The 124,073-nt window shown below is 40.8% G+C and overlaps 6 protein-coding genes and 1 long non-coding RNA gene across 11 annotated transcripts in view; 3 read left to right on the forward strand and 4 right to left on the reverse strand.

Moving 5' to 3' along the window:
- Positions 1 to 5,182: 5,182 nt before the first annotated feature.
- On the reverse strand, positions 5,183 to 31,222 carry uqcc1 (ubiquinol-cytochrome c reductase complex assembly factor 1). Of its 3 annotated transcripts, none has more exons than XM_088337403.1 (9): positions 31,177 to 31,222; positions 26,932 to 27,027; positions 16,051 to 16,158; positions 15,635 to 15,707; positions 15,499 to 15,556; positions 14,544 to 14,652; positions 6,462 to 6,539; positions 6,286 to 6,399; positions 5,183 to 5,511 (listed from the first exon to the last, which is right to left on the reverse strand). In XM_088337403.1, the coding sequence occupies exons 2-9, from the start codon at positions 26,974 to 26,976 to the stop codon at positions 5,377 to 5,379; spliced, it is 720 nt and encodes a 239-aa protein (XP_088193529.1). In that variant the 5' UTR covers positions 26,977 to 27,027; positions 31,177 to 31,222; the 3' UTR covers positions 5,183 to 5,376. The 3 variants fall into 3 exon arrangements, with proteins under 3 accessions (XP_088193529.1, XP_088193527.1, XP_088193528.1); XM_088337401.1 differs by lacking the exon at positions 31,177 to 31,222 and adding an exon at positions 28,626 to 28,857 and having other exon boundaries at positions 26,918 to 27,027; XM_088337402.1 differs by lacking the exon at positions 31,177 to 31,222 and adding an exon at positions 28,626 to 28,856.
- Positions 30,620 to 39,135, forward strand: oser1 (oxidative stress responsive serine-rich 1). The gene is made up of 4 exons (XM_088337404.1): positions 30,620 to 30,921; positions 34,350 to 34,449; positions 34,527 to 34,622; positions 37,998 to 39,135. The coding sequence occupies exons 2-4, from the start codon at positions 34,373 to 34,375 to the stop codon at positions 38,650 to 38,652; spliced, it is 828 nt and encodes a 275-aa protein (XP_088193530.1). The 5' UTR covers positions 30,620 to 30,921; positions 34,350 to 34,372; the 3' UTR covers positions 38,653 to 39,135.
- Positions 39,136 to 46,962: 7,827 nt separating this feature from the next.
- On the reverse strand, positions 46,963 to 76,526 carry sdc4 (syndecan 4). Of its 2 annotated transcripts, none has more exons than XM_088337407.1 (5): positions 76,316 to 76,526; positions 65,738 to 65,915; positions 65,611 to 65,669; positions 61,254 to 61,437; positions 46,963 to 52,900 (listed from the first exon to the last, which is right to left on the reverse strand). In XM_088337407.1, the coding sequence occupies exons 1-5, from the start codon at positions 76,382 to 76,384 to the stop codon at positions 52,749 to 52,751; spliced, it is 642 nt and encodes a 213-aa protein (XP_088193533.1). In that variant the 5' UTR covers positions 76,385 to 76,526; the 3' UTR covers positions 46,963 to 52,748. The 2 variants fall into 2 exon arrangements, with proteins under 2 accessions (XP_088193533.1, XP_088193531.1); XM_088337405.1 differs by having other exon boundaries at positions 65,738 to 65,918.
- Positions 76,527 to 78,184: 1,658 nt separating this feature from the next.
- Positions 78,185 to 92,299, reverse strand: LOC148363504 (uncharacterized). Of its 2 annotated transcripts, XR_015850657.1 has the most exons (6): positions 92,133 to 92,299; positions 87,012 to 87,098; positions 85,813 to 85,907; positions 79,060 to 79,165; positions 78,725 to 78,949; positions 78,185 to 78,659 (listed from the first exon to the last, which is right to left on the reverse strand). It is a non-coding gene; the product is annotated as an uncharacterized LOC148363504 (long non-coding RNA). The 2 variants fall into 2 exon arrangements; XR_015850656.1 differs by lacking the exons at positions 85,813 to 85,907; positions 87,012 to 87,098; positions 92,133 to 92,299 and adding an exon at positions 82,364 to 82,418.
- Positions 83,191 to 92,735, forward strand: manf (mesencephalic astrocyte-derived neurotrophic factor). The gene is made up of 4 exons (XM_088337408.1): positions 83,191 to 83,562; positions 89,027 to 89,154; positions 89,225 to 89,366; positions 92,341 to 92,735. Exons 1-4 carry the CDS (start codon positions 83,487 to 83,489, stop codon positions 92,523 to 92,525), a joined length of 531 nt encoding a protein of 176 aa, XP_088193534.1. The 5' UTR covers positions 83,191 to 83,486; the 3' UTR covers positions 92,526 to 92,735.
- Positions 92,736 to 111,048: 18,313 nt separating this feature from the next.
- rbm15b (RNA binding motif protein 15B) lies at positions 111,049 to 116,190 on the forward strand. Its single transcript, XM_088337410.1, has one exon. It carries the CDS (start codon positions 111,279 to 111,281, stop codon positions 113,556 to 113,558), a length of 2,280 nt encoding a protein of 759 aa, XP_088193536.1. The 5' UTR covers positions 111,049 to 111,278; the 3' UTR covers positions 113,559 to 116,190.
- Positions 116,191 to 120,130: 3,940 nt separating this feature from the next.
- The window catches only part of dag1 (dystroglycan 1), a 37,793-nt gene continuing 33,850 nt past the window's right edge, over positions 120,131 to 124,073 (reverse strand). Inside the window, exons 4-5 of the mRNA XM_088337409.1 lie at positions 123,660 to 124,073; positions 120,131 to 121,695 (exon numbers count right to left, since the gene is read on the reverse strand). The exon at positions 123,660 to 124,073 is cut by the window's right edge and continues 407 nt beyond it. Of these exons, the coding sequence (XP_088193535.1) occupies positions 120,690 to 121,695; positions 123,660 to 124,073 (1,420 nt within the window). The 3' untranslated portion in view covers positions 120,131 to 120,689. The remainder of the gene's footprint in view (positions 121,696 to 123,659) is intronic.

The following is a 124,073-nucleotide window of genomic DNA, read 5'->3' on the forward strand; positions in this document are numbered from 1 at the left end:
AATTGCTAACTGTGACTTTGGCATGTTTGCTGATGATATGATTAGGGATCAATTCATTGAGAAGATGTCCTCTTCGAGAATCAGAGAACGCTTGCTGTTGGAAACGGACTTAAAGCTTGACAAAGCGATCGCTATTGCTACACAAATCGAATCCGCTATTTCAGAAGCTAATGCTATTGCTCATGTGCACGTGTCCGACGCTCCTGTGAAGTTCGTGCAACAAAGAGATAAAAGGAATCAGAGCAGTACACATACACAGCGTTTGAGAGATAAAAGGAATCAACACAAAACCTGCTACCGTTGTGGCTCCAACTCTCATCTAGCAAATGACCCCAATTGCCCTGCTAAAAATGCAAAATGCAACCAATGTGAAAAAATTGGACATTTTAGTAAAGTGTGCCACAGCGCAATTCCTACTCGATCAGTGAGAGAAGTTACTGTCCCAGAACTTACTGTGTGTCATGTAGCCCCTACAGCTGCAGTCCCAAAGCGCCTTACGTGTACAGTTGCTCTCCATGCGAATGATGAACAGTCTATTACTACTGACCTGCTTGTGGACACTGGTTCAGCAGTCTCAATTCTGCCAGAGAGAATTTACAGGCAATCATTCATGCACTTGCCTCTCTCAAAGCCTACTGTACGTCTGGTGACCTACATGAAGAAGCCAATTCCAGTGTTGGGCTGTCTTCAACTTACTGCTACATACTGCAACCAGAGTGCACATACTGACTTCTACATAGTTCCTGACGGTACTCCACTACTGGGAATGGACCTGTTCACTGCACTTCGCCTCCACATACAAGATGGGCAGATTGCAACACCTGCCGCATCGGAGATGAGTTACACTGTCAACACTACAAATGCTCTAGGCGTTGCTACAGGTTTTCTACACACATGTAAAGTGCATGCAGACGTCCCTCCAGTCCAGCAAAAGCTACACAGACTCCCATATGCCGTGCGTGACAAGGTGTCGGAGGAGCTGACGAAACTGGAAAATGATGGCATCATGGAAATGGTGGCTGCTGTGTCTCCTGATTTTGCTGCAGTCACTGCTGATGAGCTCTCCAGTGCATGTGAGGAATGTCCAGTGCTACAGAAGGTGCGACATTACATGCAGAAGGGATGGCCTCGTACTGCAAAAGGCCTTGACCCCCTCATCGTGCCATACTTCCGTGTGCAAAATGAGCTTGCCTTGCAGAACAGTGTCATTGTGCGTGGCACTCATCGTGTTGTGATACCACAACAGCTACAGGAAAAAATGATCCAACTTGCTCATGCTACACACCAAGGGATAGTTCGCACAAAACAAAGACTGAGATACTTGTACTGGTGGCCTGGAATGGATTCTCACGTTGAGCTCGCCATCAAATCATGCACCACCTGCTTGCAGCATGACAAAACCGCAACCACACGTACTGCACCATTACAGCCTGTGCCTACCCCAATTGCTGCCTGGGAAAAGGTTGCTGTGGACATTGTTGGTCCTATTCACTCTGCGCCTGCTGATTGCCGCTTCGCCATCACCCTCATTGACTATTACAGCCGATGGCCTGAGATTGCCTTCTGATCAAATGTTACTTCTGCCTCTGTTATGACTTTTCTTTCCATTGTGTTTAGCAGAGAAGGTAATCCACAGGAAATTGTTACTGATAATGGCCCTCAGTTCGTGTCGACCGAGTTTGAAGCATTCCTTAGTGACAGGAACATCACACACCGTCGCAGCTCTGTGTACTACCCACAAGCCAACGGTGAAATTGAGCGTTTCAACAGAGTCTTCAAGGACTGTCTACAAACAGCCAACATCGAAGGTAAACCACTGAAAGCCTTCTTCACTGAGTTTTTACAGACTTACAGAGCTACACCACATGCCGTGACTTCAGTATCCCCCGCTGAACTTTTGCATGGTAGACCTCTGAATACAAAGCTTCACATCACAGGTCTTCACTCCATGTGTCCCACTGCTGACAAAGGCAACATGCTACAAAACATTCAAAACAAACAACAGAAGTCAAAACGATACACCGACAAACGTCGCGGTGCAAAATCACCCAGCTTCCAGATTGGCTCTGCGGTTCGCATCCGCAAACCTGGAATCATTGCCAAAGGACACTCAAAGTTCACCAAGCCACTGACAGTGGTAGCCCAAAAGGGTCCTGCCACTTATCTGCTGTCTGATGGAAAGGTGTGGAATGCTTTCCACCTTGCCCATTCTTCCACCTGTGCTGCTGCTTCAGAGCACAGCCTCCTGATAATGATGCTTGCCTCCTGCCAAGCGACCAAGTTGCTGAGCCACCTGAACCTGAAACTGTGCCCTCACCACATCCCTCTCCTAGTGCACCAAGAATACGACATGCTCCTGCATGGCTTCAAGATTACGTGACTTAAAAAAAAAGATACAGAAAAGATGTGGTGATGTTAAAAAAAAAAAAGAAAAGACATGATGAATGTTCATTGTTTAAAAAACTGTCATGTTTGTTTATGATGTGATCCTCATACAGTCTGCTTACGTTTACAAGGTTTACACACTTTTGCTTACCCATATTGACAGTATAGTTCCCCTTACAACCCTACTACATACACAACAATTTGCTCAGGAGGTAGAGCGCTAGTCTTGCAAGACACTGAATCCCTAATGAGCAGGTTGGCGCCTTGCATGGCTCCATCGCCGCTATTGGTGTGTGAATGGGTAAAAGCACATTGTAAAGCACTTTGGGAGGTCTTCATTGACTTGAAAAGCGCTATATAAATGCAGACCATTTACCATTTATTGGGTGCCAACATTGTCCTCATTGTCTTTTTGTGTGCCTACAACAAAAATACTACTACAGATACAATATAAAAATAGTAAATCTGACTAAAAAACTAAATATCAACTATAGTGCTTAATACAGGGACCAGATATGACATTTCTTTCATTCTGGACAAAAAACCCATAGATATACTAAAAAGGTTCCTTTTTTTAGTATGTCTGTTTTTTGTCTGAAAATCCCCAGGCCATCTGCTGCATTCCCTATCACTGTGGATAAGCCTCCTTCAGGTCCCTTTCCACACATGTCATAACCATATTTTATTTTTATTCCGATTTATTTTTGTTGTTATTGTATTTCCACCGTTGTGTGTGCCTCTGAAAAATGTATTGTCTTATTGTACCCTGAATGTTTAATACAGGACTTTGAGTGGCAATTTATTGCCTGAATAGTGCTTTAGAAATTAATTTGATTGGGTTGCTGCCTAACATTAAATATTACAGTAATTCTTTTGAAATATGTTAACCTAAATATTGGGTTGGAAACAATGCTGAACTCAATCAGGCATATTACTTCCCCTTTAAAGCCAATATAATATTGTGCACAAAAGTCTAAAAAAAGGAAAAGAACCTAATCCTATTGTAGAGCACCCAACAAAAGTCTGGAAGAACAGAAAACCTGCAAAATTTCCCACCTAATTCAATAATATTCACCAATAAGATATAACCCCAAAGTAAAAATCGAAGGACACTCTGTAAACTCGTATTACTGGTTAAAGGGATATTTAGTGCCTCCTAGTGTTACAAAAAACTTTTATTCAGTAACATTGATTTAAATTTTAGGCAGGGCGGCATGCCACCTGATTGGTTAGGGTGCCCGCAGCTCAGTTCTGTGGTCATGGGTTCAAATCCAGCTACCAGCTTTTCTGTGTGGAGTTGCACGTTCTCCCTGTGCTTGCGTTGGTTTCCTCCGGGCACTCGTTTCCTCCCACATCCCAAAAACATGCATGTCAGGTTAATTGGCCGGTCTGAATTGTCCCTAGGTATGAATGAGCAAGTGTCACCGTGTGCCCTACGATTGGCTTGCAACCAGTTCAGGGTGTCCCCTGCCCCGAGGATAGATGGGATGGGCTCCAGCACCCCCGAGATCCTAATGAGGATAAGCTGTGCAGATAATGGATGGGTCCAAATCCAGCTACCAGCTTTTCTGTGTGGAGTTTGTATGTTCTCCCCGTGCTTGCGTTGGTTTCCTTAGGGCACACCAGTTTCCTCCCAGGCTCCCAAAACATGCATGTCAGGTTAATTGGCCGGTTCAAATTGTCTCTAGGTGTGAATGAGCGAGTGAGTTTTCTGTCTGTGTGCCCTGGGACTGGCTGGCAATCATTTCAGGGTGACCCCTCCCCACTGCCGGGGGAGAGCTGGGATGGACTCCACCTCCCCTGAGTTAGGGTTAACCCTAACCCACCTCACCCTACTGAGGATAAGTGGTGCAGATAATGGATGGATGGAATTTTAGGGGGGAAAACCCCTATTTTCAATTGTACCAATGGTAATTTTTATAAGATAAAATCATAGGTCGAGTTTTTTTTTTGTGGCACTGGCTCACATCTAACAACACATGATCAAATATTACAAACTGGGGCTCTAAGAAAAGGTATCATGATGTTCAGTGACTTGTTTGAAGACATATTTTCCGAGCGTTGTCTATTCAGGCGTTATGGAATGCTCTGCCGTCCAAGATTCGATCTGCAACCTCAGTAGAACTGCTTAAACCCCAAGTCTAAAACACACTTATATTCTATCGCTTATGACTGACCTATATTTTACATTGATGTCCGTGTATTGTCTGTTGATGCCCTTTCAAAATCCATTGCAGCCTGGTCATAGTGGAAGGGTGATTACCTCATGTGCTGCCCCTTCTCAAGGTTTCTTCATTTCCTCATGCCGACGTTCAGGGATGGTGCAAAAATAGTCTGTAAAGCCCTTTGAGACTTCTTGTGATTAAAGGACATACAAATAAACATGACTTGAAAAGTCCAGTTATTTTTGCAAATATTTTCAAATTACACTGCCTGATGAAAATGTGCTCCCTTGGTCAACATAAAAATACAATTGAACTCTACTTTAATTTATCTAATATACACGACAAAGCATTCATATGATATGAGCTGTGCTACTGGAAAAATAAAACAATGTGATTACCTTAAACTGGCTTAAGCACTTATCCTGTGACTTTGATAATTAGGAGGGGATTGTGTTTAGTTCCAGTGAGATTTTTACCTGTATGGAAAACTGGTGGAAACACAATAAAAAATGTGAATTATCTTAAAAAAAAAAGGGAAAAAAAACTGCCAACAATGAATAAAGAACAAATACAAGTTAAAATCCCACAAAACAAACACATTGGTGAAGGTAATAATAATAACCGCAAGCAGGTCATGATCACAGCCACTTAGTGAATTTTTTATTATTCGACATAACACAAGCACGTGCTCATACGCGCGCGCGCGCGCGCACACACACACACACACACACACACAAAGAGTGATGAAATAATCAGGAAAGTATGTGTTGTTGACTTGGTCAGAACAAGTTATGAGCCTTATCACATACTAAAATCAAATGACAGGTTACAGTCCAGCATCATTGTATGTGGGCGTGGCCACTTTCAAAATGCTTTGGGCATTCTTCTCCACCAGGGGCCGCCATTTGACTTCTCCGGTCAGAAGCAAGTCCTCACCATCGAGTGAATCGATGAACTGCATCTGTAAAGGTAACACACGAGGGGTAACTTGATTTGTGTCATGTGAACATTTGTAACATTTCTGCATTGAGATATTCGTTAATTTTTTTCTTAATTGTTTATCCTCACTAAGGTTGCGGTGATTCTGTTGGCCATCCTAGATGACATCTGGCAGTAGGCCCCCTGGACTGAATGCCAACCAATCACTGGACACATTCCAGGGTTCGTACACCTTTTCATGGCCAAAATGTTTAAGGACTGCACTATTTAAGGACTTTCAAAGCCAATTTTTCAATTTTCCCAGTACCATTCAAAGAAGAACTCCGGCACTGATCAAAAGAACGGGAGTAGAGGTCGACCGTTTATCGGGCGAGCCAATTATCGGCACTGATATTGGTATTCTTATCCATTTGACAAACTATTATTAAATCTCATGCAACCAAGATTATCTCTCTCTCTCTCTTATTCCTACTCCTCCCCTACTCGTCGTTCCTCACTACTTACTACGTCTGATTGGGTGAGTGACAGCTCAGTTAACTCGACCAGACATGCCTGTGTCTGTGATAGAAAAAGTTGTTTGTAATATTTTATTTAAATTTATAAAAAAATTATCTTTGTTTCTTTTTGTATTATAAAAAATGTCCTCCGCCAACATTTAAGGAATTAACAGCAAATGAATATTAGGTCCAAATATCTGTTATCAGCTTCCTCTTAATACTAGTAATCAGTTTTGGTTCTGAAAAACACATCTGTCTATCCCTAGTTCTTATGGTAAAATAATGAGTCAAACCCACACCTGCTTGCGCACATACTCCACCATGAGCTCCAGTAGGGCCGAATCGACACATTGGCAGTTGAACAAGTTTCTCCACAAGGCAGCTGCCAAGACGCTGTCGTCGGAGAGGATGCCCTGCATACAAACCTCTTTATCAGCACCCAACCGTGCGCTCACTAAGCCAGCTCGGCATCTACCTCATCGTAGCCAAACAAGGCGCCATAGAAGGTCTCGGTCATGGCTTTCAAGGCTTCTTTTCGATGGATGGCATCGATCTACCGACACACAACATTTTTACCACTAATTATATTTGTACTTTGAAGCAACATGAGTTTACTGTGCAGTAAGGCTCCAACAAACAACTATTCAAATAGTCGACTCATGATTATTGAAATGATAAGTAGAATATTTGGATGATTATTCTTTTTTTCTTAAATTCACCATGAAGTTGATTTATTATGTGGCAAATGATAATAGACACAAGAAAAATGGTTACATGAAAAATACATCTTTTATTCGACACACTGCAAATTCGTAAAAAAATAAAAATGAAAATGCCCTATCTAAAACTAATTTGACACAGTCCTCCGTCAGTAGAAACACAAAACAATAGCTGGGTCATTCCCATTATTCTGCACCAAGTCCCAATGACATAAAATGGTATATTTTGTGTAAAAAGGGCTTATACTTACTTTCAAAATACTGTATGTTCTTGTATGCTTAACTGTCCTCGACCTGATATGTATGTAGGATAAATTAACATTAAATACATTATTCTGATTATAGTACAAGTACACTAAAATGTTATATCCCCAGTCATGTTTGATTAACTTATATTTATAACATTAAGTGAGAAAAATGTAATAAATTCATGGTTCTTCTATCATTTCCATATTACTTTATTGATAAATTTCCTCAATTTCAGTTATTAGTGCATTTTTCATGATTAATATCTGTAAAATATGGTCTGTCCCAGTGTTAACTGCGCCCCATGTTACTCTGATAAGAGTTCTATAGATAACATCTGCTGGCTATCATTTTAGTCACTGGACTCTCTGATGAAACAATGTTTTTTGAGGGAAAACATTATATGATAAATTACCACTAGATGGCCAAAATGGCTTTAATCAAATCTTGGTGTATGAGTGTGTGTGTGAATGGGCAAGTGTGAAGAACATTGTAAGGCGCTTTGGGAGGTCTTCATTGACGTGAAAAGCGCTATATAAATGCAGACCATTTACCATTAATGAAGAAGAAGAGTAAGTACCAATCCTCAATCAACCTTTTTTCAATGTTTTATTATGGTTTACTTAAGCGGAAAAGCATAACTTGTCCACTCGGTTACGCTTATTTATAGTGGGAATCAACATTTTTTGTAATTTTAATAACATGGTTAATAACCAGCTCGGTAGCCTAGATGGTAGGGCGCCCGCTCCGTGACTGGGAGGTCGCTGGTTCAAGCCTCGGCCGAGTCATACCTGAGACTTACAACATTGGTACTTATTGCCTCCCTGCTTGGCGCTCGGCATTAAGGGTTGGAATTGGGGGGTTTGGTCACCTAATGACTAAAATGGCTGCGCCCTGTTTGGCTGCGGCTGAAACGGCTCGCTACAGTTTAACTGTACGCGTCAGGTGTATCAACATTTCGTTCTGTGTACATGGTTACAAAGAATGAAATTAAAAGTAAATTATTCTTCTTCTTAAACATTTTAAGAATCTTTCACAGTAACCATGGTATACTACCTTATTTTTCATCACAATGGCTTACTTACCGTAAATTCCAAACTATAAGCCGCTACTTTTTTCCCAAATCTTCAACCCTGCGGCTTATTCAGAGATGCGGCCATTTTATGTAATTTTTCTAACGGGCCGCCAGAGGCGCTCGAGTACGGGAGGTAAGATTTAGACAGGTGAAATATATGCGCCGAGGAAGATCACATTTTATGAGTGTAATCATACCCTCATCGTGCAAATTGCACAAACTAAGGCTCATGACGCAGCTTCTAGGTCAAGAGCAAACGGACATGTTGCTGGGACTGCATTGTAGTAACGGGGCGTGGGGAGCATGGGGTAACGTCATCATGACATAGCTTCTTTCCGATATGGTGAAAGAACTTTAATGTCTTTACCAATAAGGAAGTGACGGGTGGTCTGCCGTGATTCTTTCGAATTCGGCCCTAATTCCTTTATCAACTGATTAGCGGGCATGCGAGCGTCTTTTTAGTAGCGTGAGGCTACCTCCCAAAGGCACGGTTTAGGATGAAAGTTATATTATTATTATTAAAGCTTTGAAAACTCTCTCGATGTACCGTCTTTCTTTGTAAATATGTGTAATATGTATTTACAACTGTATATTTATGTAATGTATTTATTTGTATTTATTTGAGACACTTATTCTGCACGAGCAAGTTAAAAAAGAGGGGCGGAGCAAACGCCAACGCTGATGGGAAAGTGAGGACCGGTAAAAGTGAGTTTTTGTGGACACGGCGGACAATAATGGATAAATATTTTCCCCACCCTTACTTTTGGAAATATACACTTTTTTCCTTGGATTACTATCAACGGGCACCCAGAATCTGCAGGTCTGCAACAAATTTTAAGTACCTATATCATTTTGCGGTTCCATTTGGCGGCTGAGATTTTTGGACTGTGTGCTCCAATGAAGGACATTTAGTTTCAATCGCGGGCTTTGAAATTTGGCTTGGATTAATCTCGTGTTTGTTTGGTGTGGGTTCATGCGGCTTATATACAGGTGCGGCTTGTGTATGGACAAAATCGGTTTTCCCCTTAAAATGTGATGGGTGCGGCTTATAATCAATCAAAATCAATGGTTTGAACGAATGCCGTTTGTTGTTTTTAATAAATGAGGTTTGTTTTTCGGACTGCATACGTTTAACTTCAAATACGTTTGTCAGCCACAGTCTGGCATACCGCTCAAAAATCTCTTTTATAACTAATTATGTGCGTATTAAATGTACAATGCATGTCATCAAAACTGTAATGGCTTGAATATTACTTTAATCTTATCGAAGCGGGTCGGACTCAGTTTCGTTCAACTGTCAAACATGCTCTTTAAATGTTCCTATGTCACTGATCTACTGCCAAGATACGCATGGTCTGCTTTGCAAACTTTGCAAGTACACTTTTTATTTGCTGTATTCAGGCTAAAATGATCCCAAACTATAGAAGTTTTGAGATGCATACTTGATGTTGGCACCAGCACTTCTGTATGTTACCGCTTGAGACAGAGGCACTATTGCCCATGAGCTACTCTCAGCAGATTATAATCATGGAAAATGGCCACTCTGTTGGAAAAAAGTTGTCTAGCGACAATTGTCGACAATGAATTTCATTGTCGACTATTTTATACTTTCGATTTTAGTCTACAACGTCGACTAACCGTTACAGCCCTACTGTGCAGTTTGCTGGTGTTTTAGGCAATTGACAGAGTAATGATGCAGTGTGAAACAGGGGGTCATCTGGAATCTTTTGCACATCCTTGCCGCAATTGCAAAAAGACTCATCTCGATGACCATATTTCCTGGATTATAAATCAGTTTTTAATCATAGTTTGGAGCAACTTATACTTCAGTAAGATGTTTATGTGAAATAATTAACACATTATTACATCACTGAGTTTTAAATGTACTTTATAGCACTTCACATGTTATTTTCACACTAAACTGCAAGAGGGCACTGTAGGCCTGTGTTGATCATTTTAACCTTGCCCTGTTGTTGTGGACATTTTTCAAAGTGGAAAGAGAAAGTGAAGCTGCTTTTCGTCTAGCAGGAATAGTTTACTGGTAGAAAAGACACTAAGGATGAAGATTTCAAGGCATTCAGTGATAAGGAGTGATGCTGATCATTTGGTAAGCATGCAGAGTTATCTAAATAACTTGTTATATGTTACATCATTACTGACGTGTGTGTCTAAGATATGCAAGTACGTGTTGCTTTAGAACACTGTGTATCAGTGGTCCCCAAACTACGGCCCGGTGCGGCCCGCCTCCACATTTGGTCCGGCCCCCTGAACAATACCAAAAAGCATCTATTTAATTTTTCATATACGTGTATTTGTATTTGATAATAAAGTTGGACTTTTGCAATAAAATGTTCCTTAGTTATGAACTATTTTCATTATTAACTATTGGTTAGTACCCATTTCATACGGCACATCAAGGGTTGCTGACTAGTTAAAATGTTATATTTTGATATTTTGATGTTGTTTTGTAAAGCAGAAAAAGTGAAGTACCAGTATATCACCACTAGAAGACATAGTCTCACAGGTCAGAGAAGGGTGTTTGGGGCAAATCTCATGGGACCTCACGTGATTTAATGAGACTTGTTCTATAAATCACTCTTAATGTCAACAAGTAAATGGTGTCGTGTGAGACTGACATTTACCCTCTATTTTGCAGGTGAAATGTTTATACTGGTAACACACTTCTGTGAGGAGGATAATATGTGAAAATATGTTTGTAAAGGTTGTTTGTGATGTCTGTAAAGTTTACAAAAAGTGAAATAGTACGAGTAAGTCGTCCGTTAGCATAAGCAACAGAGTGAGGTATGCTACGTTATGCGGGACTGGGTAGAGTGTACTGTGATGTTAATATGTATATTTGGTTACCATATAAAACAAAGTGAGTTGTTTTGGAAGGTACAGTTATGGTGTTTTTGTTAAATGATTCTTGAAAAGTACCAATTGATGGCAATATTATTTTGTATTTATATGTTAAAGGGGACCTCACGTGATTTAATGAGTGTGCATTCGAGGTGAAACTAGAGCTGCTTTTGGAACAAGTGAAAAAGCACAGCTTCATCCATCTCCCTGCAATACAAAACCTCTCTGCAGAGAACCCAGCAGTCCAGTTTACAGCTGAAAAGTGTGTGGAAGCATTGGAAATGCTGAAGGCGGAGTTCAGTGTGCGATTCTGTGAACTACATGTTTATGCATAAGAAATCCGTCTTTTCCAAAACCCATTTGTTGCCGACATTGATGAAGCCCAGCCTTCTTATCAGTTTGAGTTGGCCGAGTTACAGAACTGTGATGTTCTGAAAGACGGATTCAAGCCCAACAGTCTCATTGACTTCTATGCCGCCCTCCCAAACGACAGGTTACCTAACATCAGAAAACATGCAATGAAGATATCAACACTTCTTGGCAGCGCGTATATTTGCGAGCAAACCTTTTCACGCATGAAACTGCTGAAAACTCCAATGAGATCAAGATTGACAGATGAACATCTGCATCAGTGTTTGAGACTGGCAGTGACTAGAATGGAACCTGACATTCAACTTTTCACCAGCCAGATGCAGGCCCACAGTTCACATTGATGAACATACAAAGGTAAGCTTACTTTACTGAGTCATTCTGAGTATAAACAAACATAATCATAATAAAATCTACTGGGATCAAATCCATCTCCACAACCATACTGGTACTGCTTGTGCTGTGTAGGTCCTGTATCACTTAGTTCAGTTTCTCAGCCTGTCATAATAGTCTGTAGTTTGCAATAGTCTTTGATCTGCAGTCCTTTGTGACTGTTTTTAGGGCTATACAAATAAACATGACTTGACTCGACTTGACTTTGCACGTGACGTCACATTGCCTTTCGTGGCAGAATAAGAGCCATGACGGACGGGACTTGAATGAGCATTTGAGTTGAAACAAATATCAATAACCATAACAGAATAATATAACCACAACGTTTTACAATGGTGATTTAATGCTGTGCGAGCCGGTAATGTTCTAACCCGATTTAGAGTTTTATCGTATCCCTTTTGTTGAAGACAGAAGACAGCAATGTTTATTTGCAATCAAACTGAAGGACTGGTGTTGTGCCAAAGCACAACACTGCCAGCACTCAAAGTACTCCAGGATCTGCAGCCGTTTTTTTTTTTTTAACAAGGTACATTGTATGTATTTCTGGGCAAGTTTATGTTAAGTAGGTACGGCTCACGTCAAAGACACTCAATATAGCTACCAATAAGTTAGCTAGTGCTAACTTTAGTGTTTTATCGTTGCATATTCTTACTACAAAAACGAACTGCTTTCATTGCGATTAACCAGCGATTCAAAACAGTAATTTTCTGATCATCACATATATTGAAATCTGTTATGTGTTCAACCATAAACCTTATTAAAACAAAATAAACAGTAAAATTATCAATGGATAAAAGAGGAGACAAATGTTCAGAAGATAAAGCGTCATTTCGCCAAAGTAAATATTTTCAACACGCTCAAAAGTTATTTATATACCAGGTGCAAATGCCCCGTGCTTTACTATTCTATTTCCGAAAAATTTGGATAGTAGGGATCTTTGGTAACGTTTGTGTGAGGGGGGGACATTTCACGCCAGGAGTGCATGTTTTGGCTCAACACCGATGAGAACCGGTAGGCATCTAGACTCTTACCGTAAATCCCGGACTATAAGCCGCTACTTTTTCCCCAAACTTTCAACCCTCCGGCTTTTTCAGTGATGCGGCCAATTTATGTAATTCTTCTAACGGCCGCCAGCGACGCTTGAGTACAAAAGGCAAGATTTAGACCGGTGGAATATACGCGCCGAGGAAGACTGCAACTTCTTAGCTTGTGCACAAATTAAATTAGCGTAGACATATCCTCATCATGCAAATTGCAAAAAAAAGGCACATGACGCAACTTTTAAGCTGAACGCAATCGAGCATTCCGATAAAGAAGGAAAAAGAGCTACTGCACGTAAACTTTACTTTGCGAGCGTGTTGCTAGCGTGTCTTTGAATAAGGGAGCGTGGGACGACGTCTATATGACACAGTCTCTTTCCCATACTGAAAGAAGACGACTTTGAAGCGTCACTTATAAGGAGGAAGATGAGGACGGTTTACCGTGGTTTCTACATACACGGTATGTTTTTTGTTAACAGACCCGTTTACTGTGTCGCGAGCGTGTTTCTAGTGGCGTTTTGCTACCCTTCACAGGCACGGTTTGGGATAAAAGTTATAATATTATTATTAAAGCTTTGAAAACTCTCTCGGTGTACCGTCTTTCTTTGAAAATATGTGTAACCATGTATAATATGTATTTGCAACTGTATATTTTTGTATTGTATTTATTTTAGAAACTTATTCTGATATGTTTTGCACGAGCAAATGAGAAAGAAGGGGCGGGCCAAACGCGGGCTGACGGGAAGTGGAGTAAAGGTGAGACGTGTAAAAGTGAGTTTTTGTGGACGCGGCCGACAATAGTGGATATATATTTTTCCCACCCTTACCTTCGGAAATATACACTTTTTTCCTTGGATTACTTTCAACGGGCACCCGGACTCTGCAGGTCTGCATCAAACCTTAAGTACCGGTATAATTTTCCGTTCATTTTGCTGGCTGTGATTTTTAGACTGTGTCGGGTATGGGTTAATTTTGAGTTTGTGTTGCATTTTCTCAATGTGGGCGCATGCGGCTAATATACAGGTGCGGCTTGTGTATGTACAAAATCGGTTTTCCTCCCGAAATGTGGTGGGTGCGGCTTATAATCAGGTGCGCTCTACAGTCCGGAATTTACGGTATATTCTTTTTAGATCAAGTGGGATCCTTAATTTACAATATAGTGGACTAATGTCAGATAAACTGCACGATTTAGTGAGATATGTGAAGGTGTGAGGGTATAGGTCGCCAGCTATCCCTGCTAAAGCTATCCTCATACTATCTAAATAGCGCGCTTTGTGCTCTTCGACAAGGTGAGCCACCTCATCTGACAGCTGCACGATATTTTTAGTGGTTGTCAATGGTGTTGAATAGTATAGCTTTTCTTTTTGTTGTTGTCCACTGTTAACTTGCCTCACCCATGGGTGTACTGCCATCCGTCATGGTGTCGTCACGTAGTAGGGTCACATGTGTGCAAAGTGTCGATAGTATTATGTGTCATTTTCAAGTAGTGGAGCCTGCTTCATAACTTAAAGATGCATGCAAACCAGATAAGAAAAGAGAATGAAGAATGTTCGAGAAAACAGGACACACTAAGCTAGAGCGTGCTTTTTGAAAATTATGCAGTTGAGCTATAGCGTTAATGTAAAATATTTTACGTAGATCTGTCAAAAGTATTGTGAAGGAAGGTATATTGTACACTATGTGTATATCGGGTTTGGTGTTTGATCAATGGTTATTTTGTAATCAATAACGGGGGTTTTTTTTTTGGTCCTCCAGAAAAACAACTTTTTGACGTCTTTTTGAAATAGTAGTATGTGCTCAATTTTTCAATTCAGCACCTGGGTGGGACTTGATACGAATTAAATGTATCAACTCACCCCCATAATCTTGCTGCGCTGCTCGACATCCTCCCACATGGAATGCACCACGTATCGGCACATGTATTTGCCTGCTCGGCCCTCTTGACGCATGCGAACCAGACACATCCTGCCCAACAACAAAGAAAATGCAACTTGAATATTAATTGAGTAAAATAAATATTGTTTTTCCAGACACTTTTTTCTTCTTGTATAATAGTATGTGATCATATAGACAGACAACCATTCACTCTCATATTCACACCTACGGACAATTTATAGTGTCCAGCATGTGTTTTCGGAGTTAGTGTTTATATGTTGATGGTTCAAAGAATGCACAAATCTTTAGCCTACCAAATCTGGCCTGCTTTCTGAAAAGTTTGGACACACCTGAACTAATGGATTTTCTGGGAAAATGGAACTGTACCCTCATGGTTTAGGTCTTACAGCGGAGCAAAAAAGTAACTAGTCAACCACTAAATGTGTGAGTTCTCCATCCTGAAAATATTAGAGAGGCCTATCAACAAGTGTACCATTAGAGACAGAACGTGGAAAAAATAAAAAAAATATATAGTTTGATTTGTCAAAAATACTTTATTTTCAAATAATAGTAGAAAAATATGTATTTGGTCAATACCAAAAGTTTATCTTAAAATTTATGTACCCTTTGTTGGCAAATAACGGAGCTATGATCAGGGGATAGTGTAATAATAGTCGGTGGTTTGCAATAATCTGAGGTCTGTGCAGCCCTTTCAGACTCTGTGATTAAGCGCTATACAAATAAACATGACTTGACATGACTTGGAGACACAAACAATCCTAAATTTTGATGGCCGAAACTCAACAGCGCTGAGGTGAATTTCAAAAGGGGATAGAGGAAAACTACTATCCCACAGTTGTGTTTTGCAGTTTCATGGTGTGCATGTGTGTCTGAGTAGGTAACATATGTGTGCCATGACCATAATGTATACCTCACCAAACATGCAGTTGCGCCACCAGGAACCAGGAGTTGAGTGTGTCGGGAAGTGAGCACCCTGAGACAAAAGTGTCAGTGCTAGCTAGGTTAATGCCCAGTTCTTACTTGCTTGGTATAGAAAACAGTAGGTACTCACTTTGGAAGAAGTCATCGTAGTTGATTCTTTCTACGCAGCATGTATACATTCGTAGGGCCGCAATCTTTATCTTCTGCATACACATAAAATTGAGAAAGGTTGGGCAAAAACCTTAGGTATTGTGGCATACAGCACAGTGAAAAAGTATTTCCCCCTTCCTGATTTCTATGTTTTTTTTTAATATTTATCACTCAAAGTTTTCAGATCATCAAACCAATTTTTTTTTATCACAGAGACAAACCAGAAAAATACGAAATGCTCTTTTGAAATGTTGATTACATTTGTTAAGCCAAAAACAGACAATCAAAACCTATGTGACGCTGTTATAAATATGCAAAAAACAGCAATCAGGAAGCGGGCAAATATTTTTTCATGGCACTGTATATACGCTGCTATACAGTGTCCCCCTTACTCACCCATTTGTGGTACTTGAGGGGTCCTGTGAAACCCATGGCCTCGATTAACTTGGTGAAACCTCCGACTTCTTCCTCAGTGGGTGCAGGAGTCTCTTTCACCATGCAAGTCTGACAAAGAAAGCTTAATGGTAACTTGTTGTCTAGCATCAGTCGGATGAGAAGTTTGGGTAACCATAATGATTTTAACATTTTCCTTTATAAATCATTTGTTGTTTGAAAAAGCAGTTTCAGTTAAATATATTTCAGACAAACCCACAATTTGTGTTGTTGCATTACCTGCTGTTTTTGCTTTTTTTTCCCCCACACCCTTTAAGGCTGATATGCTTTTTTGTAATCTAGGACAGTGTTTTTCAACCAGTGTGCCGGGGCACACTTGTCTGCCATGAGACCTTGTCTTGCTCGATTTCATATTTGCAAAAGAGTGCCATTGGTCACTATCTTTGCTTTCATCTAATCATCACCCGAGTATCTAACATTCATCCATATCAGTAGGTGGCAGTAGACTACTGAATTTGAATCAATATTGCAATGTGATGTAGTGCGATAGGGAATTGACCGAGGCGGCGTCGGAAAGGAAAAGTTAACAGCTAGGCTAACAACTCTTAAACCGCCACTGCCGAACGTGGCTAGTCACCAACACCGGATCAATTACACATGAAACGGATGACCTGGAGCTACTACTCGTGGAAAAGCACTACATTTGTGACTTTGTATTTCAATCATCCCAAAGACCTTGCAGAAGTCACGGTTACCCGATGCTAGCATGTAGCTTGCCAGCCGCTGCCTAAATAACTTTTACACTGAAAGGAGTAGCCCTCAGATTTTGTTGTACTTTTGTATAATGACAATAAAGACTACTTATTCAACCGCAATTCTGTATTAATTTGTAGTTATTGTTAGAGTCGTGTACGCTCAGTCCAGAAAAAAATCAACTCGGGTTGAATGTAAATGTAAAGTTTGCATGTCACTATGTTTAAGTTTTCCCCAAAAACAAAACAAGCACAGAAAATGCACTTCTATTGTAAAATCGAAAATCGCATCGAAATTGCAATTGGTCTGAAAAATCGCAATTAGTTTTCTTCCAAAATCGTGCATCCCTAGAACAGTATATTAGTAACTTGTGTTAGATGGCACTGCAAAAAAAAAAAAAAAAAAAAAAAAAAAGATCTTGCACATACTTACCGGATTTGTATGTGTGAATTGGGAGGTGTGAAGCACATTGTAAACTGCTTTAAAAAGGTTTTCAGTGACTTGAAAAGTGCTGTATAAATGCAGACCATTAACTATTTACTGTAAAAATAGGACGTAGTAAAGAAAATGTTATTTCTGGATCATTTGTGTTCATTTTGAGCATTTTTGGTATTTTTTAGGAAATAAAATCAGGAAGTAATTTTTATTTATGGTTTTTACCATAGCCACGCTTATTGTTAACTGATTAAAAAACGTTATCATTGATACAGCGCAACCAAATTTCGGTTTCTCTCAATCGATCTTAAAATATGTACACTGGCATGTCTACGTGTATGTTTTTGTTACAAGACAGACGGAGAAAGGGACACCATGAGAAATTAAAAAGGCTAATTGTGGGCGAGCGGACTCCTACGATATATTAAACTGCGCCCTATTATCATGATGTATGTGTTAAATACAGCAATGGCATAGGTACAGTGGATCTGGAAAGTAATCACAGCGCTTCACTTTTTCCACATTTTGTTATGTTACAGCAGGGGTCGGGAACCTATGGCTCGCGAGCCATATATGGCTCTTTCTATGAGTACCTGTGGCTCGGAGACAAATTTGATTGCATGCAAATTTTCTCCATCTCGTCCAAAACGTAAACTATTAATCCTGTTCAAAGACTCTCAAACCCAAACCAAAGCTGACATAAAAGTTGTGCTTGGCAGTATATATAGGGCACGTTTTTCACTACAATTTACAGTCAAGGTGTTACACGAAAAAAAACAAAAAAAACAAAAAAACTCGTTCTGGCTGTACATCGCTAAAGAATCCGTTATATAAAACCTCACTATATTATCTGTCTTCAGTGTTCAGATACCATATGATGAATCCACAGAACACACTGTAAATACGCCAAAACACCGGAAGAGAACTTAAAGTTTTTTGATTGGGTGAGTGGGAGGGATGGGTGGAGCTATGCAAAAAGTGCAAGCACTCCCTCAGATCTCTCGCCCTACGCCGTCTGCGCCATAGATAAGCACATCAGGCTCCCTGTTTGCAGAATGTTGTGACGTTTTTACAAAATAACTGCTTACGTCTGGTTTTGAAACCAATATGTGTGGGAAAAAAAAGGGTCAAAATGAGTTTAACCGATCTTGAGTAATTGCAAGAAAGATACAAGTTTAAAGCTTTTGTCTGGGGCGCGGGTTTAGCAATTTAGTAAATTTGTCTCATAATATATGGTGTGGCTCTTTCCCAAAATAAAATTTATATATTTTGCTTTTATGGCTCTTTGAGTCAAAAAGGTTACCGACCCCTGTGTTACAGCCTCATTCCAAATTGTATTAATTTAATCTCTTATCTCAAAATTCTACACAAAATACTCCATTAAGACAATGTGAAAATTTTTTTTTTTTACTTTTTTTGAATTTATTAAAAATAGAAAACTAAGAAATCACATTTACATAAGTATTCACAGCCTTTGCTTAATACTTTGTTGATCCACCTTTGGCAGCAAATACAGCCTCAAGTCTTTTTGAATATGATCCCACAAGTTTAGCACACCTTATCTTTAGGCAGTTTTGCCCATTCTTCTTTGCAAGTCTCAAGCTTAATCAGTTTGGATGGGAGACGTTTGTGCACAGCCATTTTCAGATCTCTCCAGAGATGTTCGATCGGATTCAAGTCTGGACTCTGGCTGGGCCACTCCAGGACATTCACGGAGTGGTTCTGAAGCCAATCTTTTGAGATCTTGGCTGTGTGCTTTGGGTCGTTGTCCTGCTGAAAAATGAACCATCGCCCCAGCCTGAGGTCAAGAGCGCTCTGGAGCAGGTTTTCATCCAGGATATCTATATATTGCTGCATTCATTTTTCCTTCTATCCTGACTAGTCTGCCAGTTCCTGCTGCTGAAAAACATCCCCACAGCATGATGCTGCCACCACCATGCTTCACTGTAGGGATGGTATTGGCCTGGTGATGAGCGGTGCCTGGTTTCCTCCAAACATGGCGCCTGGCATTCACACCAAAGAGTTCAATCTTTGTCTCATCAGACCAGAGAATTTTATTTCTCATGGTCTGAGAGTCATTCAGGTGCTTTTTGGCGAATTCCAGACGGGCTTTCATGTTCCTTTTACTAAGAGTGTCTTTCGTCTGGCCACTCTACCATACAGGCCTGATTGGTGGATTGCTGCAGAGATGGTTGTCCTTCCGGAAGGCTCTCCTCTCTCCACAGAGGAACGCTGGAGCTCTGACAGAGTGACCATCGGGTTCTTGGTCACCTCCCTGACTAAGGCCCTTCTTCCCCGATCACTCAGTTTAGAAGGCCGGCCAGCTCTAGGAAGAGTCCTGGTGGTTCCAAATGTCTTCCATTTACGAATAATGGAGGCCACTGTGCTCATTGGGACCTTCAAAGCAGCAGACATTTTTCTGTATCCTTCCCCAGATTTGTGCCTCAAGACAATCCTGTCTCGCAGGTCTACAGACAGTTCTTTTGACTTCATGCTTGGTGTTTGTGCTCTGACATGCACACTCAACTGTGGGACCTTATATAGACAGGTGTGTGCCTTTCCAAATCATGTCCAATCAACTGAATTTACTCAGGGATCAGAATGGAGATTTTCATTTTCAGCTGAAATAGCCAGGGTCCAGGGGCCGCAGGCCCTGGCCAGGTCCAGGGCGGAGCCCGGTGGGGGGCTCAGGGGGGCAAACCCACCCGAAGCCAACGGTATTTATCTTATTTGCTATGTGAAAATTGCACTAGAATGAATTAAATCGAACAAAACAGAAACCATGTATTTTTTTCAGTTTTAAGATGTTTAAAACAATTGGGGGATTACAATGTTACAACCATCACCATTGTTGTTGTTTTGATGATGAAGATGGACCTTGTATTTAGCTACTAATCAACAATATATATGAAAATATATACATTAATAACCATTCATCATTAATTTGAAAATAGAATGCACAAACTGAACATGCTTAAAGAAAATACATGTCAGTCTGTGACAGTCTTCTCCAGCCATGACCACTTAAATTTATTCTTGATTCCTTTATCAATCTCGGAGACAAAAGCCTCGTCTTCTTTTCTTAGTATTTTCATATTTACTTTTTCAAACACTCATTTCACCGTTTGAAAAGACCGGAAGGAGCGCCATGTTTGAGAAAGCCAATGCTCTGAACAAAAGCTCCGCTGATTGGTTATCAGCGAACCTATCGACCAATGGTAGGAGTCGATCTATTTGTTGTGTGTTATAGATCTAATGCGCTGCGCTTCTTTTTGCCGATTTTTCTCGCGATCTCTAACTGCTAACTTGGGGTGATGAAACAGTCACGTATCATACCTCACCCCCCAAAAATATTTTCTCATCGAATTTAGACGATTTACGGGAATGACCTTTGGGGTTCAAAAACAGCGAAAATCCGCGGATCCGCGGAAAATTCTGATCCCTAATTTACTGCAGGTGGACTCCAATTAAGCTGTAGAAAGATCTCAAGGATGATCAGTGGAAAAAAAGATGCACCTGAGCTCAATTTTGAGCTTCATGGCAAAGGCTGTGAATACTTACAGGACTGTCTCAGAAAATTTGAATATTGTGATAAAGTTCTTTTATTTTCTGTAATGCAATTAAAAAAACAAAAATGTCATACATTCTGGATTCATTACACATCAATTGAACTATTTCAAGCCTTTTATTCTTTGAATAATGCTGATTTTGGCTTAAAGCTGAAAAAAAACTCAAAAATCCTCTCAAAATATTAGAATACTTCCTCAGACCAAGTAAAAAAATAATTTTATAACAGCAAAACTAAATCAAACATTTGAAAATGTCCATTGATGCACTCAGTACTTGGTTGGGAATCCTTTTGCACGGATTACTGCATCAATCCGGCGTGGCATGGAGGCAATCAGCCTGTGGCATTGCTGAGGTGTTATTGATGCCCAGGATGCTTCGATAGCGGCCTTCAGCTCATTTGCATTTGTAGGTCTGGTGTCTTTCATCTTCTTAACTATACCCCACAAATTCTCGATGGGGTTCAGGTCAGGGGAATTAGCAGGCCAATCAAGGACAGTGATGCCATGGTCAGTGCACCAGTTACTGGTGGTTTTGGCACTGTGGGCAGGTGCCAGATCATGCTGGAAAATGAAATCCTCATCTCCATAGAGCTTTTCAGCAGATGGAAGCATGTAGTGCTCTAAAATCTCTTGGTACACAGTTGCATTTACTCTGGACTTGATGAAACACAGTGGACCAACACCAGCAGCTGACATGGCTCCCCAAACCATTGCTGACTGTGGGAACTTCACACTGGATTTCAAGCAACTTGGATTTTGCTCCTCTCCAGCCTTTCTCCAGACTCTGGCGCCTTGACTTCCAAATGAAATGAAATGAAATGATCTGCATTTATATAGCGCTTTTCAAGTCAATGACTTCCCAAAGCGCTTTACATTGTGCTTCACATTTCCCAATAGCGGCCGTGATCTGTGCAGCCATGTAAGGCGCTAACCTGCTTATTGGGGGTAATTGGGGGTTCAATGTCTTACCCAAGGACACTTCGACAAGTAACACGGACAAGCCGGGATTCGAACTGGGATCCCTTAATCCTAAAACGATCGCTCTACCTCCTGAGCTACTGCCGCCCCAAATGAAATGCAAAACTTGCTTTCGTCTGAAAAGAGGACTTTGGACCACTCTGCAACTGTCCAGTGCTTCTTCTCCATAGCCCAAGTCAGACACTTCTTCCGTTGTCTTGAGTTCAGAAGTGGCTTGACCATGGGAATACGGCTATTGTAGCCCATTTCCTGGACACGTCTGTGAACTGTGGCTTTTGATACCTGGACTCCAGCTTCAGCCCACTGTCTTTGAAGCTCCCCCAAATTCTGGAAGCGGCTCTTCTTCACAATTTTGTTAAGACTGCGGTCATCTCTCTTGGTTGTGCAGCGTTTCCGGCCACATTTTTCCCTTCCAACAGACTTTTTGTGGATATGCTTTGAAACTGCACTCTGTGAACAGCCTGCTCTTTGAGAAATTTCTTTTTGTGTCTTACCCTCCTGATGGAGGGTATCAATGTGGTCCTCTGGACAGCAGTCAGATCAGCAGTCTTCCCCATACTTGTGATTTAGTTTACTGAACCAAGCTGAGTGTTTTTAAGGCTCAGGAAACCCTCGCAAGGTGTTTCGAGTTAATTAGATGATTCAGGTGATTAGTTGAATAGCCTACTTGTATACTTTTTCATGATATTCTAATATTTTGAGATAGGATTTTTGAGTTTTCTTAAGCTGTAAGCCAAATTCAGCAATATTAAAATAATAAAAGGCTTGAAATAGTTCAGTTGATGTGTAATGAGTCCAGAATGTATGACATTTTTGTTTTTTTAATTGCATTACAGAAAATAAAGAACTTTATCACAATATTCTAATTTTCTGAGACAGTCCTGTATGTAAATGTGATTTCTTAGTTATCTAATTTTAATAAATTCAAAAAAGTAAAAAAAAAAAACTTTTTCACATCGTCATAATGGAGTATTTTGTGTAGAATTTTGAGATAAGAGATTAAATTAATACAATTTGGAATGAGGCTGTAACATAACAAAATGTGGAAAAAGTGAAGCGCTGTGAATACTTTCCGGATGCACTGTAAGTGAGACTGCCTTTAAGTAAGTGCACCTTATGGTTATGAAAATATGCTATTATAACTTATATTTTTGAATTACTGTTGCACAACGTGCTACAGATGAGATATAACTGCAAAAGGTTCTGAAATCAAAATAATAAAAGCAAGTTTATTCATCTTATAACAGTCTAGCGCTCCCTTTTTTATATTAAGTATAACGAATTTTCTTTGCATTCTAACTCACAAGCACAGCCACTTCTTTTCTAGCATGTCCACCCGTAACGCCAGACTTTCTACCATACATACCTCCAAGCTGTAATTCACCCTTTCCTTCATCTTTGTTTCACTCAAGGCAAACACATCTACCTTCCTTTTAGTCATCATCCCTCCAATCTCTTTCTTCCACTCAGTCGCTTTACTTCCACATCCTCTCACATTCAGTGACCCTATAACTAAAGTTTGCAAGACCTTTCTGTCTCCCGCCCCCTTTCTTTGCCTTGCTGTCTCTTAGAGTGTAGAGATAGAGAGGATCCCCCGTCTCCTTGCTCCCTCCACTTTTGTCGCCTCTTACGACACACAGCGGACCATGGTGGGAGAATTCTCATACCTCCCAAAGGGAGAGGTCCCCTCACCACAGGACCCGTTTCTTATGTCCCGTTTCATCTGGAGGGACGAAAGCATGACCAACTTGGGTGCCAAGGGCCTAACTTGTAAGGCCCTTGGCCTTTATTGTCATTATACAAGTTTAACAAAATTTGAGCTTTACCACAAGTGCACGCATACATAAGAATAAGATAATATGTACAATAAAAAATAAAATAAAATAAGGAAAGAAAATTTGTGCAATAAAACCAGTATTGACCTACTGTCAGCTATATATATATAAAGTGTCTGGAGAGGTAATGGTAGGTGCAAATATGCTGTCGTATGGCAGTGCAAAATAATGATTGATTCTGGTTCAGTTTTTTAGTGCAAACTGGAGTTGAGATTGGTGACAGCTTTTGGGAAGACGCTGTCCCTGGGTCTATATGTTTTGGCTGGTACAGCCCTATAGCACCTACCAGAGGGAGAGCGTTGAACAAATGGAAGCCAGGATGTGTGTAGTCTCTGATGATGTTCTTTGCCCTTTCTTTGAAATTAAATGAAAGACCGGCCAAAATTCGAAACACAAGTGAAAACAAGGATGCATTAGGAACCATTTGGGGCGGCAAAAGCTCAGGAGGTAGAGCGCTCCTCTTGGGATCAAGGGATCCCAGTTCGAATCCCAGCTCGTCCATGTTGCATGTCGAAGTGTCCTTGGGTAAGACACAGATCCCCTGATACCCCCAATAAGCAGGTTAGCGCCTGACATGGCTGCAAGGCCGCTATTGGGAAATGTGGAGCACATTGTAAAGCGCTTTGGGAAGTCATTGACTTGAAAAGCGCTATATAAATGCAGATCATTTCATTTAATTTGCCTCAAGTTATAGATGGTGGACAGGAGAGGTAAGGGGGCGGCCGATGATCCTCTGTGCTGTGTTGGTCACCCTTCTGCAGTCCCTTCTTATCCGCTTCTGTACAGCTTGAGTGCCACAGAGACACAGCATAGGTCAGCAGGCTCTCAATACCTGACCGACAAAAGGTCACCAGCAAGTTGATACAGAGCTGATCCTTCATGAGCACTCTCAGCCTCTGCTGTGCCTTTTTGATCAGTGCTGAGGTGTTGGCTGTCCAAGAGAGGTCGGCAGATATATGGAACCTGAAGAACTTGAAGGACTCCACTCGCTCTACACTTTCACCAATGATATACATGGGGGCAAGGTCACCCTAGGATGAGTTCCTTAGTCTTGTCAAGGTTCAGCAGCAAGTTGTTGAAGGCGCACCATTCACTAAGTCTAAGGATCTCATTTCTGTAGGTCGCCTCATCCCTCCTCTGTGATCAACTCCATCACCGATGTGTCGTCTGAAAACTTCACAATGATGTTCTCAGGGTGGATGCGTCTGCAGTCGTATGTGTAGGGGAGTAGAGCAGAGGGATCAGCTCACAGTCTTGGGCCGAGTCAGTGTTGAGCGTGTGGATGGATAAAAGGTGGGGCTCCAGCATCACACAGTCTGTTGGAGTCGGTATGCATATTGATTTGGGTCGAGGGTGAGGGAAAGACAGGCTCCGATATGTCTCAGCACTAGTTTCTCAAAGCCCTTCGTGATTACTGGAGTGGGTGCTACAGGGCAGAAGTCGCTGAGATTTCCTGTGGGTGACATCTTTGGGACTGGAATAATAGTGGCCGATTTTAGGCTTGTTGGGATGTTGGCTTGCACCAGTGACAGGTTGAAGATGTAAGTGAAGACTGGTGCTAGTTGGTAAGCACGTGCCTTTGGTACCTTCCCTGGTACTCCATCCAAACCTGTGGCCTTACTGAGTTTGACAGCTCGTTGCACGTGTCTCAAAACTACAGCCTCCATAGTGAGTGGGTGGTGTCAGAAGTTGTGGGTTGTAATGGTGTGGCTGAGAACTGGGCTTGGGGCTCAAAGCGGACAAAAAAGCTGTTCAGCTCCTCTGCCAGAGCCATGTCTGAGTACCCAATAGTCGCATCAAAGCCCCTGTAGTTGGTCAAGGACTGTATGCTCTGCCACATCTTTCGGGGGTTGTTGAGTTTCCCTTGTATCTTCTCCTTGTGGTCTGCTTTGTCGGCCTTGATTCCTCTTCTCAGGTTGGCCGAGCCATGTCACCTGCGATGACGTGCGCGCTGTTTGGGTAGACTCGCTCTACACTTTCACCAATGATAGATATATATATATATATATATATATATATATAAAATTTCAGAAGATATGGAATTTCGCCATGGTAAATATTTTCAACTTACTCAAAAGTGTTTTTTATCCTAGGTGCAAGTGCTCTGTGGTTGACTGTTCTAATACATTTACTAAAAATAAAATACAAGGTTTTAGTAACGTTTGCAGGTGACGTATGCTAGCGGCTGGACATTTTACATGTGTGGCGTTTTTAAAAATTGTATTTTAAGTTGCCTTTCAAATTGACATGTTTTCGGTGTTGCAACAGAAATGCAACTTATACTGTGGGTGCGACAAATATTTATTCCTTCTTAATTATGCATCCTATGGCTGGTGCGACATATTCTCCAACGCAACTTACGGTCCCGAAATTAGGGAAGTTGACTTATTTCACTTGAAACATGCACACTACCACTTTTATCGATACATCAAATCAAGTCAACATTAAGTGTGCGTACCAAAATGTTTAAAGTTTGGGAGCCTTTTAGCATGGATACGACTAATAAAAGGACTACTTGCAAAGTTTGCAAAGGAGACCTTGCGTATCATGGTAGTAGCTAGTGACGCACGAGCATTTCAAGATTTTGTCGGATGGCTGAACGAAACAGAGTCTGACTCGCTTCGGGAAGATTCAAATAAAATTCAAGCGAATCCGGTTTAGATGACATGCATTGTACATTTTATATGCGTTTATAGATATATAGATGTGTGCTTGAGCGTTACGCCAGACTCTGCCTGATACACTAATTAAAAATAAATTCACGCAGTCCGAAGAAAAAATGTAAATTGTTAAAACGTTAATAACAACAAACGTCAGTTGTTGAAACCGTTTGATTTCAAACCGTTAAGAATCGTTAAGTTCTTTTGTTACAGACTTTGCAGTTGACCAGTGAATGAAACACAAAAGGTGTATAATATTAGTTTCATTTACTGTTTTACAGCTGCTAATGAGCCTGTTCTTGGTTTACAGGTATTATGTATTTATGTCTCTACTGACTGAGCCCTGTACATGATTGAAATTATTTGTGGTACAAGTCAGCAGTATTTTCAATAAAGATGTTTTTCCATTGTACCCATTTTTCTTGTGTTTATGATCATTTTACACATCATGTTTTCACTCCATGCAGTATTTAAGAAAAAAATTAATAACCATCTGATTGTTCAACTAAAAATATCAAAAATTGATGACTAGTCTTTTATTAAAAAAGTTCTTAGTTGCACCGATACTCTCCATCTTGAGTGACTTTGCAAAGTTTTCCCCCCGCTGATATTCAACATGTACACATTAAGTTACATTCACATGCAATGAAGGACCTGCTGGCTCAGGTGAAGAGCACGTGGGCTTGTCATTTTCGTCATGGTCCAGGGGATGGTGCGAAGCCTGCTGATTGAGGACGCTCGCTGGGAAATCTGCACACAACCAATGAGCAAGTCAACCGGGAGGTCGACCGATTAGAGGTCGACCGATTATCGGCACAGATATATGCAAATTTGACGGATCTGCATTTTTATTTTTATGACAGGCCGATTATTTAGGCCCAGATGCAGCAGAGCTTCTCTCTCCCTCTCTTCACCCGTTGTCTAGGAAACCAGCCACCCTGCCCCTTCTGATTGGATAAGCGACCCATGGCGGAGCCACTGAAGCAAGAAGAATAATATAGCAGAGTAAACAGCGGCAGCTTTGCCAACTCCTGAGTCCCGACACGCTGGGGAAAAATTAATAATTTTGAGATATTAAAAGTCTGTGGTAAAAGAGCGTGTGTGTAATTAATAAACAGCGTAAAAAATGTAATTAACTTGTTTTTCTAGTTAAGTACGATCAGGTGGAAACTGATATATACGTTCTTATCATAACATTCTGTATACACGTGTAGACGAATGACAATAAAATATATCTGAATCTGAATTAGTCTGCCAATGAAGCGTGTGGGTTTGTAATTGAGAGCATAAAAAGCAGGTTAAAGTAAAAAGCTGAGTGATTAGCTGTTACCATAACATTAGTTCATTAATCTGGCTCTAAAACAGGAGTGCCCCCACTTTTCAATTCCAACACGTTTTTTACAGTAAGTAAATCATCCTCAGTAGAGTCGCGGGGGTGCTGGAGCCCATCCCAGCTTTCTTCGGGCAGGGGACACCCTGAACTGGTTGTCAGACAGTTGCAGGGCACACAGAGACAGGCAACTCACTCGCTCATTCACACCTATGGACAATTTGGACCGGCCAATTAACCTGAACATTACGAATTATGTACAGTTTAAATAAATACGTATATGTATTCCCAAACCACAATTATAACGTTCGCTTACCTTGCCTATTACTGAATGACCCAGTTGATGACTTTGAATAGTTCAGCACATGGGTGTTACCAGCAGTTTTTGGAAGGTGCTCAAGCACCTTCAAATTCAACCCACGCACCCTCAAAAATTATAAAATTTTTAAAACTCTCTTTTCTGTAATAAAGGACATGATACGCTTAGATATAATTAAAAAACGCAAGCTAAAATAATAAAAAAGAAGACAAAACAAAAATGTGAACAACGCGGAATCAGAAGAACTTCACTGCCTGTCCACTAGATTCTTAGCCCCGCTCCCTTTTTGCTCGGCTAGTGTCACTTGCTGCATATCGGCGGAGTCAGTGGAGGCTCAGGTGTATTAGGGTGAAAGTATGAAATTCTGCAACCCCAGGAGTGTCATAATTCAATTTAAAAGGGAACATTCAATTAATAACCACGGGTAGAACAAACATAAAATTGCTAAAAAAAAAACAGCCTTTAAAAATAAAAAGCTTTTAGCGAAATATTTCACATGGTATATCACTTTAAATGTAATGGGAAAAAAACAGCCAAACATTCTGGTTGCTCAGCACCCCCAAAGCTCTGAAACTAAAATCGTCCCTGGTTCTGCGTGAATCATGTCAGTGAACCGACCTATCATGTGTTGCGTGAGAAAGTAATATCGGCTAAATTAAAAGACGTTACGAAGGAGCGAGGTAAGGTAACATTGCTTACCTTGTGAGGCGGAGGCCCTGTTATGGCAGTTGAGAATGTTCGAACTGCAAACTGCATCGGCCGGCGGGACACAAGCCATATGGTCCACATGACCCGCACTAAACTCCCAGCCAAGCCGAAACTGCGAAGCCGAACCTCCACCAAACGTCGTTAGCTAACAGCTCCAATGTCAAAGCAACTCGAGGAAGTTGACAATTGAGTGTCCGTAAGATAATTGCACCGACTCAAAACTGAAACCACCGCCAACGTTCCGCTTTACCACAAATCCTTTCGAGAAGCTCCAGAGCGCGAGAGAGCGCGAGAAAGAAAGGTTTAGTCTAACACAAAAAAAACATTTGGCTATAAAATCACAATGAGCCAGCACTGATGAGATATTTTCAGCACAGGTCTGTGGGCACCCAAGTAAATGTAAATTGTCTGCATTTGTATAGCGCTTTTCAGGTCAATAAAGACCTCTCAAAGTAAAACAAAGTTCTCCCACTAATATATGAGGGTATCACTCATACACCCCCTAAAGTTATGCAGAAGTTAGGCAACAACATACGAGGATCAACAAAAAAAATAAATCCTTATCGCGATAAAAAACAAGTTTAGTGACAAAGACTGACCTTAAACAAAATCAGAGTAAAGGGAAAAAACAACAAGTAAAAGCAAATGCATGTTTATGTGATAGTTCATGTATTTTGCATATTATATAAATCAAAATAAGCGGCAGCACGGCAGTGCAGTGGTTAGCGCGTATGAGGCACAGTTCTGACATCATGGGATCAAACCTTCCTGTGTGGAGTTTGCATGTTCTCCCCGTGCTTGCGTGGTTTTCTTCCGGGCACTCCGGTTTCCTCCCACGTTCCAAAAACATGCACGTAAGATTAATTGGCCGGTCCAAAATTGTCCCTAGGTGTGAATGTGCGAGTGAGTTGTCATTCTCTGTGTGCCCTGCAACTGGCTGGTAACCACTTCAGGGTGTCCCCTGCCCACTGCCCGAAGATGAGTGGGATGGTCTCCAGCACCCCCGTGACCCTACTGAAGATAAGAGGTGCAGATAATGGATTTATGGATGGTAATAAAGTAAAGAATCTTGCACAAAATCTTAATTATTATTTTGTTATTTTACAAAAAAAAATGGGAACAATTTTTGCTCATTTTATATACAGGTTATTTTTATGTACAGGTTATTTTTCTGGAAAACAATATAAAATTATAGTAAATTATAGTATAGGGTTAAAATTCCAATAAAATCCCATATCACAGCAAAATTATTAACCAAAATGATGTACCTGTGTTACTTCCTGGCTGACGGTGACCAAAAACAATAAGAAAAACTTATAATGTCAGATTAAGCCTGTCATGTCCAATGTCCTGCCCGGGGCCAGTCTTGGCTCGTGATCAAATATTAACTGGCAAGCGGCCCCTGTCATAATGAATACTATGTGGCCCACCAGTAATGCCAAGCACTGCAAACCTTTCTGAGGTTGAAAGCCCCAGTAGGTATTATTTGACCACTAGATAGCGCTGTGTTGTCTGGTGCAAGGGAGGGCCAGTACCATAGAGCACAGCCTGGTGGCAGGATGGCGGACGAACATAACAGCGACCTAAGTTGGGATTCCACTGTTTAAAAGAAATACAAATTTCTCGACCTATGATTTTCCAAAAAAGGATTTAACATTAATATGATAGTTCATGTATTTTTGCCAGGGTAATGTTTTTTTTTACTGAAATTAATTTTATGGTACCACTAGGAGGCACTAAATAGTGCATACTTCCTCTTTAAAGACGGTTGAAAGAATGCAGCCTATCAAATTTGGCCCGCTTTCTGAAAAGTTTAAAAAAAACCCTGGTTTAAGCTTTAAAAATGAAATAAAATATTTTTCTAAGATGCTCATCAAACAGCGTTCCTCGAGATTTTTGAATGAGAAAAAGTGTTCCTTGCCTCAAAAATGTTTGAAAAACCATGTGAAATTGTGTCACGTGATAGTTTGTGGCCCTTCACGTCATAGATTTGCGTTGGGTTCGTTTTTTGTGTGAATGTGACGTCACTATTGCTGTTGCCGTCTACGAGTGCAGAGTCCTCCTTTGGTCTCGTTTCCTTTTCAGTTCTTTTATGTTCCTCTCCCTCATCTCTTGGTCACGACAGGTGCACGTTGTATGTTCTCAACGCACAGAACGGAGCGCTCGGCGAAGTCGTTAGCCACATTAGCCGCCGAGGTACAGCCGCCGCCGTCCTAGGCTGGCCCCCCCGGCGGCATCTATGCCCACTCTGGATCAGGTGGGCGCGACGTGGACTTTGAAATCCAGCGTAAGTCATTTCTGTTGGGTCTTTGTCGTTCTTAAACTTACGCCAAAAAAACTGCTCGCCTGTTAGCGGACTCGCGGCTAACATTAGCTATGCTAACATTATCTATGCTACTGTTAGCAATGGTATGTTGTTGAACATTAGCTATTTTACTATTCTCTAACATTAGCTATGCTACTGTTTACTGCGTGATTAACTGAGAAATTGTCTTTTTTTACGTTTGGCAACGCATTTGGTTGTTTTTTTGTATTATCCTACCTCACGTTTACGTTTTGCACTGTCATGGGGCCACTGGATATCAGCTGCTTCATGACGTCACTAAGTGAACAAATTTGTGGTAGATGGAAATATCCGAACAAAAAACTTTCATATAATGTACATTTCATTAAATTTGCATAAACCTCCAACCTTTTTGAAGCCGAGAGCCGTTTTTTTTAGCACAAAGGGCATCCAGTAGGATATGCATTCCTAAAATAATAATAAAATAATAATCATGTTATCATTAACCTGGTAATAAGATATTATAGCCACAAACATATCTTATTACCAGGTTAACTAATTTACTCCCAATGATGATAACGTACTTCAATTATTAATTTTACATTTGCCATTGGATGTTAATCCATTTTCTACTTAAATGGCGGGGTGCGCTATTTTAAGACTAAGGTTTCAATCATGACTTTGAGACTGGAGATAACAGCAAATTAACACATAATGTGTGTTCATTTCTCAGACTTCTTCTTTTTCCATCTTTTTAGGGGTTGGTTCTGCTCCACTCAACATTTACACAATATAATAGGTCAAATGTACACACTTAAAAAAGTTTGGTGCAGTGGAAAATAAAGCATAACACATACTTAATAGAGAAAATTTTTAACTTTCAACTTTTGAAGAACCCATCAAACTACACACACCATCTTTAACTAAGCTTAACAATGATTTAACTGAGCTGAGAGTGAATGAGTTAAAGACCACAATTACCTAGTGAGTTTATGAATAACTTACCCAATGAATTAGTTAGTTTGTAGCTAACATTTTTTAATAACAGTGACAGACATCAAAGATCCATTTTGATTTCAGTGCCATTGACTTGAGTTAGACGCTATTCCTCCATTTTCCACAATCAGTAGTTAACTCGGCTGGTAGTAGATGAGTTAATTATTGGAAGTATGGTTCAATAGACTCAATAAACTACTAAACAATTAATTTTGCAATCAATTCACAATGACCCAGTACTGGTGAGATATTTTTAGAACAGGTTCAGGAGCACCTCAGCTGTTCTTACGGGGCGCCAGGTTGGAGACCCCTAGAGTTGGGATTTGGGGAAATCCATCCATCCATCCATTATCTGCACCGCTTATCCATTATCTGCACCGCTTATCCTCAGTAGGGTCGCGGGGGTGCTGGAGCTCATCCCAGCTATCTTCGGGCAATGGGCAAGGGACACCCTGAACTGGTTGCCAGCCAGTCGTAGGGCACACAGGCAACTTAATCGCTCATTCACGTCTAGGGACAATTTGGACCGGCCAATTAACCTGACATGCATGTTTTTGGAATGTGGAGGAAACCGGAGTGCCCGGAGGAAACCCACGCAAGCATGGGGAGAACATGCAAACTCCACACAGGAAGGTTCGATCTCATGAACTCAGAACTGCGCCGTTGTGCTTGGGGAAATACACATTAGAGCAATATAGAATCGCTTATTAGATTACAGAAGTTAACTGAGCTGGCAGTGTGTGACCTTAATACCACAATGAACTAGTTAGCTTATGAATAACTTGCTCAATGAACTAGTTATATTGTAACTAACCTTCTTATCTAATCAACCACCAATAACCGTGAGAGACATAAAAGATCCATTTTGAATTAATTTCCATTGACTTGAGTTAGACATCCTTCTTCCATTTTACACAATCCTAGTTAACTCGGCCGACAGTGGATGAGTTAATTATCTGAAGTAGGGTGAAAGAGACTCAATCAACCACTAAGAGAATAATATTACCCGAAAATCACAGTGAGGCGAATACTGGTGAAATATTTTTAGCACAGGTCCAAGGGCACTTGTCCTTAGGGGGCACCTCGTTGGAGACCCCTGGTATAGAAATTTGGGGAAATGCATACAAGATCAATATAGAAAGCTATTAGGATAGTGCATAACCCTATACAAACTATAAAAAGAACACACAGGTTATAATTAAATTTAATTGTCTTTATTGTCATTGAAAATAACGAAACATTGTATGCAACGAGATTGCACATGGCACTTCAGGGTAAACATGTAATAAAGACTTTAAAGAGGAAAAGAAAAGAAAATGAGGCTATCTGGATAAAATAGTGCTTAAAGACTGGCCTTAGTCATGATAACAGTGCAATGTAAGGATGGACCGATGTGGTTTCTTCAGGGCCGATTCAACATGACTTAACTTAAAACAAAAAGTGCTTCTATAGTTACACAAAGCTCGTGAATTGAAAAGTGTGGGCACTCATGTTTACAAACAGATTGATGAGCTAATTTTATGATTACAGCTAATCACTCAGCCTTCCACGTTAGCATGCTTTTTATGATCGTTCTCAATCAAAAGCAAGTGACCAAGTGTTAGGATAAGGGCTAATACATCAGTCTCCAGCTTGAACGTAATTCCATCGAACTAGTTAACTACTCTTTTTACGCTATTTCCGAATCACAAACGTGCTTTTCTACCACGGACTGAACATACTCAAAATCTCAGCAGTCTTCATAACAGGCATGTCGGGATTTAAAAGTTATTAGAGTTGCCGCTGTTTACTCTGCTCTAAAGTTTTTCTTCCTGCTTTAGTGGCTCTGCCTCCAGCTGCTTATCCAATAAGAACACGCAGTGTTGTTAGCATTGGAGACAGAGAGAGGGAATAGGGAAGGAAAGGCTCGGCTGTGCATAAATAATCGGCCCGTCGAATAAATAAAAATGAGCTAAAGAGATGGATGCAGCTCCAGAGATGCTTGTTGGCTTACCCCAGGGCTGGACGAAGTGCATTTTAAACACCTCTTGGGACTATACACAATCTTAGTCCATTATTTCCCTACACTGAACGCGGATTACATGCTTCTTCTGTGGGGGTAAAACATTTTGGCTGCACATTTTCTTTTTACAGGGCTGTCTAAGAAAAGTAGAGTATTGTTATAAAATTTCTTTTTTTTTTCTGTAATGCAATTAAGAAATAAATGGCATACGTTCTGGATCTATTACTAATCAATTAGTATATTGCAAGCATCTGTTTTTTTAATGCTACTGATTAGATGAATAGGTTACCAATGGGATATTTGAGCTGATACAATAAATGCCTTTATGCCTCCCGAAACTGATTTTCAGTTTTAGTTTTCCACAAAGTTAGCATCTTTTCTCGTCCGACAGAGAGCTATCCTTTTGTTCAATCCGTGCGTTTTTAAATTCCAGTGTTCGGGCACCTTGAATTACACATGGCGGCAGGGGATCCCGTGCGCGAAGATGAAATGCTCCAGACTGCCTTCAAGAAGTTGCGTGTGGACGCAAACAGGTGGGTGGTGAAAAAAAAAAACATTTTCCTCCAGAATATTTTTTTCACAGTGTAACCTTCCCACTTTATTTCTGCAGTGCACTTGCAGCGACCGGAGAGTCTCCTCTATCAGGGGCGCGAGATCCTGCCTCCTTAAAATACAAGCACGGCATGTCCAAAGACACCTGGCATAGGTGAGTGACCAATAGTCTAATTATTGAAGGAACGATTTAAAAAAAAAAAAATGTATAGGTCTACCCAAATTCTAAAACATGCAAAATGTTAAAAAGTAATACATGGTCTTTGCATAAATCTTTATTTCATTGGTATACTGTGGAACCTCTACTGACAAATTTAATTCGTTCTGGGAGTAGCTTTGTAACTTGAGACATTTGTAAGTAGATACGCCTTTTGAATGTAAATTCGCTAATCCATTCCAAGCCCTGCAAAAGTTTATATTTTTTAATAAATCATAAAAGAGCATCAGAACATGAAACAAATACATGTTAAAATTAGTTTACCACTCGATAAACATAAATCAGGAGGCACATAATGCGGAGAACAAAGGAAATAATAAAAATATGTATTTCCCTTTTAACTGGCTTCTTTTTTTTACTGGTCCTCAGCAGTGTCTGCATTTCTGCGTGTCTTACGTGGGGTACATTGTAAATAATGATTCTTTGTAGCGGTACCACTTTTTACAGAATGGGAAAGGGATACGTAGAGCATGCCAAAATTCATGCATAAGCACTCATTGCCAGGTAGGACTCTCGGAGCGGCAAATGGCAGCGTGTACTGTACTGTATTTTATAGTTTGTATCCTGAAAGGCCTTTGTAACTACAGGCAATATTTTCCCGTTCAGGTACTTTGTAAACTGAAACTTTTATATGTTGAGACATTTGTAAGAGGTACCACTGTATTCAAATTATTTTCTGAGATGCTGCATTTTAAATACAACCTGTTTTGTCTTTGACTTCCTGAGCCATGATGTCACGTAAAGATCATTGGGACCCGAGCAAGCCACCCACCATATTGGTTTATGTATAAATTATGTTTTAAGTCAAGTTTTGGTAGTTTTTGTGGAGAATGCCCCAGGCATTGTGATGCAGGTGGATGTAGCAATGATACCATAAATGGCGTGCGGCCAAAATGGGGCGAACTGGCAAAATAACACCTAGAGAGCTAACAGGACACGGCAGGCTAACCGGGACTGATCGGCGGAAAAACGGGAGGCTGGCTGACCAAAAACATGCAGTAAGCAGTCAGGATAACCGTGAGCCATTGACAAAAAAAAACTACCACGGCAACAAACACGAAGCCACCCAGGAGAAAAAACAATCAGCACGGCAGGCAAGCCAGCTACCCAACTGCTAGCAGGGCTAGCCTAGACAAAACAAGACTGGAAGCATTCAGGTGCTCGCACGCTAACGGGCAGCCATCTGGACAAGAGTAAATTGTATTGTAAGATGTGTGACAAAAAAGAAAGGAAAATTCAAAATCACATACCTAACAGGAGGCCAAAGCAAAAAACAAAACGCACGCTGTACAACCGGCAGGTAAACATACGGCACGCAGCTTGAGACGATAAGAGCAAGTGCCTTGGATAAAACAGTAAGAAGTCCCCAGTGACACGGTAAGCATAGTTCCAATTTCTCCAATAATATATATAATAATAATAATAATAATAATTTCCTTGTATTGTCATTCTGTGTAACAATGCACACAGAACGAAATGTCGATTGCACCTGACCCGTTGTAGCGAGCCGATGCAGCCGCAGCCAACAGAGGGCGCCGCCAACCACTTTTTAAGTCTTAGGAATGACTCGGCCGGGGCGCGAACCACCGACCTCCCAGTCTCAAAGCGGGCGCCTTACCATCTAGGCTACCGACCTCCCAGTCTCAAAGCGGGCGCCTTACCATCTAGGCTACTGAGCTGGTTATATACACAGACACACACCGTATTTTTACAACTATAAGGCGGTATCCCAACCCATTCCCAACCGTTATTAACTTGCATAAATAAAAAGTGTTACCTCTAATCGATTATGACGTTTCGGGGTTGGACACTATTAAGACATTTTTAGCTAAAGTAGCATTGGTTATTTCCTTGTGCCTTTGTGATCTTTTTTCGTACAGCGTGAATGGCACAAATGCTGCTTTAATGGAGGTTTGTTTACCTCCCAGTCCAATTATAGATGCACCTTCTTTGTCTTTTACTTGTAATCCTTTTTTACATGCTGTGTATTGTAATATGTGAGAATTTTTAAGGTGCTGGTATAGATTACTTGTGTTTCCTCTGGACCCAGCGAATATGCGAAAGCAAAATCTGCATCGGGCGTTTACTTCTGTTCCACGTCTGCTTCGTCAAAACCAAAATAGGTAAAAAAAAGTGATGTACCGCCCTTCTTTGATCCAAGCTTCATTTCCCTCTCGTTTGTTGACTCTGGCACTATGTTTACAGATTCCGCCATGACACTCAATGAACTCACATGGTGGATGTGGCATAGTGTGGTCTTTGCAAACTTTGAATCGCGTTTATTGGCTAGTGCTATTATTAAAACTTGCCTCTGATTGGTCAACGCTTTTAAAACTCAAACAGTAACAATTGTGGTTGTCCAAAAGTCCATCACTCACTACAAAACCTTGAAAAACCACAGTGTTTTGTGGTTTCACGAGCGCACTACATCACTTTGCAATCTCGATTTGATTTTGGTTAATCGTGCAGCCCTAACGTGCTGTGTATAAATCGTCAAACAAATGTTCAAACTTCTGACTTCGGACTGCAGCCCCCTACTGCCCCCTTCTTCCAAAACGCCCCCCCACACCCCCCAGATCGTTCCACTGCCCCCTGGGGGGCAGTACCGCCTACTTTGGGAACCACTGCCGTAGAGCAACCTAATGTGTGATTCAACTTTTTCGACCAACTGCAGGCTTTGTTTTTGTCGTGGCAAGTTGATCACCATGTTGTCGTCCCAGTTCTTTTTCCTCCAATATCTAAACAATGCTTTCCATAAACGCTTAGGCACTTTGCTTGCAAAAAAATATAAATTAACAAGAACACTGAACTTATGCATGCACGATGCATGAACTTTGCACAAACGTTTCAGCCCCCGATGTCTCCATTGACATGATCACATGATTTGGGTTGTCATGACTATCGCAGACATGTATGAAACGTCTTCGCTCTCATCCCCTATGATGATGAGGAGTCATTGTCATCTTTTTTTAATAAAAATAAAGTTTTGAATGGTTAAGCTTTCTTTACTAATATCGCATCACGATTCACTACCATACCGTGTCATACGGTGGACCCAAAACAAGGCCCGGAGTGTGTTGAGAAAGATCTGATCAAAGCCACTTTTGCCATCTATTGGTGATTTTTCAGGCATAAATCATTCACAAATGCTTGCTGACCACTGATCAGCAGCGCCTTAGCCTTTAGGATACTTTGAAAAAAAAAAAAAAAAAATTTATGTGTTGGTGGTCAGGGACAACGCTTCTAAAAATGTATTCATAAATGTGGTACAGAATGAGTAAATGATAAAGGTTCCTGCTCATGTCTTAACAGCTGTGTGAGGAAAGTGTCAAGAGGAACAAGTCGAACGCAACGTCGGCGACGTTCAAAGTCGCCGATCCTACATCCTTCGAAGTTCACCTACTCTGCTGCTACGCCCCCTTTTAGAGTTCCTAAGCAGCACGCCGAACTCAGCTCAACTTTCTCTACTGGCTTTGGAGCGGCGCCAACTGGGACTGCAGATGGAAAACTACCTGCCAATCCCCTGTCTGAGCTTACCGGGATGAATGGCAGGGACTCGACAAGTGGCATCGAAACAGGCCCTGCCAACCTGACAGATTTTGAAATATTGTCTATGTTGCGTAGGGACGGCCACCTGTGCAGTTGCTCACACCCAGACTGTGCCCCGGCAGATGCGGCCGGTGCCACGGCACCATGTGGCTGCGTATGCAAAATGGGTGCCTGGAGGAGCGTAGGGTCTTACTCATTCACGGGATTACGGGACGTCATCTCTGAGTGTGAGCAGAATGGTGGTGGGCCTTCCAGGATCGCAGGTAGCGTCTCTACACCGGCGTCCCCTCGCTCATGTTCTTCACAGGCATTGGTCTCTGTGGATGACGTCACCATGGAGGACCTGGCAGGCTACATGGAGGTCTACCTCTACATACCCAAGAAGATGTCGCACATGGCTGAGATGATGTACACGTGAAGCTGTTGCATGAGCACAAGATTGCAGCATACTCTTCATTAAAATTCAAATTGATAACATTCAAACCAACAGTATGGATCTTAGTGGGTTGTGGTACTGGGACACACACACACACACACACACACACACAGAAAAATAAGTTCTTTCTTTTTATTTTATTTTTATTTTTTTACACTGCAAGTAAGCCATGCGTTCGATTACAGGAATGAAAATGAATCGGCACTCAAGGTGGGTGTGGAGGAAAAAACGTATTTATTTGTGTACAACGCGCACCCCTAATTTTTTATCAAAATTGATCAAAATGTTTTTACAACCTTTTCTTGGCCATTGATGGGAATAACGCCATTATAAAGAATGCCGGTACGTAATGGCATTTTTTTTTTCCGGTAACAGGGTAATTTAACATTTTTCCGTCATTGCAAAGCCGTTACTGTTACTGATGGTGTGTTGCTTTTAATAAAGAGGTTCTCTGCTTTCCTCTGAGTTGTTTACGTCACGTCTTTTTGGATCATGTCACCATTCAAAATAGCGACTACTATATAGTTGGATAACAATAACGAATACTAATATAGTATTTACTAATACACTGAAAGAAGAAGCGAATGAGGCCTTAGTTGCCAAAAATGTGAGCCCTATATTTTCGCAGCACCCGACTTGTGGCGTTCGCAAACCAGACGGCGCAATGAGCCTGCATTTGGAAGTAAACAAAGGGACCGGACTAACCACCAATTAACGGCTTGTTCCCTCCAAGATGCCTTTTTTCTCTTTGGGGGGATTCTGTGTTGTTTGATTTAAATTAGTTTAGTTTTAAAAAGGTTAAAATTATTTTGTATTTTTCTTTATTTGTAGAATTATAAATATTTTAACTATACTTCCTGCGTTTTTCAGCGTTAATATGTTTGTCTCAAAACGTGAAGTTTGTTTTCTTTTATCTTTTTTCCCTTTTGGTATTGAATTTTCTTATCTTTTTTTAAAATTTTTGTCTTTATTTTTAAAATGCAGTAATGAAAGACATAATAGCAATTTTCCCATAAGCTATATTTTCACAACTCATTTTGTGATTGTCAGTGAACCCCAAATTGTCTTAAGGGACACTACCTTTAATGAAAGTTTGATAATGAGATAAAATCTAATGTGTGTTACAAATAAATTCAAACACACCACCTCAAACGAATCACTCAGTAAAATTTCCCAGTAGAGTCCCCCCACCTCAAACCATCTTTTTAGATCTAAAAATGTAATCATTCATCTTTACACTGTTAACATAAATGCATAACTATCTTGCCCAAGTCGGTAAACCAATCATATTGCCGATAACAAAACAAACAACATTTCTGCCTAAATCAGGGGTGTCAAACTCATTTTAACTCAGGGGCCACACAATGGAACAAACATTCTGGTCGGGGCCGTACTAGTAGATTAAAGAGAAGGAAAAAAAGATAAAGAAATAAGAGAAAGGGAGGGATTAGGAGAGAGGGCAGGACAAAGAAAGAAAAAGAGGGAGAGAGCGTGAGAACCGAGATAAAAAGTTGTGAGGGGGAAAAAGAAATCGAAAGAGAATTAGAAACACAGAAGGAGAGAAAAGAGAAAAGAAAGCGTGAAGGGTAGGAAGAGAAAGAAAAGGAAAAAAGGAAGTTAGAGCAAAATAAGTTAAAAAGACAGAGTGAGAAAGAAACAGAGCAACAAAGGAAGAGAAAAAGACAGAGTGGGAGAAAAGGGGTGGAGAAGAGAGACAGAGAAAAAGAAATACAAGTACAGTGTCTTTGTTCGAGGCACCTGGCTTTGGCAACATCAAGTTGACATATTTCAACCTGCGGCTTGTTTTTCTTATGCGCTTCTCTGAGTGTTGTCTCGCAGGCCAGATTCAATCCCTTAGCGGGCCTGATCTGGCCCGTGGGCCACCTGTTTGACACCTGTGGCCTAATTCATGGTCTTGACTTAGACCATCCATCTATCCATTATCTACACCTCAGTAGGGTCGCGGGGGTGCTGGAGCCCATCCCAGCCATCTTCGGGCAGTGGGCAGGGTACACCCTGAACTGGTAGCCTGCCAGTCGCAGAGCACACAGGGACAGACAATTCGCTCGCTCGTTCACACCTAGGGACAATTTGCACCGGCCAATTAACTTAACATGCATGTTTTTGGAATGTGGGAGGAAACCGGAGTGCCCGGAGGAAACCCACGCAATCACGGGGAGAACATGCAAACTCCGCACAGGAAGGTCGGTAGCTGGATTTGAACCATGACCTCAGAACTGTGCCGCACCCGCTGCCTGACTTAGAATAGTCCTGCTCAATTCTTTTCTGTCACGCCACCTTCGAGAAAAAAAAAAAAGATGGGGGGGCGCAAGAGCATTTAAGTGATCAGATAGTATTGGTGGGGACAAAACAAAAGATTGCTTGATATGGATGGTAACTTGTCACCCACAGTCCGTGCCCTTTTCAGCACATTTTTGATGAAAATAACTCAAGCTTCTTATCAGTGTGAATGGGTTATAATATTTGTTGTTTGTATAATTTTGTTTCATGCTGTCCGCTGCCAACGTATTTAACATAGCAAGCTTGTCCCGCTACAACACAGGTGTCAAACAGGCAGCCCGCGGGCCAGATCAGGCCCGCTAAGGGATTGAATCCGGCCCGCGAGACAACACTCAGAGAAGTGCAAGAGAAAAACAAGCTGCAGGTTGAAATATGTCAACTTGATGTTTCCAAAGCCAGGTGCCTCGCACAAAGATCTGTACTTGTATTTCTTTCTCTCTCTCTGTCTCTCTTTTCCACCCCTTTTCTCCCACTCTCTGTCTCTTTCACTCTATGTGTCTCTCTTTTTCTCTCCCTTTGTTGCTATTTGTTTCTCACTCTGTGTCTTTTTAACTTCTTTTGCTCTAACTTCTTTTTTTCCTTTTCTCATTTCTCTCTCTTCCCATCCTTCGCGCTTTCTTTTCTCTTTTCTCTCCTTCTGTTTTTATATTTCTCTTTTGATTTTTTTCCTCTCACGACTTTTTATCTCATTTGTTGCTCACGCTCTCTCCCTCTCTCCCTCTCTCTTTTTCTTTCTTTGTCCTGCCCTCTCTCCTTTTCCCTCCTTCTCTTCTTTATCTCTTTTTCTTTCTCTTTAATCTACTAGTCCAGCCCCCGACAGAATGTTTGTTCTATCGTGTGGCCCCTGAGTTAAAATGAGTTTGACAGCCCTGCTCTACAAGGTTGGAGTGAAGTGCTATGAGAGGGGACTTTTTTTCGTCTCTTAACCCAGTCTCTCTTGGACTGTCTCAGAGTTAAATACTTTTTAATGGCGCCACTTGAAGGCTTGCTAAACTTCGTCTCTACACTTCATACTCAATACTCTGTGCTTAATGCTTAACCGTGGAGGGTAAATGTAGATAATACCCTCTACCACTAAGAACACAACAGCCCCTAGTAATGGAGGTTAAATGGGGCTTTATTTTGTGAAAGTAAAAAAAAAAAAAAAAAAAAATCAAATGCATCCACCCGCCCCCAACAAAACTAGACCTCGCTCAAGTCACTGATTCACGCGCAGTTCCTTTTTATCCTGCCTACTTAAGAAAAGATTTGACTTTAAACCCGCCAATGGCACTAAATACATTACTGATTTTCGACAACTTTAGTCGTCATTGGTAGTGAATGACTTAATTTGCATCAATTTTGAGCGTTTCTAAACTAATTTGATGAAACTGTATTTTTACACATCAAACAAGTTTGAAAGTATATTTATTAGGAAACATTTGATAGGCCCTTTCTTTTGGATTGTCATGGTATTGAATTCCAGACTCTGTATGAGCTCAAAAACCAGAATTTTCATATATTGTATTTGAGGGCCATGCTTCTCTTTTGCCGATTTTTGTTCTTTGTCCCTTTTTGTTTCGCGCGGCAGAGGTTTCGCGCTATGAATTCAGTCCCCCTCTCGCGCAGCACCCCCTCATGTGGATTGAATTTTGATTTGGGTTTCGTTTTTAGGTTTTATCTCTGTTGCAGGTTGAGAATGCATGGAATTTCTATATTGATGGCATGGCAAACAGTGCACAGGAACCACTCACAGTATTTGTACCCCTTTTTCATGGCCATAGTCAAGCACTTTCAAAACTAATTTTCCAATTTCTTCAGTACCATTAAAAGTGGAACTTGAGTGTGAATCAGTCCATAATTTCGTTGTTTGAGGTGCCCGCAGGAAAAATAACCCGGAAATGTCATACATTCTAATACAAATATCAAACCAGCAGCTGAATGGGACACAGAAAATCAAACTATATTCAAAGAAAATGGGAAAAGGAGATGGATTCAAAAATAACAGATGAGTGGTGGAATATCTGTAAAACACAGTGTGCATCCACTAGCTCCCGGATTCTGAGGGAATTCAACTGGAAGAACATTGATTTGATTATTTATTCCTCCCAAAATTAGGGGAAATTTTTTTGATGTTCAACAACCATGGTGGAGAGAATATGGAGAGAGAGAGAGAGACGTCCGCCACAAGCATATAATAGTTGTTAATGTTTTGGGTGCAAACATTGTTCCCATTGTCAATTTGTGTGTCCACTCAAATATACTTCTACAGAAATACCACAAAAGTACTACACAATAAGTACAAAACTAAATATCAAATACAGTGCTCAAAAACAGGGACCTCATGTATTATTTTGCTTTCATTCTGATAATAAAAAAATAGTATAGAATTACTACAAAATGCTACAGTAAAAATATTCTTCAAAATACTACTACAGAATTATTTATTCCAAAAATACTACAAAAAACAACTACAGTAATATTATAAAATACTATAGAAAAATGACAAATACTACTATGGAAATACTACAAAGATTCTAGAAAAATACGACCAAAATACTGATTTGGAAATACATGGATTATACTTCTACTGAAATACTTAAAAATACCAATAGATAATATAATATAAAAAAAACAAGAGAAATATTACTACAAATATACTACTACAAGGTTTACAACAGAAATACTACAAATTACACATATAGTATACCACAAAAATTCTATGGAAATATCACAAAAATACCAAATTAAAACTACAGTAACACTGTACAATCAAAATACTGCAGAAATACTACAGATATACAACAAACATTCCTATATGGGAATACTACAAAATACAACAGTGATAGTACAAAATAATAATAAAAAAAACAAAAATACTATAACCATAAAACTAATAATAATAATACAAAAACTCTAGAAAATACTAGATATACAACAAAAAAATCTACAGTATAAAAGTACTAAAAATATACTAAAAAATACTATTATGGAAATATTACATAAAAATTACTTTAGAAAAACAAAACAAATGTATAAAAATGGAACAGTAACACTACAAAAAACTACAGAACAACTTCAGAAACACCAAAAAAACCCTCCAATAATACTTCAAAACAATATAACAAATGAACTGCTTAAAAAGGGACCTAAAATACTATCCATCCATTATTTCACCGCTTGTCCTCAGTAGGTCCGCAGGGGGTGCTGGAGCCCATCCCACTTATCTTCGGGCAGTGGGCAAGGGACACCCTGAACTGGTTGCCAGCCAGTCGCAGGGCACACAGACGCAGACAACTTGCTCGCCCATTCACACCTAAGGACAATTCGGACCGGCCAATTAACCTGATATGCATGTTTTTGGAATGCGGAAGTAAACTGGAGTGCCCGAAAGAAACCCCCACAAGCATGGGAAGAACATGCAAACTCCACACAGGAAGGTTCGATCTCATGTCCTCAGAACTGTGCCGCACACGCGCTAACCACTGTGCCGCCCCTAAAATACTATTTTGCTCTAATTGTGGTCGTATCAAAACCAATTTTATTAAACTAATCTATTTAAAAAGAAGTATAACATGTCACACATGGCTCCTGACTCCAAACAGTGGCCCACCCCTGGAGTAGAACATGGAATGAGTTCTAGTAGGTATGCAAATTAACAAGTAATAGGGTCCCCAAATCTAATTTGGCTAAGCCCCATGAAGGCTTGGGTCGGTCCTGCCTGTAGGTGGTGATAACGCTGCACATGATAAGCTAATTCAATTGCAGCTGACATGTCTCTGTCATTTTTAAGCCTACTCTATTATTTTTGATGCCTGAAGTAACCACGTTGTAGACCCTTAGTTTAATGTGTGGTCTCTCATGTCAGCCTGCTAAAAACATGGCAATGGCAATTTCAAGCACTTCACCTAAAATGTAAGCATTTTCCTGACTTTGAAAACACATTAAAAAAAATTCAAGCATTTTCCCGGTTTTTAAGCACCTATAAAAACCCTGCACTTAACACTCTTAGCGAGGGTTTATTTGATGACTTCTTTAGTGTGATGTTACAAGGACACTCAAATAAAGCATCAAATAATGACACAGTGTTCCTTTATTATTATTATTGTAATTACTGTCGTTATTGAAAAAGTTCAAACCGTTTTAATGCCAACCTTAGGCTGGACTGTCAGACATTAAACCAAAGGTGCTTAATATGTGGGCCAGATTTCCCAGTGCATCGAAGAAATCCACTGCCTATCAAAAACTTTGATGACTAAAATAATGTTGCTATCTTGCTGCTGCCACATATTTTGTGCCATTTTGAGCTGTTCCTGCCTATGGTCTTCATTTTTTTTGTGTCAATGGACTTCATAAATTGGCATTAATCCTGCCTTAACAATGCCTGCACAGCTATGTGGTATTTTCAGTCACGGGAAAGGCTCTGTAGGTGTCGGGTAATAATGGAGTTCAATACAGAGGACACCCTGATGACACACGACTGTGTCCCTAGGTCAGCCACAAACCACATCGTGAAGTTTGCAGACGACACAACAGTGGTGGGCCTCATCAGGGACGACAACGACCTGGCCTACAGAGAGGAGGTGGAGCAGTTGGTGGGCTTGTGCAGAGTTAACAGCCTGGTCCCGAATGTTGACAAAACTAAAGAGATCATTATCGACTTCAGGAAAAACCAGCCCAACCATGCCCCACTTCTCATCAACAAGGCTGTGGAGGTTGTCAGCAGCACCAAGTTCCTAGGGGTGCACATCACAGACAAACTCACCTGGTCCGTGAACACTGTATCACTGGTGAAGAGGGCACAGCAGCGCCTGTACTTCCTGCGGAGGATGAGGAGAGCCTACCTGCCCCCACCCACCCTTATCACATTCTACAGGGGCACCATAGAGAGCATCCTGACTAGCTGTATTTCTGTGTGGTGTGGTGTGGAGGCTGCAGTGCCTCCGACTGGGGTAGTGTGAGGAGGGTGATGAGAGCAGAGAAAATCATCGGGACTTCTCTCCCCTCCATTCAGGACATTGGCCAGAAGCGCTGCCTATCCCGAGCCAAGAACATCATTAGGGACCCCTCTTGCCCCCATCATGGACTGTTCACCCTGCTAGCCTCTGGGAAGAGGTACTGCAGTGTGCGGTGCAGGACCACCAGGTTCTGCAACAGCTTTGTCCCCCTGGCCATTAGACTGTTAAATGGTCAATCAAACACATAGTAAGCCTACAAAGCTGCTAATCTGTACATCTGTTTTTGGGGGTTTTTTTTGCACTACTGGCAGCTCTCTTATACCTAGCCACTCCTTTGCACATCTGTTCTCCTATGCACACGTACTCCAGTGTTATTGTATAGTGACTTGTTTACCTGACTGCCCATTTCTGGTTAGCTGCTCCTCTTGCACTCTTTGCACTACTGTTTAATACTATACATAGCTATTATTATTTAGTATATTATTAGTACTTCAATAGTCCAACTCAATACAACATTTTATTTATATCTGTACATTCAAGGAAACTGTGCGGGTCAGATGTATCGACATTTCGTTCTGTATACATGTGTAAAAGAATGACAATAAAGTATATCTGAATCTGTTTAGGTTGGCGTTTGGACTGTTTTTGAAACATCCCTTTTCTTACTTTCACCATATTCATGCTACACTGACAAAACCAGTGGAGACAGTTTGTTGCGCATCATGAACACCTCTGAAGCAGGGTAAAAACAGACAGGCGAAGTGGAAATTAAAAACATTTTTTGAGGCTCTTTGATCTCAGTTGGACATTGTTAACACACACACTTAAAAAGGGAATATTCAGCGTTTTAAGGACACCCTCAATGACACAACCCACCTTTAACATTTAAGGAAATATTGGAAAATGTCCCGTTTATAGAAAAGAAATGTATAGAAATGGGGCATTTTGTGCAAAACTGGACATGCTTCATTGTGTGCATAAGTTTTATTCAGCAACCCCAAATTTTGAAAGAGCCATGATAGAAAACAAACAAAAAGAACAAATACGCCTGAAGCCATATAAAAAAAGTTTTAATTTAAAAAGAAGATTCTTACATAAAAGTTAGTCATTCAATATTTAACGTGTATTCTATATAAAACCATAACACAAAAATGGATATATGTTTCTCTCTTCATATCTTTATCCATTTTCAAACATTCCTGAGGAGCCACTAAGGCAGTGTTTAAAAGCCACAGGTTGCTGACCGACGATGTATGCTATCAACTGGCCAATGTTCTTGAGTGGAATACCAGCCACAAGTCATTAGAGGTCAAAATAGGATGACTAGCATCTATGCATTTAGCAGTTTTTGCCAACTATTGAGCAAACCACACAGCACACACTTTTGCCTTTTTTTTGGTCAACCGCCTCAACCACGTCCAATGAAAAAACAGAGGGGTGGAGAAGCGATACACCACCTAAACTCAGGGAGCCCAGTTGAACGTGCTATCCAAGACATGCGAACAGAGGTAAGAAGAAATTGGTGAAGACAAATAATTGCTTAACTGCTTCTAGTTTGGGCAGGGTAAGCCTTTGGCTTCCAACTGGTCATCGATTTTTTTCTTTTCAGGTGATTTTTTTTTTTCATTCTGCGAGGTGATGTTTGTTCCAACATGACTAAAAATAATAGAATTATAAAATTGTATAAAGATAGCTAGCAAGTACAGTGCCTCGCAAAAGTTTTTTTAGAGGGCTATTTCAAGACAAAACCCAGCAAAAAAAAAAACAAAAAAACCACCAAACCCTGCTCTCCACACAAAAGCTAATTTTTCAGCTCATTTTATTTCTGTTTGACATTAGACAATTCGATCAAATCTATTAGTAACTATGCAAGGGCCTGTGTCGAAAATAAGCACACCATTTAAAATGTGTCTACCTCCGGCAGTTAAGATCATTGAGGCTTATTTTGACCTAATTGTTTTTGTAAATAATAGTATCAAAACAAGGTGCAAGCAGAGCTATTTTGTAAATGTGACAAAAACTGCAAAGATTATGGATAGGTTTCCTTTCAGCACAGTCGACTCGTGTGAGAGAAGGAAGCGTGCTGTGTGTACAGAGATCCGCCCACCCCTACAATTCACCCAATCAAATTTTTCTGTCTGCTTGGCTAGCATTTGTGGGAACGGACGCTGCCCTACTTACGAATGAGAACGTAAGTTGCTTCAGTGCTATATTTTGTATGGAATGTATGTTTAGGGTTTATATAAGTGTGTTTGAGGCGTGTATAACTAACCTGTATTGTTTTGAAACTGAAAAATAAATGTTTAATAAAGTAATATGCTCTATAACGTTGCAAAGCAGGCTGATAAAGCATGTACTGAAAAACAAAGCTACACATTAGGCATTGACACTTTGTGGTCTGTGAAGCGCTTTGAGACTCCTTGTGATTATGGGAGTCACAAATAAACACGACTTTACAATATAGATGAATAAAGTTAACTTACTTTTGTAAGAGTTAAGCTACTACCTCCTCCGTGGTAAAAACTGGACGAAATAAAAGCGATCCAAAATAGGCGCACACGCACATACACGCTTCTCTAAAATATTCGCCATCAGTAAATGGTTTTCTGTGCTATGCTATGCATTGAGCAATGTGATAGCTTGCTTCAGCGGTGGTGTTTTTAGCAGTGACAAAGGTTTGTAGGGTCTGTGATTGTTGTACCTGGACACAGCACGTTTTAATGTCTCCGCCATGTCCGACTCCTCCTTGAATTCATGTTTCGTCTCGTAATGACATCTAACACTTGCTGTGCGAGGTACAACGCTCTCGAGGCATAATGCACAAAACAGCACAGCCATTTTTCCACAAATCCTCATTCGTCTGTCCACGCTGGCTGGAAAGAACGAGATGTTTTCGCGCGGGTGTGTTTTGTTGGCTGGGTTAAAACACAGATCTCCCCCCTCCTCGCCGATGCGCACACACACTCATACACGGAGCAGAGAAGGGGCTCTACCATAAAGCCTCTAAATAACACGGTGCACAAGTGAAAATGTCTAAATTTTAGGTAAAAATGCACATTTTTTTAAATATAATTACTATTTTGCTGTGCGCTCGCGTGCCACTGCTAGCACGCGTGTCGTAGGTTGCAAACCCCTATAAAGTTTACACCAACCATATCGAATGGGTCCACGAGATATTAAACAATAAAAACGTCAAAGTTCTTAGCGTGCTAGAGATACAGAGCAGTGTGTATACATACAAATCAGGAAGTAAAAGCCAGGTTTCTTCTTCTGAGTGGATGCCGGGTGGCCTCTCAGAGCGCTACCCGGCGGAAAGAAGCACTATAGTACTGTCCTCTACTCGGATAAAAGGTGCACACAATACAAAATCTAACTAACAGCAATGTCCGGATATTTTTTCGACATCCCGAAAAAAAATGTTCCTATGTACCATTGCTCGTATCTCGAATGTTTGTAGGTAGGGAACGTCTGTAATTACATTTTGTTGTTTGGGTATTTTTCATAAAGTATCTCAACAGTGAACCTACATTGTTTAATGAGCTTCCATATAAAGGAATACTAAGCGGTGTACATCCAAAACAGGGTGACACAGTGACAGTCAACTGTAGTTAAAACAGTACCCGTTATATGTTGGACAGAACAGTTTGTTTTAAGGGAGTGGCTTTGGATAGGAATTTGCACAAGTAGCATATTTTATCAACGAAAAAACTGCAAAGTAGGCGATGAGAAAATTCTGCACCGTTATTTAAGTTCAGCCAACTGACTCCGGATGTTCTTTGATAACGTCTGAATGATCCAATATCGACCTAAATGACTAACAATGACAGAGTACATTAAGTCTCAGTTTAAATGTGGCCTACCTGCTATATGATAGGCGTAGGTCTTTAAAATTAGACGCTGGAGAACTGACCGCATGATGAAGAGCAAAGAACAAACCAGGCAGGTCAAAGATAAAGCTATGGAAAAGTTCAAAGGGGTAATGGGAAACAAAAAGATTTCGCAAACATTTATTTCCCAGAGCACTGTGTGAGCAATAATCCTATCGTGTGGCATACAATGTTTCACGTTGATATCAATGACAATACAACGATATTTTTTTCCAATATCAAAATGGAGAGCATAAAACCACTGCAACCCTATCAAGACCTGTTTATCCCTCTAAACATTTGGCCACAAAAAAAAAAAAAAAAAAAAAAATTATCAGAGAAGCAACCAAGAAGACCTATATCACAATTGGATGACTTGCAGGCATACACAGCTGAAATGGGACAAACTGTGGATAAGACAACTATTATTTAGAATCTGCTCTTTATGGCAGAGTGGCAAGAAAGCCCTTTCTAAAGGAATACCATAAAAAGGCCAATTTGGGGTTTAAGGGAGCCACATGGAAGACACAAACAACATTTGGAAAAAGGTGCTCTGGTCAGATGAGATCAAATTGTAAGTTTTGGGGCTGAATGCAAAGTGTTATGTTTGACGCAAGAGTAACACTGCACATTTACCCAAAAACATCATCCCCACTGGGATAATTGTTAGATGGGAAGATGGATGGAGCTAAATACTAGACGATTCACCATCCAACAGGACAACGGCCATAAACTTAAATTAAAATCTACAATGGAAAAGTTTAAAACCAACAAGATAAAGGTATCAAAATTACCAAGCCAAAGTCCAGGCCTAAATAGCATTTGCGGGAGGATCAGAAAAATTCTGTGCACAAACAATCCCCATGAAACGTTAAGAATTGAGCTGTTTTGTAAGGAAGAATGGGCAAATGTTTTGTTCAAGATGTGCAAAACTTAAAAAACTATACCCCAAAAGACCAGTGGATGTGATCACAGCAAAAGGAGGTTGTAAAAAGTATTAACTTAAAAGAGGGCCAATATTTTTACATAGTCTACTTTTTAATTTCTTATTTGTTAGCACAATGAAAAAATACTTTTGCAAGGCACTGTACATCACATCTTCACCCTGTGTAATAGTTTCCAACAAGCAAGCAAGGGAAAAGGCTGGTGCTAAGCGTTAAAGAGCCAAGGTGCTCACATTCTTTTAGCATCTGTTTTGTTGCTACGCTCAAGTGAACAGAAGCTGCCCGTCTCACCATAGCGATACCTGTTACACACTAGTTCCGGGGTCTCCAACGTGGTGTCCGCACGCAGCCGGGAGCCAAGGACAGCGGGGGTGCCCGCAGACGTGTTCTGAGAATAGCTCACCAGCGCTGGATCAGCGTGATTTTCTAGTATCGTAAAATGACTTTTTTAGTGCTTGACTGAGTCTATTTAACTCATTCTTTAAAAAATTATCCTGTCTTCGCGTAGTAACAACCTAATAATAACATGATAAATGTGCGGAGTTTGTATCTTCTCCCAGTGCTTGCGTGGGTTTCCTCCGGGCACTCCGGTGTCCTCCCACATTCCAAAGACATGCATTTCAGGTGAATTGGCCGGTCCGAATTGTCCCTAGGTGTGACTGAGCGAGTGAGTTGTCTGTCCTTGTGTGCCCTGCGATTGGCTGGCAACCAGTTCAGGGTGTCCCCTGCCCACTGCCCGGAGATGGCTGGGATGGCCTCCGGCCCCCCCGCGACCCTAATAAGGATAAGTGGTACAGCTAATGAGATGAGATGAAATTGTTATTTTAGAAATTCAAATACATTTTTGTTTATGTCGGCTTCATGGACAAAAAAATCTATACAAGTATTGATTATTTTAAAGCAATAAATTAAGAGTAGAAAGAGAAATTCATATTTTCATTGATTAATTTTACAGGATATACAACAAACTAAATACCATTCTGTGGGTTTTATAAAGCGATGAGCAGAAAAAGTGCAGGTTATTTTGGTTAGCTAACTGGCTACCTTTTTAGCTAGCTATCTAGCTAGCTTTTTAGATTTGTTTTTTGCATGCTATCTAGCCGACATTTAACCTTTTTTGCTAGTTATCCAAATTTTGACCTCTTTTTAGCTAGCTCAACATGAGGAAAATGAAGAAACCTTGAGAAGGGACCACACGTGAGGTAATCCCCTTCCAGGATGACCAGGCTGCAACGGCTATTGCAATAACCAATCATTCACAAATTGTGTCAGCATGAAAAACAAGTCATTCATAAACTATAGAATATAAGTGTATTTTAAGCCCAGATTAAAACTATCTAGCTCCATTTTAGATTTTGACCCGTTTACCTTTTTGAACAACTATCAACCTACCTTTTTAGATATTTAGCAAGCTAGCTAGCTTTATACATTTTTTGCAGGTTATTGAGCTAAATTTTGGCCTGCTTTTTGGCTAGCTATCTTGGTTTTTAGCTTTCTATCTGGCTTTATGCTCTTTTAGCTAGCTATTTAGCTCCTTTTTAGTTTTTGACCAGTTTTCCTTTCTAGCTAACTATCCCAAGATACCTTATTAGCTATTTAGCAAGCCACCTAGCTAAGTTGTCATTTTAGAAATGTATATCAAACTGGGTGCGTTTGCGCCAACTAAGAACAGAAAAGTAGCTCTCAATTTGAAAAAGTTTGAAGACCCCGGCACTAGTTAATCGAGCAGATCATCACATTCCTCGTCTTTATCCTTGAATGTTGAATTGTACCGTTGCAAAAATAGTGTCAATTAAGTGTCAAAGGCCTCATTTATCACAACATTTGTCCTAAGTCAAACCGCAGTTCATTCACTTGAAACGTGTTAGCGCACGTGCAAAATGTTAAAAACTCGGGGCATATGAGCAAATTAAAAAGAACCCCCCCCTGATAAAATAAAAAAAATCAGCTGAACATCGTGCCGAATAATGTCAGTTTAGCTTGTATGTGGTGAATAAATAAGGGTGAAATATATATGAATGTGTGTGTGTCTAGGCATAAATCTCAGTGGTTTGGGTCTTTGTGTAGATGGGCTTCTTGACCAGCTTGTAGCTCCCTTCATCCTTTTTTTTCATGCGATGAAAAAGCAGTCCCAGGAGCAAAACCGCCAAGGCCAGAGCAACCCCACCTCCAAAAACGAGTCCTGCGAGCAAAAAGACATGCAATCACCAATATTCCATACCATAATTTCCCTACATTATATATATGAGTTGCACCAGCCAAAAAATGCATAATTAAGAAGGAAAAACATGTATAGAACACACTCTGAGTAACAGTCACAGTTTGGGGATAATTTATTTGAGAACCAACACCAAAAACAAATGTCATCTTTAAGGCAATTCAAAATGAAAATAAACTACAGTGGTAACTAATTACAAATGTCTAAATACAAAAGTTTAAAAGTTACAAAATGTTGTGTATGTAGTAGGGTTGTAGTAGATTTAAGACAGGCACGGACGGTACATTCATAGAGTGTTAACTTCTTCCTCGGTAGTTCTCAAGCACAAGTACAAGGATGCACATTAGTATACAGCGACACCGCAGGAAGGGGAGTGTATTACACGACACCACATATTCCCTTTTTGTTAGAATAGATAGATAGATAGATAGATAGATACTTTGTTCATCCCCGAAGGGAAATTCACATTTCCAGCAGCATCCCTGAGCTGAGAACAATCGAGAACAATCGAAAATAACACGGGAGCTGCTGGAGTGGCTGCCATTCGTGACGGCGCCGGAAGAAAAGATTCAATTTGAATCAGGACACAAACCGTAGCATTAATCTGAAATACGCAATAACTCTTCGATAAGTATGAGCTTATAGAAAACATACATTTATGTAAATATTTATCAAAGGTAAGCAATATTGTAAGGGGAACTATACTGTCAATATCGGTAAGCAAAAGTGTGTAAACCTTGTAAACGTAAGCAGACTGTATGAGGATCACATCATAAACAAACATGACAGTTTTTTAAACAATGAACATTCATCATGTCTTTTTTTTTTTTTTTAACATCACCACATCTTTTCTGTATCTTTTTTTTTTAAGTCACGTAATCTTGAAGCCATGCAGGAGCATGTCGTATTCTTGGTGCACTAGGAGAAGGATGTGGTGAGGGCACAGTTTCAGTTTCAGGTTCAGGTGGCTCAGCACCTTGGTTGCTTGGCAGGAGGCAAGCATCAGCATCAGCAGGCTGTGGCGCTGAAGCAGCAGCACAGTTGGAAGAATGGGCAAGGTGGAAAGCATTCCACACCTTTCCATCAGACAGCAGATAAGTGGCTGGACCCTTTTGGGCTACCACTGTCAGTGGCTTGGTGAACTTTGAGTGTCCTTTGGCAATGATTCCAGGTTTGCGGATGCGAACCGCAAAGCCAATCTGGAAGCTGGGTGATTTTGCACCGCGACGTTTGTCGGTGTATTGTTTTGACTTCCGTTGTTTGTTTTGTAGCATGTTGCCTTTGTCAGCAGTGGGACGCATGGAGTGAAGACCTGTGATGTGAAGCTTTGTATTCAGTGGTCTACCATGCAACAGTTCAGCGGGGGACACTGAAGTCACGGCATGTGGTGTGGCTCTATAAGTTTGTAAAAACTCAGTGAAGAAGGCTTTCAGTGGTCCACCTTCGATGTTGGCTGTTTGTAGACAGTTCTTGAAGACTGTTGAAACGCTCAATTTCACCGTTGGCCTGTGGGTAGTACACAGAGCTGCGACGGTGTGTGATGTTCCTGTCACTAAGGAATTTCAAACTCGGTCGACACGAACTGAGGGCCATTGTCAGTAACAATTTCCTGTGGATTACCTTCTCTGCTAAACACAGTGGAAAGAAAAGTCATGACAGAGGCAGAAGTAACATTTGAGCAGAAGGCAATCTCAGGCCATCGGCTGTAATAGTCAATGAGGGTGATGGCGAAGCGGCAATCAGCAGGCGCAGAGTAATTAGGACCAACAATGTCCAAAGCAACCTTTTCCCAGGCAGCAGTTGGGGTAGGCACAGGCTGTAACGGGGATGTACGTGTGGTTGCGGTTTTGACATGCTGCAAGCAGGTGGTGCATGATTTGATGGCGAACTCAACGTGAGAATCCATTCCAGGCCACCAGTATAAGTCTCTCAGTCTTTGTTTTGTGCGGACGATCCCTTGGTGTGTAGCATGAGCAAGTTGGATCATTTTTTTCCTGTAGCTGTTGTGTCCACGCACAATGACACTGTTCTGCAAGGCAAGCTCATTTTGCACACGGAAGTATGGCACAATGAGGGGGTCAAGGCCTTTTGCAGTACGAGGCCATCCCTTCTGCATGTAGTGTCGCACCTTCTGTAGCACCAGACATTCCTCACACACACTGGAGAGCTCATCAGCAGTGACTGCAGCAAAATCAGGAGACACAGCAGCCACCATCTCCAACTCCATCTTCCCGTGGTCGTCTGTGATGGGGAGAGGCAAGCGTGACAAGCAATCTGCAGTAACATTCTCATGTCCCGGTTTTGTATTCGTTTCCAGTTTCGTCAGCTCCTCAGACGCCTTGTCACGCACGGCATATGGGAGTCTGCGTAGCTTTTGCTGGACTGGAGGGACGTCAGCACGCACTTTAACTCTGTGAATAAAACCTGTAGCAACGCCTAAAGCATTTGTAGTGTTGACAGTGTGACTCATCTCTGATGCAGCAGGTGTTGTAATCTGCCCATCTTGTATGTGGAGGCGAAGTGCAGTGAACAGGTCCATTCCCAGTAGTGGAGTACCGTCAGGAACTATGTAGAAGTCAGTATGTGCACTCTGGTTGCAGTATGTAGCAGTAAGTTAAAGACAGCCCAACACTGGAATTGGCTTCTTCATGTAGATCACCAGGCGTACAGTAGGCTTTTAGAGAGGCTCGTGCATGAATGAATGTCTGTAAATTCTCTCTGGCAGAATTGAGACTGCTGAACCAGTGTCCACAAGCAGGTCAGTAGTAATTCACTGTTCATCATTCGCATGGAGAGCAACTGTACACGTAAGGCGCTTTGGGACTGCAGCTGTAGGGGCTACATGACAAACAGTAAGTTCTGGGACAGTAACTTCTCTCACTGATCGAGTAGGAATTTCGCTGCGGTACAATTTACTAAAATGTCCAATTTTTTCACATTGGTTGCATTTTGCATTTTTAGCAGGGCATTTGGGGTCATTTACTAGATGATAGTTGGAGCCACAACGGTAGCAGGTTTTGTGTGGATTCCTTTTATCTCTCGAGCGCTGTGTATGCGTACTTCTCCGATTCCTTTTATCTCTTTGTTGCACGAGCTTCACAGGGACGTCGGGCACGTGCACAGGAGCAATAGCCTTAGCTTCTGTCATAGCGGATTCGATTTGTGTAGCGATAGCGATCGCTTTGTTTTAAGTCCGTTTCCAACAGTAAGCGTTCTCTGATCCTCGAAGAGGACATCTTCTCTATGAATTGATCCCTAATCATATCATCGGCAAACGTGCCAAAGTCACAGTTAGTAATTAATTCCCTCAATGCGGCAATGGTGGGCAGCACGGCGGCGCAGTGGTTAGCGCTTGTGCGGCACAGTTCATGTCATGGGAACCTGTCGTGGGTTCAAATCCAGCTCCAGACTTTCTGTGCGGAGTTTGAATGTTCTCCCCGTGCTTGCGTGGGTTTCCTCCGGGCACTCCGGTTTCCTCCCACATTCCAAAGACATGCATTTCAGGTGAATTGGCCGGTCCAAATTGTCCCTAGGTGTGAATGAGCGAATGAGTTGTCTGTCCCTGTGTGCCCTGCGATTGGTTGGCAACCAGTTCAGGGTGTCCCCTGCCCACTGCCCGATGATTGCTGGGATGGGCTCCAGCCCCCCGCGACCCTACTGAGGATAAGCGGTACGGCTAATGAGATGAGATGAGATGAGAATGCGGCAATGAACTGAGCAATGGTCTCGCCCGGTCTCTGAGCACGCCGACGGAACTTGCTACGCTCAGCCACGACATTCATGTTCGGTACAAAGAAAGTTTTTAGCGCATCACAGGCGGATTTGCAAGAAGTGCCAGTGCAAGAAGTGCCCTTCTGTGCCTAAACAGTGCAGCAGTAGTGCACGTTTTCGTTTGTCCGGCATGTCGTTTGCAGTCAATGCTAGCAGGTAATTTTCGAACATCTGAATCCACGTGGTGTACAACATCGTAGGCTCACCCGGGGTTTCAAGCAAAGCAGGGGGTTGTGAGATTCCGATACAAGTCATCCTCGTCGCCAATATGTTGTGTATGTAGTAGGGTTGTAGTAGATTCAAGACAGGCACGGACGGTACATTCATAGAGTGTTTACTTAACTTCTTCCTCGGTAGTTCTCAAGCACAAGTACAAGGATGCACATTAGTATACAGCGACACCGCAGGAAGAGGAGTGTATTACACGACACCACACAAAGTAAACAAACGGGGAAATATTGGCTCTAGTTACAAAGGCGTTTTAGGATACAAAAATATAGAACAGTTCTACCGGGCAATCAGTTGCATATGTGTGAATCCCAGCATGTTCTTTGTGTCCCAACCCCGCTTTGTATACATAGATTAGTGTAAAAAAATAACATGTTAAGTGATATGGTAGGTTGATTAGATCCCTTAATCACTAGGGTTGTAGGGGCACCATTTCCTGTGGTGTGTTCTAGGCAAGTAAGGTGATATACAGTCAGAAAAACAATATATATATATATATATATATATATATATATATATATATATATATATATATATACTGGACTGTCTCAGAAAATTAGAATATTGTGATAAAGTTCTTTATTTTCTGTAATGCAATTAAAAAAACAAAAATGTCATACATTCTGGATTCATTACACATCAACTGAACTATTTCAAGCCTTTTATTATTTGAATATTGCTGATTTTGGCTTACAGCTGAAAAAAACTCAAAAATCCTATCTCAAAATATTAGAATACTTCCTCAGACCAAGTAAAAAAAATAATTTTATAACAGCAAAACTAAATCAAACATTTGAAAATGTCCATTGATGCACTCAGTACTTGGTTGGGAATCCTTTTGCACGGATTACTGCATCAATCCGGCGTGGCATGGAGGCAATCAGCCTGTGGCATTGCTGAGGTGTTATTGATGCCCAGGATGCTTCGATAGCGGCCTTCAGCTCATTTGCATTTGTAGGTCTGGTGTCTTTCATCTTCTTCTTAACTATACCCCACAAATTCTCGATGGGGTTCAGGTCAGGGGAATTAGCAGGCCAATCAAGGACAGTGATGCCATGGTCAGTGCACCAGTTACTGGTGGTTTTGGCACTGTGGGCAGGTGCCAGATCATGCTGGAAAATGAAATACTCATCTCCATAGAGCTTTTCAGCAGATGGAAGCATGTAGTGCTCTAAAATCTCTTGGTACACAGTTGCATTTACTCTGGACTTGATGAAACACAGTGGACCAACACCAGCAGCTGACATGGCTCCCCAAACCATTGCTGACTGTGGGAACTTCACACTGGATTTCAAGCAACTTGGATTTTGCTCTTCTCCAGCCTTTCTCCAGACTCTGGCGCCTTGACTTCCAAATGTAATGCAAAACTTGCTTTCGTCTGAAAAGAGGACTTTGGACCACTCTGCAACTGTCCAGTGCTTCTTCTCCAAAGCCCAAGTCAGACGCTTCTTCCATTGTCTTGAGTTCAGAAGTGGCTTGACCATGGGAATACGGCTATTGTAGCCCATTTCCTGGACACGTCTGTGAACTGTGGCTTTTGATACCTGGACTCCAGCTTCAGCCCACTGTCTTTGAAGCTCCCTCAAATTCTGGAAGCGGCTCTTCTTCACAATTTTGTTAAGGCTGCGGTCATCTCTCTTGGTTGTGCAGCGTTTCCGGCCACATTTTTCCCTTCCAACAGACTTTTTGTGGATATGCTTTGAAACTGCACTCTGTGAACAGCCTGCTCTTTGAGAAATTTCTTTTTGTGTCTTACCCTCCTGATGGTATCAATGATGGTCCTCTGGACAGCAGTCAGATCAGCAGTCTTCCCCATACTTGTGATTTAGTTTACTGAACCAAGCTGAGTGTTTTTAAGGCTCAGGAAACCCTCGCAAGGTGTTTCGAGTTAATTAGATGATTCAGGTGATTAGTTGAATAGCCTACTTGTATACTTTTTCATGATATTCTAATATTTTGAGATAGGATTTTTGAGTTTTCTTAAGCTGTAAGCCAAATTCAGCAATATTCAAATAATAAAAGGCTTGAAATAGTTCAGTTGATGTGTAATGAATCCAGAATGTATGACATTTTTGTTTTTTTAATTGCATTACAGAAAATAAAGAACTTTATCACAATATTCTAATTTTCTGAGACAGTCCAGTATATATATATATATATATATATATAAAATGATGTGTTAATAATTTCACACATAAGTCTCACCAGAGTACAAGTCCCACCCCCGGCCAAACTATGAAGAAAAAAAACTGCTACTTATAGTCCGCAAAATACAGTAGCAGTAATTTAGCATATATTATGAATGTGGCACTACGTCAAAGATTTCTTTGGGGGGATCAATACAAATTTTCTTTGGTAACAAATAATGTAATAATCATGGTAAAAAGACTGCATTTAGACTGCGCTTTAACCAATCACTGAGGACCTCGAAAGCGTTTTACAATGTAATTCACACTTCCCCATTCACACATACGCACTGGTTGTGGAGTCAGCCATACAGGGCTCCAACATGCCCATTGGGGCATTAGGGGTTCAGTGTCTTGCCCAAGGAAACTTCGACATTTAACTCGGACCCAAATATTTGAACGTGCGACCACTTTGGTCCTGAGATGACCGCTCTAACTAACTCCTGAGCTACTGCGTTATAAATACAACTTTGTAACTAGACTGTCGTTACTACATAGTGCGGTACTTGGCTACATATTAAAAGCAGATAACGGATAACAACGTCCTTTGATTATAGACTGTTCATGAGGTAACATACAACTTACACTCCCCCAGCTGCATTCAAAAAGGGTGGCCATGTTAATATTTACCTATCAAATACAACTGAATACAGTCACAGTGGCGCTGTCCAACTTCTCTAGAGCTATTCTCTCTATCGTATATCCTTGCATCTATGCTGTATTTACAAATAAAAAATAAAATGTTATCTGGCGGTCAGTTTATATCCGCATATTTGGTTGTGTGTCACCAGTAGTGAATTGGGGATGGTTGTGGCTTATACATAAACGACAAAATGAATGGGGGAAGTGTGAACACAAAATTTACTGGAAAAGAGTTACGAATCTAGATCTTTAGTTTTGCAATAAACCATGCCTGAAGAAAACATCTTGGATTACCGAAAAATGAAAATGAAATCTTCTAGTGGTTTGAAAACAAAATGGATATGGACTGGCTAAGTCTTAGTTTGCAAGCTCTTAAAATTGCATAAGCCAAGAAATGTGGAGGCTTCACTCCTTTTACACGTTAGTGTACACGTTTTGTTTATCCATCCATCCATTATCTGCACCGCTTATCCTCAGTAGGATCGCGGGGGTGCTGGAGCCCATCTCAGCTGTCTTTGTGGAGTGGGCAGGTGACACCCTGAACTGGTTGCCAGCCAGTCTCGCAAGGCACACAGAGACAGACATTTCACTCGCCCAAAAAAAATTATAATATATATATAATTTATTTCTGTACTTCTACGTCAACTTAAACACGTTTTTTTTATTTTTCCATGCCATTTTTGTTTGTGTTTGCAATGTTTAATAAAAATCGTTAAACATTGTTTTTACATATTTGCTGTGTAAGCTTCTTTAGTAATTGTTTGAAGCATTCCAAAAGCAATGGCTGTAAATTTATTTTTGTAGATTACATATTTGGTGATGTGTGAAGTACATTACCCAAATACGCTATGTTTGTTAGCCTGGAGAAAAAAGCATTTCCGTTGTAGTTTTAAATGAAATGAAATGATCTGCATTTATATAGCGCTTTTCAAGTCAAAGACTTCCCAAAGCGCTTTACAATGTGCTTCACATTTCCCAATAGCGGCCTTGCAGCCATGTAAGGCACTAACCTGCTTATTGGGGGTTTTAGGGGTTCAGTGTCTTACCCAAGGACACTTCGACATGTAACACGGACGAGCCGGGATTTGAACTGGGATCCCTTGATCCCAAGACAAGCGCTCTACCTCCTGAGCTACTAAATGTCCATGTTAGCTAAAATATTACAAAGTTTGACTGAATAACTAGGAAATTCATGTTTGTGCACATTTGTGTCTAATGTGAAACACTGATGCAAAATATTTCATTTACAGTTTCACTCTGTCATGTTAATAAATATTTAGAGGAGCATGTGCGCTCATTCCCTGGCTCATCAAGAAAGTTTGGATTGCTGTTCATCTGCGTTCAACACTTAAGTTAAACGCGTAGAGGAAACATTACAACTGTATCTAATTAGTTCTTCAGTAACGCACCAAAAACTGCATATAAAACACCCATCTATTCAACTTTCTTTGTGTAAGCCTTTTTACACAAACATGATTGTGTGGACCCACCTGCAATAACCTCAGTCTTGGCCAGAGTGTTGGTTGTGTGAGACATCAGAACATTGGACAGCTCATTTAAGTGTTGACCTTCCTGCAGCAAGGGGATGTCGTTGTCCAAGGGAATGTCGGCTGGCTGCGGCTTGCGGGGAAATGGAGCTACCGACTCTGGGATCCTGTTGTCTGAGTCGCTATTCTGACAATCCACAAGAAGAGTGGTGTGAATAAGACAACCTCTCCAGTGATGTTTCAAGCCAAGTCATGTTTGTTTGTATATATAGCCCATGATCACAAAAAATCTCAAAGAGCTGCACAGACCACCATTCCCTAATCTGAAACCTACATGAGGGCAAGGAAAAACTCAAAAACTCCGCATGGGGAAATGAAGTAACTTTGAGAACGGGCCACATATGAGGTAATCCCCATTTCACAATGACCAGGCTACAATAAATGTTGCAGACTACAGATGCTCCCCTACCTACTAACAACGGTACATACAGAAGAACTTTTTTTTTTCGGGATGTCAAAAAATGTCCAGACATTGCTCCTAGTTAGATTTTGTATTGTGCAACTTTTCTCGAGTAAAGTACAGTAATGTTTCTTTCTGCCGCTACCGGTGTGTGGCACTGTGAGAGCTCACCCAGCATCCACCCAATAGAAGAAATACGACTTCCTTTTCCCAGTTTGCTATACTGTACAGTATCTCCAGCGCGATACAAACGTCAACTTTTTGAATATTGAATCCCTTGCATCAATTCAAATATGTTCGATGAAAAGCGAAATGCTTCTACAGATAGCAAGGCTGGAAGTGGAAAAAGAAGCGAGCTATTTGTTTTGAGCTTACAGCGGCGATAATAAGTAAGATTGTAAGGGGGGGTGAAAATGGTGAATGTTGCATGTTGTTTCAACATGAATTGTTTGACCATTGGTAAAATTTACAAACACAGAGATCGCATAATATTAAAAGGTGCAGTGCCGATGCAATCGACCATCATTTGCGAGAGAAGAGGGTAAGTGAGACAGAGAAATTTCTCACCATTTGGTTCGAGGATCAATTTGAAGATTAATTTGCTGTCAAAAAGCACCTCGGCCCTTAATCTTTTGTTGCAATATTTAAACCCCTTCACTAAATAAGAAATCCAGAGTGTCTTCCATCTTTGTAATAAAATTTTCGCCACCGTTTTTATAGTATAATTACTTTAAGCCTGCACCGCCACAGCAAAAAACAACTTCTGACCCCTTTTGGCAGGTGAATGAATACATAGTCTAGATCAGCGTTCTTAAAGTTTTTTGATCCAAGACACACTCTTTCCTCAAAAAAAAAAAAAAAAAAAAAAAAAACTAAAAATCGAAGATTATAGTGTGTAAAAATATTTTTAAAGTAATTCTCTGCACCAGTTTCATGTTCATAACTACAATGTTTCTTAGATTGACACGATGAGGTCTTTCTTATTGCTTGTGGTCACTGACTCAGGAGGTAATATAAGGCTAATAATTTTGATAAATAACTTTGATTTGGGATTTTACTTCATCTTTAACCAGTTTTACAAGTCTTACTATACTTTTTACCCAGGAAAATAACAGAATACATAAAATGAGCAAAAATGATTTGCCAGTGGAACTACGTATTTTTGTAAAATAAAAGTGATACGTTTAAAGTTTAGTAGACACTCAAAATAAGGACAGAAGCCATCGACTGATTTTAATATTACAAAGAAAACAGGGAAGAGAGCGCAAAACCTTAGACAAGAAATTCCAACATGTTCTAAAAGTCCTCCCTGAACCCCTTTTATTGATATATCTCCTAGGAAACAAAAGCAGATCTGCCATAAAGGGGGTAGGAACAGCAACATGATTGGTCAATAATGATGTAAACAGTGCATAATACTAGTGTAATCTAGAACTGCGTCACCTAAAAAATAAGTTAATAAATATATTTCCCTAAAGTGTTTCCCATACATTTTGTGGAACGGCTCTGCGTGTCCGGGGGCAATCTTTATGAAATGATCCGCATTTATATAACGCTTTTCAAGTCAATGACTTCCCAAAGCGCTTTACATTGTGCTTCACATTTCCCAATAGCGGCCGTGATCTGTGCAGCCATGTAAGGCGATAACCTGCTTATTAGGGGTATTGGGGGTTCAGTGTCTTACCCAAGGACACTTTGACATGTAACACGGACAAGCCGGGATTCGAACAGATTAAGGGGTCGAACTGGGACCCCTTAATCCTAAAACGATCGCTCTACCTCCTGAGCTACTGCCGCCGCCCCATGATTTATGATGCTTTAACTAATATACCACCACTAATGATGTAATATTATGCATGAAATTAATGAATAAAATGTAATATGTATGTAATATTGTAAATTTCCTTTTTGTTCTCTCTTAGACAGTTTCTGTGTTCATTGTGCCTATGTGACAGTCCCCCCAACCCTTCCTTCGACTTTAAAAAAAAAAGGCTGCAAGTTTGAAACCCTGGCGGGGACCAATTGTACCCTGGCGACCCGCTAGGGTTCTTATATGGTACGGCAAACACTGTTCGATAATATCTCATGGGCAGATAATTAGTACAAGAACAAAAAAATTAATATCCTGACAACTACTGAGAGAGATGACCGTTAGTTACTCAGCTGATTACTGGAAGAAGGCAAATATACTGAACAATAGCCTACTTTTTTTTAAAAAATAAAGGCACACTGGTAGAAAAACTTAAGTCAAGATCAGTGCTTCTCAACCATAGTAGTGTGCAGCAAAACTTTAATGGAAGAATCGTGCACCTTTTTCATTGCCAAATTCAAGCACTTTAAGGACTTGAGGCCAATTTTTTCAAAGCCAATTTTCCAAATTCTACACTAACATTTAAGAAAAAAAAATCCTTTAAGATTAATATTTTTCACATCCACAAATACTGTATATCTGCGATTCACATATGCAGTTTTTTATCTTATCAAGATATATGATATTTAAATCTCGAGTAAATGGCGAATATATTGTGTACCTGAACAATGCGTATGCAAGTATTTTTAGGACAAATCTTGTGCTATGTTGGGTAAAATGGCTTACATGTTTAGTTGCAGGAAGTTCTTTCCTTTACAATTAACCACAATGAAACGCTAACTTCATTTTTTTTGCATGGTCCATAGCTGATGTGTAGTCTTTGCACCAATACACATTTCATAATGCACTGTTGAGGTGTAACATCCACCGGTCATCTTGGGCATGGCCCTTTAGAGGCGATGATGCTTCAGAGGACAATGCTGTAAAAACTAATGCCAGCTGCCATTAATTACGAGGGAAGAATTGTAATGGCAGAACAAAGCCACCAGAGAGTAGCGTCTGCATCATTTTTGAGTAGAATTGTTGCGAAACATGAAGACAATTTCAATTTCAAGCATTACCAAGAACTATAGATCAAATATATTTGACGTATAAAAGCAGCTTAGCTATAATGTATCATTGAAATGTTTAGCAGTTTATTGCAGCCTAGCAAGAATCGGTCTATGATGTATTTTTCCACTTGTGGCAGTCTAGCTAGAATGGATAGTGTACATGTATAGCAATCTATGACAGCCTTGCTTTAAAATTAACATTTGATGTATAATGCAGCTTTGACATCCAGTGGCAGCCAGCTATAATGGATCCTTGCAGCCTAGGTAAAATCGATCTTTGGCGTAATTTGCCTTATATGGCAATAAAGCCCAAATGGAAATTTGCCATTTATAACGTCCATGATAGCCTAGCTAAGATGGATGGATCCTTTACGTTTATAGCTGTCCAAGACAGCCTAGCTAGAATGGAACGTTGAAGTTTATAGCAGTCACTTGAAGCCTTTCTAGAATGGATCCTTGATGTGTAAAACCTTGCTAAAATAGCTATTATACGATTATACTATAGTAGCCTAGTTAAAGCCGTCTAATACACTAGCTGTATTATTTTAGCCTTATTTTTATCTATTCTCATCGTCTGTGCAGCCCTCGTATACTTTTTGTGATTTAGGGCTATACAAATAAATGTGACTTAACTTTTGTCATACAACAAAACTTCATTGTACAGTGTATTCATACGTAACAGCTGCCAAACTGTAGATACAATTTAATGTTAATTTTGTTTCTAGAAGTCATTTTAAGAACAGTTCATGTTAAATGTTGTATTCATGTTCAGTAGGTCAAAAGACTTAACCACCTTGCAGCCAGACCCTAGCTCTGACACACCCTCAAATAACTTGAGTTTGTGACTCTTTGTTTGTATAAAAAACATGTAAACAAGCCCAGAGTCTATACAGACTACCTGCTTCCTTATTTGTGTTCCAGCAATCAGTTTTGACCAGACTTGTAAAAGCCGAAGTCCTTCAAAAAATAGAAAATTACCTTAGTAAGCCATGGCCAGTCGCGTTCATGAGACAAGTCTTCATGTGGGTTCTCACTCTCTGTGGAAAAAAACAACATTGAAACCCAGCTTTAATTTTGTACCACGCGCACCGAAACATGGACTAACCCGCTTCGTCACCAGACCCCGACTCCTCCGTATAATCATTGTCTTTGTATGTGTCATTGTAGTAGTCATCTTCATCATCCTCGTCATCTGTGAAACTCATGTCTCCTGACGACTCTTGTTGCTCGTACTCGTTGCTTCGAGTGGCTTTCAGTGGCAACCACGTCTCCGTCTCCCTCACCTGCTAACACGCAGACCTCAGTGTAACCTGTTGCACTGAACTTCCTACATAGGCCAAAACCATACAGCAGTACCTCTTCATGCGAGCATCTTTAAACAAGAGAATTTCGACAAGAGGTCGACCGATTATCGGGCGGGCCGATTATCGTCACCGATATTACGGGATTTGCATTTTTATTTCTTCGACGGGTCCATTAAATATATTCAAAACTGTTTTTGGGCTCAGATACAGCCGAGCCTCTCTCCTTCATTCTTCCTTGGAAGCTAACCACCCCGCACCTTCTAATTTTATAAGCGACCAGGGGCAGAGTCACTGAAGCAGTAATAATACCTTTAGAGCCGAGTAAACAGCAGCACCTCAGCCAACTCCTGAGTCCCAATCTACCTGTGAATCAAGACTGCTGATAATATTGAGGTTTAAAAAGTCAGTGGCAGAAAAGCGTCTAAGTGAGGTAGCGTAAATAGTATATTTAACTTGTTTTAGGGAAGCACATTAAGGTGGAGACTGGTATATTAGCACTTATCATAACATTAGTTTGTTACTCAATTGGTGTGTTTGTGATCGAGAGGGAGCATAAAAACCAAACTAAAGTGGAAGGCTGAGTGATTAGCTGTTAATGTAATGCTGTTTGTCAATCTGGCTCTAAAACAGGAGTGCCCTCACATTTCGATTTACCAGCTCTGTTGAAATTTAGATGGACTTTTTGTTTTAAGTTAATTTAAATCACGTTGGTTGTATTGACATATTTATTTTATGTAAAAGAAAATCAGGGAGCTGTTGTGTTTTTATGTACCTTTATGAGAGTTGCTGTTAAGCCTAATTCTATTTCATGCACCGTTAGTTTTTTGGTTACGTGAAAGATTAGTCACGTTGTGTTAAAATTCTAATATACTGTAAAAGGTTTCAGAGAGCTTTTAAACTATTTTTTGAAATTATACATATTCTTTGTTTGTTTTTACACTATTAAAAATGTCTTACTGTCAATGTTTAAGCTTTTACATTATATGAATATCAGCTGAAAATATCAGTTTTTGGCCTCCTTTTAATGCTAATAATGTATTGTATCGGCCCTGAAGAACCCATATCAATCAAACCAGTCTTCCTACAAAGGCCAAGCCTATACAGAGGTATTTCTTTATACAACCACCTCTAAACACGAGAATCTCGGCATAGTAGTTTTTTTGGAACAATAATCTTGCTCGCTTTACCAAAAGACAAATCCAGTTTAGGAGCAATCCCAGACATTACCACTAGAGACCAATAACTGCTCACCGCCACCAGCTTGTTCCAGTTAGCACATGCACCTCCTGCCATCAGGTTACTGATTCTGTGCCATTAGTTATACCTAGAAGTTTGAAAGTACGAAATAAAAGCATCCAGAAAAAGTGGCATCTGGTTGTGCGTCTTTAATGACACTATCTTACGTGTCATCGTAACATTTTGAAGGGCAGGCAGCGAAAAATCTCTTTGAAAGTTGTTTTTTTCCCAAAAGATTTGTAGAAAGTGATAACATTGAAGGCTTACTGATTGTATGGGGTGGACAGGTGTCTATATCCAGCTAACGAACTCAAACAGGTGCATCTGATTCAGGATCATACATGGAGTGCAGGTGTACTTCTAATAGGCGGGCTAACAGGTCTTTCAGGGTCAGAAATCTAGATGATACACATTTGTTAAAATATTTTTGGGGAGCTGAATCACAAAAATTTGTGTGGAAATGTTTAGATCCAAGCTTAAAACACACTTCTATTCTATAGCATATGAATGACCTATATTTTACGGTGACAATATCGGTGTTATTTGTTATTGCAACATCCATTGCAGCCTGGTCATCCTGGAAGGGGGATTACCTCATGTGATGTCCCTTCTCAAGGTTTCTTTATTTTCCTCATGTTGAGGTTTTTGAGTTTTTCCTTGCCCTCAAGTAGGTTTTAGATCAGGGGATGGTGTAATAATAGTCTGGTTTGCAATAATTTATTGTCTATGCACTCCTTGGACTCTTTGAGATTAAGGGCTATACAAATAAACATGACTAGACAAATAAATTGTGAAAAACGCATTGTGATTTCTGGATTTTTCTTTTAAGTTCATCTTTCTCACAGTGGACATGCACCTACAAGGAAAATTTCAGACCCCTCCATGACAGACAGTCTCCTCAGTGGGGTCACGGGGGTACCGGAGCCCATCCCAGCCATCTTCGGGCAGTGGGCAGGGGACACCCTGAACTGGTTGCCAGCCACTCGCAGGGCACACAGGGACAGACAATTCGCTCGCTCATTCACACAATTTGGACCGGCCAATTAACCTGACATGCATGTTTTTGGAATGTGGGAGGAAACCGGAGTGCCCGGAGGAAACCCACGCAGGCACGTGGAGAACATGCAAACTCCGCACAGGAGGTTAGTAGCTGGATTCGAACTGTGCCACAAACGCGCCAACCACCGCGCTGCTCTAATTATATATATATATATATATATATATATATTACACACACACAATTATCTAGGGTCACTAACGGTAGAATTTTCACAAACTGAACGGAACTGTATTTAGAAGGTGAAAAGAACCAGCCAATCATTTCGCAGGAATAGTGGCTCACAGTGTGGAAGGGAAATAACACGGTCAAAATGAGAGAAAAAGATAAAAACAGCATACCCACTAAACGAGTCAAAGACAGTCTTCTTCAGTTGTTTTGAGGTATTTTGGAAACGTAAACTCCATAAAAAAAACAAAAAAAAAAAACAGAGTGTTAGAGTCCATTGAAAACTTTGCTGACAACCTCTGGCCATAAAGACGTCAAGACAAATTTATTCAATCATTTAAAACAATATCGCCCAATAAAAATTAAAGACAGTCAAGTGCCAGTGGGCCAAGCATAGGGCCATCATCGAGTGTTGAGTCCAGACAGCAACAAAAGCTTTTTCTTTCCAACAGCAAGCCATTTCTTTTTGTGCATTTATTTTGTTAACATTGTAAGACACTTTAAGACTTATTGCACATAAATCTTTAACATATTCGTTGCTGAAAGTAAATTAAAAATTGTGTATTTATGGTTATTTAATTTGGGGGGGATTGCAAGTCTACTTCAAGTCATGTGCAATATTCGGCACTTATATTAGCCTTGTTTTGTTAACTTTTAAATTTGTTTAGTGTTCTTCAAATTTGTGAAATCCTGTGAAGTAGTTTGTTACCATTCGCCTTGTTCTGACATTAAAGATTGTTAAAGCAGCATTTGGTTTTGTCGACTTTCATTCGCGGCAAAAATAATACTTAAAATGTGAAAGAAAAAAAGCTGTGATAATTATCGATATCGACTGATAAGAAATTTTATATAGTGATAAAAATACTTGTCATATCTCCCAGGCCCATCTCCATGGTTGTTTCCTTTTGCTGTCTCAAGGAATACCTGTACCTGATCTTTTTTTTTTCTTTTCAGTTTTTAGATTTTCTTTAGGGCTTGCTGAAATGGTAATTGCAGCAAAGCACAAATTTACTCATCTCAAGAAAAAACACACAAAGCTAGCACCATTAAGGCACCCACGTGATCCTGAAGGTATTTGAGCGCAGAGAGTTAAAAAAAATTCAGCTCTGGTTAGATCTGAATCTGAAAGAAGCAAAGTGAGGCCAAAGGAAAACCACCGTGAACTTTACAATCATTTTGTCCCTGGTTTATTGGTATTAAGAACACTGTGATGAGCCAAGGACAGGACTTAGGAAAAGTTGATCAGTCTTTCGAAGTGGGCTTAGAAAGTCACCGAAAATGTGTCCGAATTCAGCCTGTGCGTGTTAAGGGGCTTTATTGAGAGGGTTTGTCCGGTTCCATTGAGACTCTCCCAAGTGTGCAAAATCCCTCAAGGTCAGCAGAGGTCACATTCCACAGGGAAGGGACAGGGCAAGAGGAGCAAGCACAAAAGGCAAAAAAAGCATAAGGTAATAATCCGCCCTCCTGAAAAATGGGCTACCTCCACAGTTTACTTGTAGGCTAGCAGGCTTGCCACACAACTCACAACTAATGGAGAGTCTCCCGGGAAGTTTTTCTGGCTAAAAAACAAAGTCCAAATCTCGTGAAGTTCCCTAAAAATGATTTCGGATCATTCAACAATGTTCAAGAGTGTCACTTCCCATTGATGAACATGACATTACCTTTTGTGGTTAGCAAAACGATTATTAATACGATTAAATGCAGCAAAAATGAGGAGTTATGTCTGTTGATGATAAAGTCATGGTATTGTGTGCTATAATAGTTATTCGTCATAACATTCTCTCAACCGTAATACACTGGAGTCCTCAACTCTACCGCTATGCCGCAAGTCACACTAGCAAAACGAAATAGTGGCCAGGGGGGGCGGCTAGGATTTAAACTGAATGAATAATTTCTGACGCTACGTTGTTCACAGTTTTGTTTTGTTGTACTTATTTGTTTTTCATTTAGTGATTTTCATCACATTTAAGCCTATCTTGTCCTTTATCCAGAAAAATAGTTTTAAAAATATTTATATTAGCACCCCAAAATACAGCCTGGTTACCACCATGATGCAAGGTGTACAACAGTGGCCAGGAACCTTTTTGAGCCAAAGACCCATAAAAGCAAAAATATTTTGATGGAGTTTTTTGAGAGAGCCACACTATATTTTTAGACAAAATTCAACAAATCTGCCGAACTTGTTCTCCAGACAAACTATTCTTTAGCACATTTTGAAGATTTGGTAAAATATATGACATAATAATAACGCCAGAGCCTGTGTCCCATACGGATATAAAGAAACGACTTCAAATTAGTCTCCCTCCCGCAGTTACTTAAGAGTGGTGAGGCTCATATTGACCGTCATTCTTGTCCCAAATAACGGTTTCAAAACAAGGTGCAGGCAGTTATTTTGTTAGAATGTCACAAAATACTGCAAATGAAGATACCAATGTATTTACCTTCAGTGCAGACCGGGCGTCCTGTCCCGTGTTAAAGCTTTGCCAATTCCTACCGCTTAGCCAATCAAATTGCTTTAGTTGCTTTTGCAAGAAATTTTCGTGTTTGAAATGTATTTGTGGCTTTTCATCATAAAGTGTCTCAACAATGAACATAGATTGTTTAATGAGCTTCCATATAAAGGATTATTTAGCATTTTACAGACAAAACGTCAGTGTGACACCTTGGCTGTAAACTGTAGTTATAATTGTGTCCTATATATACTTGACTGAAAATTCCGACAGCCAGTATTGTTCTGGTTTTGTATATGTGACGAGCAACTCTATAAGTAACCATTTGAAAAGTGCTACTGAAGACCAGTGTGTGGGAGCTGGAAGACCCTCTACAGCGCATCTTCAACCTGAGCCTGGAACAGGGGAGGGTCCCTCAGCTGTGGAAAACACCCTGCATCATCCCAGTCCCAAAGAAATCAAGACCTGAGGAACTCAACGACTTCAGGCCAGTCGCCCTGACATCACGTGATGAAAACCATGGAGCGGTTGCTACTGCACCACCTGAGGCTACAGGTCCGCCATGCCATCGACCCTCTGCAATTTGCTTACCAGGAGAAGGTGGGAGTGGAGGATGCTATAGTCTACATGCTACACCGATCCCTCTCTCACCTGGATAGGGCTAAGGGGGCTGTGAGGATTACATTTTTGGACTTTTCCAGTGCCTTCAATACCATACAGCCTCTACTTAGTGGGAAACTTAGAGATGGGAGTTAGCTCACACCTTGTAGAATGGATTACGGACTACCTGACAGGCAGACCCCAGTATGTGAAACAGGGGGTTGTACATCGGACACTGTGGTTAGCAGCACAGGATCTCCGCAGGGGACTGTGCTCTCTCCGTTCCTATTCACCCTGTATACGTCGGACTTTCAGTACAACTCTAGTCCTGCCATGTGCAGAAGTTTGCGGATGACACTGCTATCGTGGGATGTATCAGAAGTGGGCAGGAGGAGGAATACAGGAAATTGATTCAGGACTTTGTCCAATGGAGCGATGCAAACCACCTGCACCTGAACACCACCAAGACCAGGGAGATGGTGGTGGACTTCAGGAGAACTACAACTCATCCTGTAACCATCAAAGGAGAATGTGTGGAATTTATCCAGACCTAAAAATACCTGGGTGTGCAGCTGGACAATAAACTGGACTGGACTGCCAACACAGAAGCTCTATGTAGGAAAGGTCAAAGCCGACTTTACTTCCTCAGAAGGCTGGCGTCCTTCAACATCTGCAAAAAGCTCCTGAAAATATTCTATGAGACTGCTGTGGCAAGCGCCCTCTTCTATGCGGTAGCATGTTGGGGAGGCAGCGTCAAGAAGAAGGATGCCTCTCGTCTCAATAAACTGGTGAGGAAAGCGAGCTCTGTTGTGGGCACAGAGCTGGACAGCCTGACAACAGTAGCTGATAGACGGGCACTGGAAAAGCTGCGGTCAATCATGGACAATTCATCACATCCACTACACAGCATTATCTCCAGACAGAAGAGCAGCTTCAGCGACAGACTCCTGTCAGAGTCTTGTTCCACGGACAGACAGAGGAGATCTTTTCTTCCGCATGCCATGAGGCTCTTTAACTCCATCCGGCAGAGTAAAGGCCCACATTAAACCACACCCACCACATTGCATATTACCGTATTTTCCGCACTATAAGGCGCACCGGGTTATAGGACGCACCCCGAAAAAATAGTTTTTGGTCCTATTTTTGACATAGATAAGACGCACCGGATTGTAAGGCGCTACAATGAGAACGTGGACAAAACAGTCAGATAGTTCAGTCAAACTTATTACCCCCTGAACATTCCCAAAGCTTGCAAAGACGCAAATACGTGTCAAGAACACGTGCGGATGCGGTGTCCGTACGATGTCACTCAAATGCATCGTTCCATTATTCGGTTAAAGTCTTGGGATTCAAGAAATGCCAACCATTCTTTCGTATATATTTTCTTTTTCGCTCGCAACTTTATTGTGCATATGACGATAAACACTTGGAATTGAGTTTAATTTAAAAATAGACACTCAATTCCATCCGTTATCTGCACCGCTTATCACAGAAACATCGAGTTCGGTCTGAAACAAGATACAGAGACAATATAAAACCTGAAGTAACTCACCGAAGTCGTTGTGTTCATAATAATGTGCAGCCAATGTCCTCTTATATCCGTGAGGGTAGTAAATCCAGGAGAATAAAATATTTTCAAATACAGAATAGAAAAAAAATGCTTCCTCTATGCCGTCAGCCACGTGCCATAAACGTTCATCTTTTTCGGCCAATTGTAGGCTTTGTGTCGCCGTTTAAGCCAATGGCAGCCTGTAAATGATAAAAAGGATCCGCCTCTTGACCTCCGAATAACTCTAACCAATAGTGATCGACTCAACTGATGATTGACACATCTTTTTCGGCCAATTGCAGGCTTTGTGTCGCCGTTCAAACCAATGGCAGCCTGTAAATGATAAAAAGGATCCGCCCCTTGACCTCCGAATAACTTTAGCCAATAGCGATCGATTCAAATGATGATTGACACATTGGTTAGCCAATGAAACGCTGGTAAATAAATCCCAGCATACACCGCGTACTACTTGGCGTTCGGGGGAAAATCTAGTCGGCGGCTGCAAGTTATTTGGAAGTCTTTGCAATTTTAAAATTGATCCATAAATAAGGCGCACTGTATTATAAGGCGCATGGTCAGCTTTTGAAAAAAATAAAGGCTTTTAGGTGCGCTTTATAGTGCGGAAAATACGGTACTGTATTTTTATTGCAGTGTGTATTCTGTGTAGCACTATCTAGATACTCTATATAACATGCTACATTGGGTATCATCACGTCACATTGGGTATTTGTGTATTGTATTCTTTTTGCTTTATTATTGTTTTGTTCTCCAGCGCAGGGATGCTGCTGGAAGTGTGAATTTCCCTGCGGGGATGAATAAAGTATCTATCTATCTATCTATCCATCTCTAAGTGCAGGTACTATTTTATCTCCAAGTCATATGTACCCATAAAAATAGCCATATACAGTGGCTTGCGAAACTATCTGGCCCCCTTGAACTTTGTGACCTTTTGCTACATTTCAGACTTCAAACATAAAGATATAAAACTGTAATATCTTGTGAAGAATCAACAATAAGTGGGACACAATCATGAAGTGGAACAACTTTATTGCATATTTTAAATCTTTTTAACAGATAAAAAACGAAAAAGTGGGTGTGAAAAATTATTCAGCCCCTTTACTTTCAGTGCAGCAAACTCTGTCCAGACGCAAGAGGGAAGACATTTTTTAAAGATATCCATAAAAAGTGTCGTATTAACTCATTGGGGCTAAAAAAATTTGCACACCCACTTTTTAGTTTTTTATTTGTTAAAAAAAGTTTAAATTATCCAATAAAGTGTGTTCCACTTCATGATTGTGTCCCACTTATTGCTTATTCTTCACAAGAAATTACAGTTTAATATATTAATGTTTGACGTCTGAAATGTGGCAAAAGGTCACAACGTTCAAGGGCGCCAAATAGTTTTGCAAGCCATTGTATAGCCTGCGAGTCATAGGTTCCAGACCCGATACTGTATTTTTTATTTATTATACAAGTATATCTAATAATTATTTTCTATTTGCATTTAAAAAAAGTATTTTTTTTATTCAGGCATTTCTGCAATTGAAAATATATTTACCTCATTTATTGGTGTTAAATATGTGCCTTCTCAATTTTGGTCGTGTAGAACCGCAACTGTATTACATTCTTCAAAACATTAGATACCAAGTTATATTAGTGACGTTTGTATGGGAGTGGACATTTCATGCAGGGGTGATTTTTTTTAATAACATTGGGGCTATGCTAGCTGGCTAACCGGTGTTCTGTCATATATTGTATAACATATAATCAAAAACACATATTCAATAATGATTGATTGTTATTATTATCATCGAACCCATCAACACTATCAAAGTATTTAAGGTGTGTGCAAGCCAAAGAAAGTCAATGCTTCTAAAAGTTTTACTCGTGTGTGTGTGTGTGTACCAAGCTACTGTAAGTGAGAACTGGTCACGCGAACCACTATTTTCATAAATTTTACTTGCTTTCATTTAAAAGAAAAACTCACACAAAAGCGCCATTTAAGTGGCTCGCAAAATGTCTTTCTCTGCAAAGATGCCGCCGGTGTTGTGCCCTTTCCTCCCCCCCTGATCGTATTCTATATAAAACGCTTATTAAAACAATAAAGCGAGCTAATTATAATAATTGGGAGATCCTAGTCTATATAACGGGTTTATTTAAACAATAAAGCGTGATCTTATTCTACAAATTGCGTTTTTTAACGCGGATGAAAATGTCACCAACGTCAATGTACGCTTCCGACAAAAGCGATCGTATTCTATATAATACGCTTTAAAAAAAATAAAGCGAGCTAATTATAATAATTGGGAGATCCTAGTCTATATAACACGTTTATTTAAACAATAAAGCGCGATCGTATTTTACAAAATGCGTTTGTTAACGCGGATGGAAAAGTCACCAACGTCACTGTACGCTATGATTTCCGCAATCACAACTAATTGTACACAAATAATATTTATTTGATTTACTATAATATCCGTATGTAATGTCTTTTTTATTATGAATGAAACCCTGGTTGCATTGGATCCCGCGGTGTAAACAAATTGTTGTTTTTTTGCATTTAAAATCGGAGGGGGGGGAGGAATTTGCATAGGAGTCGGAAAAGGGCACAACACCGGTCTTCTACCCTTCCTTGCTACTGGGCGAGATTATTGAACACCAGTGTTCTGCCATATTTTCCTACTCGGGCGAATTTTCCTACTGGAGGCCGATTCGACTATAACAGTAATATAACAATTTCATTTTTCGCGTGTATTTTATTGTATATATATATATATATATATATATATATATATATATATATATATATATATATATGTCTCGCCCAGTAGCAAGAAAGGGCAGAACACCGGTGGCATCTTTGCAAAGAATAAAATTTTGCGAGCCACTAAAATGTCGCTTTTGTGTGACTTTTTTGCCTTTTATACAACGCCGGCATAACACCGGTCCATAACGGTAATTAACAAAATACTTTTTTTAATGAGAAAACGTAAAATAGATGAAAATCGTGGCCCACGTGACCAGATCGTTGGCCCTAAAGTTCCCACTAAACTTTTTGTTCTGTGCTTCGAATCATTCCACACGGGTAAACCTGTGAAACTTGCTCGTAGTTAGCGAAGGTACGACTTGAGACATAAATGAGAGCCATAAAAGCAGCGTTGAACACGTCAAAACAAGCACAAGCGGTATTTGGACTTTGTTTCTAAGCCAAAGTGACTCCCTTTTAGTTGGGAGTTGTGTGGCTAACCCGTTAACCCACAGGTAAACTTTGTGGAAGTTACTCTTACCCAAAGACAAAAAGTACTCACGTGGGACTTACCGACTCTGAAACGATGCGCGAGGACAATGTGGAGAAAAGCAGAAGAAAGCAGAAAATTGCATAAGCCATCGCGTGCCCTATACCACTCTGCTGATAAGTTGTGGGGCGAAAATCTATGTAGACTGCTCGTCTCACAGTTAAACTTGCTGATGTTGTCCTCTACTAGTGCCAAGTTTTGTCTACTCGCTGTGTTTTTACTCCCGTCTGACTCGTACCCTCTCGGCACTCTGCCAATAAAGGTTTGGCAGGCTGATGACGTCAATTCCGTTAACTCGAAATCTGTCGTGGCAATGGTTTAATTGCGCCCCCTCAACTTTAAGCACCGATAGTCTTTTTGTGTAACTCATTTTCTGATTCCTATTCCAGCCAGGAGGGTTACCGGGGTCTGGCCAGGGGAGCAGTGGCCACACACTGACAAGCTCTGCCCACCAAAAGAATAATAGATGAGGTGAGGCCAGTCTGGGAAAAAATGGGTAAAAAAATGACAAAAGAAGAAAAAAAGGAGAAAAAATAAACAAAAGGAAAAACACAGGGAAAAGGAAGGAAAGAAGAAATAAGTAAAATGCTAAGAAAAAAGAAAAAACAAAATGAAAGACAAAAATGAAAAAGAGAAAAAAAGAAAACAAACAGGAAGCGTATAAAGGAAAAAGCAATAAGCCATAAAGAGAAAAGTTAGTAAAAAATAAACATAAGAAAAAAAGGAGAACAAGAAAATGAACAAAGTGACAAAAAAGAGGTAAAAAAGCAAGGGAGCAAAAGAAACAAATGAAGAAAAAAGAAAAAGAGAGATAAACCAGAAAAAAACTTTTAGGGGGCCCATTTGTTCAGTCCAGTATATTACTCATAATAATGTAATATTCTGCACAAAATAAATAAATAAAATAAAAACTCATGTCGGGCAACGACCTGGACTCCAACACTTATACTTCAATGTACAGTACATGTATTTAGCGTTGGGTGCGTTATTTTGAAAAAGGAATTGGTTATTGTTATTTGCTACTTCTTCCAAAAAGTAACAGTTAGTAACCAAATTACTCTATGATAAAATTAAGTAGTTAACAGAGAAAGTTACAATTTCTGTGACTTTACAAAGAAGTTGTTGTGTGTCGAATAATTCGAAATTTTCTGAGCAGTATTCGAGTCAGTTGAACAGAGAAGAACAGACAGGTAGTTGTGTTGTAGAACCGTATAAGGGTTATTGCACCTCACCAGAAAAAATATTTATCCAACACTTTAAGTTCAACAAAAATAAAAGGCTAACAGTGATATTAGATAACAATCAGAATGTACATAAACTCGCACAAAAGTGTACATAAACACACACAAAACGTACGTAAACACACAAAACGTACACCAAAATGCACTAAAACAAACGTAAGCACAAACAAAAATGTATTTAAACATGCACAAAAACATACATAAACACACACAAAAATGTACATAAACATGCGCAAAAACGTTACTAAACACATACAAAAACGTACGTAAACATGCATGAGAACATACGCTAACATGCACAAAAACATTAGTAAACAAGCACAAAAACATGTAAACATGGACAAAAATGTATGTAAACATGCACAAAAATGTATGTAAACATGCACAAAATCATATGTAAACTTGCACATTAAAAAACGTAAACACGCACAAAACGTATTTAAACACACACAAAAAACACGAAAGCCAAAAAGCACAAAAAAACGTACGTAAACACGCACAAAAATGTACATAAACATGCTGTTAGGGAAAAAACTATATTATGAACCAAACTGTTCGAATTAGTTATCTGACTTAACCAAACATAAACTTTATTCTCGTAACAATGCATGCTCTTTTCTTAATTTTAGGGAAAAATATTGACAAGAGACAGGCATTTTCACACAGGGGCAGATTTATTTTCTTAAATTAATTAGCTAAGTGAATTCCATCGAATTTTGCCGAATCATTGTCGAATTAGTCTAATTAGTCTTCGTCGAGCCTCCCATCTCTCGTCTCTGCTCCCGTCTCTCTCTTCAGTCTTCCGTCTTCCATCTTTTTGACACGTCGGGGCATCGGCCCCTCCCCCTTGGGCGGGCCAGGAACTCCACACTTGGTCTGACCGGTGCATCACCAAGGACCAAATTGTCACGCTGCTGTATACTAGGGTGCTGGGGCATCTGACGAGTCAGTGAAAAGGGCAATTCCACCAGACACAAATGGTTCTGTGACTTTAGAAGAAGTTGCTGCTGTCCTCCGTGTTCAGTCCACTGGCGGCGTGGGGTAAGTGATGGGAATGGATGCTAAGTCCAATCTTCTGCAGAAGGAAGATCAGTCAACGGCACTCCCACTGAGTCAAATTGTTGGTCTACAAGAACACGACAACACAATAATCAGAACCATGTACTTTGTGCATAGACACATGAGACCTACCAAGCGTGAAAGAGCTGTCAAGTCGCCTAGTGTGATGAAACTATTGAAGCATTGGAGCAGACTCACCATACAGAATGGCATAATCTACAAAATAAGGAAAGAACCTCGCATGGCCAAGACGATTTTCCAGTTTGTGGTGCCAGACTCATTCTAGCAGAAAGTCCTCCCCAGTCTTTGGCAGGTCTCTGGTGAGGGTTATGGAGTTGGTCTGTATAGACTTTTGAACTGGTGAGCAAGAAAACAAGTCGGTGGATGTTCTGGTCGTAACTGATCATTTCTCCAAGATGTCGCACGCCCTCCTTTGGAGGAATCAAACCACCAAACAAGTTGCTTACCATCTCTGGCAGGATTTCTTTCTTGTCTATGGTTTCCCTCAGCGTATCCACTCCGATCAGGGAGCCAATTTTGAGAGCAAACTGATTAAAGAGCTTCTGGAGATGGCTGAGGAGCAGAAATCACATACGACTCCGTAACACTCCATGGGAAATTGTGTCACAGACTCATTTAACAGAACATTGGGAGGTATGATCAGGATCCTTCCCCCCCTCAGCCCAAAGCAAAGGGGCCACAAATGCAGCAGCAGCTCACCATCTGCTACAACTGCACAGAGCATGAGACAACAGGGTTTGCACCATTTTATCTGGTGTTTGGGAAGATCCCTCGTCTCCCTGTCGATGTCATGTTTCAACATGGTATTACCAATGATGCTGTTGTCAGCTACTCTGACTTTGTAACCCATCTAAAGAAGACTCTACATGAAGCTGCACATAATGTACAGAGGAAAGCTCTCAGAGAACAGACTCGCCATGCCAAGCTGTACAACCATATGGCCAAAGGATCACACCTCGTCGTCGGAGACCGGATGTTGATCCCCAACAGAAGTGTCCCAGGGAAACGCAAGGTTGTAGAAAAGTGGGAGTCAACCCCGTTTGAAGTCATATCAGTCAAGCTTGACCTCAATGTCTCTAGAGTCATGGTAGTTTACAGGAAATTGCTGCTCTCTGTTGGCTTCTTGCCGTGTGAGGGAGATCTGGCCAGCGTATCTGAACACTCTGAGTGTGACGCTGCTATGCATGGAAGTGATGTATGCCCTGATGTACCTGACGCGGTGGAAGACAGTGATGACTGTACAGTAAACTGGCTGATACCGTCAGGTGAAGAGGAAGTTCATTCAGAGGTGAAGGAAAACTCACTCGATTGCAGATCAGAACCCCAGTCTGATTCTCTCACAGTCGATACATCCAGTCAAGGAAGTCAGCACATCCCTGATCAAGAGGTGAATCATACTGCAATTGACAATGCAGAAAGCCCACCACAGTCCTCTAAAAACATGATCCTCTTGGGTATTGTCTTCCTAGACGAGACCCCATTGAACACTGACCCCCCAGACATCGTCTCCCCTGGTACTGACACATATGAGACAACCGCTGCAGTCTTTTCGAGGGGGGTGGTGGGGTTTGGGCCACTTGAATGGCTAAGTATGGAGTGTTGTACTTTTTCAGAGGGGGAGGGGGGGGGGGGGGGGGGCTTTTGCAAGGTTTATTGTTCTGTGTTCTTTATCAATTATCCATTATACGTTATTTGTCAAATCAGGACACAGAAAAAAGCGATAGTGTTGGGAAGTATGTAGTACGTAGTTTCACGGTACCACACACACACACACACACACAATCACACACACACGTTGTCAAACATTTGTTAAACAACAGATGGAACAAGTACAAATGATTACAAATAGTACAAAACACAAACACCCACGCATGCACTTTGGGGCATTCCAGGAAAAGTAATTTCGATCGATTGTGAAAGTTCAGTCTGACTCCATTTGGCCTTATTTTTGCGAAAGAGCAGCCAACTTCCTGCAGTACGGAAATTCCTAATGACGTCGCATACCAACGCAAACATTCTTTTTCCTCTACAACTTTAAGATAATTGATTACGCCACAATTAGCAGATTAATGTACACTTTTAAATATAAAATATGAACAGGAGCTCTCTCTTTTCAGCCAATATTTCTCCCGTGTTATATAATCTCAAATAAACGCTACCATGTGTTTACTTGGAACGTATCGATACCAAATTTCCTAGTATCGCTCAACCCTACGGACTACGATAACGCGAGATGTAGTATGTCCCCCAGATATGTAAAGGCTAGATAGTACACGCCCTTTTGAACAGCGTGCCTACTGCGAGCCTAAGCTGGTAGGGTCAAACTCAGAAAATCTTTTAGTACATGCGAATGGAGCAAAAAAAAAATAATAAAAAAATTCAAAAGAGAATGCCAATTAATTGTGCTGCACCGAATGTCCTGGAAACCTGGCGTAACCTTTCATGGGTTTAAACATTTTTGCCTCTATTTTCTCATTACAGTATTTAATCTTGTTGAGAGCTTCTTTCAGTAGCTCTATTTAACTTTATGCCTTACATTGTTTAATTTTTTTTTAAAGTAAGCCTGCACCAACTCGCAGACACTTACCGTGATTTACAAGGGGGAAGTACAGGGGAAAAGAAATCTTGTAAAACGGTCCTCCTCAGGGTTTATCGAACTGTTTTAACTATTCATGTGACGTCAAAACTAGATGAATAACTTCATTTAAATCGGTGTTTTCAATATTTTATACATACATCATTTTTATTGTTTTTTTTGTTCTGTTTTTAGCCTATACTACCAAGTGACTACATTTGGTTGTGTATATGGTCATGTGCCAATGTATATTGTTCTTCATTTACCTTGATTTACAAAAAAAATACATTGTTGGGAAAAAAATTCACACAAGTTTCTTTAAAAAAAAGGCTTGAAATATCCTCTTAACACTTATGATAAATAGTTTTTTCAACAAGTTTCATACCAAGTGTCAAAATGTCAATGCTGTTGTTTTTAATTTGTGTATTTGTTGATTTTTTTGTAAAGCCTTTTCCCATTTTCATATTTTGAAATTAATTTTACGTAATAACAGTAGGTGCTGACGTTGAAAAAAAGTTACCTGCATGAAAATCGATTGTAAATGCGCAAGTTATGTCAATGTACATACGTACTGTAAATTGCGTTGACCTGACCAATATGGCCGCATCGTAGGCACGCTATTTAGCGAGTTTCTGCAATGCACTGACGTATTTAGTCTTCTGTGGAATGTCCTGCCTACTATCCTGCCTACGTCATCCGACTGCGCCTCACTTTCTGCGCTTCATTACAAATAAATTATCTTTAAAAAAAAATACTCTATTTATTTCATTTATTTACATTTTTTTCCGTATTTCTACAACACCTTATGTTCTCTTGAAAATTGTCAACTTTGCATTGTAATTTGACTATTCAATGCCAATTGTGTTTGTATTTGCAATGTTTATTTTAAAATATTTTAAACAACTTCAAAAACACTTCCTATGTTTGGAAAAAAAACAATACATTCTTTTCAATTTTCAAACTTTTTTATTACAAACATTTTAGTTTGATTGCAAATTGTTTTGGGATTTTTTTTTTTACATTTTTAGTACCGTATATGTTTTGGGAGTTTCTGTAATAAACACACATTTCTCTCCATACTATAACTAAAGTTTCAATAACTTTTTTACAACATATTTGTTCAAGTGGTTCGGTTAAACATATTGTCTTTAATTTTGAAGATATTTATCATTTACCTTCCAGGACCAGCATGCCGACCCCGGTGTTGTGGAAAATGTTACATTAGTGATGGAAATTCTGGCTCCTTTTAGAAAACCGCCTCTTTCGGCTCGGATCAGTAAAAAGAGCTGGCACTTTCGGCACCCAACCGTCTCTCCAGATTTTTAAAACGGTTTAATTATATATTACTACTAATAACTAAACTTCCTAATTCACCAAATTATTATGTGTTTTGTAAACGTATCATGCCATTAAATGTAATAATAGCCTTTATTGTTTTAATCAACAGAGACCCTTTTACCTCGTTTACCTTTCAAATCGTTCACTCATATTGACCATTCATGAGCGTCTTCGAGTGAGAGAGAGAGAGATGAAAAGAACAGAGAGGGAGAAGGATAGAAAGAGAGAAACAGAGAGAAAAATTAGGGGAAGAGGGAGAAACATAATCAGAGCAAGGGAGAGAAAAAACATAGAAAGAGATAGAGAGGATGAATACGTAGAAAAGAGAACAAAGACAGAAAGTGAAAGATACAGAGAATGAGAAAGCGATATACAAATAAATGGAGAAAAAGAAAGAGAGTGGAGGAAGAAAGAAAGAAATACAAAACAGAAAAGGAAAGCGAATGAGAGGGAGAAAGGGGGATACAGAAATAGGAATAAAAAAGAGAGTAGGGAAAGGGGTTGAGACAAGAGAGAAACAGAGGAGAGAGAAAAATAAAGAGAGATAATGTGATTTTTTTTTAAAAGAGCCATATCCTCATTGATGGGGAGGCGGCTCAAAGATTCGTTTTGTCCGCGAACGATTTCCCATACAATGATTGCCGTGCAATGCGCTGGTCCAATCACATGGCGCCAACTAGACGTATTTCCTGGGACGTCATGTCTTTTTGCAACCAACATTAAACGCACAGAAAATTGCTTTTAGCGTCAGTGATCATAAACAATAAGGAAGCCCGGAATTTAATATCCCATTCCACGATCGCTTAATGTTTGCTGTCGAGTAGAGGCACTGACTGACTGCTTGCTTGCTAGTCGTTAGCTGGAGCTGAGAGCTAGCTTTGGTGCAAGTTGGATAGGTGCCCCGCCGCAGCGCTGAGTTTGATATCTAAGTTTACGATTGGAACGCGGGAGGAGGCTCAAATGTTGACGGCGACGGCGGTGTTGCTCGCGGCTGTGCTGGCGGCGACCGAGGGGCTCAAACAAGGCGAATGTGAAGGTAAATGAACCAAAAGCCGGCTAGAACGTATCCAAGCAGGGCAATTCAAAGCGTAAAAAGTGCCCAGGACACATGGAAATTTGGGGCGATTTTAGATTCAGAGCTTTGAAGGTACTGAGCGTCTGTTTTAACACACACACACAATTTTTTTTTCAGCATCTGCACTGCTTATCTTCAGTAGGGTCGTGAGGGTGCTGGAGCCCAACCCAGCTGTCTTCGGGCAGTGGGCACCCTGAACTGGTTGCCAGCCAGTCGCAGGGCACACAGAGACAGACAACTGACACGCTCATTCACACCTAGGGATTATTGGGACCGGCCAATTAACTTGACATGCACGTTTTTGGGATGTGGGAGGAAACTGGAGTAAACCCACGCAAGCAGGGGGAGAACATGCAAACTTCACACAGGAAGGTTCGATCTCATGACCTCAGAACTGTGTCGCACATGCGCTAACCACTGCGCTGCTGTAATATAAATATATATACAGGACTGTCTCAGAAAATTAGAATATTGTGATAAAGTTCTTTATTTTCTGTAATGCAATTAAAAAAACAAAAATGTCATACATTCTGGACTCATTACACATCAACTGAACTATTTCAAGCCTTTTATTATTTGAATATTGCTGATTTTGGCTTACAGCTGAAAAAAACTCAAAAATCCTATCTCAAAATATTAGAATACTTCCTCAGACCAAGTAAAAAAATAATTTTATAACAGCAAAACTAAATCAAACATTTGAAAATGTCCATTCATGCACTCAGTACTTGGTTGGGAATCCTTTTGCACAGATTACTGCATCAATCCGGCATGGCATGGAGGCAATCAACCTGTGGCATTGCTGAGGTGTTATTGATGCCCAGGATGCTTCGATAGCGGCCTTCAGCTCATTTGCATTTGTAGGTCTGGTTTCTTTCATCTTCTTCTTAACTATACCCCACAAATTCTCGATGGGGTCCAGGTCAGGGGAATTAGCAGGCCAATCAAGGACAGTGATGCCATGGTCAGTGCACCAGTTACTGGTGGTTTTGGCACTGTGGGCAGGTGCCAGATCATGCTGGAAAATGAAATCCTCATCTCCATAGAGCTTTTCAGCAGATGGAAGCATGTAGTGCTCTAAAATCTCTTGGTACACAGTTGCATTTACTCTGGACTTGATGAAACACAGTGGACCAACTCCAGCAGCTGACATGGCTCCCCAAACCATTGCTGACAGTGGGAACTTCACACTGGATTTCAAGCAACTTGGATTTTGCTCCTCTCCAGCCTTTCTCCAGACTCTGGCGCCTTGACTTCCAAATGAAATGCAAAACTTGCTTTCGTCTGAAAAGAGGACTTTGGACCACTCTGCAACTGTCCAGTGCTTCTTCTCCATAGCCCAAGTCAGACGCTTCTTCCGTTGTCTTGAGTTCAGAAGTGGCTTGACCATGGGAATACGGCTATTGTAGCCCATTTCCCGGACACGTCTGTGAACTGTGGCTTTTGATACCTGGACTCCAGCTTCAGCCCACTGTCTTTGAAGCTCCCCCAAATTCTGGAAGCGGCTCTTCTTTACAATTTTGTTAAGGCTGCGGTCATCTCTCTTGGTTGTGCAGCGTTTCCGGCCACATTTTTCCCTTCCAACAGACTTTTTGTGGATATGCTTTGAAACTGCACTCTGTGAACAGCCTGCTCTTTGAGAAATTTCTTTTTTTGTGTCTTACCCTCCTGATGGAGGGTATCAATGATGGTCCTCTGGACAGCAGTAAGATCAGCAGTCTTCCCCATACTTGTGATTTAGTTTACTGAACCAAGCTGAGTGTTTTTAAGGCTCGGGAAACCCTCGCAAGGTGTTTCGAGTTAATTAGATGATTCAGGTGATTAGTTGAATAGCCTACTTGTATACTTTTTCATGATATTTTAATATTTTGAGATAGGATTTTTGAGTTTTCTTAAGCTGTAAGCCAAATTCAGCAATATTAAAATAATAAAAGGCTTGAAATAGTTCAGTTGATGTGTAATGAATCCAGAATGTTTGACATTTTTGTTTTTTTAATTGCATTACAGAAAATAAAGAACTTTATCACAATATTCTAATTTTTTGAAACAGTCCTGTGTATATATATATATATATATATATATATAAAGGGACAGTGTGTAATGTTTAGAGCAGTGGTCTCAAAGTCGCGCAGGGAATTGCGCCCCCCAAGATGATAGTTTGAGGCCCCCACCTTGATATGAAAATTAAAGCGGCAGTGTGAATTTTCTCACTAGATGTCGCTGTATTCTGTCATGCCTTGTTATTCCTTCAAGTCAGCTGCCCACAGGAGAATTTTCAGGTACTGCAGACTCCTATTGGTTAGACACTGAAGATCAAAAGTACAGAAAAAAATTACAAACTATTGAATAATTCTTAAAAAAAGCCGTCTTCACTTCTTAAAAGTTGAAGGACATTTGTTGTCTTCAACGGGGGTTTAAACGTGTTGCGTTTCCTAGAGTGATGGTTTGAGGACCCGCCATAATATGAAATTTAAATGAAATGAAATGAAATGATCTGCATTTATATAGCGCTTTTCAAGTCAATGACTTCCCAAAGCGCTTTACATTGTGCTTCACATTTCCCAATAGCGGCCATGATCTGTGCAGCCATGTAAGGCGCTAACCTGCTTATTGGGGGTATTGGGGGTTCAGTGTCTTACCCAAGGACACTTCGGCATGTAACACGGACAAGCCGGGATTCGAACTGGGATCCCTTAATCCTAAAACGATCGCTCTACCTCCTGAGCTACTGCCGCCTCAAATTTAAAGGGACAATGTCTATTGTTTTCTCATTAGATGTCGCTGTATTCCGTTTTGCCATTTTATTCCTTCGTCAGGTTCCCCAGGCTTATTTTCCGGGTACTCCAGGCTCCCATTTGGAATACATTGGAGATCAAAACAATTCAGAAAAATTGCCATCTTCACTGCTTAAGTTTGACATTCTTTTGTTTCATACCATGGATCTCAGACTCACGGCCCAGGGGCCATTTGCAATCCTCAGGATGATAGTTTGAAGCCCTCGCCTTCATATGAAAAGTGAAAGGACAGTGTGTATTATTTCCCACTAGATAATCTGTCATGCCACTGAGTCCTAAAGCACAACGGAAGAAGACAAATTAAGGAGACTAAAGTGACCAAAACACACCTTATTACTTTTGGAAAAAAAAAGAGAAACAAAAAAAGAGAAATGAAAAAAATTAAGAGAAAATAGATTTTGTTTTCGTTTTTGTCTTTTTTCTCTTCTTTTCATTTTTCTGCATTTTCCTTTTTTTTCTTTCCCTTACTTTTTACCCCTTATATTCCTCTTTTGCCTCCTTTTCATAGTTATTTTTCTGTATTGTTTTATCCCACTTTAAAAATTTTTTTTCCTTTTTGTCATTCTTTAAGAAAGGCAGGGTAAACATTGTAAGAAAAAGGCTGTCTTTGCTCACTCTTAGTCTCTCTAGTTCGTGGTCTTCCTTGGACTCATTTTTGATTGCTGTGGGCGTGATGGAGCCCATGCCAGTCGAAACCCTTAACTGGTTGCCAGAGAGTTGCAGGGCACACAGAGACAGAATATCAGTCAGCAGGGTGGAAAGCAACAATGAACAAAGAAAAATATTTACCAATCACCACAAACACCTCTCATACTGATTCCCATAGTACCTTGCAATGGCAAGGAGCTAAGCTCCTATTCTTAACAAAACACCAATTGTAAAATTTGAATTTTTTTTTTTTTGTCATCAATTAAAAATTTGGTCGACCTATTAATCGGTCGGGCTGATTATCGGCTTGCGTGGGTTTCCTCCGGCACTCCGATTTCCTCACAAATTCCAAAAACATTTATGTCAGGTTAATTTGCTGGTCTAAATATTCTCTAGGTGTGAATGAGCGAGTGAGTTGTCTGTTTCTCTGTGCACTGCGATGGCCGGCAACCAGTTCAGGGTATCCCCTGCCCACTGACGAGGACAGCTGGGATGGGCTCCAGCACCCCCACGACCCTACTGAGGGTAAGTGGTGCAGATAATGGATGGACGAACCAATAATTAAGCACAACACCGAGCAACAGCCAAGCTTCTCTCCCACTCTCCTGCCTCTTGTTTCTGACACTACCCACCCCGTACCTTCTGATTGGATAAGCGACCGGGAGCGGAGCCACTAAAGTTGCAAGCTGTCCCCACTGTGCATCGTCCGCAGTCTACTGAAACGAGAGTTAGGGCTGTCACAAATATGTTGCACATTCGTAATTACTGACTGGGCCGTTAGACTGTTTATAAACGAATACGTGTCTGTCATCCGTCACTGAAATACGCCACATATCATTGAAAAGCTTATACTCATCACATATTCACCACTATCAGTCTGGAACACGATACCCGAAAACTATAAAGCTGGCATAGCTCACCAACAAGTTCCTGGTAGTCAGCTGATCATAGGATTTCCCATAAATATGGAGTTGTTCCATCCAGGATAGTCCAGTGAATCAAACCATGTAAAATATTTAGCTCTAAACACACAATAATGCCGACGCCTAAACGCATATCTGCATCGTTGGACGATGCTGTTTGTAGTCTGTTTTGCCACATAATAATAGTTTACAAATAAACTGACTCGTACAATTCCAATAAATCTGTTAGCCTCTGACCTTTTGATACCACTTTCGGCCAATATCGGGCTTGTTTTCACTGTCCACAGCCAGCATTAGCCGATAACGACCTGTATTGATAAAACCAAGGCCATTCTTTAGCTCCGAATCTCTTTAGCCAGTAGTAACCGATTCAAATGAGGATTGACAAATTAGCCAATGAAATTCTGAACAGAAGGATACACTGATATTCATTGTGTATTAGACCCCAACGGACATTTTTTAACCCAATGCGACTCCCGACTCCAAATAGTTGTACACCCCTGGTTTATGTTCACACACACACACACACTAGTGCTACATACATGATGAGCTTTTGTCTGCTTTTCCCGCATTTTCACATACCAGATATGACGTCACAAAAAACTATTCTGGGAGAAACGGCCAAAGATAAAATCACGATATGTTTTTTTTGTGTGGTTTATTTTTTTTATTTTTTGGGGGGACCTCACCCCTCTACTATCTATAATTGCAAATCAAGACACACTTAAAATCCTGTTATGTTGTGTGTCCTAGGGAGACTACAGAAGAATACTGTACCATTCTTATCTTTCAAGGAAAGTAAGATTCGTCATGTTAGTTGTTGAAATTCAAATTTATCTACTGTGAAAGGTTTCAGAGCACTATTGAAGTTTTATTTAAATTTACAACAAATATCGGTTATCGGCCTCCTCTTAATACTTCTAATCGGTATTGGCCATGGAAATTCCATATCGGTCGATCCATAGTCTAATCTTGTTGCATACAATGTTTCACATCATTGATATAAATGACAATAAGAAAATTGTAAAAAAAAAAAAAATTTGCTTTTGTCGATTGCAGTTTGTGTGACTTTTTTGGGTAACTTCTACAACACCCTTAAGGAGCAAAATGTGGAGATGAATAGCGGCAATGTGGAGAAGGCACTCCTCAAGACTTGCTCCGCCGCTAAAGGCAAAGAAAATCGATTTGTATGTTTTTTGCACGAATATGACCGTCTTTTTGTCTTGCTGTCTACTGACAAGTGCTTTATGCTTTAAGTGCTATTACATCGGAGCCACCAGTGACGCCGCCACCAAGATGACCAACGAAGTTTCCAAGCCTCTGAGCTACCATGTCCCCGTTGATAAAATCTGTGAGAAACTTAAGAAGAAGGACACCCAAATCTGTGAACTCCGATACGGTAACTGATTGGCATATCTGCTCACTTACCCACCGCATTATTTTTATTGTTGCATTTTTCAGTCGTCAAAGTCCCCATTTTATTGTTATTTTTACATTTGACATGGTCAAATAAAATTATGAAACTGTTTCCATCCACATGAATTGAACTTGCTGGGTGAAAAAAGAAAATGTACTGTCTGTGACACCCCTCGGATAAACGAGCACAGAATACCATCTTCCCACACAGTTTCCTTATTTTTCTCCTCTTCTTCTTTTTTCTCTTTGTGTTTCTTTCTTTTTCTCTTTCATTGTTTCTTTCTTTGTTTTATTTTATTTCTGTTTTTTTTCTTTCTTTTTCCTTTTTTCTCTTTCTATTAATCTTTATTTCTTCTTATTTCTTTTTTCTTTGTTTTCACTCTTTTTTCGAACTCTCCCCAAACTACAGCTTTCATATCATTACATACATTCTTCCCCCAAATACTTAAAAAAAATGGAAAATCATTTTAATCGTTCATTATAAACTTCATGCCATTTAGTAAATGGTAGTATTTTTCTTGGTCAGGGGCATGGTACTGGAAAAAAGAGGAAAAATGTTCTTTGTTTCAGGAGAAGATAGAAGTTGAGAAGTACATGCACAAGCCAATTATGGTAAAATTTTACAAAGGGAAAAAAATCAGGAAAAGTATACATACATTTGGATTTCAGAGATGCAATAATACAAAAATGGAGAACTGAATCCAAAACTGAAAAGCCCATCTGCATTATGATAAACGTATAGATCACATTTGAACTGGTACAACAAATCTGTTTGGCACAATACATCTAGGAGACCATGAATCAATACACCTGGTCGCATAAATACATGGAGTTATCATTCGGAGATTTAAAGATATTTTTTAACATATTCTATGTAAAATTCAATGTAATGTTTACCTTTGAAAATAGTGAAAATAATATTGCATAATACTAACAGAAGTCAAGTCATGTTTATTTGTATATCCCTTAAGCACAAGGAGTCTCAAAGGGCTGCACAGACTATAGATTATTACCAGGGTTGGGTAGGGTTACTTTAACTTGATTACTTTCAATTACTTTTGGATTACTCCAATACTAAATATGCTAATAAAAAACAAAATAAACTGTCGTGTCATTAGCTACAACGCTTATCCTCAGTAGGGTCGCGGGGGGGCTGGAGCCCATCCCAGCAACCATCGGGCAGTGGGCAGGGGACACCCTGAACTGGTTGCCAGGGCAAAATAAACTAAATATGAATACAATTATGACTCACAACACGTGGTAAGCTTTCTCACCTGGCTTTGATCTCTTTGATCTCCGGCAAAACTAACATAAAATGCGACAGAAACAAAATGAAAATAAATCCAAACAGCTTACCAACATCATTTTTGTCGTTCCATGTATTCTGTTACTCCCCGAGCCTGCACAAAATTTAGTAATTTTATTCATATTTAGTTTTTTTGTCTTTATTAGCATATTTGGTATTGGAGTAATCCAAAAGTCAAAGAAAGTAATCAAGTTAAAGTAACCCTACCCAACCCTGATTATTACAAACCATACTATTGTTACACCATCCCCTGATCTAAAACCTACATGAGAGCAAGGAAAAACTCAAAAATCTCAACATGAGGAAAACGAAGAAACCTTGAGAAGGGACATCACATGAGGTAATCCAGGATGACCAGGCTGCAGTGGATGTTGTAATAACAATTAATACACATATATCATCAGCAGGAAATATAGGTCATTCATAAGCTATTGAATATAAGTGTGTTTTAAGGCTAGATTTAAACAGTTCCACTGAGTTTGCAGATCGAATCTCAGGGGGAAGAGCATTCCACAACATCGGGACCTGAATGGAGAACGCTCTGCGGAATCTCTTCTTGGCCCTTGGGATCATTAGGAGACCAGCATTTTCAGCGCGAAGGCTCCGGACCGGAACATAGGGGGAAATTAAATCTGAAAGATGAGCGAGCAAGTCCATGAATAACATCCTAAACTAATGGGGCTGTAAATAGTTACATCCGTCCATCCATCCATTATCTGCACCGCTTATCCTCATAGGGTCGCGGGGGTGTTGGAGCCCATCCCAGTAAATGGTTACACAATAGGTAAAATATTTATAAATAAAATGGAATTTAGATTAATTAGTGGATTATCAATAAAAGACATTGTGGATAACGTGTTGGTTTTAGCAATTTTTCGGAATTTATTTGAAAAAACGTTTAGTGGACAACCTCTTCAACCTTTAATCTGAGAACTCATCACTGCCTTAAAGATCGATCTTAAGAAACAACATCGTTCAGGTTTAGTTGCATGAAGATCTTAGTCAAACATATGATGTCTTTCTGACCACAATAATCTCATTGTATGAAAAACATTGTCCTCTGACAACCATGAGATCTATCCTTTTCTAATGACAGCATTGCTAATCAGTCTGACAAGCAGTTGTGGCAAATGTATAAGTGCCCGAGGTGCGGACTCTTTCCCACACTGTTCCCACTTTTCGTCTTTCTTTTCTTTGCCCTTGCAATTATTCATACAGGTGATACAGAAGTTGTAGTTTTTTGATATGTTACAACTGTCTACGTACCTATAAGCCATAATTAGGCTAATATTTTCTCTACGTGGTTATTAGCTAGCATAAAAACACACATAGGATTTAAGCAAAGAATGTGGACATTACAGCCATGTGCCATAAGTTTGTCAATCTTCAGCATATTTGACATAAAACGAAAAACAGTGAGGAAGATAAAGTTTGAAATCTTACCTGATATTGTGTTTTCTGAAAAGAAAGTCTTCAAACGTCTTGTGTAAGGTCAACATATCTATATCAGTGGCATCAATAAAACTCTTCCACTTGGTCAAACTTTGACTCTTACAACTGTCCCCGTTCACCCCTATAAATGTGTGGCAATGCGTGAATAAACAAATTAACCCCCCCCCCTTTTTCTTTTCTTTTTGGGGTGATTATGCAGACAAGGAAGTGGACCTGAGCTCAGTGGACCTGAAAAAGCTTAAGGTGAAGGACTTGAAGAAGATCTTAGAAGAGTGGGGCGAGTCTTGCAAAGGCTGCGCTGAAAAGGCCGACTTCATCCGGAAGATTACGGAGCTGATGCCAAAGTACGCGCCAACCGCGGCCAGGGCACGGACTGACCTCTGAGAAGAGCATAGCAAGTTGGGCGTGCCATCACATTATCCAAGGCTTTTTTTCCCCTCCTTCCTTTCCTACTTTTATTCTCCTTCCAACTCGCATTAAACTCACTCAGGGTGTCAAGTGACTGACGTGTGGCGCCACCCGCTGTCTGGGCCATGGGGCTCGCGTTTGTGACCTGATGTTTGTGTTTGTATTAAAGCCACGTTTCAAAAAACACGCAAGCGCACTGCTTTTCAAGCAAGATCCTGCACATGATACATCTTTTTCAGAGCTGCATGGCTAAGCCCCGCCCCATTTACTCCCTCAAACAAAACATTGAACATTCTGTGAAGAGCGCTATGGCAAATGTCACTGTAGGAGACCTTTGGCATTAGGAAATTGTTGCTTTTTGGGCCTACAAAGATCACATACAATCTCAAAGTCACATAAAAGGGCCCGAACTATGCATTGGAGGCTTATATTCATGATTTAATTGTTGAGAAAATTTATGAAAAGCTTTAACTTCAGGCAAAAATGTACAGGTCACAAAGTAAATATGATAAAACTGCAACTTGTTGTTGTCGTATATCTTAAACAAGCTAGAGCAGGGAACCTGAGTACATATGGATCACAAACCATATATGACTTTTTTCATAAGTACATATGTGGGTCGCGAGCCGCATATGGCTCTCTTCATGAGTACCATGTAGCTCGGATTTAAAACAACCGGCGATTACTTAATGTGTGATGATTTTTTGGTTTGAACAAATTTATTGACACTAAAAACAGAAAACAATCATGACAATCTCAACAGCAATTAAGCACATTCACAATATTATATTCCAATATTACGTTTTTAACAGCAAACACAAAGTGAGGTTTGAACAAACCTTCTCGAAAATCAAACATATTCACAATTTCATTATATAACATCTTTGTTAGTGTCAATAGATCCGTCCAGGCCAAAGTCGATTGTCCTCGGTCTGAACAAATCCACTGACACCAACAGCAGCAAAACACAGCCATCAAGCATATTCACAATTTTTTTATATTTGACAATATGACGTGACGATATGACGTTTTAACATTTTTTCCTGACATTTTCAATATCAAACAATTTCAGAGTTATTTTCTTTTAACAGTAGTTAACCAGCGTGTAAAAGGCAATACTATTGTGCAAGGGCATAGCTCTGCCATCCCACCCTCCCAAGCAGCATTCTTCCAGTCCTCTGTGTGGGTCCTTTCCCTTCTGCGTGGGTCCTCTCCCTTCTGGGTTCCACAACCCAGGCCGTTGCTGCCGGGACTCCCACAGTGTAGCTCCGGCTCCCCCCTCCGGGTGGGTGCAGACGAGTCTTCTTTATGGCTGCGTCCTAGGCCCGCCGCTCGCAGATTGTATGGTATCTGCAGCCATTTGGAGCACAGCCACGGGGGGGATCTGCCTGCACCTCCATACCAGCAGGTTTCTGGAGGTCCAGATGGCGTCCTTGATGGCGGCGAGAGTGAGCCAGTCCCTGGCAAAGTCGTTCCGAGGCCTCCTCGACCGACTCACCCCGTAAAGCACGTACTGTGCATCAGGGACCTCTCCGGCTGGCAAGTCCGGGAACTTTCCTAGTTGTTCGGCCATTGTCCACAAGACCTGGGCAGCGCTGCACTCACAAAAAAGGTGCCTCACCGACTCCTGGGCGCCACAGCCAGGTCGAGGGCACGTCGAAGTCGCTGACATTCCTCGGTGGTGCATTACAGCTCTGACTGGGAGAACTTCATGAGCCACCATCCATGACAAGTCTCGTAGTCTGTTTGGGAGGGCAGGATGATTGACGTTGCTCCAAACCGTTGTGGATTCGCCAAACGCAAGCCCCCGCACAGGGCTTACTGTAGCTCGCTCTTGCACAATAGCAATAAGGGCCCTGTGGTTTTGTAAAGTGTGACATTCTTGTGTTTCCAAATCAAACTTCTTCAAAAAATCCCGTATAAAGAGATGTGTTGGTGGCAAGTTAAACGAAACTGGAATCAAACGATTGTCTGGTACAAGCTTTAGCTTCCGCAAATATGAGCCCATCCAAAAACGGGTCATTGCTTGACTTTTCGGGTTGTTGGGTGGGCCCACAGCGTTTTGGAAGTGGAGAGAGACATATTTGCTTCCCAGGAAAAGCTGGAGGTCAGGCACTCCTTTCCCCCCTTTTTCCTTTTTCTTTTTCATTGTATCTCTTTTTATCCTTTCCCACTTTGAGCCCCAGACAAAGCGAAAGATGGCTCGGTCCAGTTGTAACAGCACGATTCTTTTAGGCATAAAAATTAAACTGATTGACAAAAGCATTGGGAGGATGATCGCTTTGATGATTAGGACCTTCCCCTCTATTGTCAGTTTTCTTAGTGACCAAAAAACAAGTTTTTGCTTAACTTTCCTTGTCACGTCATCCCAGTTGGTCTCGCCTCCTCCATCCGCATTGAATTTTATCCCTAGGATTTTCTGGTCTGTCTTTAACACCGTCAGCGGGAGTCCTGCCTTTTCTGTCTCTTTCCACATTCCATAAAACTTCACTTGTGATTTTTTTCTATTTAGCCTTGACCCAGACGCCCTCCCAAACAGGTCAGTCAAGTCAAGGGCTCTTTCAACAGATGCGCGGTCAGTACACAAAATATTAAAATCATCCATGTACAAAACACACTTGGAAATTTGTCCCCCACTTCCTGGGATATCAATCGGTTGATGGTGGACGCATCAGGTTAGCACTGCTCGTTCTATGCGTTTATACTGTCATTGGCGTCGGTTTTATTGTTAATTATTAATTTTACAATTCTAACCATTTTAACATAGTTAGAAGTAAAGCAGCCGAGTCCTGCCATGGCCGGGCATTATACCGGCGGGCGGAGACGTAACTGCGTGAGATTCTTGCTCAAAGATGTTGTGGCAATTTCGGAGGGAATGTCAAGGACGGATTTTATTAACAAGTTTGTTGAAAAGATTCTGAAGTTTAAAAAGGAGGAGGTACATGCTGTCATAAAAATGACTTCTGGCAAAGGCTTTGATGTGAGTTTTGAAACGGCAGCTCTTTATCAAGAGTTTTGGAATCGCTTTGAGGGAGTGAGGTCCCAGTTTTCAGGATTTACAGTGGAGAAGCTGACTGATAATGGTAACAAGATTGTCGTTGTTAGAATGTGAAATAATCAGTGCCGATGACGTCTGTTATTGGTTGAGTAGATACTGCTCAGTAAAAGGCCAGGCTATGAAGGTGAGGTGTGAGAAAGGCTATTGGACTGGTGCCTGGAGGGTACCAGTCCAACTACGGCAAGATCCTCAGGGCTTTCAGGGACTGAAACAAATCCCGTCGACTATATTCCTGGGGGAAAACCGTGGCTTACTTGAAGCTGACAGGTTAATGTATGAAGTCATAACTACACTGTACACTAGATGGGTTCTATTTATATAGGGCACTATTCTAACTACAGTCAAGGTGTCACACCAACAGACCCGTTTTTCCCGTAAATCGCTAAATAATAAGGTCATTGAACTATCTGTCATTGTTGAGACACTTTATGATGAAAAACCACAATTTTTAAGCACAATAAGGGCTAATCCCATTCCTCTCACTTTGCCCTGAGAACCCTCCAGTGAGGTCCCTCCATAGGGAAGTCCCCTCAGTGAGAGGAGTGCAAGTGAAGATTGTCGCCTAAGAAATTGGACGGCACTTGCAAGGTTCCACCCCAGTCCAGTAGATGGCCGTAATACTAATTGGCTGTAGACCTCACTAACTTATTGGCCTACGTCACATGTAAACAACTCGAGTCTAAACCTGTGGTGTGGCAGTTGGAGAGTCCGTGCAACGTTAAAAATGCCTGCTACCGCTGTGTTATTACCGATCGCCTGGAAGCTCATCACCTTTTCCGTGTCTCCAATCAACGGAGGAGAACTGTGCTACACTGAAGACGGCTTCGGCGCTATGTAGCACTGATTCATCTTTACAAGGTACGTCCACTCATAAAAAAATGACCTGTTCGGTCAAATACAGTAAGTTCACATAATACCCTATGTTTGTGTAGACGTAAATGACAACCTACTTATTAGTATCTTAATGCCATTTTATGATATATATAGTATATCAATGTGTGATCTCCTACGGGCAATGGACTCTGGCGCTTCATCACTTTTGCTGCTTTTGACACAGTGGACCATAGTATCTTACTAGAATGGTTGGAAAAATTGATTGGTCTCTCAGGAAACGTCCTCTTATGGTTCAGATCCTACCTCTCAGATAGGACGCACTGTGTTAAATATGGCGAAATTACATCTGAGCCCTTTAGTGTTACCTGTGGTGTTCCGCAGGGATCAGTGCTTGGCCCCCTTCTCTTCAGCATTTACATGCTTCCATTAGGTGATATTATTCGCAAGTATAATATCAGTTTCCATTGCTACGCAGATGACACTCAACTATATCTCCCGATGGAGGAATCTGCCACATTAAACTGCAAATTTGGAGGCCTGTCTCACAGAGATAAGAGTGGATGTCACTCCATTTCTTGCGTCTTAACTCTGAAAAGACCGAAATGTTAGTTATTGGTCCATCTAAATGCCGCGACTTATTCTCTAAAACTGCTGTGAACATTGACAAATGTCACATCACACAGAGTGACTCACTTAAAAATGTAGGTGTCACATTCGACCCCGATCTGTCCTTTTGAACACATGTGAAGAAAATTACTAGAACCGCTTTCTTCCATCTTCGTAACATTGCTAAAATTCGTCCTATACTGTCTCAGTCGGATGCGGAGATTATTATTCACGCGTTTGTTACCTCCAGTCTCGATTACTGTAATGCACTACTCTCCAGTCTTCTGATGACCAGACTCAAGTCTCTTCAGCTGGTACAAAATGCCGCAGCGAGGCTTTTAACTAGGACAAAAAAGTCCGATCACATCACCCCAATTTTGTGTAACAGAGTTGAAATTTGATTGTTTTGAATGTTTTTTTTTAATTCTCACAAAATCTGTGTTTTTGTTGTATTACTGTTAATATTCCGGTACCTCATTCAGTTGTTAAGTCATGGGCGTCTGCGACTGTCTTTTTCGTTTGGCACTTTATGGGCTTCAGCGCTTGCCGTAGCTTTAGTGAATTTGTAAGCGCTGAAGGTAAGATGTGCCCAATATCAGCTGGATAAAAAATGCATATTTTGCTAGACATATGAGCTGCTTTCGCAAATTATTTTTTGTATATAAAGATATATAAGTTGTGCTAAATGATGTATATTAAAAAAAGCACTAAATAAGAAGTAAAGCAATACAGCTTGAAACGATGATGCAACGTGTGTTGATGCAAACACGCCACGAGGTGCGGCCTGTTGAGTGATGACCCGTTTTTTGTATCTTTAATATTTTAGATAATTGCAGTCGTGAACAGATGCCCCTGACTTTTGTATTGTTTTGTTTACTGAATGCAGGTACGTGGGAAAGCTATGTTCATTGTTATTATGGAAGTTTCATTATAATGTGCTCGCATGTTGTCTGCTTGCCGTAGCTTTAGTGAATTTGTAAGCGCTGAAGATAATTGCAGTCGTGAACAGATGCCCCTGACTTTTGTATTGTTTTGTTTACTGAATGCAGGCAATAAACCCAGAGACTGTGAAACCTTGTGTCGTGCATGAAAGAGGGTCGCTACATTTGGCTAACCTGCATTGGCTCCCTGTTAGCCTAAGATGTGATTTCAAGGTTCTCTTATTATTATACAAAATCATACATGGACTTTCCCCCTCATATCTTTCAGATCTGATTTCCCCCTATGTTCCGGCCCGAAGCCTTCGTTCTGAGAGCGCCGGTCTTCTGATGATCCCAAGAGCCAAGAAGTGTTCCGCTGGTTCGAGAGCGTTCTCCATCCGGGCACCGGTGCTGTGGAATGCTCTTCCCCCTGAGATCCGATCTGCAACCTCAGTGGAAATGTTTAAATCTAAGCTTAAAACTCACTTCTACTCTATAGCATATGAATAACCTAAACTGCTCATGTGTAATAACCTGTGAAGCCCTTTGAGACTCTTTGTGATTAAGGGCTGTACAAATAAAAATGACTTGACTTGACATGTGACTCGGATGAAAAGTAAACAAACACAAGAACAGTCCACCTGACCCTTGAGCTGACATAATATTGTAACCAAACCTTCTCTGTAGCACCCAAACACCTTTGTTCATAAGTAATTTAATTCAAAAGAGTTGGCATTTGATATTAAAAAAATATTTTTTTTTTTTCAGTTTTCATGATGCATAAGTCACAGTAAAAGCTGTCTTTTTCTTTTCTATGCCCACATTTATGTCTTAATTGTTTATCTTATCTATTGTGTTTCAGAGTGGCCGTCCCATAAGCATGGACAGGTTGGACAGGAATATTCCTATCCTGTCCTTATGGTTCGATGTGGAGTCAGAACCCATCCAGGACTTCAGGCTTAACGAGAAGGCCATGTGGGCCCTGCAGGAGCTGCTGAAGAGGGAACAGCACCATGGCTGGAGGTCCTGATCTACTTGTACTAGCTGGCCCACAGTCTGTCCTACTGTGTGGTGTCACGGGTCTTCAGTGTTCCCAGGTCCACCGTACACAGAATAGTCCACTGGGTTAGACAGTTAATATGGAAGAAATTGCCCAAAGCCATATTTCAGGTTCTGGAAGTCAGACCCGCATTTGCATCCTGTGCTTTTCCGCATAATGTTTGCATAGACAACGGGGACGTCCAAGACCCAGATCAGGATGTATCAGAGGACAAAATAGACCTGCAGCAGCCAATCCCAGAACTTCCTGACCCCAATGAAACCCGCATTATATGGTTAGATCAACTTTTAAAAAGTTCTGTTCCTCTCTTATTTTGGATAACTATTAGTTATTACTGCAGCAGTCACTATTTGTCCTGAGTTCTACACCAGTTAATGTCCATACTTTACCTGTGCGTCATGTGTATTTGGTATATTGTTTCTCTAAGTACAACTCCTATTCATTAAACGTCTTTATTTTGAGTTACACCTTGGTGGTTTATTTCATAATGATGTGGCATACTGTGTGTGAGCTGTGTGATTGTTGGACAGAAAGCAACTACAAATCACTCTGGGTTAAATAATAATTTACTTTCAGAAAAACAAACTCACATTGGTGCGAAATACATCATAGTAAATTAATAATGTGTCACAAAATGTAACAAAAATATATCAGTACGTCCATAAAACTGTAAAACACAAACTGGAACTTCATTGAGTTCTTAATAAAATAAAATATTTTCCTTTTATAAAACAAAGGGAAACATTGCAGAGATGTCACTGTTCTGGCATTTAGTCCACGAGCTTCCCAAAAAGGATCAAGAACCGCTCAGTTTCGGCCTCAGTTTCTTCTGTCCTTTTCTGCACTCTGGCATACTCCTCTTTCAAAAAGTCAGAGAGTGTATCGTGCTTCCTTTTATTTCTGGGTGATATGGGGTTTGGTGCCAGAGTGATAGATGCCGACCACGTGCCCGGTGGTGTGGATGGTGTGGTCGCTGTGATGGTGGCCACCTCTTCCACGGGACGTTCTACATTGGCCTTTAGGTTGGGTGGAAAAAAACAATAATTACTTAATGCCGGTGTATTGTACAAAAACAACCGTGTATAGGGTGCTGTACATAAAGAAAACGTTACTGGTGGGTTCAGTTCCTGCTCATCTCAACTTACCATTGTGTTCTGGATAATTATTAGATAATGAAAGGATACACAAAACTGACATGTTATTCTTACGGCTGTAAGAGCCTTCTATTGGCCACCATCACATATGCTTTAGAATTGTCTCCACATATGGACAAACTTTTGAGAAGGTAATTAGTTTATTTAATATGTGTTGACAGAGAAGACAGAGGACTATGTGATGGTTATTAGTTTCATCTGTATTTCCATGTATTTCCAGCCATGTTTGTTGATATTGATAATTCGCAAAGCCTTCTGGGTAGTCACATCGCTCCAAGTCAGGTACTGACCTCCCTCCATCTGAAGTGGTTATTTCATGGATTGAGGGCACTTCTCCACCAGTCTTAAGATTGTTGGGACACATCCCATTTTCACGTAAACGCGCAAAACCGAGTGACTAGGGCAAATAGCGAGTGAAAGTGAGAAGAATGGGACGCAGCCAATGGTTTTGCGCCAAAGTGCGCGACGTGCAGCGAACGAAAGTGAAACTGAACCAAACGGCACCGAAAAGAAAATCATGTTCTGCAGTTTGCAAGTTGCAACTAGTGAAATATTTTTCCAAAAAGCAAGAAGAAAGTTTGTAAAGTTTGTTAGCTATCGGTAAAAAGTAGAAATGACGTCTGATGTGAAGAAGGTGGAAGTAGGAAGCCGCGCGTCTTTCAATTCAACACAGAGGAGGAAATTTTCTTTGGATTTAGTGATTTGCTAGTTTAAGATCAGGTAATTGTGTAATTTTGTAACTGTAATCCTGTGCAGTCCTTTGAGACATTTTTGTGATTAAGGGCTATATAAATAAATTTGACTTGACTTGACTTGACTTGCAGCTATACAAATATTTTGTGAAGCATTTTCTTTATCTAAATAATTACTTGAGTAAAAGTAAGTGCATGCTGTGAAGATCCTCCATGAAGGGGGAAAACAAAACAAAGGCAAGTAAGAGGCCCGACCGGCTGACTCTCAGGCCGGGTTGGGTTGGATTTGGGCCCCGGCACTAGATCTTACCTCTACTCCTCGCCCGACGCGGTCTTCACTAAATCCTCTTTTGCAGTAGTTTGTGACATTTTTACAAAAGAACTTTGCTAGCCCCTTGTCTTGAAACCAATATTTAGGGCAGAAATGCCAGTCAAAATAAGCCTTAACACTCTTAAGTAACTGCGGTAGAGAGACGAATTGTACGTAGTATATTTATGTTTATATGGGACACAGGCGCCCGCATTAATATTATCATTTCATACAAGGTGTCATAAAAGTGGGTATACCTCTCATATTTCTGTAAAGATCTGATCATAATGTTAAATTGAACACTGAAGAAACATGGTTATGACACAATGAAAGGTAGTCTGTGTAAAGCTTATATATCAGTGTGAATTAATTGTTCTGAACAAAACACTCAAACTATATCCATTAGTAGCGATATCCCTGTTAACAAAAGTGAGTACATCCTAAAGTCAAAGTTCCTGAAATTCAATATTTGGTCGATATATGCGGAACCCCCTTTAAAAAAAGAAAACATTTTTGCTTTTGTGGCTCTTTGGGGCAAAGAGGTTCCTGACCCCAGGGCTAGACAGCATATTTCATGCACTGTAGGGGTGGAAATATGATTTACCTTCAACTAATTCACCTAACTGGACGTGTCTTGTAAAATAGGCTTTGTTATTGCTAATAGCTTTTATTATTCTAAACCTACCTTAAAGCATTGTGACAGCCAAGCTAGACTTTTTTTTCTGCTAAACCAGAGTTTAATGATGTACTAAACTTTTCAAAAAATCTTGGGAACCTATGACTCACGAGCCATATATGGCTCCTTTCATGAGTACATATGGCTCGGATAATATTATAGTCAGGCATAACCCATAGTGTTTCAATCCTGATAAGCGCGGAGTTGAGTGTAATGCATGCATAGCTCATGTAGCGCTATAAATATTAACTTTTCAGTCCATTATATAAAGAGCATAATCCCCATTACAATTTACAATTAAGGTGTCACATGTTTTGAGTAGTATACAGTATTTGTTGACGTAGGCCCTGCCATTATTCTTCATAAATTTGAGAATATCATCTAACGTCACAGTGAAATAAAATGCGCTGAAAAATTAGATTTTGTCTGAAGAGCGGGTTTGGTGTTTTTTTCTGATTTTTGTCTTAAAATATATGATATGGCTCTCTCCAAAAACTATACATTTTGTCATAATGGCTTTTTGGGTTGAATAGGTTCCTGACCTCTTATATACACTTTAACAAGTTTGATGTCATTGATCTGACACATCATTGGGATTAAATCCATAGGGAACCAGGTTGCTGCTCTATTTACTGTTCTTTTCGATTATGAGGACCAACTGCGAGAGAAGCAAAGCTTAAGCTCCAAAAGGTAACGTTACTATGGCTGAAGGCCTTTGGACAACCACTAATAATCACGTATGATCACCAAAGTACAAAAACTAGCCCACAACAGGCAACTCCTAGTAAACAAACATGATGTATAAATTTCAGCGTTGAGTAGGGTTACTTTAACTGGATTACTTTCAATTACTTTTGGATTACTCCAATACCAAATATGCTAATAAAAGACAAAAGAAACTAAATATGAATAAAATTATGACTCACAACACGTGGTAAGCTTTCTCTTCTGGTTCTGATCTCCGGCAAAACCAACATAAAATGTGACAGAAACAAAATGAAAATAAATCCAAACAGCTTGCCAACATCATTTTTGCCGTTACATCGTTCCGTTACTCCCCAAGCCTGCACAAAATGTAGTAATTAGCTATGGAAATTCCGTTGCTGCAGGAAGAGAGAGGCAAGTTTGAACGGATACGACATCAAAAAGATTTGGCCATGCTTTCACTGCTAAAAATAGTTAAGTGGATGGCAGAGGAAGTTGTTCCACTTAATAAATTTAAAAGCCTCATAAATTTAATGCACGACCTTTGTGTGGACACTTTGAAAATTCTTAGCAATAGTGCCATCAACTATGATTTACAATACACGAAATGTTGGAATTTTTATCAAAAAGTGCTGAAAATAAAACTGCATGAATATATAGACTAATATTTCAGCAATTCACCTGAAATGCATGTCTTTGGAATGTGGGAGGAAACCGGAGTGCCCGGAGGAAACCCACGCAAGCACGGGGAGAACATACAAACTCCGCACAGAAAGTCTGGAGCTGGATTCGAACCCACGACAGGTTCCCATGACATGAAGTGTGCCGCACAAGCGCTAACCACTGCGCCGCCGTGCCTTCCAAAGACATGCATTTCAGGTGAATTGGCCGGTCCAAATTGTCCCTAGGTGTGAATGAGCGAATTAGTTGTCTGTCCCTGTGTGCCCTGCGATTGGCTGGCAACCAGTTCAGGGTGTCCCCTGCCCACTGCCCGATGATTGCTGGGATGGGCTCCAGCCCCCCCGCGACCCTACTGAGGATAAGCGGTACGGCTAATGAGATGAGATGAGATATTTCAGCAATAATATTTTGTATAATGTACAATATTTTTGTGAACTGAGAAATCTGAAGTGATAACTGCTTTGTATTACCAATTAACTGTGATGATTAAAGCTGAATGAAAATATAGATTAACATTTCAGCAATATTATTTTGTATAATTTACAATATTGTGAACTGAAAAATCTGAAGTGATAACTGCTTTGTATTACCAATTAACTGTGATGATTAAAACTGAATGAAATTATAGATTAATATAATTATTTCAGCAATATTATTTCGTATAATGTACAATATTGTTGTGAACTGAAACATTTTGAAGTGATAACTGATTTGTATTACCAATAAACTGTGATGATTAAAACTGAATAAATATATAGATTTATATTATATATTTGTCGCCGATTTACAATTTCAACCTCGATAAAACTAAATTTTGGGCACCCATAAATCTCTGTTGGGATTTATAGATTTTTGAGCATGCGAGTCCCCGGGACCAATCACTTTTCAGAGGTAAAATGAACACTGTGTATTATAAAAATAATTTTACAAGTGAAAAGAACAAAATTCAGTTCACTTTTATCGTAAATTCTGTGCTCACGTTTGACCCATTGGTATTGTTGTTTCTCTATAAGCCACGCCTCCTCCCAAGCGCTGCCTACTATTTACTACTGGTGACACACAACCAAATATGAATGCACATACAAACTGACCCCCTGATTTCAATATTTTATTTTATAGTTGTAAATACAACTTAGATGCAAGTATTTACGGTAAGAATATCAGAATATTAGTAGGTAGAAATTAAATGACCTTGTACTTTGTGCTTTTAGGACAGTGCCACTGTTCCTGTATTCAGTTTCTTCCAGGCACCCCGGTTTCCTCCCACATTCCAAAAACATGCTTGTCAGGTTAATTGGCCAGTTTAAATTATCCCTAGATGTGAATAAGTGAGTCAAGTCAAGTCACATTTATTTTTATAGCCCTTAATCACAAGACAGGATTACAATTACACCATCGCCTGATCTTAAACCAACATGCGGCCAAGGAAAAACTCAAAACCTCAGCGTGAGGAAAAAAGAAACCTTGAGAAGGGGCCTCACAAGTTGTAATCCCCCATCCAGGATGACCAGGGTGGAATAGATTTGGCATTGGGTAACAGTACTCAAACATAGTGAACATCAATAAAATAGAACAATAGGTAACATGTTGAAATTTGTCCGGAAAGTGCATGACACCAATGACGCCTCAAGCCTGTAACATAGTCCAAAAAATCCATAACAGCAATGACGCTTTCCATCACTGCCGGCTGGTCGATGCAGGCGTTCACATGCTTCCGGTCTAGACGCTGGTCCGCTGACGCATCTCGAAACCTTCTCCTTCTCCCTCATATCACCACCAGCCAGGCAGTCGGAAAAAGACAGGAAAAGAAAAAATATGAGGTGGGCATCATATTTTGAGTTGTCTGTCTCTGTCTCTGTGCCCTCCCGAGGCCTGCCCACTGCCCGAAAATCCTACTGTGGATAATCGGTGCAGATAATGGATATATTATAACCATTTTCCACTGGCAGGCTGTTTGAAAATGTCTGAAGGACCACAACATGGCGGCGCATGGATGCTGCGGCTAGTTGCTCTCCAGCTAATCTTCTATTTATTGCCGTTCTCTTGTCTTTTTTGCTTTCATTTTTGGACACATGTGTGGACAAAAATACTTACAGTAGGCACTTTTTACACTGCCTATGATATACCGAGCGAACTTCAAAGAGATCCGGCATCTTTGTGAACAACTATTCCTCATAATAAACGACGACAACGGCGCCGTAAAGACAGAAAACAGAAGCGTGGTTGCCGTGCGGGTAGATGTGTGAAGCGTGCGAAGTCTAAGGAGCAAGAAGGACGCGAGGATGTGACTAATTCCACCATTCATTCCTCGCCGGACAATTGACGCTTTACACTCAACGCTCACGAACGGCCCCAACGGCGGCATCTTTTGACGATCTCTACAAAGACTTCAGCTAAGTCAAATGATTCAGCAAAGCTAAAATTTGGTCTTTTAAATATTAGATCGCTTGCTCCTAAAGCTTTACTTGTTGATAACATTATTCGTGATTATAAACTTAACTGTATGGGTCTTTGTGAAACTTTGTTACGCCCGGATGAGTATTTAGCACTAAATTATGCTTCACCCCCTGACTACGCGAGTAGCCATGTAGCATGCACGTTGAAAAAGGGTGGCGGTGTCGCGCTCATTTCTGAAAAATCGCTCAAATTTAATCCTCGTACCTCTAATAATTACAAGGCGTTTGAGGCTCTTGTGATGCGGCCCTCTCTATTGTTAATTTATGTAATAACTATCTATCGCGCACCTGGGCCATACACAACTTTCTTAGACGAATTTGCTGAACTTTTGTCTGAACTAGTAACCTATGCAGACAAAATTATAATTATGGGAGACTTTAACATTCATATGAACTCCCCACTCAGTTCACTTACTATTGCGTTTAGGTCTCTAATTGATGCATTTGGTTTTAATCAACTGGTTGATTTGCCAACCCATAAAGATGGAAACACGCTAGACTTGGTTCTGACTCGAGGAGTTTTAACCTCAAACATTATGGTGTTACCGTGTACTACCGTTATCTCGGATCATTATTTAGTTACATTTGAGGTGCTAGCTAAATGTAGTGTTAAAAAAGCTGAAGGATTTAGCGGACGCAATATAAGCAATGGCACAGTTTCTGAGCTCTTTGAACTCCTTCCTGGAGCAGTTGCGTCCTTTCCTTCATACAATGGCTCGATTGACTCACTCATGAATGAGTTCAATACCACCCTGACTAGTGTCCTGGATTCAATAGCGCCCATAAAGCTAAAATCACGTCCTAAAAGACGCACGCGTTGGTTTACTGATGAAACTAGAACCCTCAAACAAGAATGCAGGAAATTGGAAAGAAAATGGCGGGCTACCAAGCTTGAGGTTTTCCATCAAACCTGGTGTGACAGCTTGTTAAAGTATAAAGCGGCCCTTGCCTCTGCAAAATCGGCCTACCTTTCGAAGGTGATTGCGTCTCAAAAGAACAATCCCAAAGTCCTTTTTGACACTGTAGCATCGCTTACAAGGCAACAGACTATCGCAGATAGTTCGACGCACTCTGCTCATGGCTTAATGGTCTTCTTTACTAAGAAGATTCAATGCATACAGGAAGAAATTGCTCAAGACATTATTAATACCACACATATTAAAGGGCTGAAATCTACAGATGCACGACAGGGTGGCTGTCCAGGGAAATTGTCCAGTTTTAGTGAACTGTCACTTGATGATCTCAAACAGGTGGTGAATGCGGCCAAACCGACAACTTACCAGTTCGACCCGCTCCCAGGTTCACTTATTAAAAGTCTTTTTGGCGTCATTGGACCTTCAGTTCTAAATATTATAAACATATCACTCTCCTCAGGTGTAGTTCCAGCAGCTTTTAAGTCCGCCGGTATTAAACCCACACTGAAACGACCGAACCTTGATCCAGAAATCTTAAGCAATTATAGACCTGTGTCAAACCTACCCTTCCTTTCTAAAGTACTTAAAAAAGTAGTGGCACAGCAGCTGAATGATTTCATATCCGAGAATAACCTTTTTGAATCCATGCAATCAGGATTCAGGGCTAACAACTCTACTGAGACAGCTCTGATCAAGGTAACAAATGATCTCCTACTGGTAATGGATTCTGGCGCTTCATCACTTTTGCTGCTGCTAGATCTTAGTGCTGCTTTTGACACAGTGCACCACAATTTCCTACTAGAACGGTTGGAAAAATGGATTGGTCTCTCAGGAACCGTCCTCTCGTGGTTCAGATCCTACCTCTCAGATAGGACGCACTGTGTTAAATATGGTGAAATGACATCTGAGCCCTTTAATGTTACCTGTGGTGTTCCGCAGGGTTCAGTGCTTGGCCCCCTTCTTTTCAGCATTCACATGCTTCCATTAGGTGATATTATTCGCAACCAGCTCAGTAGCCTAGATGGTAGGGCGCCCGCTTTGAGACTGGGAGGTCGCTGGTTCGCGCCTCGGCCGAGTCATACCTAAGACTTATAACATTGGTAAAATGGCGGCGCCCTCTGTTGGCTGCGGCTGCATCGGCTCGCTACAACGGGTCAGGTGTATCGACATTTCGTTCTTACAAAGAATGACAATACAAAGGAAATTATTATTATTATTAAGTACAATATCAGCTTCCACTGCTATGCAGACGACACTCAACTATATCTTCCGTTGGAGGAATCTCCCACACTAAACTCTGGAAATTTGGAGGCCTGCCTCATTGAGATAAAAGAGTGGATGTCACTCAATTTCTTGCGTCCTAACTCTGAAAAGACCGAAATGTTAGTCATTGGTCCATCTAAATGCCGTGACTTATTCTCAAAAACTGCTGTGAACATTGACAAATGTCACATCACACAGAGTGACTCAGTTAAAAATTTAGGTGTCATATTTGACCCTGATCTATCGTTTGAAATGCATGTAAAGAAAATTACTAGAACCGCTTTCTTCCATCTTCGTAACATTGCTAAAATCCGTTCAATACTGTCTCAGTTGGATGCGGAAATTATAATTCATGCGTTTGTTACCTCCCGTCTTGATTACTGTAATGCACTACTCTCTGGTCTCCCGAAGTCTAGAATCAAGTCTCTTCAGCTGGTACAAAATGCCGCAGCGAGGCTTTTAACTAGGACAAAAAAGTACGATCACATAACACCGATTTTGGCTAACCTGCATTGGCTCCCAGTTAGCCTTAGATGTGATTTCAAGGTTCTCTTAGTATTATACAAAATCATACATGGACTTGCTCCCTCTTAAATAAAAATGACTTGACTTGACATGTGGCCCGCAGGACATAGTTTACGCACCGGTGCTTTAATGTTATAAAAAATAAATATTTGTCCTCCAACAGTTTATCAACACATTGTATGCACCACAAAACTAACATGGTTTCACAACCAAAGTCAAAAGAGTCGAAAACCAAAAAAAGGAATTTAATAATATATAATAGCAATATATATCAATGCTGACATGACAACTATGCCTTCCATTGCACATTATTTTGAAAGTGCAAATAGTGTAAACCAATGTTCCTAAACTGGTGGGTCGGGACCCAAAAGTGGGTCGTGGGGCTTTGCTTTGGCAAAATATGGGTACATGGACTGCATTGCTACAGTGCTTTTTCAACCAGTCATTGAAGATTTTCCAAAGCTCTTTCTAATGTATTTTACACTTACCCATTCACACTTACACGCCGATAGCAGAGTCTGCCATGCGCCTTCCTGCTTATCACATCAATTAGGGGTTCAGTGTCTTGCTCAAGGACACTTCAACATTTAACTCGCAGGAGCCAGGAATCAAACCTGCAACTTCCTGGTTCCAAGACCTCCTGAACTACAGCTGCCCTAATGTTAAGAAGAAGAAAAAACGGGGGTCAGTTACACCTCTTAATAGTAGATTTGCAATCATGCCCTAATCCACGGGTGTCAAACAGGCGGCCCGCGGGCCAAATCAGGCCAGCTAAGGGATTGAATCCGGCCCGCGAGACAACACTCAGAGAAGCGCAAGGGAAAAACAAGTTGCAGGTTGAAATATGTCAACTTGATGTTTTCTATTTCTCTTTGGATTTTTTTCTTCCTTTCCCTTTCTTTTCCCCCTCTCTCACGACTTTCTATCTTTTGTTTCTCACGCTCTCTCCCTCTCTCTTTTTCTTTCTTTGTCTCACCCTCTCTTCTTTTCCCTCCATCTTTCTCTTATTTCATTATCTCTCTTTTTCTTTCTCTTTGATCTACTAGTCTGGCCCCCGACAGAATGTTTGTTCTATCGTGTGGCCCCTGAGTTAAAATGAGTTTGACACCCCTGTATCTGTACTTCTTGATCAGTTAATTGGCACATTTGAGAGTGGCCACATATTATTTTATTGGGCTTTTGTTGGTTTTATTTTCTTTCATAATAATAATAATAATAATAATGGGTCACAAGAAAGTTAGTGATCAGGGGAAGGAAAAGTGGAAATAAGTGATAAAGATGATCGAATCAAGTCAAGTCATGTTTCGAAGAATGAAACATTTGAGAAATTTGAAAATGATTACTGCCATTGAAGCGCTGTTGGAAAGTTCAGTCAATGGTTTAAAAATGTTTCATTTTTTGCTTTTTACCAGTATCAAGGCATAAGCGAGCTGAGCAGCTGCTTAGGGCCCCAAGACCACTTGGGGACCCCCAATAGTGGTTTATTTGTATATAATTTAGTATATGTAGGGCAGCACGGGGCCCAGTAGTGAGCGCGTGCGCGGCACAGTTCTGAGGTCATGAGATCAAACCTTTCTGTGTGGAGTTTGCATGTTGTCCCCATGCTTGCGTGGGTTTCCTCAGGGCACCCCGGTTTCCACCCACATTCCAAAAACATGCATATCAGGTGAATTGGCCGGTCCAAATTGTCCCTAGGTGTGAATGAGTGAGTGAGTTGTCTGTCTTTGTGTGCCCTGCGACTGGCTGGCAACCAGTTCAGGGTGTCCCCTGCCCACTGCCCGAAGATAGCTGGGATGGGCTCAAGCACCCCCGTGACCCTACTGAGGATAAGCGGTGCAGATAATGGATTGATGCATGAATATATGTATGATATTTTTCCCCATGAAAAAAATAGAACTACAGTAATATTGTTTTGCTAAAGAAATATGACAAAAATATCCTAGAAATACTGAAGATAGACAACAAAATTATGCTATGGAAATACTACCAAATATGCAAAAATACTACAAAAAAGGCCTACAAAAATACTACAAAAACAAAACTACAGTAATGCTGTCAGAAAACTACAAAACTTCAACAAAATTCCGACTGCAGAAATACTAAAAAACGACTAAAAATACAACTACAGAAATACTTCAAAACTAAATATCAAATGAAGTGCTTAAAACGGGGACCTAATATCTTCAGAAATGCTGAAGATATACAACAAAAAATATACTAAAGAAATACTACCAAAATACTGCAAAAATACTACAAAAACTACTACTCCAAAAATACCGCAAAAACAGAACTACAGTAATACTGCCAAACAACTATAGAACTTTGGTGGGACTAATCTATTTAAAAACAAATACAATATGAGGATGTCTCCATGTATATATATTCATTACTTTGAAAAAATTATCTGTCACCAAGAACGGCCCCATGGCCAAGTTTTTGAACCCAATGTGGCCCCCGAATTCAAATAGTTGCTCATCCCTGGAGTAGAACAAGTTATATTAATAGGGGCCCAAAAATCAAATTGTGCTCAGGGCCCATGAATGCTTGGGCCGGCCCTGGTATGGATCCTCGGACAATAGTATCGATCCGCTCGAAGCACTTGCTCGGTATTTATAATATCGACACCCGTATCGGTCCCCGCAACCTAAGCGCACACTCCTTTTGTCCAAGATGGCCGCGTCGTCGTCGCAACACTCTCGTCTATGATAGCGGACATGTTTTGCGTTTCCAGCCTCTTTCGGCTTCTCCATCGAGAGGCAAACGCAAGTCACGGTCACTACCAAGAGGCTAAAGTTGCACTTTAGCCGAAGTGCGTCGAAGTCTAGGGGTTTTCTCGCCCCATCCTGCACGTCGTTTTCGTCGTTCTCCCGCCGACATGAAAAGACAGGCCGCCAGAGAAAGTTCGCCTGCGCCGTCGTCGTCCAGGACGGCCGCCAAACGCCTCCGGGAGCGCGACCGAGAAAGCAGCCGCCGAGAGGAGCTCGCTTCTCCTTCGCTGGCCTTCCTGCTCGCTGACAACCGCAGTGGACACCGTTGGAGGAGTCGCAGCCGGGAACGGGACAAGGGAGCTGCGGCCGGGATGCGCTCCCCTGCGAGGGACTACAAGACGCTCCTCATCAGCAACGTAAGTCCGCAAGTGGCCGACGACGACCTGGAGGACGCTCTTTTCCACGAGTTTAAAAGGTTCGGTGATGTCAGTGTGAAACTCTCACACACCCCAGAACTGGGCCGCATTGCCTATGTTAATTTCCGGCACGCTGAAGACGCTAAAGAAGCCCGCCACGCCAAGACATCCAGACTGCTAATAGCTGAGCGGCCTTTAAAGATTGAACCTGTTTATGTGCGTAGGAGAAGCGTCACGCCGCCTGACGTTACTTATTTAGCCGCCGTTCATGCGCATGCGTCCTATCCTCCCTATCGCCAGAGGTCACTGTCGCCCCCCGGACCCTCGCTTAGCATACGGGAGTTGCGTGCACGCCACTATGCCCTAGAAAGCCTGAGTCGGGAACGCTTGTTGGATTATTACGGCATGCTGGATGCCAGGGGGCGCCCCTACGGCCTTGTGTCCGCTCCGCAGCTCCCGCCACCTCCTCAGCCAGATAATCTGAAACCCGAAGACGATCAGCGTGCGACCAGCAACCTTTTCATCGGCAACCTGGATGGCGGCGTCACAGAGGCCGAGCTGAGGCGCGGCTTCGACAAATTCGGCATCATTGAGGATGTGGTCATCAAGAGGCCTGCACGGGGGCAGGGGGGCGCCTACGCCTTTGTCAAGTTCCAGGACCTAGACATGGCACACCGTGCTAAGGTGGCGATGCAAGGACGCCTCGTTGGCGGGCATCCCATTAAAATTGGCTACGGCAAAGCCAACCCCACTACGCGACTCTGGGTCGGCGGCCTGGGACCGGCGAACTCGCTAGCTGCCCTGGCTCGTGAGTTTGACCGCTTCGGTAGCATTCGCAACATCGACTACGTCAAAGGGGACAGTTTTGCGTACATCCAGTATGAAAGTCTGGATGCGGCACAGGCGGCTTGCACGCAGATGAGGGGATTCCCGCTAGGTGGGGTTGAGCGCCGTCTCCGCGTAGACTTTGCTAAAGTGGAAGAGACCTGCGCCCGCCCTTTTGCGCCCGTGCAACTCTCTCACTACGACACACCTGGCGACGTCTACAGCCACCGCCGCAGCATGGACCGTGCTGGTAGGGAGCGCATGTCCCCACCCTTGCAGAGGGAGCGTGATTACGCCCCCAGTCCCCTACGTGCCCCAGAAAGGAGATCAGGTCTTGTGGCCGTCCCAGCAGACGTTTTCGGCAGGATCAGCAGGGGGCGCAGTCGCAGCAGAGAGGGCGTGCAAAAGGAACGGGAGGAGAGGCGAGGTCGGAGATGGAGCCGCAGCTTGTCAGCCGAGCGGGAAAAAGAATGCGGGCGCGTTCGAGCGTCGCCAGATGTTAGCCCAGACCGCGCATGTGTCCGAGCCCCTGACTCTACCACTGAACCGCGTGGCCACACCCCGGATGCCAGGGAGACCAACTCTCCGTCTGCCCGCCATCGTTCTAGCAAACTGACTGACGGCCATTACCGCAGTGGCGAAGCCTCTGCCGTTTCGCCGCTCACAGGTGCCCCCCAACCCTGCCTGGGATCCCTGTCGGAGTTTGCGTTGTCCTCATTGGACAAGTGTTGGCATTGCATGTTTGCGTTGAAGAACAGCAGCTTCCCAGCCCAGTTGTTCCTGCTAGAGGGCAGCGTACCATTTTTCAGCGGCATCATGCGGCGGAACGGCGAGCCACTGAAGATAGCTCAGCGCCTTCGCATGGACCAGAGCCGTCTGGACGAAGTGGCTCGCCGCGTAAAGGCAGGTCGCCCTGATGCTTTTGCCGTGCTGCTGGCTCTTCAGGGACCTGTGGACCGGCAGCTCAGTATCCCAGAGGCAGGACTCCAGGTGCGCTTGCTACGCCACCTGGTGGCTTACCTTCGCAACAAGGAAGCTGCGGGTGTGGTCAGCCTTCCCGGAGCTGAGGAGGGTGGGCCGGGCGCCATGCTGTACGCTTTCCCGCCAGGTGACTTCTCGGTGCAGTACTTTAAGGCTGCCAATAGGTTGGCGACACGTATGGACGAAGAGCACATGGTCGTTGTGGTGGTAAATGACACTAATTGACCCTAGCACCAGGCTACAACTTGAAACAAACTCAAGATTCATCATACACCATGAACAAATAATTAGCAACAGAACATGCGTGAACTTTTCATACTTATTTTTTTCCAACACTACATTTAAGCTAGTGAAATATTGATGTTCATGGTTACCTTTTCCAGGAGTAATTGTCTTTTAATAGGTTTTGTTTTTAACAAATGTCATGTTAAAGAAAACATTAACTCTTTTTGGCATCCTCCTATTTCCTAATTGTATAACATACAGACGCTCCCCTACTTACGACCATTTGACTTACGTAAAATAGTAGATACAAACATTTTTTCGGGACGTCGAAAAATATCCGAACATTGCTGTAAGTTAGATTTTGTATTCTGTGCACCTTTTTCCGAGTACATGACATTACTGTAGTGCTTCTTTCCGCCGCTACTGGCGTGTGGTGGCGCTGTGAGAGGTGACCCAGCATCCACCCCGAAGAAAAAATCTGGTTTCTACTTCCTAGTTCGTGTGTAAACATACAGTGCTACGTGTACTGAATCTCCAGTGTGCTCAGAACTTTGACGTTTTTATTGTTTAATATCTCGTGCATCCATTCAATATGGATGGTGTAAAGAGGCGAGCTGTTACTTTTGAAATGAAAGTGGAATAAGAAAGCTTGATGCGGTTAAGAAAATAGTTCGGCACGCTTTTTTCCGGCCACTTTACCAGAGGACCTCTTGAAGCGCATCTTCCAAAAGTTAAGTTGAACTCAACTTTATTTTTATAGGGCACATTATTTTATGAAATGTTTATTTTTTAGTACAAAACAATACAGGAAATACAAGCCTTAAACATACTTATATAAACCTTAAACATACATTGCATACAAAATTTAGCACTGAAGAAACGTACTAATTCAAATTACAAACAATCGTCCGGAACGTACCTCGTTGTAAGTAGGGCAGTGTCTACATGCTTATTTAAAAGGACTGTGTATCACCTCAGTGGTAAAAAGCAAACTTCATTTAAGAGACAGTGTGTAATGTTTAGTTCCTCTAGTGGGACAAAAAAACTTTCCCTCATTAAAAAAATGACTTAAATACTACATAAAACAGAACTACAGCAATATTACAAAAAAATCAAAGGAAATCCTGCAAAAATGTTACAAAATACTACTATAGAAATACCTCAAAAATATAATGAAACATTACAAAAATACCACTGTATTCAATATTATAATACAAAAAGACCATTTGAAAAATATTACAAAACAAATAAAGAAAATAATACAACTACCGCCATTTTGCCGCTGCTGGTACCCCAAACATCAAAAAGCCTGGGCAAAAAGTATAACTGCATTTTTGGGTCACTTTGAGTCTCCGCAAGTTGTTTTCTTCTTTGAGTTTTTTGGCGCTCATTTTCACTTGCACACCAGGTGTATTGTTTCTCATCAGTTTTATAATGAGACGCGGCGTGTTGGCGTGGACAGGTGTTAACTTTCATCTCACTCGCAGGTAAACAATAATATACAAACGCAAACATTACGCACGCGCAGATACAATGTGGCATTAATGCAATTCTTATGTTATTAGGAACATACCATCACACAGGGGGTCTCCAACCTTTTTGAAGCAGAGAGTTACTTTTTGTTGGTAATTAGCACAAAGGGCACCAAATTTTATATGCATTTCGAAAATATCAATTTATCACGTTTTTACTATGTATTTACGATATTAGGTTAAGATACTACTTCAGAAATATGACCCCAGAAATACTACAAAAATACAACTGTGGTAATACTATAAAATACTAAAGAAATACGAAAAAAAATGCTACTTCGGCAATTCTACGAAAATGTACAAAAACACTATTAAAATGCTACTTTGGAAATATAAAAGTACTTCTATATAAATACTAAAAAATATACCACTACATAATACTATACCACAAAACACGACTAGATAAATGTTACTACAGAAGTATTGGTGTGTGTGTGTGAAGCACATTGTAAAGCGCTTTGACTTGAAAAGTGCTATATAAATGCAGACCAATAATAACAAAGTATTACAACAGAAATATTGCACAATACAACTACAGCAATAGAAAAAATACTCTAATTAATTAACAATAATGGTGAGAGACATCATAGATCCATTTTGAGTTCAGTGCCATTGACTTGAGTTAGAAGTCAATCCTACATTTTCCGGCAGTAGTAGTTAAGTCGCCCGGCAGTAAATGAGAGGGGTTAAAGAGACTCAACCACTAAAAAAATATTTTTCTAGAAAATCACAATGTCAGGTGAGATATTTTCTGAGCAGGTCCGTGGCCACCTCTGCTGTCGTGAGGGGGCACCCTGGTGCATATGGGCACCACGTCTAAGAACCCTGCACTACACCTATACAGCGACATCAAGTGGTTAAATAATACACAGTGTCCCTTTGAGTTCTCTAATCAAGGTGAGTTTTTTTGGCTTGAATATTACATATAAATGGACAGTGTGTAATATTTAGTGCAGTGGTCAGCAAACTATGTCCTGTGGGCCACATGCGGCCGTCAAGCTTTTTTATCCGGCCAGCCAAACAAAAATGGTTAATATATAATGACAATGTATATATAACAGCAAATAAGAAAAAATACAATTGTTTTTTTCTGGTTCCAACTGTGTCGCATTTGTGCCTTTGTGTGTCCAGAACTAAAATGCTACTACAGAAGTACTACAAAAATGCTACACATTCACTACAAAACTAAATATCAAACTTGAATACAAGCACCTAGTTAAATATTTTGCCTTTATTCTGCAAAAGAAACACCACAGACATACTACAAGACTACTATAGTAATACTATAATACAAAAATACTACTACACAAATATTACAAAAAAATAAAACTTCAGTAATATTACAAAAATACTAAAATATTTCAAAAATACTACTATAGAAATGATTTAAGGCGGCCTTAGCTCAGCAGGTAGTGCGTTGGTCTTGGGATCAAGAAGTCGCAGGTTCAATTTCCAGCTCCTCCGTGTTATATGTCGAAGTTTCCTTGGGCAAGACACTGAATCCCAAGTGCCCCCAATAGTAGGTAGGTGCCTTGCATGGCTGAAACTGCTCCCAGTTAGTGTGTAAAAGGAAAAAGTGTGAAGCACATTGTAAAGTGCTTTGTGAGGTCTTCATTGACTTGAAAAGCGCTATATAAATGCAGACCATTTATATTTAATTCAAAAATACTTAGACAGAAATAACACCAAAAATATTATTGTTGTATTATTTTTTTATTACTTAAACACAACAAATATAAAGAGACAAGCGTGGTTAAATTAAATGATTTAATTCATTTAATTATTAAGAGAAAAAAGCAGGGGGGAAAACGGAAAAAGTGAGAAAATACGCCAGGGGGAACACATTAAAAAAGAAAATACAGAACAAAAGGAAAAAGCAAGAAAAAAAAGAATCAAAAAAACAAAAATAAAAAACGAAGCAAAATCAAGAAAATAAGTAAAAAACCGGTTGGGGGGCCGCTTTGATCTGTGTATTAACAATAACAATGTAAGATTATGCACAATGATAATTAATGACTGTTAAAAATGTATACATTATTCTTCAGAATTATAACAGCATGTATTTTTTTACCCTCCAGTGAACTTTTAACTCATTTAAACTTTTAACCTTTTTATAATAAGAATATAATAAGTCCATCAGAAATATTGAGTTATGAGTGCACAAACAAATACACTAAAAATACAGTAAAAAAAAACGTTCATAACCCTGCTCACAGATGCCACCCGGTGGTTATTTGGGTCCCTGGTCAAGCCTTAAAAGGAGAAACGAGGTATCTGACAAAATCAATTCATCTTAGGAGAGACAGACAGACGCAGGGCCAGAGTCGGTCCTTTTTCCAGCCCAGGAGTTTTCTACTCAAAGCCGGCCCACTTCGCTATGGAGGACGAATTTAAATGAATAGAATAGCAGCGTGTGGCATGGCAGATGGGTGGTTAGCGTGCAGTCCCATGGTGCAGAGGTCCATGATTTAAATCAAGCTGTGGAGTTGTATGCTGCATGTTCTCCCCATGCTTGCATGGGTTTCATCCGGGGACTCTGGTTTCCTCCCACATTCCAATAATATGCATGTCAGGCTAAAGTGTATCTAGGTATGTCTCTGTGTGCCCTGCAACTGGTTGAGAACAAGTTGAGGAAGTCCCCTGCCCACTGCCCAAAGATACCCGAGTGAGGATAAGTAGCACAGAAGATGAATGAATGGAACAGCAGCAAATAAGCAGGTTGGCGCCTTGCATGGCTGCACGGCCGCTATTGGCGTGTGTGTGTGAATGGGTAAGTGTGAAGCACATTGTGATGCGCTTTGGGAAGTCTTCATTGACTTGAAAAGGGCTATAAAAATGCGGACCATTTGCCAAACTCTTATGATGCATTTTTATGTTAATAAGTTAACAGAACTCACTTAACGATTTTATTTAAAAGGAAAATTACATAAATATTTTGATATAGATGAAAACATGTATCTACTGTATGTACAGTATTAGTAATTTGAAATCATAAATGCATCTGCAATAAGCTCAGCACAGCAAAGCTGTGGTCAGTTACGAAAATGTGACGATAAAGCACAGTGATGTCACATGGAGTCCATGGACAGCCCACCGAATACAATACAAAATGTTATGATAACTTCTAGCAGCCTACCATTGGGTAATGTCGTCCGAAAAACATGTTCATTTCCCACACTTGGCTGTGTCTTCTTTTAAAGTGTTTTTTTTTTCTTTTCCTAGCGTTTTGACGATGGTACAGTTTAAGGCAGGTTTATTTTCAAAAAATAAAATGACTAGCAAAACCAAACTTCAATTACCATATAGACTCACATATAAGCCATCATCACACATGAGTGACCCTCTAAAAGTGCTCTAGATCAACCACATACTAAAAAAAAAATTTAACGGAGTGTGTATCGAAACTACAATGTTCATTTAATTGTGCATTTAGTAACAAATAGTATCTTAATAAAACGCTAAAAATAAAACATTTTAACTTATTACTGTACCTTCTAGCACGGCTTGAATGGCAGACAGTGGTACAGCATTTTTGTATTTCACCATACTAGACTCTAATATTGTCGCCTGTACCGTGCGACATAATCCTACTTTTAAATAAAATTGTAATCCTTATTTTTACAAAACATACCTGTAATTTGATTAAATTTTTTTCTGTAATACAATTACATTTTGTGTATCCTGATTAGGTAATTACATGTATTCCATTACACCCCAAGCCTGGTAACTCCATTATATAGGTACACAAAAAAAAGCACTGAATGTGAAAGCCAAGAGCGCCAGCGAGATTTAAATTAGATCACTGCACAATAAACATAAAACGAGAGGAACCTAATGTAAAAAAACAAAAAATAAAGAAAATGATGAAATTATTCATTTACCTTTTTGCCTTGCGTTTCTGGAAAAACTCATCCAACGATCTCTGCTTTTACAAGCTTTTGACACTATGTCGGAAATGTGCGAGTCAGATGTGGCGACAGTCCAACTTTTCCAGGATGATTCCTTTCCACAAATTCCGAGGCTCCATTGACTTTTGCCTTAATGTCTTTAATTTAGGCTGATTGGATGATGGCTGTGTCCATAGTGCGAGATTTATGCCACAGGGGGGGGGGCATGGAATCCAGGACACTAGTCAGGACGGTTTAAAAATAATTCATAAATGAGTCAATATAATCTTAAAATAAAGGAAACAACGCAACTACCCGTGGACGATCAGAGAGGTCAAAATTGGTAGCAGGGAGAATATTGTCGCCGCTAAATTCTGTAGTTTTTTAAAGTACAACATTTAGCCAGCACCTCACATGTTACTAAATAACGGTCAGAGATAACGTTAGTGTACAGTAACAACATCAAATTAGAGGTTGAAACTCCTCAAGTCAGAACCAAGTCCAGTGTGTTTCCATCTTTATAAGTCAGCACATCAATCAATAAAGAACATAAGCGTTAAGAGACCAAAATGGGACAGTAAGGGAACTGATTGGGGAAATCATGTGAATGTTAATGTTAGCTCACATAAACAGGGGGAGAAGCCTCATTTGGCAGAAAAAAAACTCATCCAGTCTCAACCAGTTTTCACACAGACCAATCAGGTTATGTTTGGGATCATGTATAAGATCAGTAACAAGTAAAGCTTTAGGATCTAATATTTAAAAGATAAAGTTTCAGCTTTGCGTAATCTTTTAAGAGAAAGAGAAAGGATGAGAAAGAAAAAAAACAAGAGACAACTAGAGTTAGAGAGAGAAAATAAATCAAGAAAGAGAAAGAGAGCAATAGTGAAAGGAAGAGAGAAAATGGTACTTCTACAGTTGCTGTGCGAGTGGTGGCTTGGGTGACATCAAGTGGACATATTTCAAACTACAACTCATTTTCCTCTTGTGCTTCTCTGATGTATTGCTGGCCTGATTAAAACCGTTGGCGGGGCTGATCCGACCCCTAAGGGAACCAAATATATTGTATTATTATTATTATTATTATTTAGGTATTTTATTTCACACACAATCTGGTCATGTGTTGCATGCTAGGGAAAAAAAGATTCCAGCGCAGTGTTAGCTACTCGACTTTTATTGTGGACAGCACACAAAGCGCCTAAGCACCATTAAAATGTCACTCAAACATTAAAAGGCAGTAAAGCAGAAACATCCAAACATGTCTGTGCTTATAAGAAAGCACATTTGTATCAAAAGTCCTGAAAAATCTGCAAATTTGTCGAGTAGAAAAACATGTGGGAACCCAAACGAGCCTGAAACTCATCAAGGTCAAATTCACCACCGCACACTTCAGTATTGTCGTCTAAAGATTGTGTCTAGCATTTATTCCTCCACATATAAAAGCAAACAAACCCAAACATGAAGGATTATGGGCACACCTTGACAACCTGCACACGCACAGTACCTTGGTTCTGAGAAAAATAACTGTCAAAAAAATGTAAGAAGGGGGCGCCAAAGTTCAAATCAGGTCAAAGGGCACATGGCATCCCGCTAGTAGTAGTTCTTCCTAGCCGCCAACCCACCCCCCCCCCCCACCTTCTCAGCAGTAGCTTCCCCCTTGCAGTAGAGCTTAAACTCAACCCACCGCATGAGACTGAGGGAGAAGGGGGTCCTTACGGAGGTACATAGGGTGGCGGCGAGCGGTAAGGTGTCATGTTCTTGGGACGGGAGCCTTTCCCGTCCTGGGGTACAGTGAAAGGCGGTGGCGGCTGGTAGGGTGGTGCATTGGGGTCATCAAGGGTAGCGCACTCCCCGGGAAGCTGACGATTGTGCAGCGCGGCCTCTGGCGGGCCACCATCGGGGTACTCAGGAGGCGGTAATGGCGGCTTTTCTTCGAGCAGAATGAGTGGTGCACCCGAGGAGGATGGCAACTTAGAATCATCCAACTCGTCCGAGAAGATGATAGGCACGCCCTTTTTGATGAACATGGCGTGGTCCTCCAGAGTAAGCTTGCCCTTACGTTTTTTACGATAGCAAATCATTGCGACGATTCCTGCCAGCAGCAAGATTGCCGCCACAACCACTGCGGGGATAACGGTGTGCAGGTAGACATCATCAGCGCTCTGGCGCCCGGTACCCGGTGCGTAGCTGACTGTGATGGCGGGTGGGGCGTCTGCCCGCCCTGGCGGTATGAAAGAGAAAGCCTTGCAGCTGGCCCGCCCCTTCACCATGATACTAAGGGGTCGGAAGTTGGGCTCCATGGTGCGGCGGAAGTTGGGTGTAGGCCTCCCGTCAGCATCACCCAGCATCCGGCTAAGGCTCATGATTTCCTCCTTTGGGCAGGGTGCATGCGGAAGGCTGCTATTGGTCCACTCCACTACAATAGAACCCTGGCTGATGTTTCTCAGGCTTACTCTGCTGCAGTTGCGGTCTCCCATGGCATAGGCTAGTTTCCGGACCAGCAGGATCTTTTTGTGGATGTTGTTGGTGACCCGCCGTGGTTCTCCCTCTAGTCGCACGGTGAACACCACGGGACTTTTGTCGTTAACAGGCCAGCGGTCAACGCGAACTTCAATGGCGTCAATGGCATTCAGGCCTCCTTTGTCGGTGGCCTGCATGAAGTACTCATGCTTGCCGGTGTGATGCACGTCAGGGAGGCCGTAGAGCAGCTGGCTGGTGCTGTCAAGAGAAAATCCCAGACGAGGAAACAGATTTGATTTGATCTGTGCATTTCAAAGTCACTTTACAGTTCTACTTTTCTACATTTAACATTGATACAGGAAGGGTTTCTGGTTATGGTTCGGCTTTATTGAAATCAGAACAGCCAAAACACAATAGTCTACTTGGGTTTTAGTGCAAAGTTTTCATTCTATCAAATTTGTTTTCTTAGACTAAAACTCTTGGGCATTGCAAAATTCCTAGAGCAATCCTTGATTGTTGTCGATGATATAAGCATGCCAAAAGCAGCTGATTAAAAATTGAAGACAAGAAGTAGGATTAGAGGTGGGTCGCAACAAGGCAAATTACTCCATTCCTTTTTTTTGAAGGTTTTGGGACATTTTGTACTCCCAGGAGTATTTTAAAATCACATTACTTTTTACTCTTACTTCAGCAACTTTGTGAAAAAAGGAACTCTACTCTTATTCCACTACATTAGGTAACATTAAAGCCATTACCTGAACCCCCTCCACGTAAATTCGTGTCTGTCTGTCTCTGCTTGGACACGTTTATTTTGTAATAGACCTCGATTCTTTTATTTAGATTAGACCAGTGACCTAAACAACCACCAGGTGGCACTTTTAAACAGTTGGGAATTGTTTTCTGCATTTATATAGCGCTTTTCAGGTCAAGACTTCCCAAAGATAGATAGATAGATAGATAGATACTTTGTTCATCCCCGAAGGGAAATTCACATTTCCAGCAGCATCCCTGAGCTGAGAACAATCGAGAACAATCGAAAATAACACGGGAGCTGCTGGAGTGGCTGCCATTCGTGACGGCGCCGGAAGAAAAGATTCAATTTGAATCATGTACAAACAAACAAACAATTGAATCATGTACAAACAAACAAACAGCGCTTTACAATGTGCTTCATATTTCCCAATAGCGGCCGTGCAGCGATGTAAGGCGCTAACCTGCTTATTGGGGGCATTAGGGGTTCAGTGTCTTACCCAAGGACACTTCGACATGTAACACGGAGGAGCCGTGATTCGAACTGCGATCTCCTGATCCCCAGACGAGCGCCTTACCTCCTGAGCCACTGCCCAATAATATATATATATATATATATATATATATATATATATATATATATATATATATATATCTGTGGCCTCAGTTTTTTAGTCCATACTCCTAATCCATAGTCGGTTCACCCAAACAAACAGTGCACAGACTTACAATTACACATACTTGTAATTTATTATTGATTGGATAGATGATCTGATTGAATGTTATTTAAGAAAATAATCAATAAATAAGTTATTGCTACAGTTACTCAGTACTTGGGTAGGTTTTTTTTTTTTAAAAGTATATTTTTAAACTTTAATTATTAATTAGAGGTAACAGTATTTTTATTTGAGTGCAATGTTTGGTTATTCTACCCACCTCTGAATAGAATACAGGTAGAATTTGCAGAACCAAGTGGCACTGTGGTACTTTGACTTACATGGAACACATACTTTCCAGCTATGCACAGTTTCCAGTTTCTATTCTTAAGCGGTTATTGCGTGCCGTCTGGATCAGTCATGGCTGCCGGTGTTCACTAACTATCGGAATGCACGGCAGGTAATGTATTTAGCATCCAAGATGTATTGGCAGTGGGAGGTCAAGGTACTAAGGCAAAAGCGGGGTTGGGGAGTAACGGAATAAATGTCAAAGCGTTACAAAATCAGGATAAAATAATCGCATCGAGTTACAGTTACAGAAAAAAAAGGAAATTTAAAATAAAGAATACTTTGCAGGATTACAATTTAGTTGAAAACTAGATTTTGTAGACTTAATGCGCTGATAGGTGAATTGTGTCAAAATTTCAATCACTGACAAGAAAGAGGCAGAAGGAGATTAGTAACCGTATAGGTTTACTTTTAAAAGTAACCCTCCCAACTCTGGGCACAAGATTAAAAAAATAAAGTCTGAAGCACCTGTTGAACTGGATCCATGAAGCTTCTCCCACCGCTTCATTCATGTTCTTCCTCAAGCTCAGTTGCAACTTGTCAGTAGTCCCGTCTTCCTTATCAAAGAAAGTGTCTAAAGGAATCTTAACCTCAAAGTAGGTTCCTACCAAAGCGTTCACCTGATCTATGGGGTTACGTAAAACCGGTTTTTCGTTGAATGGATCTGGGACGAGCCCCGATGATGACGTCGTGCGTTGGGACGGCTTGGTCGTGGATGACTTTGGCTCATAGGGCGCCACCGTGGTTTTGGGTCTTTTGGGTTTCTTGGTGGTTTTCTGCGTGGATGTGGGGGTGGGCAGTGTAGGAGTGGCTTCTACATAGATTGGACGGGTGGCTGTGGCCTCAATAGGGACTGTGCTAGTGGTCTCCATCACCTTCGTA

Source organism: Urocampus carinirostris, chromosome 6 (assembly GCF_059441175.1).
Source record: "Urocampus carinirostris isolate Australia breed hairy pipefish chromosome 6, RoL_Ucar_1.0, whole genome shotgun sequence".
NCBI lineage: Eukaryota > Metazoa > Chordata > Actinopteri > Syngnathiformes > Syngnathidae > Urocampus > Urocampus carinirostris.

What these genes read in the sequence shown, in the direction of transcription:
- uqcc1 (XM_088337401.1), bottom strand. Translation starts at nt 28,704, where the DNA reads ATGGCTTGTGTCCCGCCGGCCGATGCAGTTTGCAGTTCGAACATTCTC. An exon ending in CCCTCAAGTACCACAAATGG is followed by an intron (nt 15,708 to 16,050) that starts GTGAGTAAGGGG and finishes ATGTGTATGCAG; the next exon opens with AAGATAAAGATTGCGGCCCT. An exon ending in TGGAGTATGTGCGCAAGCAG is followed by an intron (nt 5,512 to 6,285) that starts GTGTGGGTTTGA and finishes TTACCTTTACAG; the next exon opens with ATGCAGTTCATCGATTCACT.
- oser1 (XM_088337404.1), top strand. Translation starts at nt 34,373, where the DNA reads ATGGCGGCAGGGGATCCCGTGCGCGAAGATGAAATGCTCCAGACTGCC. An exon ending in TTGCGTGTGGACGCAAACAG is followed by an intron (nt 34,450 to 34,526) that starts GTGGGTGGTGAA and finishes TTATTTCTGCAG; the next exon opens with TGCACTTGCAGCGACCGGAG. An exon ending in TCCAAAGACACCTGGCATAG is followed by an intron (nt 34,623 to 37,997) that starts GTGAGTGACCAA and finishes ATGTCTTAACAG; the next exon opens with CTGTGTGAGGAAAGTGTCAA.
- sdc4 (XM_088337405.1), bottom strand. Translation starts at nt 76,384, where the DNA reads ATGGCTTATGCAATTTTCTGCTTTCTTCTGCTTTTCTCCACATTGTCC. An exon ending in GGGGTCTGGTGACGAAGCGG is followed by an intron (nt 65,670 to 65,737) that starts GTTAGTCCATGT and finishes TTTTTTCCACAG; the next exon opens with AGAGTGAGAACCCACATGAA. An exon ending in ACTGGCCATGGCTTACTAAG is followed by an intron (nt 61,438 to 65,610) that starts GTAATTTTCTAT and finishes GTGGATTGTCAG; the next exon opens with AATAGCGACTCAGACAACAG.
- manf (XM_088337408.1), top strand. Translation starts at nt 83,487, where the DNA reads ATGTTGACGGCGACGGCGGTGTTGCTCGCGGCTGTGCTGGCGGCGACC. An exon ending in CAAACAAGGCGAATGTGAAG is followed by an intron (nt 83,563 to 89,026) that starts GTAAATGAACCA and finishes TGTCGATTGCAG; the next exon opens with TTTGTGTGACTTTTTTGGGT. An exon ending in AAGGCAAAGAAAATCGATTT is followed by an intron (nt 89,155 to 89,224) that starts GTATGTTTTTTG and finishes TTATGCTTTAAG; the next exon opens with TGCTATTACATCGGAGCCAC.
- rbm15b (XM_088337410.1), top strand. Translation starts at nt 111,279, where the DNA reads ATGAAAAGACAGGCCGCCAGAGAAAGTTCGCCTGCGCCGTCGTCGTCC.